The sequence below is a fragment of the Arvicola amphibius genome, chromosome 5 (genome assembly GCF_903992535.2).
Source record: "Arvicola amphibius chromosome 5, mArvAmp1.2, whole genome shotgun sequence".
NCBI lineage: Eukaryota > Metazoa > Chordata > Mammalia > Rodentia > Cricetidae > Arvicola > Arvicola amphibius.
Genome location: NC_052051.1, coordinates 73,848,998 through 73,993,176, shown reverse-complemented (window position 1 = coordinate 73,993,176; position 144,179 = coordinate 73,848,998). Strand labels below are relative to the sequence as shown.

Genomic DNA, 144,179 nt, shown 5'->3' with positions numbered 1-144,179 from the left:
AATCACCTTCTATGCTAATACTATTCTTGCATCCCAAACATTGCTGTTTCCTGCTCCCATTCTGACTCTGAAGGTCTCATTATCACAAAAAAAAAATCAAAAAATCAAGAACTAAGACCTATCCTGGTCATTAAAGGAAGGGGGTAAAAAACAGGAAGATTGTGCAATTCAGAAAAATCTAGCAATGATCACTCTAGCAGGAGAAATGTTGTCCCTTTACATCTCCTACTTTTTCATAGCCTATACAGCACTGTGTAGTATAACTAGTGTGAATATGAAATAACCTCATAAGCCATTTATGAAGTTAAAAAACAGTTTTCTAAATGAGTCAATGCTATACTGATATATATATATATATATAATATATATATATATATATAATCTGCAAGGCACATTCTGCATGCCTGCATCAGTGTGCTTTCTGGGTTCCAGTTGCCTATGGTTACACGATCAACCAGTGACAGGCTTAAGCATGTCCATCTAGCATTCTGTTGTGTGTTTTGGATAAGGACGGTAAATTGTTAAGCTACTCAGGTAGCTACAACAAAAGATCATAAGTCTAAGGCTTGCCCAGGCAGTTTAATGATACCCTGCCTTATAAAAACAGGGTAGAATGCTTGCCTAACACGCACAAGGCTGTACATTCAGTTCCTGGTATGGGAAAAAAGATATAAAGTTCCCATATCCCTGGTAACCATTTAAAGTCCAGAGAAGAGGAAAAATACTTTTCTAGAAATAGAAAAGAGGAAAATAAAAAAGAGATCTATTCTGCATAGGAGGATCCTTGTGGGAATTTTTTTTAGGTTTTTCCTGTCCCCTCTTTGAGTCACCAGTGTAACATAGGAAACAGAGTGGGAGTCATGTGATCATGTGTCAGGTCTAGTTTTGAATCCCAGCCACACTCCCCATTCACTGCAGCCTGGGACAATCACCTTAATTTTTAGAGACTTGGTTCTCTTACATATAAAATCAATCTGAAATTCTCTGCTTCACAAAGATAGTAAGGCAGGTGAAATAATAAGATATGTAAGTTCCTGGCAAAGGGTAACAGATGGCCCATACCCATGTCCTCTCGGCCACATGATTCTAAGAACAGGAGTCAGCTGCTGGCTCCTCCCATGTAACTTCCCCTTGTAGCTAGTGTGCACCTGAACACTGAGGACTTAATGTCCACCCAAGAGAAACCTGCTTGTCCTATTTTTCTCGTCATCTTCATATTGTTAGTGTTCTGCATGGAAGGGCTTAGCTAGATTTGCTGTGTCTAATTCTCAAAACGTCCGCTCTCAGTCATGGCTTGTGGAGTTGTCCACATTCTGTCCTCCTGCCTGCTGAAATACTATTGGATACTGATGAGCTCTGGGGGAGGGGCAGCCATTGGCTTTAGTTGAGTTCCCACTGAGGTGCCCATCAGGCTCCAGTGAACAATTCTAAACCCATGGTCAGGCAGATGACCCTGGTTAAATTCAGAAGGTCTCAAAAAACAAAACAAAGAAACACAGGAGACATGAATACTAGAAAGGGAATTGTAGGGGGGATGTTAATAGGGTCAGGAAGGAGAATAGAGTAAGCAGGAGTTACAGTAGTAATCGGGATTCCTTTATACATGTACGGAACTGCCAAAGAACAAGTGCAGCAAATGTTCTTAAATTATTAAATATTATCTAAAGCTGAATAAACACACATATACTATCCTGGAAAGCTCCCTGTTTGTTGGGGGTAGAGACTTTCTTTCATTTCCCTAGTTGTTGAGGACAGCTTTGGTGTTTCTCAGTGGCAAAGTTAAATTCAGAATTGCTTTTACCGTCAGCTCTGGAGACACCTTGAAACATTTTAGGTTGGCCATTGAGAGGCAGAGATATAGTAACATTTGTTTTTGCAATTCTGCTTACTAGAAGCTTTGATCCAACCAACAGAGCTCTTCCCTCACCCCTCAGCTCTCTGTGATCATCTAGAAGGAGTTCCTTTCCCATTTCCTCTCCACTGTAGTAGGGTAAGGTTCTGCTAACCTTGTAAAGGCAGATCGAATTTGGAAACTTCCTAAGAAGCATAGGAAATATTCATTCCTAAAGAAGTTAAGGAAACAAAAATCGCACACTGAAGCAGGATCAATATTCACTTACGCTGTCCTCAAATGTACAAAAACAAATAGCCTTTTTATTCTTCTGTAATTGATCGGATTTTTCTCGCAGGCTTTCACCTAATTGAAAGAAAGAAAAATTTTAAAAAGTGCTTATTTAACCTAGTTTTTGGTATCACATATTTGCTTGGACTATGTCATAACCTCTCCATGGGTCTAATCGTCCAAAGTCTGGTATTTACCCTGCTTCTCCTAAAAATTACACCACAGGATAAGGAAGGGAGGAAGGGTGTAGCTGTGGATCATGTGACTTGGGTGAGGGAGGTGGGAGAAAGCCACTGGGGTCCTTAAAATGTAGCTGTGACTAGCCTGTCCCCTAAAAACCGCAGGATTATGACCATGCTCCACAGGCATTCTCGGGATGGTCAGGTCTGTAGCTGGCATCAATTGGGTCTGTCAGCCTAGCTCATCATGAATTCCTGCAGGCAGAACTGAGACCCAAGCAGGGATCCCTGCCCTGCTGTCCTCTGCAACGTGGTATGCTTTGTCCACTGAAACAAGCTTTGTCTTCCAACTTTAGGTTGCCCCTAGAGACTTGAAGATGTCTCTGAACTTTTTCAGCCACTTGAGCATTAAGAGAGATTTGGGAAGGCTAACCCGAGGCCTCCTCCGGGCTAATCATGCTCCAAGGCTGACCTGTGAACTAAATCATAACAGAATCCTAGACGTGCCTACACACACACGTGCACACCCACACTTCCCATCTACAGGGTGCATGGTGGGAAACTAAAGGAGAGCAAAACCAGTCCTTCTTCACCTCCCTATCCCTGTCTTCTGAGGATAGCCCCTCGGGGATCCCCAACTGTAGTAGAAGCAGACTGTCTGCTTCCTCTGTAAATGATCCTCTCCTGGTCACAAGTCTTATGCCCCACCCATCAAGTCTGGGGAAATCCAGCATGCTTTGTCAGCCTCCTGACACTTAGGGAAGTTGGGAAGGGAAAGAGTTTGGAGGAACTTCTTCCTCTCTTCATAAAGATCCTTTAGACTTAACACATATCTGAAAGGAAAAGCATCTCACTTTAAATATGCAAATTTGAATTGTAACTTTACCTTTGCATCCCTCTCATCATCCTCCTAATTGGTAGGAAGCAGCCACAAGTAAACAATAGGACAAGATTACATGTAGGCAAATGCAAAGCAAAGTTATATTTCAAGAGCGTCACCCTATGTTATCATCACAGCTCTTCAGCTACCTTCTCCAGAGCCCACTATATCCTCACCATCTGAAGCACCTTAAGATAAGACAAGGCAGGTAGCCTTGAGGAACCTTCAATCTAGTGGGAAGAAAGACCCTGCTCTCTCTCAGATAAGGAACAAATCTGATTGCACAAATGGTTGAAGACGAAATGGTCTAGCTAGTAGAGTTCCAAAGGCACTCCGCCAGCTCCATTTCCCTTCCTGCTCTGCTATTGTGGAGTTTTTATTTTAAAAAAAATCTGTCTGCTGTTTGGAAGGAAGGCACTGAAGCAAAGAGAAAGCCAGCAACTGCCACACAGTGCAGGCTGCAGACAGCCCCATTGTCAGAAAGCAGAGATCCCCTGGGGTATAAGCAGAGTGGATGAGGATGCCTACTGGGTCCAGATTTTGCATATGCAATTTGTGCCCATAATTATTTTTGATTACTTCACGGGTCACATCAGGCTTTACCAAGCAAACATCCACTAATTAAATATTATGCAAAATGTCTTGTTCCAGTGTAGTCTTCTATATGTAAAACAGATTCTGCTGGGGAAGAAAAAGTCTTCCCGTGGTTTTCAGAGATTTGCTTTTGTTTCAGTAAGACCCCTTGAGAGTAGCAGATGATAATTTAAAAAAATCAACTGACATCCAGAGATTTGATGGGCATAGAACTAAATGCTGACAGTGTTTTTCTAGATTGGATGTATTTTCTCCTTCCTTTTCAAAATTAGCCTCAATACTTAGTAAACTTAATGGAGAATTAAATAACACTTAGAATTCAAAATATCTATGTCTCTCTCTTCTAAGCAATCATTTAAATCTCTGCTGGATTTAGGGGATTAGGCAAGAATAAGTTTGAAAATATGAACTAGGAGAACAGGCCCTGGGCCAGTAGCATTCCACCTCTGGATCAAGTGGATCCACAGCTGCCTTCTGCAGGCTGACCTAGAAGGCCGGGGCCTCCTCTGGACCTGCACAACTCTCTCAAATGCTAGCTTGAGGTGTTTGTCTTCTATGAGGTCCTTCTTGACATCTCTGGCAAAACTTTTCAAATCTGAGGAGGCCCTCAACACACTGCTCAGTGATTCTTCATACTGTCTACAGGCTTCAGTCACCTCTGTTTCTCAAACTGCTTAGAAGGACCACAGGTCTATAGAATTCAGCCTTGCATTTGAGGAGCTGCCCCAGCTGGTGTCACATTGTCTTTGTTAAGGTCTTCGTTTCTGAGCCCCCTTTCATCACCTGAACCCATGCTTATTCTCCCCACGGCCAAGAATCAATACTTCCAGCAACTCAGATTTGTTGCCCTTGTCTAATTCTTCTTGGCAGGACTCCAATCAGCATCTACAGGGCCTTGTCATGGTATGGCAGCAGAGGACTCATGGTCCCAGAACACTTCAGAAAATGTCAACCATGGCAACAATTGGAACTCTAGAGAAATCAAGTTACCAGCTACACTTCAGGCAGACTTCCAGGGAAGACTCAACTGTGTTACAAATGGCATTCATCTCAGCAGCCCTGGAGAGCCAACTTCTTAGGGGTATTTCAGGAACAGATCAAATCAGTGTTCCAAATTCTGTTCTCCAAAAGAAGACTTCAGTGAGACATCCAGAAGGCTCCAAATAACTTGCCCCATCCCTGGTGCCCAAGGCCTGGCCTAGAGGCTCCTCTTAGACCTCCTTAGAAGGTTTTTCTCCTGAAGAGAGACCACCACCTTAGGACATGTCGGCTCACCTAGTGAACTCACTGCTTCCCCTCACCTGCTATTTTTGGTCTCTGCTATAATTTTGCCCTTAATATATTTACTCAGGAATTCCCAAGTGCATTCAAAAGTGAGAAGTACTGATGAAAGACATAGGCTGTCCCCAGTGGAGGGCAGATGAATTAACAGTCCAGACAAGAAGACAAAGCAATTATCTCATTTTTCTTGCATTGGTCTTTTTTAGCTTTACTTAATTTGGGTGTCTCATGATTTAGCAAAAGAATTAGCCAACTCCTCCTCATGTATTAAATTATAAAATACTCTACAGACAAATGAAGACAAGTTCTGCCTATGTATGTCTGTATGTATATATTTATGTATATGCATGCAGATGTACATATGTGAATATGTGCATATATGTGTGTATTTGCACATATGCATAAATATTGAAGCGGCGAAGATTAGAAATAACCAAAAATAGTCCTTTTATAATTACTCAATTTTAATACAAAGGGAGATAAGGGAACTCACAGAACCAAGGGTCCAACGGAGCAGAAGGAGAGCGCGGGCGAGCGCCAAGAACGGGCTTGCCTTCCGGCCCCCAATCCTATTTAAAGGGCAATGCTACCCCGCTGGAGCAGCCACGCCCCTGAACGCAGGGATTGGGCCAGCTGCCCCAACATAAATATGTTTGTGTACAGTGTATATGTATGTACATGTGCTTATGTTTATGTGTGTATTGTATGTATATTATATATACATCATGCATGTGCATAATGCTTTTACTTTTGTTCTCTAGTATATGTCATATGGTACACTAATTGGCTAAACTGGGCTTACTTAATATCTTCCTGGTGTATATTTCTATTTCTTAGGAACTGGTTGAGAATAAAACATGCTAGCAGAGTCTGTGACTATCTACCCAATACAAAACTGTACGGATACATTAATTCAAGTAAAACAAATATTCTCAGCCTTGCCCATACCTTTTTCAGAATGTCTGGTTTAGTGGGTCTGGGCTAGAAACTGAGAACTTGCCTCCCTATGGAGTCTTCTCAGGTGATGCAGATATTGTTAGTGTAGAGTGGTGGTCCTCAACCTTCCTATGCTGTGACCCTTTAGTACAGTTCCTCACATTGTGCTGACCCTCAACTATAAAATTATTTCATTGCTACTTCATAAAGGTAATTTTGCTACTATCTTGACTTTTGTATTTAATTGTTTTTATTGAGCTATATATTTTTCTCTGCTCCCCTCCCTTCCTCTCCTTCCCCTTCTCTCCTCTCCCATGTTCCCCATGCTCCCAATTTACTCAGGAGATCTTGTCTTTTTCTACTTCCTATGTAGATTAAATCCATGTATGTCTCTCTTAGGGTCCTCTTCATTGTCTAGGTTCTCTGGGATTTGTGAATTGTAGGCTGGTTTTTCTTTGCTTTATATCCAAAAACGATTTATGCATGAGTACTACTGTCTTGACTCTTATCTGATATGTAACCCAAAGGTGCCATGACACATAGGTAGAGAACCACGATGTAGAGTTTCTGGTATATCCTGGGACAAAATGTAAGAGGGGAGAGGAGAGCTGTCCTCCCTTTTCTTTGAGCATACTCCTTGGAGAACTAATAATTGTGCATGTTTTCTTTGCTGTTTTGAAATGTCTGTATACCGTTTTAAAAGAGAAGTAAGCCTCTTTGCCAATTTTACAACCAAGATGTTTCCTCAGAACCAGGGAGCTGTCTCTTTGTAATGTAGTCATCAAGGAGCAGACAGGGCAGACAGAATGTCTCGCTTTGCTGGGAGAATGGGAGCGTAACTTCGGTATACACCTGGAGCCCAACTGCAAATCCACCATCTGCCACAAAGATGTGCGAATCACATCTTTCCTTCAGCTAAAGGCAATTATCAGGCACATGTGGTCACCCCGATTCCCAAGCAAACCTGGATGAACTGTGTAGAATGTGTTGTTAAGTCATTTTATGTGACGGCTAGTTACCATTTCTTCTGAGCACACATATATCATATGTGTTGTTAAGTCCTTTTATGTGATGGCTAGTTACCATTTCACCTGAACACACATATATCATTTGCTGCATATGCTTGGTCTTAGAAAAGGGTAAGGATTTGGGGGTGGTTGTTTTTGTTTTTGTTTTGCCATATCACATTCTGGTTAATGCTTATTCAATAATAAAACTATCTTATTTTCTTATACTTTTATTAAATGGGCATTCTGGGTTAGCAGAATTCTTGTTCCTTTATACTGTGTGTGTGTGTGTGTTTGTGTGTGTGTGTATGTGGGGGTTCTGTGTGTGTACATGTGTATCTGTGTGTACATGTGTGTCTGTGTGCATATATGTGTCTTTGTGTGTATATACATGTGTGTCTGTATGTGTGTCTGTGTGTGTTCCAAATACTCGGTGTTTAGATACTTTATATGTGATTTTTGCTTTGTTTTTTTTGTTTTCATTTTTCTAAACACAGTTTCTCTTATAGCCCTGACTATCCTGGAACTCGCTTTGAAAACCATGTTGGCCACGAACTCACAGAGATCCACCTGCCTCTACATCCTGAGTGCTGAGATTAAAGGTGTGCACCACCACACCTGGCTCTGTGTGTTATTTTAAAGGATTTTAATATGCTATGGAATTAAAAAAAGAACTAAATCCATCCGAATGCCAGTTAGTTGCCTCAGATTAAAATAAAACCCAATCAGAATCAAGTACCTGGATGGACAACATAATTCTGAAGAATTCTGGATAATCTTTAGCATGACTAATTGTCATACACCTCTAGCTCCAGGCTTTCTGGTTATCATGAAGCTTTCCTGAGAAAGATATCTCATTTGTAACGATGGCTCTTATTTTAAAAAGGGAAATAGGAAGAAAAAAAACAACCAAGCTCAGGACTTCACCAGTGATTTTTAAGTAGTAAGAAGACAAAAGAAGATAATTTTCTTTGATGACATCACTTTAAAAACACATTACGGGTTGTCTTTCCAACTGTGATAAACACTGAGCACTGAATACTCAGAGGAGACCATTTATTTTATGACCTGACACATCAAGGCATCATCCTCCAATGGCAGGCTCTCTGAGAAAGTACAGGGAACAGTTTTTAATCTGCAACACCAGCCCCTTCCTCCTTTTCTTCATTTGCCAAGTAACAGGAGGGCAGAATGTTACATCTATCTAAGTCTTCCCTTTGTGACTTCTTCTGTCTTTTTATCAACCAAAGCTAGGTGTGGGTTCACCTCTATGTATTGCATCTATTAATTTTAAAGTTGATGAGGCATATATATGACCTTGCCATTTCTTCAGGTCTTCAGGCAATCTAAACTGTTGGTGATTTTCTTCTCTGCACTTTGAGTGCAGCCTAGCAGTCACCATGGGGAAGACCAGCTACACCAGTAGACTCAAGAAGAGTCTTCTGCTTGTCTCCCTTTGGACCTGAGCTGTCTTGAGGCTCTTTTCAAAATGAGCCATTAGACTTTGTTTCCTGCATATTCATAAAACATGCAGATTTATGACTCATAGGTGCTAAGTTATTTCTCATTTGTTTGTGACAGGGCTTCACTATATAACCCAGCTGGCATAGATCTCATGATCCTCCAGTCTCAGCCTTCCAAGTGCTGGGATTAGAAATGTATCTACCACACCAAGCTAAAACTTGATTTTCCTGGTTATACAATATGATTGAAGTCCACGAAATACACTGTTCTGACTCCCAGAAAGTACTTCTTACACTTCTACGCAGATTTGGAGAATGTCAAAGCAACCATCTCATCAGAAAGCTGAGCTCTGAGCCCAGACAGCACAAATCAAATCCCTGTAGGACTTCAAATCACCTTGTCATTGACAATGAGCATGAAATGCTTATTCTCATCAGGACCAGCAACACATGCCTGCTCTAGCCTGCCCCCCTGTATGATATGTCAGGAACTGCATGCACATGAGCAGATGGCCGAGGAAAGAACGGCCTTTGTTCTTGAGATCTGCAGAACTGGGAAATACCATTATGAAGATCAGATGTGCTATCAATTGACCACAAGCCTCCACCTGTGAAAGGTGCACAGCAGTCTAAGATCACTTTTATCTTGTATGAACCACTCTTCCATACAACCACCCTCTTCTGATCTGCCGGTTTATCATAACGGGGATCTTTCTGACCGATCATCTTGACTTTCAACTGTTTCTCTCCCACATGCACCAAGCAGTGTGAACCTCTTGCGCAGTACCAATGGCAAAGACCAATAGTGGGTTTTATTGCATTAAGTCTTCCATTAGTCCTGAATTTAAATGAGGCCATGTTGAGAAAACTCAGAAATATAAGAAAGAAGAGGCTACAAGAACCTAAACCCTTATGTTAAAATTCACAGGTGGGCTGAGAAAAATTCTGGGTGATTAAAGCACTTTCCACACCAGTGTGAAGACTGGAGTCCAAATCTCAAGAGCCTATGTAAATGCTGAGTAGACAAGACAGCCTGCCTGTAATTTCAGCCTCATTAGGCCAAGAAAAGGGATCTCCAGAACAAACTGGCTAAGGAGACAAACCATATCGGTAACTCTAAGTTTGGCTAAGATATCCTGCCAGCTATTGAGGATGATGCCCCACATCCACCATGAGCTTCCCCTAGTGTGCATGTGCACACACACGGGAATGCACATACATGTGCACTCAACACACATACATACATATATGAAAATGGGGGAGTAGCTCTCACAGGCAGGGCATTTCTGTATTCAAATGCTCTACCACTGAGTTATACTTCTGGACTAAACCACACTACTGAGTTTGCCACTAACAGCACAGAACCCTCCAAATGCCTCAGTGTTGTGGAAGGAGAAAGCACCAGACACAAAGAGCTAGGAATAGGAACACTAATCTTCGAATCAAACAGATCTGCCTTTGAAACCAGGTTCAAGCATTAAGTGAAAATGTGAACATGGTCTGGATGCTTCGTCTACCTGAAGTTTCATGAAGGAAACTTTCCGAAAAAGCTGAAAACTGAGCTAAAAATAAATGAACTAATTCTTCAATAAAAAGTAGCTGCTTGGTGTCCTTGTTAGGATGGCTCCACCTAGTTTTGTGCTTCGAGTACAACAAACATCCTAGTGTTGCCTACGCTAGGCTTTCAGTTGGAAGAAATGAAGAAAGGGAAGGAAATCAGAGAGAAATAATTTAACAAATTATCAGACAACCGAAAGGCAACAAAGCCTGACCTGACAAGATATAGATTCAACCATCTGTCTCTTTTAAAAGGTCAAGCTCTTAGTCCGCCACTCAGCCAAAACTAAAATGAAAATCCCAACTGCAGCTTGTTCGTATCAAGGAAACCTATTGCTTTCAACTCAATTTATCATTCCATGGTTCAAATCAACATCATGACGGCATGTTTCAAATTAATTAAAAGACATTCCTTTCCATCCAAGGTATAATCAAGGTAATTTACTTACAAACATAATCAAGAAATTGTGTAAAGGAAGATTAACCATATGAAGAATTTTTCATGAGTGAAGTTAATTGATTTTCCTATCTTTTTTCTCAGGTTTAAATGTGAATCCTTAAAAACTGAATTTTCCAAAATATTTCAACTCAGCAGCATTTCAGAATATGTCCTTAAAGGTGATCATGTTGTGCACTGTAAGAACACCCAGGCTCGGGGGCTCTGGGGCTCTGGGATGCTTAGGGAGGGAATTCCGACTGAGCATGCTAGTAACCGTATTCTGACTTCCCAAAACTCTTGGCCAGAACTCCTGAAGATTGGAAATCATGGGGTGGATGAGGGGAGGTAGAGGGGTGACACAGTCTTTCTTTCTATAAAACCTAGATCTATATACATCAAAAGTCCAGGGGAAGACAAGATATTCGCTGTTCTGTATATGGGATAGCAGTGGGAAGAAAAGCAGCTGTCTGTGTTTGTCCACCTCCAGCTCTGCTTTACAGAAAAGAAAATGCTTGCTTGCAACAGTTGCCTTCTTAAAGAGGACTGGTGCCCTCTGCTGAGAGGCAGAGAATATCATGTATACAACAAACTGCCATAAATAGAGATACTAAAAAGGTTTCCCTGGCCCCAGATCTCTACTCTAGCACTCCCATGACCCCCTTAAGTTTCTTTCCAAATCACTGCAGGAACTCCTATTCTTACATGGGAACACTGAAAGCAACTTAGGGTTCCATGAGCAGTGGACACCCACCTTTACCCAATAATTACATGGTTGAAAACGCTCTAATGCATCTGCAGTTTCCATACTGTAAAATATCTTACCAGTCAAACAACCATTGGGGGAAATTGGCTTGTGATAACTGCTCCAAGACCACCAATAGAGTCTGGCTTTGGATCAGAGGGCAAAGTTCATATTCAACTGGCCAGAGTGGACCATAGTGCTCCATGGCCAAGAGAGAGAGAGGGAGAGAGAGAGGGAGAGGGGAGGGAGGGAGGGAGAGAGGGAGGGAGGGAGGGAGGGAGGGAGGGAGGGAGGGAAGGAGGGAGGGAGGGAGGAGCACATGGAGGAGGAAGAGAAGGAGGATCTGAGAGATAGCTCAGCCCTTTCAATCTGGAAAGTGGAGAAAGAAGGGTGATCATCTCTGTGTTGCTCCCTGGATCTCTCAGGTTTATTCCCTAATACTTACTTTCAAGATTTACTTTTTAATAAAATGACAAAAGAAATCACAATATCAGGCCCTCAATAAACAACTGATGCTTATTGATACTCTTTTCTTTGTGATACTTGGTGGATATTGTTTCTGGGTACATCATTTTATTCGGAAACTCAAGAGATTTGATTTGATAGAAGCCAAGCACTTTGGAGACGAGAAGTGATGGAGTTGCAGGAGAAGCCAATCTATCCCATCAGGTTTCTGAGAGTTTGAGGATTTACTCCCGAGCCGGTAGCACCGTTGGGGAATAACGGAAATGCTAGGATGTGGGTCTACCTGCCGGAAGGCAGAAATTTCTGTCCACTGCCAGTTCGTCTAGCTCTTTGTGTCCTACTCCACTACGGGAACTGCTACCAATGAACCAGGCCAGTAGCCACGCCTTCCCCACTGTGGTGGGCTCACCTCTGAAGTTCTATTCTGAAATTGAATTTTCCTCACGTGTTCGTTCAGGTATTTTCGTGACAGTGATGTGAAAAGTTACCAAAACATTCATAATCTAACCGTAGGGACAGAAAAATCAGAAAATGACAGCACCCCCATCTTTCCTGTTCACAAAATACCCTCATAACTCTGGAAAACATAATAGACTTGGGCTATTTGAGCTTCTTACTAGCTCCCAGGTTCTGTGGCATTGTTTCTTAGGCTGACTCTAAAGAGAGACACGCCCTCTTCCTTGCCAGGTTCCAGTATTGGCTCTATAGTAACCAGAATGTATTTCTTGATCTTTAAAACAGAGATAATACTAACCTTTATGGTTAAATATGTGGTTCCTCTAGAACAGGGCCCAGCATGATCAAGACTTACTATTACCTTTACTTCCAATCACAAGAGAATTAAAATATGGGTTTAGACTAGGATTGTAGTTCAGGAGTAGGTAGATGTTCAGCTTCACCGTAAAGGAGGGAAAAGTCATCGACCGGCCACAAAATCCCACAGCTCAGCCTGTTTGGGCGCGGGGACCTGGAATTGAGTGCACCCAGGCCGGTGGGAGGTCCCCTCCTTCATTAGCCTGCCTGCAGCAAGGTAGGCCCTTTGTCAGTGAGCCGCTTGGCCTGCAAGGAGACCTGACAGTCTGCCAGAGGATCCATCATTCATTGGGGTGAGTGAATTGAATTCATTGGGGGGAATTGAACTTCTAAAAGAAGACCCAAAGGGGATTATTCAGAGGAAGAAATGGGCAGGCGCCAATGCAAGAATTCCTCCAACAATTTGTAAAACAACATGAAAGCACCAGAACCCAGCGAACTTATAACAGGACGACTTGAACACCCAAATCAAGAAGAAGTAGAAAAAATTGACTTTATGAAAGTAATAGAGTCCCTTAAACAGGAAGTGAAAAACTCCCTTAAGGAAATGGACGAGAAGAATAACAAAAAGTTTGAAGAATTGAGTAAATCCGTAAATGATATCCTAGGAAACCAAGAAAAAACAATCAAACAGATAATGTAAACAGTGCAAGACTTGAAAACTGAAATGGAGGCAAGGAAGAAAACACAACCCGAGGGCCAGCCGGATATGGAAAATCTATGTAAACGAACAGAAACTACAGAAACAAGCATAACCAACAGAATACAAGAGATAGAAGAAAGAATCTCAGATTCTGAAGATACCATAGAGAAAATAAATGCACTGATCAAAGAAAACAGCAAATCCAACAAATTCTCATCACAAAACATTCAGGAAATCTGAGACACAATAAAAAGACCAAACCTAAGAATAATAGGCGTAGAAGAAGGAGAAGAATTACAGCTCAATGGTCCAGAAAATATATTTAATAAAATTATAGAAGAAAACTTCCCAAACCTAAAAAAAGATATTTCTATTAAGGTTCAAGAAGCTTACAGAACACCAAACAGACTGGATCAACAAAAAACATCCCCTCACCATATTATAATCAAAACACAAAACATACAGAATAAAGAAAGAATATTAAGAGCTGCAAAGGAAAAAGGTCAAGTAACACATAAAGGTAAACCTATCAGACTAACACCTGACTTCTCTATGGAAACCATGAAAGCCAGAAGGTCCTGGATAGATGTTTTGCAGAAACTAAGAGACCATGGATGCAAGCCCAGATTACAATACCCAGCCAAGCTTTCATTCAGTATAAATGGAGAAAACAAAATATTCCAGGATAAAAACAAATTTAAACAATACACAGCCACAAATCCAGCCTTACAAAAAGTAATAGAAGGAAATTCACAAACAAAGGAGTCCAGCATTGCCCAAAATAACTCAGACATCTAGTGACCCTTCACCAGCACATCTCAAAGAAAGTAAACACACAATCTCTACTACCAAATAAAAAATCACAACCGGAGTTAACATCCACTGGTCATTAATATCACTTAATATCAATGAACTCAATTCAACTGTGCCTATAAAAAGGCACAGGCTAAGATATTGGATACGAAAACAGGATCCAACATTCTGCTGTTTACAAGAAACACACCTCAACCACAAAGACAGACATCTACTCAGAGTAAAGGGTTGGGAAAAGGTTTATCAAGCAAATGGACCTAAGAAACAAGCGGGTGTGGCCATACTAATTTCTAACAAAGTTGACTTCAAACTAAAATCAATCAGAAGACATGGAAAGGGACACTTTATACTCATTACAGGAAAAATCTATCAAAATGAAGTCTCAATCCTGAATATCTATGCCCCTAATACAAAAGCACCCACTTATATAAAAGAAACATTACTAGAACTCAAGGCAGCCATCAAACCAAACACACTGATAGTGGGAGACTTCAACACTCCTCTTTCACCAATGGACAGGTCAATTCGACAGAAACCTAACAGAGAATTAAGAGACTTAATAGAGGTAATGAACCAAATGGACTTAACAGACATCTATAGAACATTCCACCCAAACAGGAAAGAATATACCTTCTTCTCTGCGGCTCATGGAAACTTTTCGAAAATTGACCACCTACTCGGTAACAAAGCAAACTTCCACAGTTACAAAAACATATTAGTAACCACTTGCATCTTATCGGATCACCATGGATTAAAATTAGAATTCAACAATAATGCTACCCCCAGAAAGCCTACAAACTCATGGAAACTGAACAGTCAACTACTGAACCACACGTGGGTCAAGGAAGAAATAAAGAAAGAAATTAAAGTCTTTCTTGAATTTAATGAAAACAAAGACACAACACACTCAAACCTATGGGACACAATGAAAGCAGTGCTAAGAGGAAAATTCATAGCACTAAGTGCCCACTTTAAAAAAAAAACGGAGAAAGCACACATTGGAGACTTAACAGCACACCTGAAAGCTTTAGAAAAGAAAGAAGCAGACTCACCTAGGAGGAGTAGAAGGCTGGAAATTATCAAACTGAGGGCAGAAATCAACAAAATAGAAACACAGAAAACAATCCAAAGAATCAATGAAACAAAAAGCTGGTTCTTGGAGAAAATCAACAAGATTGACAAACCCCTAGCCAAACTAATCAAACGGCAGAGAGAGAACACACAAATTAATAAGAACAGAAATGAAAAAGGGGACATAACCACAGACACAGAGGAAATTCAGAGAATCATTAGATCTTACTACAAAAGCCTGTATGCCACAAAATTGGAAAATGTAAAAGAAATGGATACTTTTTTAGATAAGTACCATATACCAAAGTTAAACCAGGACCAGGTAAATGCTCTAAATAGTCCTGTTAGTCACGAAGAATTAGAAACTGCTATCAGAAACCTCCCTACCAAAAAGAGCCCAGGACCTGATGGGTTCAATGCAGAATTCTACCAGAACTTCCAAGAAGACCTAATACCTATACTCCTTAAGGTATTTCATAATATAGAAACAGAACAGTCATTGCCAAATTCCTTTTATGAAGCTACAATTACGCTGATATCTAAACCACACAAAGACTCAACCAAGAAAGAGAATTACAGGCCAATCTCACTCATGAACATCGATGCAAAAATTCTCAATAAAATACTGGCAAACAGAATCCAAGAACACATTAGAAAAAATATCCACTATGATCAAGTAGGCTTCATCCCAGAGATGCAGGGCTGGTTCAACAAATCTATCAATGTAATCCATCATATAAATAAACTGAAGGATAAAAACCATATGATCATCTCATTAGATGCAGAAAAAGCATTTGACAAAATTCAGCACCCCTTTATGATAAAGGTCTTGGAGAGATTAGGGGTACAGGGGTCATTCCTAAATATAATAAAGGCTATTTACAGCAAGCCGACAGCTAACATCAAATTAAATGGAGAGAAACTCAAGGCCATCCCACTAAATTCAGGAATGCGACAAGGCTGTCCACTCTCTCCTTATCTCTTCAATATAGTGCTTGAAGTTCTAGCAATAGCAATAAGACAAAACAAGGGGATCAAGGGGATTTGAATTGGAAAGGAAGAAGTTAAATTTTCGTTATTTGCTGATGATATGATAGTATACATAAGCGACCCCCAAAAACTCCACCAAAGAACTCCTACAGCTGATAAACTCCTTTAGTATCGTGGCAGGATACAAGATCAACTGCAAAAAATCAGTCGCCCTCCTATACACAAAGGATAAGGAAGCAGAGAAAGAAATCAGAGAAGCGTCACCTTTCATGATAGCCACAAATAGCATAAAATATCTTGGGGTAACTCTAACCAAGGAAGTGAAAGACCTATTTGACAAGAACTTTAAGTCTTTGAGGAAAGAAATTGAAGAGGATACCAGAAAATGGAAGGATCTCCCTTGCTCTTGGATTGGGAGGATCAACATAGTAAAAATGGCAATACTACCAAAGGTAATCTATAGATTTAATGCAATCCCCTTAAAGATCCCATCAAAATTCTTCACAGATCTTGAGAGGACAATAATCAACTTTATATGGAAGAACAAGAAACCCAGGATAGCCAAAACAATCTTATACAATAAAGGAACTTCTGGAGGCATTACCATCCCTGACTTCAAACTCTATTACAGAGCTACAGTATTGAAAACAGCTTGGTATTGGCATAAAAATAGAGAAGTCGACCAATGGAATCGAATAGAAGACCCAGATCTTAACCCACAAATCTGTGAACACCTGATTTTTGATAAAGGAGCTAAAAGCACACAATGGAAGAAAGAAAGCCTCTTCAACAAATGGTGCTGGCATAACTGGATGTCAACCTGTAGAAGAATGAAAGTAGATCCGTGTCTATCACCATGCACAAAACTCAAGTCCAAATGGATTAAAGACCTCAATATCAATCTGAACACACTGAACCTGTTAGAGGAGAAAGTGGGAAGTACTCTACAACATTTGGGCACAGGAGACCGCTTCCTACGTATAGCCCCAGCTGTACAGGCATTAAGGGCAACATTGAATAAATGGGACCTCCTGAAGTTGAGCAGCTTCTGTAAAGCAAAGGACACTGTCACTAAGACAAAAAGGCAGCCTACTGACTGGGAAAAGATGTTCACCAACCCCGCAACAGACAAAGGTCTGATCTCCAAAATATATAAGGAACTCAAGAGACTAGACTTTAAAATGCTAATTAACCCAATTAAAAAATGGGGCACTGAACTGAACAGAGAATTCTCAACAGAAGAAGTTCGAATGGCCAAAAGACACTTAAGGGCATGCTCAACCTCCTTAGCAATCAGGGAAATGCAAATCAAAACAACGTTGAGATACCATCTTACACCTGTCAGAATGGCTAAAATCAAAAACACCAATGATAGCCTTTGCTGGAGAGGATGTGGAGTAAGGGGTACACTCATCCATTGCTGGTGGGAATGCAAACTTGTGCAACCACTTTGGAAAGCAGTGTGGAGGTTTCTCAGGAAATTTGGGATCAACCTACCCCAGGACCCGGCAATCCCACTCTTAGAAATTTACCCAAGAGATGCCCAATCATATTACAAAAGCATTTGTTCAACCATGTTTATAGCAGCATTATTTGTAATAGCCAGAACCTGGAAACAACCTAGATGCCCTTCAGTGGAAGAATGGATGAAGAAAGTGTGGAATATATACATATTAGAGTACTACTCGGTGGTAAAAAACAATGACATCTTGAATTTTGCATGCATATGGATGGAAATAGAAAACACCATCCTGAGTGAGGTAACCCAGGCCCAAAAAGATGAACATGGGATGTACTCACTCATAATTGGTTTCTAGCCATAAATAAATAAAGGACATCGAGCCTATAATTCGTAAAAAATCCTAGAGAAGCTATATAAGAAGGTGAACCCAAAGAAAAACATATAGTTATCCTCCTGGATATTGGAAGTAGACAAGTTTGCTGGACAAAAAATGGGAACATGGGGGTGGGGTGGGATGGGGGAATGGGGGTATGGGGAGAGAAAAGTGTGAAGTGGAGGATGGGAAGAGCTTGGGGGAATAGGGTGGTTGGGATATAGGAAGGGTGGATATGGGAACAAGGAACTATATATCTTAGTTAAGGGAGCCATTCTAGGGTTGGCAGAGACTTGACTCTAGAGGGGTTCCCAGGTGTCCAGGAAGACGCCCCCAGCTAGTTCCTTGGGCAGCTGAGGAGAGGGTGCCAGAAATGTCCAGATCCTATTGCCATACTCATGAATATCTTGCATATCACCATAGAACCTTCACCTGGCATTGGATGGAGAAAATGACAGAGCCCCACATAGGAGAACCGGACTGAGCTCCCAAGGTCCTGATGAGGAGCAAAAGGAGGGAGATCATGAGCAAGGAAGTCAGGACTGAGAGGAGTGCGTTTACCCATTGAGACGGTGGGACAGATCTAACGGGTGACCACCAAGTCCAGTTGGAATGGGACTGATGGAACAGGGGACCAAACCGGACTCTCTGAATGTGGCTGACGGTGGAGGAGGACTGAGAAACCAAGGACAACGGCAATGAACATGAACTCTACAGCATGGACGGGCTCACTGTGAGCCTTGTCAATTTGGTTACTCACCTTCCTGGACTTAGGGGGAGCTGGGAGGACCTTGGACTTAACATAGTGAAGGGAACCCTGATGGCTCTTTGTCTTTGGAGAGGGGTGGAGTGGGGGTATGGGTGGAAGGGATGGGAGGGAAGGGGGAGGAGGAGGGGAGGAGATGGAAATCTTTAATAAAAAAATGAGAAAAAAAGTCATCGACCAAAAATAGTACAGGTGCCTCAGTTTCTCCTGAAACAGTGGCTAAGAACCCACACGTCACGGTAGATGATTCTGCATACAGCAGCTTAAGAAGCTACAGTAGTCAGAATTCATTTGACTATTTTAGCTAAAACACATCCAAATGATTCCAGGAACAGAAAGAGGAGTTTGAGGAGTTGAAACCAGGGAGTCTCAATCCAATTCAGTTTTGTCCCCCAAGAATGCACACCAATTTCTGGAGAATTCTGGTTGTCACAATAGGAAACGGGTACTACAAGCACCTGGTGATAGAAATCAAAGAGGATTATCAATGTCCCCCATTGCACAGGAACGCTCCCTGACAAAGAACCCTCAGGTTCCAAACATCCTTCCAGCTGATGGTGGAAAACCCTGTTAAACAAATGAGCGCTTCTCATGTCTGTGTGCATACGACTCAACTGGGAGGGCTTGTCAAAGTCTATATTGTGGCTCTGCTGACCAAGGGTAAGACCTAAGAGTTGCATTTTGTAATGTACATCATTAAAGAGCTGGCTAGAAGAATCTCATGCCCTACCTGAGAACCTGTATCGTATTAACACCCCACTGTGGCTGCTCTTGAAAAGCAAACTAGGCTTTAACTAATCCACACAGAGAAAGCTAGGTTTCTCAGTGGAATCAGACAAAGGTTAAGACAGGCTGGTATTGTCGAAGCCGTGTTCGTCTCATTTACAGATAGTAGGAACCTAGCTGCAATCACCAGCTGTGATCTCTGGGTTGGATTGTTCATATATCCAAAGTATGTCTTAATAGTCTTTAGTCAAACCAGTAAAATCCCAGTGTATCCTGAGAAAGGATGGAAATAGGAGAAGATGTGGAGAACAGAGGATTGAAGAGAGAGAGGAGAGGAGCAAGGGGAAAAGAGAAGGGGGAATGGAAGGGAGGGGAATTGGGGAAATGGCTTAAGCTGCTTTAGTCATAAAGATCTTCCCCTCAGGACTTCTCAGAAACTTGAATGTTTTCATGTGTATTTTGAAATTCCAAAGAGAGGTATTTTCAATATTTGTCTGCAGGAGTTGTAGTATAGCTCAGGGCCTTAACAATCTAAGGCACAGGTTCTCATTTTACTTCATAGTGGTCGCATATCAGATATCGTGCATATCAGATATTTACATTACAATTCGTAAGAGTAGCCAAATTAGGAACCAGAAGAGGCACTCGTAAAGAAAACAGCAAGTAACATTTTTATTATTTAGCACATATCATGACATTTACTGTCCATATTCTCAATCTCACAGCAGTCCAACAAGTCAGCCCAATTCACAACTCAGAAACTGAGGCAGCAAAGGAGAATCTGGCAGTAAACCATGACCTAAGTTCTTGAATGAAGCCTTCTGAGGCTTGCAGACAAGAAACGGAGACCCAGAGACCAGATCCAAATCCTGGCCATCTATGTCTGTTCTCCCAGCAATAGGATCTCTTTGCAGTAAGTGTCTATCTCAATTGCCAACTTACATCTCTGTCTTCTGTTTTCCACATCCTCGCTGCAGCTCACTTTCATGACATAAATCTCCTTTTCCATGAATGAACTCACAGGACAGATACCTACTGCCCTGTTATAAGAGGCACAGAGGGCTTTGTGCTTACAGACAATATTAGGGGAACCTGAAATGTTAAACACACAAAGTTGTTCCTTCAAAGAAAAGGATAACACCTGTTATCCACACACAAGGCTGGAGCACACTAATGACCTTTGTTCTATTTGTGCCAGAGATTTTCTGGCAATGGACCATCCCTCAAATCTATACCATAAGCTTGTTTTTCTCAGTCAATCTGCAGGACCTAATTTGTGGACTTTACAAAGAATTTCAATATAGTCATGACTGATCTGTATTTAGTGTACTTTGTTCCTCAAGATTTATGTGTGTTTGGCTGTGTATGCGAGATTGAGTTAGTTATCACCAGAACAGTTTTCACCAAATTGTTCTGGGCTTAAATATGCCTAAAACAAACCAGGATCAGACTCCCAAGTTTGAACCAACACCAGCTACTGAGTCATGTTGAGCCGACTGCCTTCTTCCCTCCCATAGCTCATCTCTGTGCAGCCTCTTAAGGACAAACCCTTTGCTTGTAGGCTAGGCTTCTCAATCATTGTCTGAATGAATGGGTCACCACTTTCAATGCCCTGTGTAGAATGAAGCCCATTGTGGCAGTTTGAATGAAAAAGGCTCCCATAGACTCACAGGGAATAGCACTATTTGGAGTTGTGGTCTTGGAGTTATGACCTTGGAGTAGGTGTGGACTTGTAGGAGGAAATGTGTCACTTGGAGTGGTTTTTGAGACTTCAGAAGCTTAAGACAGGCCCAGCATCAGTCTCTCTTGCTCCTGTCTGCTGATCCAGAAGTAGAACTCTTGGTTCCTTCTCTAGCACCATGTCTTTGCTTGCTACAATGCTTCCTGCCATGATGACAACAAACTAAACCTCTGAACTTTAAGCCAGACCCAGTAAATGTTTTCCTTTATAAGAGTTGTCATGGTCATGATGGGTACATCCACTGAAACAGTTTACCTGAGCTAATGGGAGCTCACCAACTCCAGCCAGACAGGGAAGGAAACAGCATAGGTCTAAACTAGTCCCTCTGAATGTGGGTGACAGTTGTATGGCTGGGAAAGACTGCGAGGCCACTATACAATGGCATCAGGATTAATCCCTACTGCTTGTACTGGCTTTTTTGGAACCTATTATCTTTGGATGGATACCTTGCTCAGCCTAGATATAGTAGGGAGGGCCTTGGACCTTCCCCAAAGCAATGTGATTTACCCTCTCTGAGGAGTGAATGAGGGGTAAGGAGGAAGGCTTAGGTGGAGGGAAGAGGAGGAGAGGAGGGAATGGAAACTGGGATTGGTATATAAAATGAAAAAAAAAAGATTGTTTGTTTTTTTAAAAGATTAATTAATTAAAAAATAAAAAAAGTTACCATGGTTATAGTGTCTCTTCACAGTAATAGAAACCCCAACTAAGATTCCCTTTCAAGTATAGGGCATTGGTGAGCCAGCCGCTCTCACCAGAGGGGAGAGTGGTCCTCTAGCTATCATCTATCTAACTCTGTACCTCTGTTTACCAGAATAAGAGGTGATTCTTATAGTCAACTTAAGCAGGTTGTCTCCCTTCTCACTGATACCCACTGCCATAGAGGTCAGATGCCTATAACAGTCCCTTATTAAGTATTTGTTATAAGTCATACGTGATGCTAAGTATTTACATCTCTGATCCTGTAACTTTCACAACACTGTGAAGCAATATTCCACTCTGTTGTGAGTAGTGAAACTTGTAGAGATTATATTACATATCTAATCACGTATCATTAATATGTACCAAAATTCAACTAATCTTCCTTGACCTACAAATTCATCCTTTCATATAGCCTCAGTAACCCGCAACTAAAAAATTCCAACAAAGTCTTATTGAACACAGATCAAGGAAGAGATGGAGATGATATGTGTGTTTCTTGGTTTCCTCATGAAAAGCACCACATGATGCTTTCTTGGTGAATATTCCACACTGAAGACAGATATTCAAACTGAGGCAAGCTGCTGCAGCATGCAACTGTGTTTCTTGCCCAAATCTTCAACTAAACAAGATTTTGGTTTATGTCAAATCACATTGCTAAAAGTGGGCTCCAGTTTCAAACAGATGTGTGCTTGTGGCGACAGTTATAATATTAGAGCACTGACAAAAGACATTAGAAGAAAACCACCAAAAGCTTGCTCCAGTACTGAGGGGACTTAAGAGGTGAGTGAACAAACATGCAGCAGGACACTCCACTCTCTAGAACCTCTACTAATGGAGGACTCTCATTGGTTAATTAATAAAGAAACTGCCTTGGCCCATTTAATAGGCCAGCCCTTAGGTGAATGGAGTAGAGAGAACAAGAAGGAAGAGGCAGATGGCTCAGACAACTGCCCTGCCTCTCCTCTCTGGGACAGTCGCCATAAAGCCAGCCACCAGGTCAGACATGCTGAATCTTTCCCGGTAAGACACCACTTCATGGTGCTACACAGATTATTAGAAATGGGTTAATCAAAATGTGAGAGTTAGCCAGTAAGAGGCTGAAGCTAATGGGCCAAGCAGTGTTTAAAAGAATACAGTTTATGTGTTGTTATTTCGGGTGTAAAGCTAGCCATGTGGGATCTGGGCAGGATGAAAAGCAGGCCCGCCACTCAGTGCTACAGAACTCTACAGTAGGACCAAACCCCAGGCCCCTAAACCAATTCCCTTGGCTTTTCTAGCCAGCCAGCAGGGATTTTCCTATGGGTAGGATCCCCCAAAACCCAAACCCATTCAGGAGCTGCCACTCCAAACTACTAGCCACACACCTTTCACAGACCCACCTATCTTCCTGCAATCTTGTACAATAAAAGAACTTCAGGAGGCATCACCATCCCTGAAATCAAGCTCTATTACAGAGCTACAGTAATGAAAACAGCTTGGTATTGGCATAAAAACAGACAAGAGAACCAATGGATCAAATCGAAGACCCGGATATTAATCCACACACCTATGAACACCTGATTTTTGACAAAGAAGCTAAAAGTATACAATGGAAAAAAGAAAGCATCTTCAACAAATGGTGCTGGCAGAACTGGATGTCAACATGTAGAAGAATGAAAATAGATCCATACCTATCACCATGCGCAAAACTCAAGTCCAAATGGATTAAAGACCTCAATATAAATCCCACCACACTGAACCTGATAGAAGAGAAAGTGGGAAGTAGTCTTCAATGCATGGACACAGGAGACCACTTTCTAAGTATGACCCCAGTAGCACAGACACTGAGAGCAACAATAAATAAGTGGGACCTCCTGAAACTGAGAAGCTTCTGTAAAGCAAAGGACACAGTCAATAAGACAAAAAGGCAGCCTATGGAATGGGAAAAGATCTTCACCAACCCCACATCAAACAAAGGAGTGATCTCCAAGATGTAGAAAGAACTCAAGAAATTAGACATAAAAATTCTAAATAACCCAATTAAAAAATGGGGTACAGAACTAAACAGAGAATTCTCAACAGGAGAATCTCAAATGGCCAAAGATACTTAAGGAAATGTTCAACATCCTTAGCCATCAGGGAAATGCAAATCAAAACAACTTTGAGATACAACTTACACCTGTCAGAATAGCTTATATCAAAAACACCAATGATAGCTTATGCTGGAGAGGATGTGGAGTAAGGGGTACACTCATCCATTGCTGGTGGGAACGCAAACTTGTACAACCACTTTGGAAATCAATATGGTGGTTTCTCAGAAAATTGGGAATCAACCTACCTCAGGATCCAGCAATACCACTCTTGGGCATATAACCAAAAGATACTTAATCATACTACAAAAGCATTTGTTCAACTGTGTTCATAGCAGCATTATTTGTAATAGCCAGAACTTGAAAACAACCTAGGTGCCCCTCAACTGAAGAATGGATAAAGAAAATGTGGCACAGTTACACATTAGAGTACTACTCAGCGGTAAAAAGCAATGACATCTTGAATTTTGCATGCAAATGGATGGAATTAGAAAACACTATCTTGGGTGAGGTAACACAGACACAAAAAGATGAACATGGTATGTACTGACTCATAATTGGATACTAGCTATAAACAAAGGACACAGAGCCTCTAGTTCATGATCCTAGAAAAGCTAAGTAAGAAGATGAACCCAAAGAAAAACATACATAGACCTATCTGGAAATTGGAAACAGACAAGAGTGCCTGACAAAACTGGGAGCATAGGAGTGGGGGAGGAAGAGAGGATGAAAGAAGAAGAGGAGGGGAGTAGGAGAGAGTTGAAGAGAACTTGAGGGAATGGGATAATCAAGATAGAGGAAAGACATAGATGAGAGCAAGGAAAGAGGTATCTTGTTTGAGGGAGCCATTATAGGGTTAGCACAAACCTAGCTCTAGAGAAATTCCCAGGAATCCACAAGGATGACCCCAGTTGAGACCCTAAGCAATAGATGAGAGGGGGCCCAATCTTGACTTGCCCTGTAGTCAGACTGATGAATATCTTAAATATCACCATAGAACGTTCATCCAGCAACTGTTGGAAATAGAGGCAGAAACCCCCATCAGAGCATTGGACTGAGCTCCCAAAGTCCACTTGAAGAGTGGGAGAAATGAGAATATGAACAAAGAGGTTAAGACCATGATGGGTTCACCCACAGAAACAGTTTATCTGAGCTAATGGGAGCTCACCAACTCCAACCAGGCTAGTAAGGAACAAGCATAGGACCAAACTAGTCCCTCTGAATGTGGTTGACAGTTGCATGGCTGGGGCAGACTGAGAGGCAGTGGCACTGGGATCTATCCCTACTGCATGTACTGGCTTTTGGGGATCCTATTCTGTTTTGATGTATACCTTGCTTAGCCTAGATATAGTAGGCAGGGCCTTGACCTTCCACAAAGCAATGTGCCTTACCCTCTCTGAAGATTGGATGGAGGTGGGGTAGAAGGGTGTGTGTGAAGGGAATGGGAAGAGGGAGGGAGTGGGAACTTGGATTGGTATTATTTAAAAATATAATTAAAAAATAAAATAAAATAAGACCATCCACTCCCCAGTGGGTTTGCAGTGAAAGAGATCATCTACAAATATGTTATCCTGGGCTTCTGGAGTACAGGGTTTTGTATGTCTAAATATTCCTTTAGGATATTAGTTACTTTGTAAAATGAAATCATGGAGCTAAGTGGGTTCAAACGGCACATCACATAAACCCTTGAAGTAATAATGCAACCTCAAATCATACAGTAGAAGCAGCTTATAAAATGTTCCTTGGAAAGAAACATCTTACATGCAAGGTTTACATTGTCTATTAAAGGTCAGTAGTATCCTTTCTCACAGTGTCGACCTGGAATCTCACCCCCCCCAATATTTGCGTGTGTGTGTGTGTGTGTGTGTGTGTGTGTGTGTGTGTGTGTACAAGTATTGTGAACCAGGATGCATTTAACCTATGCATGCTGCAGTGTGTAGAGGCCAGAAAAGGACCTTGGGCCCCATTCCTCTCCACCTTGCATTTTGACACAGGTCTCTCACTGAGCCTAGAGCATACTGATGAGGCCTGGCTGGCTGGCCAGTGAGCACCAGGAATCTGCCTGTCTCTGCCTCCTTAGCGTTGGGATTAGAGGCCTGCCACCATACTCAGTCACCACACACGTTCATATGGGTGCTGTAGAAGAGACTCCGCCCTCCTGCTCACATAGTAGGCATATTACTGGCTAAGCCATTGCCTTAGGCTCTTCTTTCTGTGTTCATAAGCCACACAGATGTTAAACCCATCAGGGCCTAGATTCCCTGTCACCCACTTGTGTTGGAACAAGCCAGAGAAGAAAAGAGCAGGAAACACATGCTACTTCTCCAAATGCCCTCAACCTGTCATGGGATGTCACCACAAGTAGCCTTTCCACATAGAAAGGCAATTGCGAGGTATGTTTTCCTCTACTGTGCTCAAACTACCTCGGGTGGAAAATTAGGTATTTATCTATCTTGTTTTTAATTCTCAAGTTAGGGTTCCTGTGACCGTGACAAACATCATGACCCAAAGCAACTTGGGAAGGAAAGGGTTTGTATCAGTTTCCTTGAGAGTAGTCAGGGAAGGAACGTAGAGGCAGGAACTGAAGCAGAGACTGTGGAGGAGGGTTGCTTACTGGCTTGCTAGTCATGACTTGCCCTGACTGCTTTTTTATACTGTCCAATTCAACCTGTCCATGGTAGCACCGCCCATAGTGACCTGGGCCTTCCCACGTCAGTCATCAAACAAGAAAATAGCCTACAGGCTAATCCTATGGAAGCATTTTATCAATTAAGGTTCCTTCTTTCCAGATCACCCTTAGTTTCTATCAAGTTGACATAAAAACTAGCCAGCATGCAATCCATCTCAGATTCACATTGAATAAAAAGAAAATGATAAGGAAAATAAAATACAATTTGCATGTCACAGCAATTTTAAAATGTTACAGAGATTTTCAAATGCTTGCTCACCATTTTTGAACTGCTCCTGTGATCTTCAGTAATGAATCTTTCGTTATAAACATATCACAAAACCAGTCACACAGGACTGCAGACCCCAATGAGGACAACTGTGCAAATCAATAGTCCATTCGATTCCAGACATTTACTGGGCAACCACTATGTCTACACCAGGTATTGAGGCCCTGATATTATTCAGAGAGAACTAGCTTAAAGATTTTCTTTACCTTGGGGTTAATCGTGGAGATTAGGAGCACAAAACCTTCTCACATCTACCTTCCCTCCTCATACCAAATCTCTATTTCTTTATCACCTGTTTTTCCAGAATAAGCCTGAATCATTCATTTCTCCCCATCTCCACTATAACACCCCAGTCACACCTGGTTAACCTCACACCGGGATTGCTGCAATGCCTGCCTCTGAGCATCTCCAGCCTCCTCCCCAGACTCCATCTCTACTCTATCAAGCAGGGTTAATCACTTAAAAAAGAAATTCATCAAGTGTTTAACCAAATGGCTGCCCACATTGCTGAGAATACAACACCTTCCATGACCAGTCTCATTTCAAACTATTTATCCTTCCTATGGCCATCTAGTTCTTCCTCGGATTCCTTTTGGCCATCAAGCTTGTTCCAATTTTAGGGTATCTAACAGCTATTAGCTCAGCCAGGAGAATTGTGGGTCTTAAAGTAACTGTAACATCTTTAATGGGACTCTTTCTTTCCACCCAAAACCTTTATTTCACTTCACCCAGGTTTCTGTCATCACTTGGCTTACTGACCATGAGCAGAAACCTGCCATGCCATTAGCATTTGACAAACATTTACTTTCTGTAAGGAAAACTCTGTAAGGAAATACAGAAGTCTGTATTTGGTTGCTTCTTAATGATATGAAAAAGTAACTAATTTTCTCAAAAGAAAAGAGTCCAAATAAAAAATGTTGGGGTTTTCTTTGCTGACTTACTTGAGATTTAATTATGGGAAGAATCTTGATAAAAAGAAGGGAAAATATTATTGTGCACAATGGTGTTAATGAGTGAGCTCTTATTGTTTGCCCCTATCTCCTTCCTATGGTTTTATTAATGAGCCAACTATCTCGTACGGAATAATGTATTACAATGAGTTCCATTTGGTTGCAGGTCAAGATAAAATAGCACAGTGTAATTTAAACAAAATGATGTTTGCTTGGTGAATGGCAGACTCATTTAACACTAGCTTCTCTCTTATGCACTTTATCTGTGCACTCACGAGCCTCCCTCCCTCCCCTATCCTGGGAGGAGGCAGACAAGCTCAGCAATCTAATTTGGCCTCTGAGCAAAACAGGAATCAAGGTGGCCTCTCAAATGGCCATGTATCACAAAGGTCAGCCACCTTGCCTGGCAACCTTTGAACAGTAGTGGGAAGTTGACAGCCACCTGTGAATTTCTAAAAAGCCAGGCAGGTATTCACCACCTGGTTACTTCTCAGAAGCAGCTCTGTGGCCCAGGACCCAGGACTAATCCCAGAGAGGTAGCATGCCCCTTCAACAGACAGCCTTCAAAGGGTGGGTAGTGCCTTACGCCCACCTGTGTTAACTGTCAGCTACCCACAAGGGCGTACAGTGGTGGGAATGCCCCTGTTATCTATGGCTTTCATCTCTGTGGTAGAGAGGTGCTGCTTTAGTGGGCTGCAAAGGTGGGTTTCTGGGGTGGCTTTGCTTGTGGTGACAACACTTCCCCATCACAAGATGAGCATGTGCCATCTGCAAAACAGAAAGACACCTGACCAGAGAGCAGGATAGGCCGAGAATGTGTACAGGCACTGTCAGTGAAGCATGTGCTCAAACTCATTCAGCTTGCTCCAAAGAATACTGAATTCAAGTTCTAGAAAATACAAGGAATGTCTATTTATTTACCTGTTCTCTCAGCTATAAAAAGTACATACTTTGAGTCAGTGAACCAAACTAATGTAGTTCCAAGTCACCACTAGGTCCTCAAGGTATTGCACTGAACAGCTGGATCTGGGCCAAAACGGGACTATCTGTGGTGTGTAATCATTTGTTCATTTATTTTTCTTCCCAAATCTCATTTTAAGGCCTTTTTGAAGATGTGGTAAATACTCAGTCATACTATTTTCTTAATACTTTCGACTTTCATGAATTATTGTTTTTAAATGGGATGACTTTGCTATTTATTTGGAACAGATGAGCACATGAGCTGAATTTTTGAACCCCTTCCTGTATCTCTCCTTCCTTTGTGAAGCCACCGAGCAGTTTGTTTGATATGCAGCATATTAGAGCTTAATTACAGAAGCATGTAAAGCGATCACTTTGGGCGCCATCTGTGTGAAACTCCTTGTGATTCTTGCAAATTGAGGACAACTAAACAAGATGTAGTAGACTCATTTAGACTGACAAATACACAAGCCATTATGTCTGTGGAAACACTTTTAAAAATTAAATGCTATGACCAGCAGTCCATGCTGTCCCTGACATACAAGGGCCCCCACATGCCCTCCTTGTTTATGAACCCAGAGCATCTTAAATCCAACACTCAAGCCCCCATGCTCAACTTGCATGCGCTCTTTGTTTGGCCCTCCGTTAAAGCCCTCCTGAGTTCTGTGCACCTGCACAAGAGCCACCAGGTGTTCAGCTGTTTAAATGCAAAACAACAACCAACACGTATTTCTATGTGGGACACACTTGGTAGACTGAGGGAAGCAGAAGCCGACTCTACAGACAAAACCCCCAGCCAGAGCAGGAGAAATGAAATAAAGTTGACTGAAAACATGCTGCGTGTTTTCCCCTAGGAAAGGTCAACAAATCCAATTTCAGAAAAAGAAAAAGGCAACACAGCTTACCGATATTTGAAAACAAGTTGGATTCACTACAAAGATCTAAGTATCTACACACCACAGATATGTAAAGTTTGTATATGTGCATGCATGGAAATGCTGCAGGATCAGAAACCATTAGCCAGTGCATCAAAACAAGAGACAACAACATCAAAATATGTAAGGAAAAGCACAGAACATTCTCAAAGAACTAAAGCCTCTTCAGGAACCAGTTGTTGGTCACTTCCTAAACACTCTCTTAAGGGACTTAGGAATCATGTTTGCAAAGACATTTGATACTGTGATTTTTTTTTTACAAAGTCCTAATTTGTGTATGATTCAAATCCTTTGCAGGGCTTCCCATCCTCGGAAAAAAGATGGGGAAGATGAGAATAATTAGTGGATTTTTTCCGTGTCTGGTTGTTAAACACCCTAATTACTTCAAGCACCATTACCACCACTTTTACATAAGCCATCCTTTGAAAACACTTTTCAATCTAAACGAAAATTGATGCTAATTTCTTTCCAAGAATATAGCCAGTATTAGCACAATTTGGAGAGCCATTGGATTTACTTTTTAAATCTTAACAGGGATGTCAATATTATAAGAGCACACAGAGGAGATAATCTGCCCCATCCAAAGTGGAACCAACCAGAAACTTTTCAGGATAACTACACACTTTGGCAGACATTGAAAGTACTCTAATTATATATCATGTACTATAACTTTTATTATTGGCTTGCCATTATTTTGGTACTAAAATGTCATCCTATATCCCTTCATGCAAAATTTACTTACATTAGAATTATAGTGCTGGGCCTTTTCTTCTTCCCTCTTTTGTGCTGCAGAGAATTACTTTTTCTGGTTGTTATCTCAATAAATCAACATGTTGGGGAAGCTTGTGAACACATTTTTCATTAGTTTCTTTGTCATAAATTCAATGGATTAATAAATCATGACATTATTTGTTTCTAGCATGAACTATAACAAAGGAAGCAGACCCTAGGTACATGTTAGTTGAATGGATAGTGGTGTGTTTCATCTCTGTGGCATTCCACCTGGCTGCTACAGGCTAAGGAAGTTGATGATCAGAACAGTGCTCAGGAGACACTCTTCACTCAAGATGGATATGAATGTGATTTGGTTGACCCCTGCTTTGGGGTGTGGGACAAAGTATATATAACAAGCACTATAAGATAAGATCAAATGCAAATGGCAAGTGTTGCAAAACCATATAAACAGTTCATGGATGATAAACTTATACCTGGCTGAGAGAATCAGAAAGGCTGCATGAACTATGTGACCCCTGGGATGCATCTTAAAGGATGAATAGAAAATCACTGGGCAGAAATGAATGGCAGCCATCCAGACAGAAACAACTATAAGAACAAATACCTGCAGGCAGAAGGAAGTGCACAGGAGTTGAGGGTGGTCAGTTTGCTTGTGTACTGGGCACATAAGAAAACATCCTGAACAGCTACATGGAGTCAGCCTTAGGAAGTCAAGAGTCAGTGAGTGGCAGATGGAAATTTTGAATTAAGATTGGAACATGAAGTTTAACAGGAAACTAATGCATACAACAAATTGGAATTGTGAAAATAATTAGAAAATAAGCATGCAATGGGAAGTAAGTGGAGGTGAAGAGGTGAACAATAGCAGAGGAAATACAGAGGAGAGGTTAGAAACAAAAAGTAATGGAGGTGCTGGGAAGACGGCTCAGCAGGTCTGTAAGTGTGAGACCTAAGTTCGAATCCCCAGCACCCATGTGAAAAAAATGTCAGGCATGGCTGAATACTCCCAGAAGCTGAGACGTGGAAGGGAAGGAGGCCAGTGGATCCTGATAACTCCATAGCCAACCTACCTAGTAAATAGCTAGCTTCTGGTTCAATGAGAGACCCTGTCCTCATGGTGGTAATGTAGAGAGCCTTAAAGAAAAATGCCCTGGCCTCCATTCATATACTCATGGCCTTGTATGCCTGTATAGCACACATACACACACACACACGTGCACACACACACACACACACACACACACACACTATAGATTTGGCTAGCTAATGTGGCACATAAGAAGAAATATCAGAAAAAGAAAGGAACTGTGTTGGTCTGGGGTAGTAAACACATGGGGAGAGACTTGGAACCAGGCCTGTTCAGGTGGGCACCAGCCTAGAACCTCTCTCTCCTCTCCACTGCTGCATACTGTAAAACTCACCTATCCCTGTCACATCACCCTGGAAGATTCCTCCAATAGGGCAGGACTGTCCAAGGCTCTTCCCTAACCCCACTCCATTTCCTGCTGCACATTTTTAGCATAGTAAACACAAGCCCCAACCTTCAGGAATCATGTGCTCAACATTATTAAGGGCAGATCCTAAATTGACCTCCACACTTCTAATACTCCAGTCCTGGTGCAGCACAAGCAGAGAATAATGTTTTCTTTGTATTTTCGTTTTTCAAAAAGTAAATTGAAAAATAATATAAAATTCAAAATCCTAAACTAGCAAACAAACTGTAATTAAAAATGTAGAATAGAAGGCAGGGTGGTGGTGGTGTACACATTTAATCCCAGAACTCAGGAGGCATAGGATGGTAGATTTCTCAGTTTAAGGCCAACCTGGTCTTCAGAGTAAGTTCTAGGACAACCTGGGCTGTACAGAGAGAACCTGTGTTGAAAAACCAAAAATTAAAAAAAAATGTAGAATAAAAACTTGAGACAATTTTCTGAAAAACAGACCAAACAGAAATACAAAGAATTGGTGATTATAGAGTATCATCATTCCAGGAAGTAAATATCCCAGGGCAAGTCCCTGGAATGTGAAGGAGAGAGTCCCCCAAACTAAAAGATACACATTCCCAGCCCCCCAAATCTGCTGAGAGTCCAATATGGAGCATGGAAAGAGGCCAATGATGAAATAGTTCACCATGTTTTCAAATCCTGGAGATTTCCAGACAGAAGAAAACAAAGCCTTTCACCACCCAGCACGGCACACCTCCATCTCACCTCTCCTAATGTAGGGGTGCTCCTCGAGCACCAGAGCATCTCTCATTGTACATACACACATATGCACATGACAATGAGACGAAAAGAGACCATGAATTTGACAGAGAGCAAACTGGGGTACATGAGAGGGTCTAGAGAAAGGAAGAGGAAGGGTTAAAGATGTGATATCACAACCTCAAAAAAATACTTATTTTTAAAAATAAAGATCTCTATTTCCATCCATTTGCATGCAAAATTCAAGATGTCATTGTTTTTTACCGCTGAGTAGTACTCTAATACTTATATATTCCACAGTTTCTTCATCCATTCTTCCACCGAAGGACATCTAGGTTGTTTCCAGGTTCTGGCTATTACAAATAATGCTGCTATGAACATAGTTGAACAAATGCTTTTGTAGTATGATAGGGTATCTCTTGGGTATATTCCCAGGAGGGGTATTGCTGGATCCTGGGGTAGGTTGATCCCGAATTTCCTGAGAAACCGCCACACTGATTTCCAAAATGGTTGCACAAGTTTGCATTCCCACCAGCAATGGATGAGTCTTTCCCTTACTCCACAACCTCTCCAGCAAAGGCTATCATTGGTGTTTTGGATTTTAGCCATTCTGACAGGTGTAAGATGGTATCTCAAAGTTGTTTTGATTTGCATTTCCCTGATCACTAAGGAGGTTGAGCATGACCTTAAGTGTCTTTCAGCCATTTAAACTTCTTCAGTTGAGAATTCTCTGTTCAGATCAGTACCCCATTTTTAATTGGGTTAATTAGCATTTTGAAGTCTAGTTTCTTGAGTTCTTTATATATTTTGGAGATCAGATCTTTGTCTGCTGCGGGGTTGGTGAAGATCTTCTCCCAATCAGTAAGTTGCATTTTTGTCTTAATGACAGTGTCCTTTGCTTTACAGAAGCTTCTCAGTTTTAGGAGATCCCATTTATTCAATGTTGCCCTCATTGTCTGTGCTACAGGGGTTATACGTAGGAAGTGGTCTCCTGTGCCCATATGTTGTAGACTATTTCCCACTTTTTCTTTTATCAGGTTCAGTGTGTTCAGATTGATATTGAGATCTTTAACCCACTTACACTTGAGTTTTGTGCATGGTGATAGATATGGATCTATTTTCATTCTTCTACAGGTTGATGTCCAGTTCTGCCAGCACCATTTGTTGAAGACGCTTTCTTTCTTCCATTGCATACTTTTAGATCCTTTGTCAAAAAATCAGGTGTTCATAGGATTGTGGGTTAAAATCCGGGTCTTCTATTTGATTCCATTGGGAACTCACCAAGGCCAGCTGGACTGGGACTGATGGAGCATGTGATCAAACCGGAGTCTCTGTTTTTATGCCAGCACCAAGCTGTTTTCAGTACTGTAGTTCTGTAATAGAGTTTGAAGTCAGGGATGGTAATGCCTCCAGAAGTTCCTTTATTGTGTAAGATTGTTTTGGCTATCCTGGGTTTTTTATTATTCCATATAAAGTTGACTATTGTTCTCTCAAGGTCTGTGAAGAATTTTGTTGGGATTTTAATGGGGATTACATTGAATTTATAGATTGCCTTTATAAATAGATTTATAAATAGATTTATAATTCTAAATAAAGAATTGTCATTTTTACTATGTTGATCCTACCCATCCAAACACTATCCTGAGTGAGGTAATCCAAACCCAAAAAGATGAATATGGTATGTACTCACTCATTAGTGAATTCTAGCCATAAATAGAGGACATTGAGCCTATAATTCATGATCCTAGAGAAGCTAAATAGGAAGGTGAACCTAAAGAAAAACATATAGTTATCCTCCTGGATATTAGAAGTAGACAAGATTACCAGGCAAAAATTGAGATCTTGGGGATGCGGGTGGGAAGGGGGTAAGGGGAGATGGGGAGAGAGAAGTGAGAAGGAGAGGATGGGGAGAGCTTGGGGGAATGGAACAGTTGGGATAGAGGAAGAGTGGATATGGGAGCAGGGAAGTATATATATATATATTAATTAAGGGAACCATTTGAGGGTTGGCAAGAGACTGTACTCTAGAGGAGTTCCCAGGTATCCAAGGAGATGTCCCCAGCTTTTTCCTTTGGCAGCTGAGGAGAGGGCACCTGAACTGGCCCTATCCTATAGCCACACTGATGAATATCTTTCATATCACCATAGAACCTTCATCTGGCGATGGATGGAGATAGAGACAGAGACCCACATTGGAGCATTGGACTGAGCTCCCAAGGTCCAAATGAGGAGCAGAAGGAGAGAGAACATCAGCAACGAAGTCAGGGCCGCAAGGGGTGTGCCCACCCACTGTGGCAGTTGGGCTGATCTAATGGGAACTCACCAAGGCCAGCTGGACTGGGTCTAATGGAGCATGTGATCAAACCAGACTCTCTAAACATGGCTGACAAGGAGGGCTGACTGAGAAGCCAAGGACAATGGCACTGGGTTTTGATCCTACTGCATGTACTGGCTTTGTGGGAACCTAGTCTGTTTGGATCCTCACCTTCCTAGACCTGGATGGAGGGATGAGGATCTTGGACTTGCCACAGGGCAGGGAAACCTGACTACTCTTTGGACTGACAAGGGAGGGGGAGGGGAATGATGGGAGGGGGAGGAAAATTGGGAGGAGGTGAAAATTGTAATAATAATAATAAATAAAGATCTCACATGGTTTACACTGCATTTCAAGTATGAGGAAAATAAAGTACCTTAAGACATAAATTTATTCCCTACCCTTGAAACCCGCATGGTGGAAGGAGATAACCAATTTCTGCAAGTTGTCCTCTGATCTTTACATGCATGTGCACGCACACACACGCACACACACACACACCATACACATATTTTATTATAATAGCAATAATAATTAATAATAAATTAGACTTTAACCCTGTCTCTTAAGTGTAACAACTCTCATAAGCAGTAATATTTGTGAACTAATACACAAAGCATCCTGCTTTGGACAGCTAACACAGAATCGTCTTCTTCCGACCTCGATTTTTAAGCGTTTTCTTTCCACTTCTAGTTTCCTTTAGGGAGCAGTTTACAATCTTGGGGGGGGGGGGGGGCAGAACACTGATCTTATGAATTCTCTTATGAATTCTCCCTAAGTAGGATTACTTTTACTTTTATCTATGTTATATGCATGTGCCTGCTTGTCTGGATACGGTGCCCACAGAAGTCAGAAGAAGGCACTGGGTACCCTGGAACTGGAGTCGCAATCAGTTGTAAGCAGCCACATAGGTGCGAAGAATCAAAGGCAGGTCCTCCGCAAGAGCAGCCAGCGCTCTTGCCCCTTGAGTCATTCCTCCAACTTCAAAGTGAGAACTTTAATATGAGAAGTCAGAAGACAGATTCAAAAGAGAAACTGAGAAATAAGTTCTCCAAGAGCTCATGGTGAAGGAAAGAAGGGGCATGCTGGACATAAGACAACTGTATCCAACCACGTGTTCTCCAGGAGGTCACGGTGAAGGAAAGAAGGGGCATGCTGGACATGAGACAACTGTATCCACCAGGCTGTCTGTGATTTGCACTCACCATTCTAGGAAGAAGCACACTACCTGTGCCTTGAATGAGAAAGGTGCTCAATAAATATCTAGCCAGAATTTGTGACATAGGCTCCAAATTTTTATGCTAATAAACTATACTTTTAGGTTATACAGTAGTAACTTATAAAATAGATACTAATTGCACACCTATTTCACTCTTAATCTTTTTATGCAAAGATGGATAAACTATAAAAAGTCAGACTGAATTCACACTTCTAAGAATGCAGTCTGAGTTCACACCCAAAGGGCAGCTTACTTTCTAACAGGAGCAGAAAACAAAAGAGGTACAACAGGTGACAGAATTAGATGGCATAGTGACAAAAATTAGATGATGAGAAGAAGGGGTACACTGTAAGTAGGGCCAGCAGAGAATCTATGTGCAAAAGCACCTGCCACCTGAGGCCACATGATGACCAGAGGAGACCAGGCAGAAGCGAGAATGGTACAAAGAGGCTAAGAAAGAAGTAAAACTGAGTGTTTGGGAAGAGTTACAAGCCATCTAGAACACAGTAAAAATGAAGAAAATAGTACAAAATTGGAGAGGTAACTGTGAGTTTTCTAATTGGAAAGGTTCATTCAGCCACAGCAATGGGTAGGATCTCTTGCCTACAATGCAGAAATACCTTTTCTAGAATATTCTTAGACTAGTTTATAGGACCACCAAGATGACTCAGTGGTGAGACACTTGCCATCAAGCCTGACAACCTGAGTTGGTCTCCAGGCCCCACGTAGTAGAGAGAAGTGACTCCTGTAAGTTGTCCGCTGACCTCCACTCACCTGCCCCTCCCCACACAACACAAAGTAAACAAGTGGATGCAACATACCCTTCCGCATCATTTCCCATGCCAGTGTACTCACCATCAACTTCCAAGAAACGAAATACTTTGTTCTTTCACTGCATTTTTCACATCTTCATTCAATCGTACAGTTTGCACATAGAAAAATATTCCTTTTCGATGTAAAGACTCCACTGTATCTCATTTGTGGAGGAAAAAGTATCCCTGACAAGGAAATTCAAGAACTTCCATATCAGAGATGAACCATTTTCCATCCTATGCTTTGCCACCCATGCTGGACACTGACACTACAAAGTAAGGTCACTGTGTGTCATTGCACTTCAAAGCCAGGACTGACCTGTTGCCTCTTAGTTCATTTCAATTGAATTTGTGCTGCTACTACTCCATTCTTTGGGGGTACTTAAAAATGCTTTACCTTCTTCCTTTCCAGCTTGATGTCTCCCTCCTCGTGCTCTCCTTGGCTCTATGCTTTACCTACCATAGTTCTGTTACTACTGCCTCATGCCGGTAGGGTAAAGACAGCTTCATTGGTTAAGGCTCACAAGCCTATGTGGAACACACTTGCTATCAAGTCAAGAGATTGCTATAAGCAGCTGCTGGGTAGGGAGAGATAAATGCTACAGCAGAGACATAACAATTCAATCCAAAGGACTGGGAGAACTCATTTCTGATGTCCCCATAGCCATGCTGCACAAGTGCCCCCAAATAGAGCAGAGATCAAAACATAACATAGACTGACATATCTGAAGGTTACACCACAGATACAACCTGCCACCTGCCACCTGCCCTGCCTAGGTAAACAATGAAATATGCTACTGAAATGTGTTGTAAACACTGTGTTTCTTCTATTACAAAACTGAGTCCATAAAGGGGGATTATCTTTAAGACGGTAATACAGAACACAGCCTTTAATATAGAAATATGACCTGTATTTCTAACCTTCTGGTTAGTCACCCCATTCATCCTCTTTAAAATTAACATAAAATAATAGGTTTAATATATATTTTTATTGACTTTTATTGAGCTCTATATTTTCCTCTTCTCTCTTCCCTGCCTCTCCCCTCCCTTCTACCAAAGTCCCCATGCTCCCAATTTACTCAGGAAATCTTGTCTTTTTCTACTTCTCATGTAGATTAAATCCATGTATGTTTAGAGTCCTCATTATAGTCTAGGTTCTCTGGGATTGTGATTTGTAGGCTGGTTTCTTTGCTTTATGTTTAAAAGCCACTTATGGGTGTCTCCCAAGCTTTCCCTAGTGTTCTCAGGTGTCCTGCTCCTGTTCTAAGGCCATCCACCCAAAGGGGTCAGACTCTGGCCTCCAGGCAGGTCTGAGGATTCCTGCGGAGGGGTGCGGGCTCCTTCAGATTGTGCTGCCAGGTTCGCTGTGTGGTATTCCATCCCGCCCTGCCCCCACCTTGGCCCTTTTGTCTGGGCTGCGACCCTGGGCTGCCTGGAATCCCTGATCCTGTGCCCTGACATTCCATCTGAACTGGTGAGTGAATGCGGACCCTGGGGCAACCTGCCCTGGAAGAGAGCACAGACCCCCTACCCCCACTTCCCTCTGCAGGCTTGTGTCTCCCAAGCTTTCCCTAGTGTTCTCAGGTGTCCTGCTCCTGTTCTAAGGCCATCCACCCAGAGGAGTCAGACTCTGGCCTCCAGGCAGGTCTGAGGATTCCTGCAAGGGAGTGCGGGCTTCTTCAGATTGTGACGCAAGGAATAGGTCCTCCTCTGGCACTGGGGAGATCCAACCAGTTTCAGTCACAGCAAAGATTGGTCTAGGACACCAAACGCCTCCAGGCTCCTTTTGAAGGAAGAGATGGGCAGGCGCCAATGCAGGAGCTCCTCCAACAACATGAAAGGCAACATGACATCACCACAAGCCAGACATCCCGAAACAACAAGAATTGAATACCCTACCCCAGAAGATATAGAAGAAACCGACCTTAAACAGTACTTTATGAAAATAATAGAGGACCTTAAACAGGAGGTAAAAAACTGCCATAAAGAAATGGAGATGACAAACAAAAAGGTAGAGGAAATAAATAAATCTCTCAAAGATACCCAAGAAAAACAAGAAAGACAAGAAAAAGCAATCAAGCAGGTAAGGGAAACAGTACAAGACCTGATAAATGAAATGGAGGTATTGAAGAAAACACAATCTGAGGGACGACTGGAAATGGAAACTCTGAGTAAACGAACAGAAACTTCAGAGACAAGTATTTCCAACCGAATACAAGAGATGGAAGAAAGAATCTCGGACTCTGAAGATACAATAGAGGAAATAAACTCACAGATTAAAGAACTAAACAAATCTAACAAATTCTTAACACAAAACATTCAGGAAATATGGGACACCATGAAAAGACCAAACCTAAGAATAATTGGGGTAGAAGAAGGAGAAGAATTACAACTCAAAGGCCCAGAAAACATATTCAACAAAATTATAGAAGAAAACTTCCCCAACCTAAAGAAGGATGTTCCTATGAAGGTACAAGAAGCCTACAGAACACCAAATAGACTGGATCAAAAGAAAGCATCCCCACGCCATATAATAATCAAAACACAAAACATACAGAATAAAGAACAGATATTAAGAGCTGCAAAGGAAAAAGGTCAAGTAACATATAAAGGGAAACCTATCAGAATTACACCTGATTTCTCAATGGAAACCATGAAAGCCAGAAGAGCTTGGATAGATGTGCTACAGACACTAAGGGAACATGGATGCAAGCCTAGACTATTATACCCAGCAAAGCTTGCATTCACCATTGATGGAGAAAACAAGATATTCCAGGACAAAAACAGATTTAAACAATACGCAGCCACAAATCCAGCCTTGCAGAAAGTAATAGAAGGAAAATCACAAACCAAGGAGTCCAACAACGCCCACAATAACTCAGGCTTCTAGCGACCCTTCACCAGCACAACTAGAAGAAGGGAAACACACAAACTCTACTACTAAAAATGACTGAAGTTAACAACCACTGGTCATTAATATCACTTAATATCAATGGACTCAATTCACCTATAAAAAGGCACAGGCTAAGAGACTGGATACGAAAACAGAATCCAACATTTTGCTGTTTACAAGAAACACACCTCAACCACAAAGACAGACACCTACTCAGAGTAAAGGGTTGGGAAAAGGTTTATCAAGCAAATGGCCCTAAGAAACAAGCGGGTGTGGCCATACTAATTTCCAACAAAGTTGATTTTAAACTAAAATCAATCAGAAGAGATGGAAAGGGACACTTTATACTCATAACAGGAAAAATCCATCAGAATGAAGTCTCAATCCTGAATATCTATGCCCCTAATATAAAAGCTCCCACTTATGTAAAAGAAACACTTCTAGAACTCAAGGCAGCCATCAAACCACACACACTAATAGTTGGAGACTTCAACACTCCTCTCTCACCAATGGACAGGTCAATCAGACAGAAACCTAAGAGAGAATTGAAAGACTTAATGGAGGTAATGAACCAAATGGACTTAACAGACATCTATAGAACATTCCACCCAAATAGGAAAGAATATACCTTCTTCTCTACGGCTCATGGAACCTTTTCGAAAATTGACCATATACTTGGTAACAAAGCAAACTTCCACAGTTACAAAAAAATATTAGTAACCACCTGTGTCTTATCGGATCACCATGGATTAAAATTAGAATTCAACAAAAATGCTACCCCCAGAAAGCCCACGAACTCATGGAAACTGAACAGTCAACTACTGACCCACACCTGGGTCAAGGAAGAAATAAAGAAAGAAATTAAAGTCTTTCTTGAATTTAATGAAAACAAAGACACAACATACTCAAACCTATGGGACACAATGAAAGCAGTGCTAAGAGGAAAGTTCATAGCACTAAGTGCCCACTTAAAGAAAACAGAGAAAGCACTCATTGGTGACTTAACAGCACACCTGAAAGCTCTGGAAAAAAAAGAAGCAGACTCACCTAGGAGAAGTAGAAGACTGGAAATAATCAAACTGAGGGCAGAAATCAACAAAATAGAAACACAGAAAACAATCCAAAGAATCAATGAAACAAGAAGCTGGTTCTTGGAGAAAATCAACAAGATTGACAAACCCTTAGCCAAAATAATCAAACGGCAGAGGGAGAACACGCAAATTAATAAGATCAGAAATGAAAAGGGGGACATAACCACAGACACAGAGGAAATTCAGAGAATCATTAGATCTTACTACAAAAGCCTGTATGCCACAAAATTGGAAAATGTAAAAGAAATGGACACTTTTTTAGATAAATACCATATACCAAAGTTAAACCAGGACCAGGTAAATGCTCTAAATAGTCCTGTTAGTCACGAAGAATTAGAAACTGTTATCAGAAACCTCCCTACCAAAAAGAGCCCAGGACCAGATGGTTTCAATGCGGAATTCTACCAGAACTTCCAAGAAGACCTAATACCTATACTCCTTAAGGTATTTCATAATATAGAAACACAAGAGTCACTGCCAAATTCCTTCTATGAAGCTACAGTCACCCTGATACCTAAACCACACAAAGACTCAACCAAGAAAGAGAATTACAGGCCAATCTCACTCATGAACATTGACGCAAAAATTCTCAATAAAATACTGGCAAACCGAATCCAAGAACACATTAGAAAAATTATCCATTACGATCAAGTAGGCTTCATCCCAGAGATGCAGGGCTGGTTCAACATACGAAAATCTATCAATGTAATCCATCATATAAATAAACTGAAGGAAAAAAATCATATGGTCATCTCATTAGATGCTGAAAAAGCATTTGACAAAATTCAGCACCCTTTTATGATAAAGGTCTTGGAGAGATTAGGGATACAAGGGTCATTCCTAAATATAATAAAAGCTATTTACAGCAAGCCGACAGCTAACATCAAACTAAACGGAGAGAAACTCAAGGCTATCCCACTAAATTCAGGAACACGACAAGGCTGTCCACTCTCTCCTTATCTCTTCAATATAGTGCTTGAAGTTCTAGCAATAGCAATAAGACAACATAAGGGAATCAAGGGGATTCAATTTGGAAAGGAAGAAGTTAAACTTTCATTATTTGCAGATGATATGATAGTATACATAAGCGACCCCAAAAACTCCACCAAAGAACTCTTACAGCTGATAAACTCCTTCAGTAACGTGGCAGGTTACAAGATCAACTCCAAAAAATCAGTCGCCCTCCTATACACAAAGGATAAGGAAGCAGAGAGGGAAATCAAAGAAGTATCACCTTTCACAATAGCCACAAATAGCATAAGATATCTGGGAGTATCTCTAACCAAGGAAGTGAAAGACCTATTTGACAAGAACTTTAAGTCTTTGAAGAAAGAAATTAAAGAGGATACCAGAAAATGGAAGGATCTCCCCTGCTCGTGGATTGGGAGGATCAACATAGTAAAAATGGCAATTCTACCAAAAGCAATCTATAGATTCAATGCAATCCCAATCAAGGTCCCATTAAAATTCTTCACAGAGATTGAGAGGACAATAATCAACTTTATATGGAAAAACAAGAAACCCAGGATAGCCAAAAAAATCTTATACAATAAAGGTTCTTCTGGAGGCATTACCATCCCTGACTTCAAACTCTATTACAAAGCTACAGTATTGAAAACAGCTTGGTATTGGCATAAAAACAGAGAAGTTGACCAATGGAATCGTATAGAAGACCCGGATCTTAAACCACAAACCTATGAACACCTGATTTTTGATAAAGGAGCCAAAAGTACACAATGGAAGAAAGAGGGCATCTTCAACAAATGGTGCTGGCATAACTGGATGTCAACCTGTAGAAGAATGAAAGTAGATCCATATCTATCACCATGCACAAAACTCAAGTCCAAATGGATTAAAGACCTCAATATTAGTTTGAACACATTGAGCTTGATAGAGGAGAAAGTGGGAAGTACTCTACAACAAATGGGTACAGGGAACCGTTTCCTACGCATAACCCCAGCTGCACAGACTTTAAGGGCAACATTGAATAAATGGGACCTCCTGAAGTTGAGCAGCTTCTGTAAAGCAAAGGACATTGTCACTAAGACACAAAGGCAGCCTACTGACTGGGAAAAGATTTTCACCAACCCTGCAACTGACAAAGGTCTGATCTCTAAAATATATAAGGAACTCAAGAGACTAGACGGTAAAATGCCAATTAACCCAATTAAAAAATGGGGCACTGAACTGAACAGAGAATTCTCAACAGAAGAAGTTCGAATGGCCAAAAGACACTTAAGGTCATGCTCAACCTCCCTAGCTATCAGGGAAATGCAAATCAAAACAACTTTGAGATATCATCTTACACCTGTCAGATTGGCTAAAATCCAAAACACCAATAATAACCTTTGCTGGAGAGGTTGTGGGGTAAGGGGTACACTCATCCATTGCTGGTGGGAATGCAAACTTGTGCAACCACTTTGGAAAGCAGTGTGGCGGTTTCTCAGGAAATTCGGGATCAACCTACCCCAGGACCCAGCAATTCCACTATTGGGAATCTACCCAAGAGATGCCCAATCATACAACAAAAGCATATGCTCATCTATGTTCATAGCAGCATTATTGTAATAGCCAGATCCTGGAAACAACCTAGATGCCCTTCAGTGGAAGAATGGATGAAGAAACTGTGGAATATATACATGCTAGAATACTACTCAGCGGTAAAAAACAATGACATCTTGAATTTTGCAGGCAAATGGATGGAAATAGAAAACACTATTCTGAGTGAGGTAACCCAGACCCAAAAAGATGAACATGGGATGTACTCACTCATAATCGGTTTCTAGCCATAATTAAAGGACACCGAGCCTATAAATTTGGGATCCTTGAGAAGATAATAAGAAGGTGAACTCCCAAAAAAAGATATAGTAATCCTCCTGGATATTGGAAGTAGACACGATCGCCAGGCAAAATTGGGAACTTGAGGGTTGGGCAAGACTGGGCCAAGGGAAGATGGGGAGAGAAAAGTGTGAAGGGAAGAACGGGGGGAGCTTGGAGGAATGGGGTGCTTGGGATATAGGAAGGGTGGATATGGGAGCAGGGAAGCATATATCCTAATTTAAAGAGCTACCTGAGGGTTGTCAAGAGACTTGACCCTAGAGGGGTTCCCAGGTTTCCAGGGAGATGCCCCCAGTTAGTTCCTTGGGCAGCTGAGGAGAGGGAGCCTGAAAAGGCCAGTTCCTATAGCCATACTGATTAATTTCTTGCATATCACCATAGAACCTCCACCTGACGATAGATGAAGAAAATGACAGAGCCCCACATTGGAACACCGGACTGAGCTCCCAAGGTCCTGATGAGGAGCAGAAGGAGAGAGAACATGAGAAAGAAAGTCAGGACCGTGAGGGAACCTCCAGCTGGCGACAGATGGGGAAGGTGACTGAGCCCCACATTGGAGCACTGGACTGAGCTCCCAAGGTCCTGATGAGGAGCAGAAGGAGCGAGAACATGAGGGAGAAAGTCAGGAACGAGAGGGGTGCGTTCACTCATGGAGACGGTGGGACAGAACTAATGGGAGATCACCAACTCCAGTTGGAAGGGGACTGATGGATCATGCGACCAAACCCGTCTCTCTGAATGTGGCCAACAGCGGGGGCTGACTGAGAAGCAAAGGACAATGGCTCTGGGCTCTGATTCTTCTGCATGGACGGGCTCTGTGGGAGCCTTCTCAGCTTGGTCGATCACCTTCCTGGACCAGGGGGGAGTTGGGAGGACCCTGGTCTTAGCATAGAGTGGGTAACCCTGATGGCTCCTTGGCCTTGAGAGGGAGGGAGGGGAGGTATGGGTGGAGGGGAGAGGAGGGAAGGGGGAGAAGGAGGGGAGGGAAGGGGGAGGAGGAGGGGAGGGAGGGGGGAGGAGGAGGGAAGTAGATGGAAATTTTTAAATATAAAAAAAAAAATAAACCATGAAAAAAAATAAAATAAAATAAAATAAAAGCCACTTATGACTGAGTACATATAATTGTGTTTCTTGGTCTGGGTTACCTCACTCAAAATGATGTTTTCTAGATCCATCCATTTGCCTGCAAATTTCAAGATGTCATTACTTTTCTCTGTGGTGTAGTACTCCATTGTGTAAATGTACCACATTTTTCTTATCAGTCTTCGGCTAGGGGGCATTTTGGTTGTTTCCACATTCTGGCTATGACAAACAATGCTGCTGTGAACATAGTTGAGCACATGTCCTTATGGCATGGTTGAGCATCCTTTGGATATATACCCAAAAGTGGTATTGCTGGGTCTTGAGGAAGGTTGTTTCCTAATTTTTTTGAGAAATCACCATACTGATATCCAGAGGGGCTGTACTAGCTTGCACTCCCACCAGCAATGCAGGATTGTTCCCTTTACCCCACATTCTCTCCAGCATAAATTGTCATCAGTGTTTTGATCTTGGCCATTTTACAGGTATAATATGAAATCTCTGAGTTGTTTTGATTTGCATTTCTCTGATGACTAAGGATGTTGAGCATTTCCTTAAGTGTATTTCAGCCATCTTAGATTCATCTGTTGAGAGTTCTCTAGGTATGTACTCCAATTTTTTATTGGATAATGTTCTTTTGATGGCCAATTTCTTGAGTACTTTGCATATTTTGGAAATCAGCCCTCAGTCTGATGTGGAGTTACAGGTTTCCTTTCGATGTCTTCATACATAGTTGTATCCTGCTCCCCATATTCTGCTCTCCCATATCCCTATTACCCATTCCCATTTGTTACCCTTCCATCCCAAGTATCCCCATTCCACTTTCATGTCACATGTGTTTATTGTCCTCCCCACACTCCTCCCTTAAAACCTCTTTTTTCTACTTTAATGAGCCCTTTTCTAGTTTCCTGATATCAGCTCACACTTACTCCCATGTGAGTATATTGAAAATTATGTAAAAATATGTAAATAGGTCAAAATTAAAAGTTAGAATCCACATAAGAGGAAACATGATCTTTGTCTGAATTTGGGTTACTCAACACAGTATTTTCCAGTTGAGTCCATTTTCCTGCAAAATCTTTAAATTCATTTCCCTTTATTAATGAATAAAATTCCATTGTATTTATGAGCAATATTTTTATTATTTGTTGATGAACAGCTAGGTTGATTCCATATCTTTTCTATAGTAAGCACCTCATAGGCTGGAGTCCCAGACTGGATAAAAAGGCAAGAGGAGAAAGTCAACTGAGTACCAGCTTTCCTCTTTCTCTGCTCCCAGCAATGGCTGCCATTCATCACTATGTCTTTTGCATACTTTCAAACTTTACACCCTCCCACTTTGGTGTGGAAAGTCCTTCTGTATATGTGTTGCATTTATTATTTAATGAATAAATAAGCTACTTTTAGTCAGTGGCTTAACAGAATATAGTCAGGCTGGAAAAGATATAGAGAGAGAATAGGCAGAGTCAGGGAAAAGCCAGGGAGCTACCTGCAGGAGATGGGTGCACAGGAACTTTGCAGGTAAGCCACAGATTAATAGAAATGGGTTGATTTAAGATATGAGTTAGCCAGAAATATGCTTAAGCTATTGGTCAAACAGTAATGCAAATAATATACTTTCTGTGTGATTGTAGCTGTCTAAGTGGCTGGGAATGAACAAGCAGCCACCAACAACACCACTTCACTGACTTAAAACCTCCTACTGACTCAAGACCAATAAACATAGTTATACAAGCATCTCCATGGTAGGATATCTTTTGGATATTTTGCCCAAGAATAGATCATAGACAGTTTTATTTTCAGTTGTTTGAGAGGCCTTCACACTGATTTCTAAGATGATTACACTAGGTTAGACCCATCAACAGTAAAAGATGATTTCTTTCCTCACATACACACCAGTCTTTGTTGTATTTAGTTTCCATATGGCAACCATTCTGCCTAGAAAGGGATAGAATCTCGAGGTAGTTTTAATTTGCATTCAATCCTATAATGTCTAAGAATAAGGAAAAAGCACTTAAAGTATTTAATGACCATTCATATTTCTGCTTTTAAAAACTGGCTAGCACACAAAGACATTACTAAGAAAGAAAATTACATACAAATCTCACTCATGAACATTGATGCAAAAATACTCTATAAAACACTGGAAAACCAAATCCAAGAACACATGAGAAAAATCATCCACCATGATCAAGTTGGCTTCAACCCAGAGATACAGGGATGCTTCAACATACAAAAAATCTGTCAATGTAATCCACCACATAAACAAACTAAAATAAATGATCATCTCATTAGATAATGAAAAAAACCTTTGACAAAATACAACATTTCTTCATGATAAAGGTCTTGGAGAAAGCAAGGACACAAGGAACATACCTAAACATAATAAAGGCAATATCTAGCAAGCCAACAGCCAACATCAAACTAAATGGAGAGAAACTCAATGCAGTCCCACTGAAATCAGGAGCAAGACAAGGCTGTCCACTTTCTCCATATCTATTCAATAGAGTTCTTGAGGTTCTATCTAGAGCTATAAAAAAAAGACGATCAAGAGGATACAAATAGGAAAAGAAGAAGTGAAACTTTCACTATTTGCTGATGATATAATAGTTTACATAGGCAACCCCAAAAATTCTACCAGGGAACGTCTACAACTCATAAACACCTTCAGTAATGTAGCAAGATACAAGATTAAGTAAAAAAAATCTGTAGCCCTCCTGTACACATATGATAAATGGACTGAAAAAGAAATCAGAGAAACATCACCCTTCACAATAGCCAAAAATATCATAAAATATCCAGAGTAACTCTAAAAACAAACAAGTGGAAGACCTCTATGACAAGAACTTTAAATCTTTGAAGAAAGAAATTTTAAAAGACACCAGAAAATAGAAAGAACTCCCATGTTCTTGGGTAGGTAGAATTAACATAGTAAAAATGGCAATCTTACCAAAAGCAATCTACAGATTCAATGCAATGCCTATCAAAATCCCAGAAAAATTCTTCACAGACCTTGAAAGAACAATACTCAACTTCATATGGAAAAATAAAAATCCCAGGATAGCCAGAACAATTCTGTACAATAAAGGAACTTCTAGAGGCATCACAGTTCCTGACTTCAAACTCTACTACAGAGCTATAGTACTTAAAACCACCTGGTATTGGCATAAAAACAGACAGGAGGACAAATGGAACCAAACTGAAGCTCAGATATCAATCCATACACCTATGAACACATAATTTTTGACAAAGAAGTGAAAATATAAAATGAAAAAAAAGAAAGCATATTCAACAAATGGTGCTGGCATAACTGGATATCAACATGTAGAAGAAAGAAAATAGATCCATATCTATTGTCATGCACAAAACTCAAGCACAAATGAATCAAACACCTCAATATAAAGCCAACCACACTGAACCTCATAGAAGAGAAAGTGGGAAGTACACTTGAACATTGGTACAGGAGACCACTTCCTAAATATAACCCCAGTAGCACAGACACTGAGAGAAACAATTAATAAATTAACTTCCTGAAACTGAGAAGCTTCTGTAAAGCAAAGGACATGGTCAAAAAGACAAAATGACAGCCTACAGAATGGGAAAAGATCTTCACCAACCCCACATCAAACAAAGGGCTGATCTCCAAAATATACAAAGGACTCAAGAAATTGATCATAAAAAAAAACAAATAATCTAATAAAGAAATGAGGTCCAGACCTAAACAGAGAACTCTCAACAGAGGAATCTAAAAGGGCAAAAAGACACTTAAAGAAATGCTCAATATCCTTAATCATCAAAGAAATGCAAATTAAAACAACTCTGAGATTCCATCTTACACAAAGGGGTCAACATCTAGAATATATAAAGAACAGCAAAAATTAAACACACAAATACTGGATGTTCTTTTAAAAGCCAGTTTTTCACACATCCCTGTCTTTGCCATGTGTGATGTAAATCACATTCCATGTGCTGTTCAAACTCACTGAAAAGCTGGTCCTGGTAGTGGGGCTTTTCTCTCCTTTCCCGTGTCAAACCCAAGCATGCTTGCCCAAGTTACATTGTGTAGGGATGGGCTGTCCCCGAACTATTTGACAAAATTCTCCATGGCAGCAAGGGTAGTTTACTCCATGATGCCAACCAGGAAGCAGAGAAGGAGATGTCAAAGCTCAGCTGGCTTTCCCCTTTTTATTCAGTAGGGACTCCAGCCATTGGGATAGTGCTGCTCACATTCAGGATTTGCACTCCATGTTTTTTACTTCACTCAAGCTGGCAAGTGAAATTAACCACCATAGGAAGCTAGGGAATTGTCGCCACCAAGGAGACAACATTTGAGTTTGGTCATGAATGAGTGGGAGGCTTAGAATCAGTCAAGCAGGAGGACATTAGAGTTGGAATAGCATGTTTTCTCTTTATAGTTCAGAGACTGACCTATAGTCATATCTTCAGTTTTGAATGAGTGAGGTTATTAAGTACACAGCACTCCAAATAAGAGAGAAAACAGCTAATGGTATAGAGATAACAAACCACATCAAACCAGGCTCTCAGGACTTCCAGCAGAAGTTGACTATGGGGACTCCTTAGAAGCACTCACCTAGAGTTCCCAATAGAGACAGTTCTGGGCAGAACAATATCACCTCTGGTGGGGCTTCCAAGACAACAAAAGGCAACCACTAAATTGGGCACTCAGCCTCCAGCTGAGACCAAAGAAGGTGAGGCAGTTGGAGTTTCCAACTAAGCTTTCTCTCCATGGCTCAGCATCTCATAGTGAATCCCCAGTTTCTCTTTCCCACTGCAGGTGTATTATATTGTAAGATGAGCAATAATAACCTCTGTTGGAAAGGATTTACCTTTTACCTGTTTTCAAGGACACGGTATTTTTACTCTTGGACTGTTTTGCCTTCTTCCAGGACTGTGATTATTTCAGGAGTCTGGGAGATCAGGAAATAAACAAGCAGCCTCCTACTATAAATTGGTGCCCAATGTGGTTGACTTAATCTATGTAAAACCTGAGAAAGCTTAAAAACATAATTCTAGACACATGCACAAATATCCAGAGTTAAGCACAACTTAATGCCATGGCTCCTTTAAAAGAGGTCTCACTGATTCAGTGGTAGCAGAAAAAAAAAAAAAAAACATGGTTTATAAACAGCAGCTTCCTGGGCCATGCGGCCAGCATGAACTCTGACTCTTTCCGGAGGTCCAGCTATAGAACATTTAAATGGGATTTGTGGGCAGCATGTTGCAAGTTCCTGGTGGCATCATGGGCCAACTGGTTATCAGAATTGAGGTGGTGAGGACAGCTCCTACCTGGCAGTCCCAAAGGCAGTGAACAGACTTCCACCATGTTGGACTGGGAAAAGCAAGAAGGCAGGGCCATATTTGCTCTAGCAAAGCCATAGCTTAGGTTTGTAAGAAGCATTTAGCATTTTAAGAAGCACTCCTGATCAGATAAAAATTATAAATACACAATAAAGACAAATTTGGATGGGAAGACCTCTAAATGGGTCACAGTGTTGGGAAAATGTACATAGGCTTGGGAGAGGGAAGAAAAAGAATATAGATAGTTATAAAAAGAAGTAAATATTTTTTTAAAAAAGGTAAAGTCTTTAAAGAGACAGAGTACAGATAATCATAGATTAAAAAAATTAAGAAAGAATAAGCCACATAAAGATGAAATATACACAGAGAGTCTAGATTATGTATACTATTGTGTTTTCTTTGAATTTTTTGGCTGCAGAGATATTTAATACTGGGAGCTGCTAAGCCAAGCCAACACACATACTTTAAAGGTATCTTGATTCCAAAATATGGGTCTAAGGATTTGTTGCTTTGGAAAAGAGGTTCTTCTTTTGTTTCCACAGAAGATGAGAACCCAAGGATTTCTTCTAGACTAAAACAGTTTAATGGACCAAGACCCCCTGAAAGGTCATCATGAACACCCCCCAAAAGTACATTGACCAATAAAAAGCAGGAAGCAGTTTAGAGAGAACTATTCCAAACTTCCTTAAATGATTGCTTATAATTTTACATTTAAAGAGGGATAGGATATAAATATGAATTCACATTGATATGAATCCTGGTTTATTGGTAAAAATCTAAGGTCAATTTTGTTATATATATATATATACATATATACATATATATATATATATAATTTATGATCTTGATTAAGATATTTTGTTTGTCCAGCTCATTAAAAATGTAATGGATAATTAAGAAATATAGGTTAATAATCATCTATAATAGCCAAGCTTGTAGTCATATTAGTTTTCTAGATATATAGAGATATATTTCAGTTAGATAGGTATTCTTCAAATATTTCAGAGACCTTAAGAATATGGCATTTAAAATGCTTTAAGAGCTCAAGATTTTTCATGACAATGAGACACATTTGCTTCTGGCAGCACCAATAGCTTCTAGAGGAAAATGAGCACTGAAGAGGCTCTGTATAGAGTTTACTAGCCATTTGGGCAAGAAACTACTCTTGCCTAGACTGCTTGATGGTATGCTGTATGAACTGGACTTGCAGAACCCACAGAGAAATGACTGCTGAACTTGCCTAAAGGCGAGACTATCCTTCAGGGTTCCTGCTTCATGAAAGAGCCTGCCAGATATTCTGCAGGACACAGAGGAAAGTGACTGACAAACTTCTAATATAGGTGGAATTATCTTTGAAATTTCCTGCTTGGTGAAAAAGTCTTATAGAAACTATGGACCTGGAGGCTAAAGATGGATGCCCCAGCGTTGCAAAAGAACTCTGGGTGACTATCCAGGCATCAAGATATCTCTGGCAATTCTAGAGCTTTGCAAGTTGCTTACAATGCATTTCCTTTTTATTAGGTAATATTATATCCTTCTGTGGTCTTTGATGGAATTGATAGTTATAGTTTTCCTTAGTTATGATAAAAGATAAAGTATATATAAATATTATAACTATAATTCTTGCCTGCCAACTCTTTTGTTATATGTAATTTTGCTATGTTAAACTTAAAACCTTCCTTTTTATTTAAACAAAAAAAGGAGAAATGATGTGGGAGGTCCTTCTGTCTATGTGTTGCTTTTATTGGTTAATGAACTAAAAAACTGCTTGGCCTAATAGGGCAGAGTAGAGGTAGGCATGAAAAACTAAGCTGAATGCTGGGAGGAAGAAGGTGGAGAGAGCAGAAGCCATGGAGCAGCCACCAGAGACATACATGTCAGAATCTTGCCAGTAGGTCACAAGTCTCATGGTAAAATATAAATTAATGGAGATGGGTTAAATTAATATGTAAGAGTTAGCCAATAAGAAGCTAGAGCTAATGGGCCAAGCAGTGATTTAAATAATACAGTTTCTGTGTGGTTATCTCAGGGCTGAGCAGTTGTGATGGAGGAGTGTCTATGTATTACTTTCATTATTAATAAAGAAACTGCCTTGGCCCTTTATGAGACAGAAAATTAGGTAGGCGGAGTAGACAGAACAGAATTGTGGGAGAAAGGAAGCAGAGTTGGGGAGATACTTCAGGCCATAGTGAGTCGCCATGCTTCTCCTCTCTGAGATGGATGCAGGTTAAGATCTCTCCTGGTAAGCCACCCCTCCTGGTGCTACACAGATTACTAAATATGGGTTAAAGCAAGATATGAGAATTAACCAATAAGAGGCTGAAACTAATGGGCAAGGCAGTGTTTAAAAGAATACAGTTTCCGTGTAATTATTTTGGGTAAAACTAGCCAGGTGGCAGGACACAGCCCGCAGCTCCACTCTACACAGTTGGGGAAAAACTCTAAAAACTTTCCCTTCTATACAAAGGGAAAAGCCATCTGAGCTCTGACATTCCCTTCTCTGCTTCCTGGATGGCATCATGGAGGAAGCCACCTCTGCATTCATGCCTTCCACACCATCACAGAATGCATTTCTCTGAACTATGAAACAAAATAAACCTTAAATTATTGTTGGGTATTGAAAAAAGCAAAATTAATTAATTGATTATTACCTAATTGATTGATATGCTCCCCAGGCAAAAATACATTCAACTTGCTGTGCTCCAGTACCCCTTGGTACAACTTGATTATGACACAGGTCACTATATGCTGTGGTACCACTGAATAAAAACATGACTATGATGTGCATAATTTTATGCTTTTTCTGGTAGCCTCATTTAAAAAGTAAAGAGAATATGATAAATTTTAATAATATATTTTATTTAGCCATTAAGTCACTCAAACACATGCAAAAGTGATTTACTATTTTCTCATTAACTCATCAAGTGCCAATGTATATCTTCCATGAAGCATATTTTAAATTAAGACACAATATTGTCATCAAAAATAATATTAGTACATACATAATTATTAATCCAACATTTTGATTACCAAAATGTACAGCTGAAAAAGCAGATTCACATTCCACCGTTGTTCCAAATCTACTTGAAAGCTTTCTGATAAGTGAGTTAAATATGTTCTTGGTTTTATACTGAAATAAAAATCAAATAATGAAACTCAGCTCCTTGGTCACAGCGGCTGCATTTCTTTTCCACACCCTGGGATGCAGCTAATGACTGTTACACTGGGCACTGAAGCTCTGCCAAAATTGTCCGTGCATGTATCTCTCGTCCTCACTAAAAGGCTCTACGATGCTTAGATCTTCCTCACTGCCGAGTGTAAATATGGCTGGAGTCATAAATGGGGAAAGTTTGTTGAGTCAATAAAAATAAATATGCAAATCGTGTGAATCTTCTGAAAGATGAAACTGAGAGAATTCTTTTGAGCAGACTATAAACAGCATTTTTATGAATATAAACACACACGACTCCTCATTTGTACCCAAGCACAACTGCAGTATGACTCACAAGAACCAGGATATAGAAACAACCTAAATGTTCAGCTGATAAATAGAATGGTCTATGTATAGAATGTGATACTAATCAGCCTTTGAAAAGAACAAATCCTTCCATATGTGGCCGTGTGAATGAATCTGGGAAATATTATAAGTCAAATACGTGAGTCAGTGAAGGGCATATATTGCATCTCCACTTCCATAGGGTTTCTCTAACAGTCTAGCTCAGAAGAGAAAGCAGCTACTGTCAGAAGTCGTGGAGATAAGTGAGTGTGGTTTCAGCAGCATGTGGGCAAGTCCTAGAGATCTGCCACAATATTATGTGCAGCTTGTAACACTGAACTGTGTGCCCAAGCGCTTAAGACGCTGACTCTCAAAGGGATCAAGTCCATGATGGAGAAACGCACAGAGGCAGCTGACCTGAACTAGTGGGAGCTCACTGACTCAGGGACTGACAGCTGGGGAACTTACATAGGACCGAGCTGGGCCCTCTGAAAGTGGGTGACAGTTAAGTGACTTGGGCAGTCTGTGGGGCCACTGGCAGTGGGACCAGGATTTATCCCTAGTGCATGAACTGGTATTTTGGAGCCCATTCTCCACAGAGGGAAACCTTACTCAGCCTGGATAGCAGGGAGCAGCCTGGTTCTGCCTCAACTTGGTATGCCAGACTTTGTTGACTCCCCATGGGAAGCCAAATTCTTTCTGAGGAGTGGATGGGGATAAGTTGGAGGGGAGGTGGAGGGAGCAGAAGGGGAGGGAGGAGGAACTGTGGTTGGTATATAAAATGGGAAAAAAAATCTTTTAAATAAAAAAAAAAGATGCTGGTTCTCTTACCATGGGAGAAGAAGAGCAGCAACAATAGCAAAGAACGAAACCAAAGCAGCAACAAACATATTCTGTGGTGTATGTCCATTTGTTACTGACTTCTTCAGTAATTAATATTTTTCCATACATATCACCCCCTTATTGCCTCTTCTCCATCCCTCCACCCATTCCCTTAGAACATTGTGAGCAGTCTGCATAACTACTATTCCATAACACATTTATAATTTCCATTTATTCTTAGTGGGGGAAGGGTGTGTATGGGTTGCATGCCCTGGCACCCACATGGAAGTCAGGGGACAGCTCTATGGAGCCATTTCTCTCCTTCCACCTTTACATGGTTGCAGGGACTGAGCTAAAATCATCAGGCCTGCCCAGCAAGGCACCTTACGGAGCCCTCTCACCAGCACCCGGTATATCACTCCACATTCTCTAGTTGCTCTGCTTTTCCAACCCTAAACTTCTGGAGACAAAGATCACTCACTGTATTTTGTGGCCACCATACATGAATTAATGGTAACGTTTCTATTAATTATAAAGTGATTCTATCAATTATAATAATGTTTGAAGCAGGCAATTGTCCTAAACCTCTAATACGACGGGTTCTGTTCCCAGTCTTCAGTACAATGTGCACATGCCCTTGGACAGTGCCCTCATCAAATGCAGATTGAGCAACCCTTAGTTTCTGTCCCTATTTCTCTGTCCCACCTTCCCAGCCAGTCACAGGACACAGCAACGGACAGATGAGAATTCAAAAAAACGGAAGTGATACCTTCAGCCTTGGTCCCTCTGTGGCCTGGTGATGAACAACAGAGACAAAAATGCAGATGTATACATTTCCACAGAGGGAATAAGTTGATGTATGCTTTATTCTAATGTTGGTTGAGTATAGACAAAATAAAACTAAACACAAAGACATCTATTGACTCAGTCATGGTGTTCACAAAAGTCTGTATTGGTATCCATCGTCTTTTGCTTGGCCAGCTCTTGGATGGTCGCTATCTCTCCAGCAGTGAACTTGGGAGTGAGAGTCACATTGTCATAATCAAATTCTTCATCGAGAAAGAAGGGCTGTACTTCATCTCCAAATATCTGAAAAAATATACCAAAGGGGGGAAAAAAAACACAGTCACTGAAGTGAAGATAAAGTTGAAAACATAAACAGCCTATTAATATTTAATGAAACTTTTTTAGACTTTCGGCACTCACAGCTGATTAAGCTGTTTTTAAGTAATGAAATAAATTCAATTATTCAATTTGACCTAATTTAAGCCTCTTAATATGCCCCATTTGTATCATGCTGTATCTGAATGAGTATCATTAACTAATTCCACCCCCACGGCAAGAATCAGGTCTGCTTTGCACATATTCGGTTCATTCTTTGCCCACTGCAGTGTCAGAGATGGAGGTATAAGAACCCATTAAACAAGAAATACACCTTAAGGTCTGGACCAACCTTTGCACCATTTGCTAAAAAATATATGTTAATGAAGTAATCTTTTAAAATGAGACTAAAAACACCCTGCATTTACCATACTTGAAATAATAGCCACACCCCTGTCTCATAACAGGCGAAATTAAAACACATATGATCAAATTTAAAAGTCCAGCATCCCTTTTCTTCTTTTTTACACATTACAGTTTACCTGTAAGTTGGATTACCTGCAAAGAAAGGAAATAGTTTTGTACATGTTTATACACATGCATGAGCTTTAAAGGCCTTAAAGGATGAGCCACTCAAAGCACATTTCCCAAGCTGAGGGTAAAGCTCAGTCAATAGAATGCTTGCCAGGCACGCACAAGATCCTATGCTTGGTCTCCAGCATGGGGAAAAGGTTTGTCTGTTTGTTCATTTGTTCGCTTGTTTATCAAAAGAGTACATGTTCTAGTAAACAGAAAAGAATGCTTTAAATCTCATTAACTCACCCCTGAAAAATCCCACTTAAAGCCAATGGTATGAGATACAATGAAATCACGCAGCACCCCATCAACTCTGTATGTATGGTGGTGCGGAAATAATTGAAACCTATGGCTTATGCAATAAATGAAAAAATGCCCTGCAGCCAGGTAGTGTCAGCTTTAAACATTCTTGCATGGAAGATGATCTCCCCAAATAACTTCTGCAGTGTGTATGAAAATGGAACAGGCTGCTTGGAGGCTCTGTGCTGCTACTACAGTGGAAATACGATCAGGAAAGCTCTGCTTCCCCGGCCTTGCTGTTCAGAGTCCTATTAGGGAATAAGGTGTACAGTGCTAATAGCAGACTCCCAGCCACTCATTGCCCTGCAGCAATAAAATCAGCCGCTGTGATCCAACAATTTCCAGAGTCTGATCCTCTCCTCTGTGTTTTCCTGGGGAGGAAAGTCAACGGCTGCCAGTGAATGTGTTACTATCATGGGCCTGTCCTAGTACCAGGAACCGCATGGGTATCAACAGTATCCTTCCATCCGTCAGCCCTGCTAGTGCCTACTGAAAGGATCAGTATCAGTTCAGGACACCCCAAGACCAAGTTCTCAGCATAAAGGAGACTTATTTGTCATAGAGAGACAAAGGACAGAGGACAATGAGGAGAGACAGAGGATGAGGGAGAGAGTGAAGGGAACAAAGGAGCGAGGGAACAGGCATTTGTCCTGAAGGAGGACAAAGGACGGCCTCTGGACAGAGAGGAGACAGACATGCACATAGGAAATGGTGGTTTATAAAGGTAAACGGGGAAACCTCGTGTTAGGATGAGGTGTTTAATTTTAATTTAGGTGTGTTAATTAGGATAGCAAAAGGGATTGCTGGACTTTAATACATTGATAGCTAGACCTTGGTTGTCAGCCTCAGGAGGAGGAAGTGGTCAAATAAAGGAACAGACCTTGGTGGCTAGCTTTAGGATTATAAGCTAATGGTGTTTAGCAAGGCAGAGGGAATGGAGGAAAAGAGCAAGGCTTTCTAGAGCCGTGCTCACTATGAAGTTCTTATGCTATTGCTTCCCAGTCATGAAGCTTTGAAAGGTTTTCAGAACTTGCCCATGGCTAGTAAAGATGGGCCACTTTTGAACCCAGGACAATATGCTTCAAATAAAGCCAAGCCACGTTCGTTCAAAAACACAAACAAAACAAGTTCAAAAGCACTGGCTCTTTGGAAGAAAAGTCCTTCTCTGAATAAGCTGCACAGTTCCCACAGCTACCACTGAAAATGATTCAAGACCACGTGTAAGGCCATGACTGTTTTCAAAGGAGCAGCTGCACACACACACACACATTAGCCTGCAGAAGAAAGTGGCTGATGTGCCATGGTCACTCTCTGTAATTAGATATATCTTCAGCACAAAATAACAGAGGGGCACTATTGATAAGACTAGCTCCAATGAAGAAACACACACACACAATGACACTTGATGTGCATGTCCAGAATGCAAGCATCCAGGCCGACTCTGTGTAGAAGTACTGAAACCTGCAGGCCTGGCCCAGTCCATCCTGACTAACTATGTAGACACCCGATTCTTTCTGATCCTGGCCTAGATGGAGAGGAAACTCTATCTCTGTGACTGTTTCGTGTAGGACCCAGGTCTACCCTTGTTCCTGGGGTGCATCTTGAGGACAGTTTCTGGTCAGCTAACTAAAGCATTCTGCTTGTTCCTGTGCTCCCTCTGCCCCACCTGGTGATTAGCTGTAGGGCATTGATGACTTCATCGTTGGTATGGTAATTTCCCACCTGCCTGGGCGGAAATCCTTGTGCAACAGTGAGGTATATAGGGATTTCCCCAAGGTTAAATAAATGGCATTCGGCTGATCTCCCTTCGAATGACCCGGGTCTCTTTGTGTGTTCTTTCAATCTCCAGGCCCTTGCCCAAGTCTCGTAAGGTACAGTGGTGCAGGAACTATACCAAGGGGGTAACACAGAATCGGGTGTTAAAAGTTTCAGTCTCGGAGGATTTTTGAAGTTCTTTACACCCTTGTCTTAAAGCAAGAGAGAACACATCTACTGAGTTGCAGGGATCTGGCTTATGTCCTGCACTACGATTCAGAGCATTATCCTGATTCTCTGAACATATCTGTGCTCACTACATGCAAACACCTGGCCTTTATTCACATCCCAGGGAGGCTGGGCTATCAGTTCAGATTAAACAAGTCTCTCAGCTATGGAAATCCCTCTGATATTATACCATGCTCTTCCTACTCCCCGGTACATAACGCACTTCCATCTCCCCCACCCTTTACTTATTCATCAGTAAATACTTGCTAAGCATTAGGTACTGGGAACAGAACAGAATACAGCAAAACCTGGATCTCCAGGCTTCCCTGTAAGGAGAAGACAGTAACAAGGGATATCACTTGTTATGGTTTTGGTCCCTGTCCCTTTAAGAGACAAGCCACGCCCATTCCCTCCCCATCTGCTGAGGCAGGCTGATCTTCAGCTTCCGGCCTGAGCGCACACTCTTTTCCATCTTCCTCTCGGAGAGGCAGCTTCGCTTCTGCCTCTCTCCCCACTTCTCTGCTCCCCACCTCTCTCTCCCCCCTCTCCCTTCCCCCTTCATAACCCCCCTGAATAAATATTCAACCTCACTCTGTAAGTCATGTCTACCCATGTCTCTGTCTTCTGCCCGGCTGCCATGTGTCTCCCTGCCTGGGACCAGCCACTGCTCGGGGACCTGCAGCCGTCTCTGCCTGGGACTGTCTGCTCCCAGAGCCCACTGCCTGCCACCACATGCATGGGCCGCCACCACTGCTCAGGCCACCGTTCTGAGACTGGCAGCCTTCTCTGCCTGGGACCGGCTGCTCGCAGGGCCCGCTGTCTGCCGCCACATGGCCTGCTACCACCATTTGGGACTTTATAGCATTTGCTGCTTGCCTACAGCTGCCGCCTGGGACTCCGTAGCATTTTTTTAAAGAAACACAACATCACTGACATGTGGCATGCTCCTCACTAGAAAAACTGAGAAAGACAGAGCATGTCACCTGCAGAACATACTCCCAGCCCCCACATCCCCTCTCCTCACTGTCCACTATCTTGTCTTAGTGGTCCAGATAAAAAGTAAAGCTCATAGCTTAGACTTCTCAGGCTTCTGATCAATACCAACTCCTATGGCTAAGTTAGTTCTTCAGAGATGGCCCCATCCCATGCCTTCTTATGCCTCCATTTTCCTGAGATTCCAGTCCACATTGTGGCTGCAATATGTAGCATTATAATACTACTGATGAAGAAATTCTCTTTTAAACAAAAAAGTATTTTTCTTTAAGGTTTTCTTCCCCATATAGTTGAATTCTCGTTGTGTTGCCATAATTTTCTACAGACATTGTGAGTTAACCAAAATAACTGAAAAAACAGAGATTTCTGAAAGCTAGAACGTGCCAACGCAAGGAACAGCCACTTACAATGAACTTTAAAGTTTGTCATTAGAGCAGATAATTTTCTTAGAATGTGACCTAAATGCTGGAACACAACAGAGGAAACTAAATATATTTGCAAAGTCAGAGTGTGATCCTCAGAATATTTTAGGCCATTTGGGGATAAGCTTCCAGTATAGCTTTGAAAGACCCCCAGTACTGGGAGATTCCCACTTAAGTCCCAGGATAACACAACCCCCCCCCCAGTAACTCACAAGAGACCGTCCTTGCTGCAATCACACGAGGTTTAATGATGAGATGAGATGGGAACCAGTGCACAGGGGCCGAGACTCATAACCCACACAGGGGAAGAGTTCGATCCAGAGTGACCGGGAGAAGGGGTTTTTAAGGGAAGAAACTATTGCCCAGTGATCCGAAAGGGGCAGGGAGGGTGTAGAAAATTCCAAGAATACCAGTGATGATCATAAGGGGGAAACTCCCTGCCTCTCAAGACCACTCCCAAAGTCATTATCAGCTAGTTCCTTTCTCAAGATTACAATCTAACTTTATCTTCAGCTAGTTGCTGAAACAGAGTCACTGAACCGGCTAATCCTAGATTTCTGATTCTTCTCTTCCTGCTTAGATTTTTGGCTATTCTCTTCCTGCTTGGGGGGGGGGGGTGAAACCTGGATTTATCCAGGGCTTTCTTTGGGGAGACCTGGTTTTATCCAGGTCTTTCAGCTTCATTGAGTCAAAGTGTGAGACTAATCCCCTGCAGTCACTCAGGGATCTTTCATTCTTCCCAAAATGTTCATTTTCCTACATTCCTAGCCATTGTGTGAGGTCCTAGAACACAAAGAAAGACCTGCATAAAGTCACTAACAGATTGTGTTGGCACAGGCACACCCTGAGAGTGACATGTGGAATGGAAGAGTTTGGTGACAGGAGCATCTAACATAGACCAGACTGGAGTGGGCTGGGAAGGGATCAGAGACGGCTGGATCCCTAAGTAGAATCAGTCAACAGGCTGAGGGAAGAACAGCTTTGCAGACAGGAGGCCTTTCATGAGCGTGCTATGAACACAGGGTGCAGGGTTTCATGTCTGAAAGCAGCTCAGCATTGTCTGAGCATAACTGTAAGGAAGACAGTGCAAGAAATGGCAAGGCAGCAGCAGCATCTTATAGATGATGAAAAGCTCCTGATGAATCTTTTGAAAGTAGGGCAGACACTTGGTCTTATATGCACTTCCTTCATTTCGTCAAACGTTCTAATAAGTTTAATGGGCACATATAATGGTGCAGGTATTAGCAGCACCAAAAAGAGAAAAAAAAGATGGCCTGTCATATTGGAGATCAGAATTAAATAGCTCACAGTGCAGGTTAAATAGACAGTATATTCAAAGGGATTGGCCTGGAGTCAGAAGGCTCATCAGAACTCTGCTATAGTAGTCTAAGCAAGAGACAAGGACAATGAAGCACTGGTAGAAAAGATATGAAAACCATATAGGAAGGAAAAGAGCAGCACTTGGTGACTGACGACATAGAGATGGAAGAGGAGAAAGCACAGGCTGGGACACTCAGCTGTGAACACAGTGCATCTGAAGATCCCTGGAAGATACAGAAGTCAAAAAGCAATCAAACACACAGACCTGAAGGTCAAGGGGAAAACGACCTGAAGCTAGACCTGCCCATTTAGAGATACAAGCACAATAGGAAGGACATAGGATGAAAACTGCTTCAAGCATGCAGGGAGTCACAAGGTATACGATGGACCCCTGGGGAACATTGACTTGTTGGGAGAGGGTAGACAAAAACCTTCAAAGGAGAATGGAAGGAACAATTACAGAAACACACAGAGAATAGAGACAAATTGTGAGAGCCAGGAAATCAAGAGACTAGGGGAAGACTGACATGGCAGGACAGGCATGAATGTCCATGCTCCATAAATGTAGAAAAGGAAACACCAGACTCTCTAGGCAGGAGGCTGCTTCTTAGTTCACAGCTGCCCAGACCATGAAATAATCACTCAGAAACTATATTATTTGCAAAACTGTTTGGCCAATAGCTTAAGCATATTTCGAGCTTGCTCTTTTATCCTAAACTAACCCCTCTTCAGCAATTTGTACTTTACCACGAGTTCATGGTCTACCGGCAAAGTTTTGACAGGCTCCAGCAGAGGCTTCTGTCCCTGTTAGTGGCTACATGGCTTCTCCCTAACTCCACCTACTCTCTCCTCCTCCATCTGCTTGAAACTCCCGCCTTACCCTTTTCTGCGAAGCCGCTGGCTGAAACAGATTTATTCATTAACCAATAAAAGCAACACATAAACAGAAGGACTTCCCACACCAAGACTGGGCTACTGAACTATACCCGGTTCCCTCATTCTGAACACTTTCAGGTAGGCAACCACAGCAAGCTAGAAATATGCTTAAGCTATTGGCCAAACAGTTTTGCAAATAATAATGGGAGGAGAGATTTTATCATTGTGACATGTTGTGGGAAAGGAGCTAAGAAAGGAAAAAGAGACAAGGACACTATATTAGCTTCATTTTGGGTCATCGTGTGAAAATACCCCACAAAAACAACAAAAGGGGGAAGACTTATTCAGCTCAAACTTTCAGGGCTACAGCCTATCATGGTAGGGAAAGTATTGGCAGCAGATAGCTCTATGGTGGTGGGGGCATATGACAGCCACTTCCTCACACCTATGTGGACCAGGAAGCATAGCAAGGACAGGATGTAGACCAGGCTATAAAACCTTGAGGCCCATCTCCAGTGACCACACTTCTCTCACTTTCTAAAGGTTCCACAACTTCCTAAAACAGTGTCACTAGCTGAAGACCAAATGTTCAGACATTACTCTATGTGGTGCAATGCACATTTATGCCAGGACATTTCCTTTCTGGCCCCATAAGCTCTTGATTTTTTCATAATGCAAAATAAATCCTGTCCAAGTTTAAAAGTCCTATAGTCTTTAGCAGTTTTGCAACCATTCACACATGCAAGAGCAGAGTCTCTTCTGAGATCGGTGTCTCTAAACCACGAGCCCCTGCAAAATCAAAATACTACACATTTGCAGTAGTGTCAGATTCCAAAGAGAAGAAAGGAGACACAGCAAGGGAAGGTCAGCCCCAACTTTTGGTGTCATCATGTGGGGATATGTTGCAGTTGTGTGTTCCCAGCTACACAGAGCAGAGCAGAGGACAGGCAGAGAGGCTGGGCTATTCGGCTTCTAGTAACTCACTTCCTCCAGCTGGAGCCCAACCTCCAAAAGTTCCACAATTTCCCAAAAATAGCGCCAGCAGCTGGGGACCATGTATACAAAGGCATGAGTCTGTGGGGGACAGATCATATCCAGACCATGGCAGACTTCAACCATGTCACTATAGCACAAAGTTACTCTTAGTTAGTAGGAAGAATGCATGTATTTGTTTATTGAGTAAATATTTGATGCGTGTCTGTTTTGTTCTGAGTTCATTCTGACATTTTATATTGCAATAACATAAACTTATAGAGGCTCGCAGAAGTGACAAGACACCGATACATAATTCCAAGTATAATGAGGTGTGCCACGCCATTCAGAAAGCATCATCGTACTCCTTCAAACACAGGGAGGCTGCGTGCTTGCTCCACGATCCAGCAGTTGACTGCTGCAGCAGCCTAGAAGCTTTCTTCTTTCAAGGTGGGTTTATTTCAGCATCTTAAGTTCTACTGCACCAACGTTTCAACTACAAATTGAAATTCTGGCTTATTCTGGAGAAGGATCGTTGCTATACAACACCAACTCCCCTGCTGCTAAACAAAAAACAAGTGTGAATTAAGTTATTAACTTGTTATTTTTGCCTAAGGAGCAGAGAGAAATGTGTGGATTTCAGGTATCTAATTTCAAGTCTAATTGAAAAATTTTTATGACCACTATGGGAATAGAATCTGTATACTATTAGGAAAGTGAGTTTCCTTAAAATTGCTCATGTGACTGATTCTTACAGGGACGCTACTAAAAGAGGAGACATTTTCATTCATAATACCACATGGGCAAATTAAGGAACACAAAACTAATGCTCAAATCAATAACGGCAGCATTTAGCTACAGGCTAGAACACAGAGTGATGTGGTAAATAAACTAGCGTGGTAGAGAAAAGTTTAGAATCCCATGGTGAAATGGAGGACAGGGAGCCTCAAGCTTCTCTACTGACCTCTCCCATGGCTGTCTCTTCAAAGGAACCATGGTCTCACTCTCTATTATGAACTTAACTTGCTCTAGAAAGCAGTTCAAAACCTCCAACATGTATCAAAACAGAGGATCAAGGCAAGAATTTATTGACAAATAATAAGCCAAAAGTGTTAAAAATGCCCCTCTCTAAGAGACAAATGCACATACATAAACTAGTAACAAAATCATGGGGAAAACTCAAACAGACCCATCCATACCCGAGAGCTGGGTTCTGAAAAGGCAGTCCTGAGGAGGCAGGACTCCCAGAAGGCATTTCAGACTGAAGCCACTGAAAGCAGCTGCCAGCTCTACAACCAAAGGCTCCCCAACAGTCCCTCACAGGACACTTGCCGGAAACTGATGATTACATTCTTTTCATGATTTAGGTGGTGAAAATAAGATTTGTGCTATTAAACCAAGGAAGCATTGGTTCAATGTTGTAATTTCAGACGGTTCTAAAATAATTCTCCAACAAATAATGATTGCACCTATAATCTTAGCTCTCACTAGCAGGAAAATGAACATGTTTGAGGCCAACCTGTGCTACCTAGTGAGACCTGGTTACAAGCAAAGCAAACAAAAAGAAATGAAGCTTACATACAAAGTCTCAGTAGCTGGGAGGCTGAGCTACGGAACGAGTTCAAGTGGAGCACAGTTACACGGTGGAGATGCAGTCCAGTAAACGAGTGTATGTGAAACTGGGAGGCAGGGTGAGGGAGGTAGAGGTGTATCCATGAGAAGCCAGGGGCTGGAGGTGAATGTAATGAAAATATGTTTCATGAGAGTGAGTCTCAAAAATCAATTTTTAAAATGGGAGAAGTAAATGCTTGCCTAATAAGTGCAAGGCCCTAGGTATAAGACTTGTAGTTGTGATTTGAGTTTTGTTGGCTATGGGATAGATCCCGGAAGAAGCTTCTTAACCACTAACTGAAACTAATTTATAATAACTTCAATTACTATCTCAAAATACATATATTCTATAACTGACATCAAAGTAATTGCATTTCTTAGGGTACTAGATGCCATGCCCAACCTGTATGGTCACAACCTAGCCAAAAATATAAACAAGCCTTAAAATGAAACGGATTCCTGTATAGAGAAGCCCTGTAATTTTAGCTTCTTACAGCTCAAAGAACATAATCTGTAATTCAAAAGGCATTTTGGAAAGTAGCTGTCATGACTTATTTGTCTAGTAACCAATTTGGGAGCTCAATGCACACCTGTAAGCATCTTGGGTATACTTTTCAGTATAGTAGACAAAAGTATTATAAGGAAAAGGTCCATTTAAGACTGAAATGTGTATGTCCTTTCTGACTAAATGACTGACTCATAACAGAATATACCGTTACAAGAGAACCTGAATGCTTAAGGAAACCAAAGGGGGACCCTAGAATTTGGCTAGAAAGCGCTAATAAAGAGCCTTTAGCGACGCCTGTGTTTATCCCCTCTATGTTAAACAGGGTAAAGGTTACTTCCCAGCACCACCTGCAGTGTATTTATTAATGCTGGCAGGAAGAGTTGTAAAAAGATTGCAAAAAATGGCTCTCAATTAATACGTTAGAAAGAATAAACTATAGCAGAGATTCCATTTTCCCACTTCTGAAAATTATGCTTACTGACATTTCTCAGCCTTCCACATGCCCAGCTATGAACAACTCAGCAGTTGTCAATGAATTCAAGTCAGAGCCTTTTAATCTCTGATAACTCTAAGGAACTGACCTGTTCATTGTAGGACTCTTTACAAATGTTTAAATACAAGAAATGAACTTCTACCTCCTTTTAGGAATGGATTTCAGACTGGGATTTTGTTTACATCCTGTCCTTACTTTATCTAATACAAAGGTTTACAGGACCTCAGAGATGACAGAAAAGCTACAGCCAGGTCAGACCAGGAGAGAGAAGGGAACTGTCCTTTCATATGCTGAGCAGATCCTACGCAGAACTACAGAGGTAAAGCAGGTTTCTATATGCAAACACTATTGCTCTATGTACGTCAGGGACAGATGGAAACAAGCAAGACCAACCAAACAACTGCAACTCTAGATTATTCCAAACCAAGGAAAATGCAAAGGGTGCAGGTATAGGGGTTGCCTGAAAGGGCAAAACCCACATACTGTCACGATGGAATTCCCCGGGAGTACCTCTTCCATTTGCTTCAGAGTTCTTCGCACAGTGGGTTTTGGCTTCACCTCAGAAGTGAGAGGTAGGTTCACCGAAGGAACGTAAGCAGGAACACTGGTGCTTATATCCTGTTCCACTTCTCCTGGAAGTAGCAGCCGATCTGTTGGATACAAAATATTTCAGCTGATCCTCCCGGGAAGTTCATCATCTCCCCAAGTCGTCTATAGCCTGTAACAATCAAAATGGGCAAACATGCTCAGGAAAGCTGGCCCCTTGCACAATTGCTGTCCTCATCTGTGAACGCAACTCAGAAGATTCCCCTTTCCATAAAATAGAAGCTACCTGTGCATTGATTTCTTATCATGTTGCAAGGTTGCAGTCCATCTGGAAGGTTGGAGGAAGACATAGGGAGTGATAGTCCTCCCAGCCTAACTCCCCTTCGCTTAGAGAGTGATGTGGTGGTTCTCCCAGCCTAACTCCCCTTCGCTTAGAGAGTGATGTGGTGGTCCTCCCAGCCTAACTCTCCTTTGCTTAGAGAGCGATGTGGTGGTCCTCCCAGGCCTAACTCCCCTTAGCTTAGAGAGTGATGTAGTCATCCTCCCAGGCCTAACTCCTCCTCCACTATTATAGGAAAATAAGGCAGGAAGGTGCTCCGTTTGTCTCGTTTTCACTTGTTTTCCTGAGGTGGTGAAGAGAAAGAAAATGGAGTGCAGATTTCATTCTGTAACAATGCAGCAATATTTCATATATACATATATATATATATATATATATATATATATATATATATATTACAAAATGAGGATGCCAGAAGGAAAATACTTTAGCTTTCAGCAGAAAAATGAAATACTCTGTCATATGAAGAATGCACAGGCTCATTTTCAAAACTTGCAAACATGTTTCCTGCTTGTTGAGCACAATCAGAAGAATTCAATAACCAATGTCAGTTTCCCCATGGATTTATTTTGAGTGATTATGCTGGCTGTTTTCACACATGTGACACCTCATGAATGTAACGCAGATGCTACTGGACTTCCGAAACCTTCTTGAGGTGAGCAGACAGACACACAGAAGCTTAAGACCTTCCCTCCTCAGCCAGAGGAACTAGGGAGAGCTGGCCAATAGCATGGAACTGGCACGAGATGCTACTGCCTGCTACTCAAAGATGATCCTAATTAAGCCACTCATTAAGTTCTCCATGGAAGTGATTAATTAGCATCAGGCATATCTGGGCTAAAGGTATGGCAGCATATAGAGGAAGATAACTCTGCAGGTCTGATATTCAAAAACTCAGAGTATTCTGAAAGGCGTCCTTCACCCCCATTGACATCTCACTCGCAAAAGTGAATCACTGTTGTTTTTAATTGTTAAGAAATAGAGCATAGTCGGGTCATGTGGAAACTTAAGGACTGGTTGGGAGACAGTGAAGAAGGTAGCTCTATTGAGATTGATGATTGGAATTTCAGAACCTCATCTCATAACTGGCATAAATAAAAGCAATAATAACAACCGACACTGATGTGTCCAGTATTTTATAAGGACAGCACCCCTAATCCTCCTAGCAGCTCTTTGTTCTGTTCTGTTCTGTTCTGTTCTGTTCTGTTCTGTTCTGTTCTGTTCTGTTCTGTTCTGTTCTGTTCTGTTCTGTAAGCAATGAGATCTACACACAGAGAGACCTCACTCAGGATCCCATAGCTAGAAAGGCAGAGCCAAGCAGTCTGCCCCCAGAGCTAGAACCTCAGCCAATGTCACATTATACATCTATAAGCAAGCATTTTATTACATGTTTAATTTTGCTTCATCATATGGGACATCCAAGACCGGGCCAAGAAGTGTCGCCTGAAGCTTCCAAGCATAGTAGATAGCACGAAGTACATTTTACAAACATTTGATGCCTGGAAAGCAACATGTTCAAACTCATTAACACTGGGAGAGAAACTGGCCTCCTAATGTAGCCATTTATTTATGAGTTCAAAGCCAAACTCCTGCACTGAGCTCCCACATGCAAGAGCCTAGGGTATGTCAAAGGCTGGTGAGGGCCTGCCAACAAGAACTAAAGGAAAGGCTCAGGCCTCTCGATGTGAGGACCAACACCATCTATCAGGGCAGTTGGCTGCTGGTGTAAACACTAGTTCCCATGTGAGAACAGAACACAGTCTGTTTTCCAGGCTTATGCTTACAATAATGGTCTGTCTGACAAAATGTATGGCGGCAAGACAAGTGTCCATGTCCGTTACTGAAGCTTTTCAGCCCTAATCTGTTCTCATCTAAGGAAGATGTTCATCTACAACAACAATGATTTCTTTTCTAACAATTCTACTGCCATGGGAACAATTATTTCAAGGCAAAAAGACTCCACATCCTCAGCATCTTAAATTGCTGTCACCTTTTCTCTGGAGGAAAGATAGAATTCAAGAACGCATGCTGTCAGGGCTAGTACAGTCCCTCACGCATGGTGAATTCCCAACCAGTACTTGGAACAGGAAATTAATTTCCTACATTACAAATTTAAACTGAGCAGCAACTATGAAGATCCTGTACACCAGTTAGACACTGTAGGTGATATAAAGCAAGCACAGTCCATCCCCTCAAAAACTGATGGTTGTTATAGGGATATGTTTTCCACATAAAAAAATCAAAATGAGAGAAACCAAAAACAAAATTGAATTGTTATGACTCTAAGCATTACAGAGCTATAAAAGGTAAAGCAATACTGACAGAAAGAGCCAGGTAGGGTATCTATTAGGAAAGAGATTTTCTCCTATCTTTCAGCCATCTCACAGTTATTTGTATATATACTCAAATTTCCCAGAGGTTGGAGGACAAAAGAGTCACTGATGATAAGGAATGGATTATCCAAAGTGACCTTTAACAGTCTAAACCTAGAGTGTTTCAAGATAAGAATCAGATCTCATTTATTGTCTCAAAACAACCCAAAGACTTCTTACATTTTGAATGCCCTTGGCATTTGGGCAGCTTCCCAAAGTGGCTGACTGACAACTTCAATGACCCACTGTTGCTTGGGACAACGGTCTATATCCTGTCAATTGTAATTTAGTAAAATGTTAATTGGCCAGTAGCCAGGCAGGAAGTATAGGTAAGGCAAGCAGGCAGGAAGTAGAGGTGGGGCAATGAGAACAGAATTCTGGGAAGAGGAAAGACTCAGTCTGCAATCATCACCCAGATTCAGAAGACGCAAGATGTGACTGCCTCGCCAAAAAAGGTACCAAGCCACGTGGCTAACACAGACAAGAATAATGGATTAATGTAAGATATAAGAATTAATTAATAAGAAGCCTGAGCTACTAGGCCAACCAGTTTATGATTAATGTAGACCTCTGTGTGTTTATCTGAGACTAAATGGCTGTGGGACCTTGTAGGACAGAAACAGCAGTCAACACACTGTTCTAGCTAGCATTAATCTAACCCTTCCTCTGAAAAAAACTAGAAAGGCCAAATAAACTCTAAAAATCAACTCTTGGAAAGCATTGGAGGGCTACTAAGGCAGCTTGTATCTTAAGAAGTTAAGATTCCCCAAAAAGGAAAGATTTGAGAAATAAGTCTAAGGGTCATTGTGGCTTTTTCAGCTCAAGGCTTTTTTACTGGTTTGCAAGCAGAAGCTATAAAGTCAGGAAACTAAAAGGATTTAAAACGTAACATCAGGACTAGAGAGATGGTAGAGTGGTTAAGAGCACTGAAATTCATTTCCCAGCACCCACAGGGAGACTCATAATCATCTGTAACTCCAGTTCCAGGGGATCCAATGCCCTCCGTCAGCCTCGTGGGCAATGCACACACTGTGGTATAAAAATATACCCACAGGCTAAACACCCATACACATAAAATTTTTTTAAAATATATTATTTAAAAAAAAATTAAGTAAAAAGCATAACAGCTGCAGCAGGGCTATGAAAGTAGAAGGTTCTTGGCGCTCTGATGTGTCCTTACAGAAAAGAGTGCTAAGTAGGGAAGCTCAGGGCTCGTTCACAGTGTGTATGAGAAAGTCACAGAGAAAACCAAACATACAACTCCCAACAGCGTGAACCTTACAGCAGAAACAGAAGGGCTATCCAAAGAGTTTCTTCCCCCAATTTATCTGATGAGGAAAACTCTTCCTTTCCTCGGATGGATTATGAAAAACATTAGAATTATCTTCCCTTTTCTATCCTCTTCTCAGGAAGAAGATGAAAATTTCTTTATGCAATAATAAGTTTGGGGGAGTAGTGTTTTTCTCTGGTTAGCATGGCTTCCCAAATATACCTTCATAGATGATTAAGTTAGCACATATAAAACCAGAGTAGCTAGAAGACCACTGTAAGGCAAAAAAAAAAAAAAAAAAAAAAAATACTGTTTCCTTTCTTATGTTTTTAGTAAGCAGTGAAGCCATCAAAGAATGATACTTTAAATTGATTGGAACACGCCATCTTCTCAAAGCCTGGGACTCTCCTATATAAAGTTCCTTAAGCCACAGCATAAACTGTGAGTTGCGACCCTATATAGAATCATGTAACCAAATTTAGTACTTGTGAGAAGTTTGGCAAGATAAAAGGTTTCTTAAGATACAATGACCAAAAATTAAGCCAAATCCCAAGGTATTCCTGGCCCTCACCTGTGTTACAACATGCACCTTCACTGAAGCACTGGTCTGAACATACTGTGTGTACACTAAATACCATACATGTCGTCAACCCCACAGTCCCCATGAACACTTTCCAAAACCTCCACTCAGACTGCAGACCACTAGATATTATGAACTGTACTGTTTTCCTTACACATATAAAGTTTTCAGTTCTTGATAAACCATAATGGTTTAATTGTAGAAAACAAAGACTTTAATAATTCCCTAGCATTAGTCCTCAACATGTAAGCATCAGATTAGTTTACTTTTGCATTGGCTGCACTAAGCTGGAATGGCTGACTTTAAAAACAGCTGTTTGAGCTTCAGGCTTGAATTTCATTTTAAAAAAAAAAATCCAATAAAATTCTGACTTGGGATTAGAAAAGAACTTCCAACAAATTCTGAAATCGCCCTAAATATAATTCTGTCACTTTGTACTACATAGCTGTGGCAAGAGGAATTTGCAGCACTGGCAACTATAAAATCAAAACATCCATCTACCCTAAAAAACGATGAAGATGTTCTGTATCCTGCAGCATCAAATATTCACCCCAAATTTAAGTTTTTAAGTCATCCAAGCATATCTATCTCATTAATATGAAAATTTGTTTATATCATTAATACATAGTAAAGTTATTTGCATACCAAAAATCATTTTAAGATACCTTCTTTATGACTTTCATAACTTCAAGTGCACATACATAGAGCTGCACAAAATTTCATCGTATGAAAAGAAATCACAGGAGGAAAGGTTTCTAAAAAGCCCCCATGTTACACCATTCCTATGCTCACCTGTTTCCCTCCTCCTCACCTCAGGCTCCTCTTTTAGTTAGTGATTTTCACCCTGTAGGTCACATGCTCTTAGAGCGCTTTCTATGATTCCACATACAGATTTCAGTTCTCTTACCCTGTGTGCTCATGAGATCCAGAAAAAATTATAATTATATATGTGTACTCTATGGGTAATACCTAACTCCTACAAAAAATTATTCATCACATGAGAACAAAAGTCCGATGTGTTAGTCTTCAATTGCATGTCAGGAACAAGCTACAGCTGTCAAATATTTGTTGAATAAGAATCACTAGTCACACCTCCAGCAGAAGCCTCATATCCCACCATGGGCCAGTCCAGTTCCCTGAATCTAAAATAAGACTGCATCCTCCCACCTCCCACCCCACACCCCCACCTGTATAAAATAACCCCAGCCATCCCTCCTCTCCCCATCACCATATCCCTGCCCACACCTCTGGTTGAAGCCTCCTACCCCATCAGAGGCCAGGTCAGTCCCCTGAAAACCAGTAAGCCACCACCTGCTACCGCAACACCTACCCAGGATAACCCCAACCACCCCTCCTCTCCTCATAACCATAACCCCACCCATACCCCTGGCTGAAGCCTCCTACCCCACCAGAAGCCAGGCTAGCATCCTGAGCCCCAGAGAACCCCAGTGAGATCAGAAGCCAGACATACACATAGCCAGAACTCCAGTCCTGAACATGGGTGCCAAACCCGTACTGGACCAGAGACCAACCAGGCCATCAGAAGTCCAGTCCTCAACTTGGGGGTACCCTCTACTCAACCACCTGTCACTGCAGCCAGAAGACCAGAGAGGAAACAGAAACCAAGGAAGAAAACACCCATCCAACAAAGACCTAGACCTATAATCATTCCCAACCCAGCTGCCTAAATGCCAGTGTAAGAACACAACCAAAAGTAGCCAGGAAAATGTGTCACCTCCAGAGTCCAGCCATCAGGACAGAAAGTCTTGAATATTCCAATACAGCTGAAGTACAAGAAAACAACTTTAAAACAAACTTTATGAAGATAATAGAGGTCTTTAAAGAGGAAATCAATGAATCCCTTAAAGAATGTCAAGAAACTCATGGAAAAAACTGTTCAAGATCTGAAAATGGTAATAGAAGCAATCAAGAAAACAAAAACTGAGGGCATTCTGGGAATGGAAAATCTAGGTAAGAAAACAGGAACTACAGACACAAGCATGACCAACAGAATATAAGAAAGTAAAGAAAACCTCAGGTACTGAAGACATGATAGAAGAAATAGATACATTGATCAAAGAAAATACTAAATCTAAAACACTCTTGAAACAAAACATCCAGGAAATCTGGGACACTATGAAAAGACCAAACCTAGGAATGATAGGAATAAAAGATTACCAGCTCAAAGGCCCAGAAAATACTCTTAACAAAATCATAGAAGAAAAATTTCCTAAACTAAAGAAGAACATGCCTATAAAAGTACAAGAAGTTCGCATAATACTAAATAGATTGAGCCAGAAAAGAAAGTCCCCTTACCAAATAAATAATCAAAACACTAAACACACAGAACAAAGAAAAAAATATCAAAAGTTGCAAGAGAAAAATCCAGTAACAGATAAAGGCAGGACTATTAGAATTATACCTGACTTCTCAGTGGAGACTGTAAAAGTCAGAAGGGCCTGGACAGATGTCCTGTAGACTCCAAAAAACCAAATATGCCAGTCCAGACAAGTATCCACAGCAAAACTTTCAATCACCATAGTTTGAGAAAATAAAATATTCCATGATAAAGTCAAATTTAAACGATATCTATTGACAAATTCAGCCTACATAGGCACTAGAAGGAAAACTCCAACCTAAGGAAGTTAACTACATTCATGAAAACACAGGCAATAATCATACACCAGCATAACCCAAAGAAACACACACACACACACACACACACACACACACACACTATCAACAACAACTACAACAAAATAATAGTAATTAACAATCATTGGTATTGATATCTCTCAATATTAATGGATTTATTTCCCCAATAAAAAGACACAGACTAACAGAATGGATGCTAAAACAAGGTCCATCCTTCTGCTGAATACAAGAAACAAAGACCTCAAACCAAAGATAGACATTACCTCAAAGAAAAATGTTGGAAAAAAATTTTCTAAGCAAATGGTCCCAAGAAGAAAGCTGGTATGGCTTTTCTAATGTATAAAAAAATTAGACTTCAAACCAAAATGAATCAAAAGAGACTAGGAAAGATACTTCATACTCATCAAAGGAAAAAAAAATCCACCAAGGTGACTTTTCAATTCTCAGCATCTAGGCCAAAAATGCAAGAACACTCATATTTGTGAAAGAAACATTACTAAAGCTTAAATCACACATTGAGATCACACATTAATAGTGGGAGACTTCAATACCCCACTCTCCCCAATGGACATATCACTCAGACATAAACTAACAGAGAAATAATGGAACTAATAGAGCTTAAGAGTCAAATGGATCAACAGCTATCCTTCCTACAGAAGATTTAACACAAACTTCAGGGAACATTCTCCAAAACTGACCACATACTCGGTAACAAAGCAAGTCCCACAGATACAAGAAATAAGCCTCTACAACCTATCAGACCACCACTGATTAAAGCTGGATTTCAATAATGACAGAAACAACAGAAAGCCTACAAACTCAGTAAAAACTTAACAACTCTATACTGAATGACTACTGGGTCAAGGCAGAAATAAAGAAGGAATGAAAGACTCCTCAGAATACAATGAAAATGAAAGCACAACATACCCAAAATTATGGGATGCAATGAAAGGTGTGCTAAGAGGAAAATTCATAGCACTAAGTGCCTGCATAAAGAATCTGGAGAGATCTCATACTAGCAACGGAACAGCACCCATGAATACTCTAGAACAAAAGAAGCAAATGCACCCAAATGGAGTAAACGGCAGGAAATAATCAAACCGAGGCTTGGAATTGATAAAATAGAAACAAAGATAACAATACAAAGATTCAATAAAATCAAGAGTTGTTCTTTGAGAAAAATCAACAAGATAGACAAACCCTTATCCAAACTAACTAAAAGGCAGAGAGAAAATATCCAAATTAACAAAATCAGAAACAAAAAGGGGAACATAACAACAGATACTGAGGAAACCCAAGCAAACATTAGGTAATGCTTCAAAAACCTGTACTCCACAAAATTAGAATATCTAAAAGAAATAGTCAAATTTCTTGATAGATACACTTACAAAAGTTATAAATAATTTAAATAGACCTATAATTCCTAAGAAATAGAAGCAGTCATTAAAAGTCTCCTAATGGGGTAGTGATGGCACACACCTTTAATCCCAGCACTTGGGAGGTAGAGGCAGGCGAATCTTAGTAAATTCAAAGCCAGCATGGTCTACAGAATGAGTTCCAGGACAGCCAGAGCTGTAATACAGAGAAACCCTGTCTTGACAAACAAACAAAAACATCTCCCAACCAAAAAACGTCCAGGGACAGACAGTTTTAGCACAGAATTCTACCAAACTTTCAAAGAAGAGCTAATACCAATACTCCTCAAATTATTTCACAAAACAGAAACAGAAGAAATGTTCCAAATTCATTTTATGAGGCTACAGTCACCCTGATACCCAAACCATGCAGACTCAACAAAGAAAGAGAATTACAGAATATCTATCATTAACTTAGATGTCCCTCAACTGAAGAATGGATAAAGAAAATGTGGTACATTTACACAATGGAGTATTACTAAACTTATAAAAACAAAAGACATCATGAAATCCACAGGCAAATGGATGGAACTGAAAAAATTATCCTGAGTGAGGTAACCCAGACCAAAAAAGACAAACACCATATGTACTTACTCATAAGTAGATATTAGCCATTACCTAAAGGAGAACCATGCAACAACCCATAGACCCAGAGAAGCTAAACAAGGAGGGATCAAGGTGGGGACACTTGGATATCCCTGGGAAAGGTAAATAGAATATATTTTGTAGGTGGACTGGAGGTAAATGGAGATGGGAAGAAGAAAGATCAGGTTGGGGTAGAGAGGGAGAGTACTGGAAGAGAGATGACTGGGACATTTAAGGGTGAGGTAGAAACTTAGGGCAATAAAAACTCCCTGGGATCTATAATGACTCTAGCTAAGACTCCTACTAACAGGGGACTCATAGCCTGAACTAGCCATCTCCTGTAACCAGGAAAGATTTCTAGTGGAGGGCCTGGGACACCAACCCAGCCGCATAACCTTCAACCTACAATGTGTCCTGTCTACAAGATGTGTTGGGGTGAAGGTGGTGCAGAAATTGTGGGAGTGGTCAACAAATGACTGGTCCAGCCTGAGACCCATGCCATGAGAATGAGCCCACCTGACACTGCCTGGAGCACCAGAACCAAAAGGCTAGATGGCCCAGAGACCTAGAACTGAACAAAACATGACTGGAGAAAAAGAAAAGTCAATGTAATGATGCCTAATGACATTCTGCTATACTCATAGATTGGTACCTAGCCTCATCAGAGAGGCTTCATCCAGTAATTGATGGGATCCCATGCAGAAGAGACTACCCACGGCCAAACATTAGGCAGAGCTTAAGGAATTCTGCTGAAGAGGAGGAGGAAGGATTGTAGGAAGGATAAAGGACACCAAAAGAAAACCCACAGAATCAACAAACCTGGGTGTAGTCGGTGGCTGCTTGTTCATTTCCCGACCGACCAGACCCAAAATAATCACACTGAAACTATATTATTACAACACTGCTTGGACTATTAGCTCATGCTTCTTATTGGCTAGCTCTTACTTCTTAAATTAACCCATTTCTATTAATCTGTGTATTGCCACGTAGTTGTGGCCTACCAGTAAGGCTCTGTCTGGCGTCTGGCTTCTGTCTCCTGCAGTGGCTAAATGGCATCTCTTTGACTCCACCTACTCTCTCTATATATCTTTTCCTGCCTGGCTATATTCTGTTAAGCTACTTGGCCAAAAGCGTCTCTTTATTAACCAATGGCAATAAAACATATTCATAGCATACAGAGGGGAATCCCACATCACCTGGGCTCAGACTTACAAACTCAACTGACAAACCAGGGAGCCCACATGGGACTGACCTAGGTCCTCTGCATATATGTTACAGTTGTGTAGCTTGTTCTTCATGTGAGACTCCTGACAGTGGGAGCAAAGGCTGTGTCTGGCTCATTGTCCAGCTTTTGGGACCCTTTTCCTCATACTGGGCTACCCTGTCCAGCCTGGGGGGTGGGGGAGGTGCCTGGTCTTACTGCAACATGATATGCCATGTTTGCTTGATATCCTGGAAGGCCTACCATTTTCTGAATATAAGTAGAGGAGGAGTGGATGCAGGGAGCAGAGGGGGGACAAAGGAGAGCTCCCTAAACCTGCTTAATGTTGCAGATAAATGAATTTTAAGTGACCAATGTCCTTGGAAATAAAAAACAAATAGGAATCCAATCCCTCAACCCTGTCAGACCATACACATCCTTCTCCAGTGTCTAGGCAGGTAAATGCAGTCCTCACCCCCCCACAAGGAAGCTCTGCAATAGATGGAGACCATTACAGAAAAGTCATGGAGCCCTGCCTCACTTCTATGAAACATTCACACACCTAAGGCTCAGGGAATACTGCAGTAGAGGACACAGATTGCAGGAGCCAGAGGACCAGAGATTTTAAGTGTGACGGTGTCTGCTGGTAACGTCAGAAGCTATAGCCATAAAGTCTGAGCAACATAATTTCCTAACCTGAACAAGGACAATAGACATGTCAAAATGGATGGGGAAAAAAACCACGAGTCTTTGACCTACCCACACAAATAACTACAGCAATTCAAGAACACTGAGAGCAGGATAAATAGTCTTTCCCAGGGAGGAGCACACCAAATGGTCAGCCCTTAAAATAAACATGCAAGTCGTGCTTAATGTATAACTTAATATGTACACATATATTGAGAAATATATACATATATATAGATATATAGATATATATGAAATAAAAAGAAGGACATGAACTTGGAAGACAGCAAGGAGGGTGTATGGGACTGTTTGGAAAAAGGAAAAGGAGTAATTAAAGCTCAATAAAAATAAATCTTTTTTATTTTTTAAAAAATCAAACAGGGTTGTTTTTGATTTGCATTTCCCTGATTGCTAAGGAGGGTGAGCATGACCAAGGAGGGTGAGGATGACCTTAAGTGTCTTTTGGCCATTTGAACTTCTTCAGTTGAGAATTCTCTGTTCAGATCAGTACCCCATTTTTTAATTGGGTTAATTACCATTTTGAAGTCTAGTTTCTTGAGTTCTTTATATAATTTGGAGATCAGACCTTTGTCTGTTGTGGGGTTGGTGAAGATCTTCTCCCAATCAGTAGGTTGCCTTTTTGTCTTAATAACAGTGTCCTTTGCTTTACAGAAGCTTCTCAGTTTTAGGAGGTCCCATTTATTCAATGTTGCCCTCATTGTCTGTGCTACAAGGGTTATACATAGGAAGTGGTCTCCTGTGCCCATATGTTGTAGACTATTTCCCACTTTCTCTTCTATCAGGTTCAGTGTGTTCAGATTGATATTGAGAACTTTAATCCATTTGCACTTGAGTTTTGTACATGGTGATAGATATGGATCTATTTTCATTCTTATACAGGCTGACAACCAGTTCTGCCAGCACCATTTGTTGAAGATGCTTTCTTTCTTCCATTGTATACTTTTAGCTCCTTTGTCAAAAATCAGGTGTTCATAGGTTTGCGGGTGGCTAAAATCAAAAATACCAATGATAGCCTTTGCTGGAGAGGATATGGAGGAAGGGGAACACTCATCCATTGCTGGTGGGAATGCAAACTTGTGCAACCACTTTGGAAATCAGTATGGCGGTTTCTCAGGAAATTCGGGATCAACCTACCCCAGGATCCAGCAATACCATTCCTGGGAATATACCCAAGAGATTCCCTATCATACTATAAAAGCATTTGTTCAACTATGTTCATAACAGCATTATTTGTAATAACCTGGAAACAACCTAGATGCCCCTCAATGGAAGTATGGATAAAGAAAGTGTGGAATATACACGCATTAGAGTACTACTCAGTGATAAAAAACAAAGACATCTTGAATTTTGCATGCAAATGAATAGAAATAGAGAACACTATCCTGACTGAGGTAACCCAGACCCAAAAGATGAATATGGTATGTACTCACTCATTAGTGGATTCTAGCCATAAATGAAGGACATTGAGTCTATAATTCATGATCCTAGAGAAGCTAAATAGGAAGGTGAACTCCCCCCGCCAAAAAAAACATGTAGTTATCCTCCTAGATATTGAAAGTAGACAAGATTTCCAGGCAAAAATAGAGAGCTTTGGGGTGGGGGTGGGAAGGGGGTAAGGGGAGAGAGAAGTGAGAAGGGGAGGATGGGGAGAACTTGGAGGAATGGGACAGTTGGGATGGAGGAGGAGTAGATACGGGAGCAAGGAAGTATATATCTTAATTAACGGAGCCATTTGAGGGTTGGAAAGAGACCGGACTCTAGAAGGGTTCCCAGGTGTCCAAGGAGATGTCCCCAGCTTATTCCTTGGGCAGCTGAGGAGAGGGCGCCTGAACTGGCCCTATCCTATAGCCACACTGATGAATATCTTGTATAACACCATAGAACCTTCATCTGGCGATGGATGGAGATAGAGACAGAGACCCTCATTGGAGCACTGGACTGAGCTCCCAAGGTCCAAATGAGGAGCAGAAGGAGAGAGAACGTGAGCAAGGAAGTCAGGGCCGCGAGGGGTGCACCCACCCACTGTGACGGTGAGGCTGATCTAATGGGAACTTACCAAGGCCAGCTGGACTGGGAATGATGGAGCATGTGATCAAACCAGACTCTCTTAACGTGGCTTACGTGGAGAGCTGACTGAGAAGCCAAGGACAATGGCACTGGGTTTTGATTCTACTTCATGTACTGGCTTTGTGGGAAACTAGTCTGTTTGGATGCTCACCTTCGTAGACCTGGATGGAGGGGGGAGGACCTTGGACTTACCACTGGGCAGGGAACCCTGACTGCTCTTTGGACTGGAGAGGGAGAGGAAGGGGAAATGGGGAGAGGGGAAGGAAAATGGGAAGAGGGGAGGAGGTAAAATTTGTAATAACAATAATAAAAAGAAAAAGAAAAAAATCAAACAGGGCTGCAATTGTTAAGCAGGAACCAGTGCCCATTCTCACCTAACACAGTGTAAATACACCCACTGTAGGAAACCTGTCTATGCATGTGTGATTACAAGAACTGCACCTCCAAAGCCCAGTCTCTCAAGCCAGCTGCATGGAAACTGAGAGACCAAAGGAAAAACGAACAGTATTCCTACTCTGCTGACCTCGATGCAATGACTGCAGCTATCCCAAATTATAATTGTGTTGTATAGCAATTTGAGCCATCTTGTCCGAGGCAGGGCAGTCACCAGGTTAACTATCCTATCTTAAATTCAAAAGAGGCAAAGGTGCTAACTGTAAGGACGTGACAGCCAGCCCTCACCTGATGGCACTGTGTTTTTTCCTGCCCAGAAATGAACTGCTCTATTCCAGCCATTAGAGTGCTCAGACCTGAGTAATAATTTACATAGGTCCCCTGTGATGACTAAAGAAACTTAATATGGAACCAGGCGTCCCTTAAGGGCCATTGGTCTTTTGCTCTGGAATGCCTGGAAGATCCTAGTGGCCTGCAGGTGAGAGAGAATAGGATAATAGGCTGTGAGGTATTAACAGCTGCCTTTGCTTCTGTAAAACCTTATTGTTATGGAAAGGGGGATGAAATAGTCTTTTATTACTATAGAGAGAGAAGAAAAAGACAACTGAGGGGAGCAAAAACAATTTTCTTGCCCAGCTGTGAATTCTATGGCTGTTTGTAATGCACACCTTTCAGATAGCTGCCCTTACCCACACCCTTCTAACCACCACTTCTAGCATAGAATAAGGTACCAGTCCTTCTGCTAGGCAGGAGAGCTGGCCCCAGGATCTTGAAAGTAGAAAACTGGTCTTGCCCCTCACCAGTTGCAGCACTCAGACCAAGAGGAGAGGCCCTGCACTTTGCCTGGGCAGCACAGTAGAGATGACCCCATTGGCAGGGGTGTGGGTGAACAGGCCTGAAGGCATGGGAGTGGGAGAGCTAGCCCCACAATCTATCTGCAACACTGTGGTGTGGATGAGATGGCACCCTCACCAACAGTAGCCTTGCCCCTCGCCACCTACTGCAGGCGGGAAAGCTGGCCATGGGGTCACAAGAGTGGGAGAGCTGATCCCACCCCTCACTGGCTGCAGCACTGGGGAGAGCAGGCCCTGCACCTTGTCTAGGTAGCACAGTAGACCTGACCCTGTTGCCAGGGGCACGATGAGCTGTCCTATGGGTATGAGTGCAGGAGATCTCACCCTACCCCCACTCATCCGCCATGTGGTAACACGGGTAAGGGAAAGATGCCCTTCCCATCCTACCCCCATCCCTTGTCACCTGTGACAGGCAAGAGAGCAGGCCCCAGGGTCACAAGAGTAGGAGAGCTAACCCTGCCTTTCATCAACTGCAGCACATAGGAGAGCAGGCTCTGTACCTTGTCTGAGTAGCACACTAGAGCTGATCTTGTTGGCAGGCACAGGTAAGCTGGCCCTGAGGGAATGATAGTGGGGGAGATGGCCCCACCCTCCCATCTGCTATGTGGTGGCATAAGCAGGGGAAAGATGACCCCCACCATCCCTTACCTACTGTGGGACAATGGTCTTATACCCTGTAAAGATCTGTCACTTGTATTAGTTTAATAAAATGATGATTGGCTAGTAGCCAGGCAGGAAGTATAGGCAGGACAACCAGAATAGAAGAATTCTGGGAAGAGGAAAGGGTCAGTCAACAGTAGTCACCCAGACACAGAGAAAGCAAGATGAGAATGCCTCACTGATAAAAGTACCAAGCCATGTGGCTAACACAGACAAGAATTATGAACTAAGATATAAGAGTTAGTTAATAAGAAACCTGAGCTAACAGGCCAACCAGTTTATAATTAATGTAAGCCTCTGTGTGTTTCTTTGGGACTGAATGGCTGTGGGACCAGGTGAGACAGAAACTTCTGTCAACACTGGCCACCTATAGAAGGCAGGAGAACTGGCCTCAGGAGCATGACGGCAGGAGAGCTGGTCCTGGCCCTCACCAGCAGCGGCACTAGGGAGAGTGGATCCTGCACCTCACCTGGGCAACTCAGCTGACCCTAGTGGCATGGGTGTGAGTGAGCATCCAGATGGCATGAGAGCAGAACAGGCCCCACCCCTTGCTGCCTGCTGAATTAGGTGAGCTAGCAGGGCAATGCTGGAGAGTTAACCCTGGTGGTGAGGATGAAAGAGAACTGGAAGGCTAACCAACCCAGTTACTACCCAGGGCCAAAATCAGGGCTAACAGTTGGCCCAACATCCACCCTGTCTATGAACTGCTGGAGCACATGAAGGGACTGATTCTGCAGACTCAAAGCTGCAGGATCTCAGTGACACAGGGCAACAATAGGATATCCAAGAAAAGTGAGAGCCTAGTATTGATAGTGTAGCAGAAGCCAGAGGCCTTGAACCAGGCCAATGACTCACTGTAACGAACCCTTGCAAGTAAAGGTGTATGGACTAAAGGGTACACTGTGCGGCTCACTCTGTCACATCACAGCTTCCGCAGTGATATGTTTTTCTTTTAAATTTTATTTTACTGGGGAGGGGCTGCAAGAGCAGAGGGCAGATACAAAGGGACAGGGAGATGAATGGGATAGGAATGCATGATGTGAAATCCACAAAGAATCAATAAAAAGTTTTTTTAAAAAAAGAATAAATTCATTTACTGCAAATTTGAATTGAGTCCAAGTCTCTGATTTCTCCAGTGTATTTGAACACCATGACACTAACGTGATATCAAATGAACAGAGGGTACCAAGCCTTATAGTACCTGGGCTACTCATATCCGTACATGGTGTTGATTCTGCCAAAAACTGGACTCTAAACTCTACTCCTTGTTTGCCAGAATCACAAGGCACACAGTGGAAAAGAACAGTGCTCTTGAATCTTGAAGAATATTTATGAAGGTGAATACAGTGAACAAATAAAGTCAGTGGTAGAAAAAAAACAATACAAAAACGGGTTTCCTTGTTGCCCCAGGCAAATCTGTTGCTTAAACAGTAACAACAGAATCTAATCAGTAAACTTCCCAGCTGCCAAAATTATAAGAGCAACTTGCCTATTTAAAAATGTCACATCTCCCATCTGATATAAATATTTGCCTTCTGTTTACATTCCTGAAGTGCAATACAAATTAGGCCACACACTGAAATTCACCTTGGCACAAAGTATTTAATTTCTTTCTTCCTTTCAAGTGACCCAGATTGTACATTATGAAAATTGGGAAACCCTGGTGGCCTTTTGGTGATTAGAATAGATCACTGCAGACTGAACCGACTGTCAGCCATCAATTCACACATCATTTCACACCAGAGACTGTCTTAACTACTTCATTCAAGTCCACTGAGACTTGGTTCGCCTCAATAACTGTTTATACACAAATGGAAGACCTCCTGCTATCTAGTTTTTGGAAACATGATACTAGTGAGATCTTTTTATTCATTTTTTAAAAGAAAGTAATAAACCAGGTAACTGAATAGCATACTTGAAAAATGTCTTTAAAAAACAATGACACAAAAATTAGTAAAGGCTGATGTAAAAAAAATATTAAATTTGCTAGCCACATTGGTTTATTAGCTTATCATCCCTCCCTGATATACTTGCCTGGTGTTCAGCAATGTTAAACAAATTAACTATTAGCATTTGTGATACACTTTCTAGGTTCTTGTAAGCAATCCTGATCATCTTCCGGTAAAGACAGATGTTGGGGCTGGGACAATGTGACTCCCTAATTAACAGCTGTTATCCCATGTTACACTGGCAGCATTCACCATCTGACTTGAACACAGTCAGGCGGACTGCACTGATGTTATATGGGCTGTCTCCACCCTCTACAGACAGCTTGAGAAAATTCCACAATAGCCACGCAATGAGCAGCTCCTGAAGTACATTCGCTCTCCAGCAAAACACTCAGTCTCACTGGAAGAGCCCTAGAGAGCTTTGAAGCCTGGAGGGCCAAGGCTCTTGGACACCCTCAGCCCTGGAGATACAAAACTGGCCCTGCCTAGGCCTACACTTATAAAACTGAGAGTCCTGGTACCCTAAGCCTATATAAGAATAGCTGAACCAACAAGTGGAGCAAAGGGACCCACTCATCAGAACCAGCAGGAGAGTTACCATTCTAGAGGGTGCTACATGCTGCTGCTCCCTCCTGTCTGTGACAGCAGCTCACTGCTATCAAATGCTAAAGGATATAAAGATCTTCCAAATACCACCACTGGAAGAGATTCTCCTCAGCTAACCACAGTTTCTACTGGGAAGAGCAAAAGAACACCAAGCCACACAACTGGTGATGAGTACAATCCTTCTCGCTGCAAGACGGCAGTGAGAAACTCTACCACAACAATGCCCAATACAGGCACTCTCCTGCCCACCTATAACACTGATTTTATCTTGTAAATGTTTTGTATAGACAAGAACCAGTAGTCTCAAAGTGTCAAGCTCAAACAATAGCAGAATGGCTAAAAATGCAGTGCAATTCTCTGATGACTAAGGATGTTGAGCATTTTCTTAAGTGTCTTTCAACCATGTTAGATTCCTCTGTTGAGAGTTCTCTGTTTAGGTCTGTACTCCATTTTTTAAATTGGATTATGTGTTCTTTTGATGACCAATTTCTTGAATGCTTTGTATAATTTGGAGATCAGACCTCTGTCTGATGTGGGGTTAGTGAAGATCTTTACCCATTGTGTAGGCTGTCATTTTGTCTTGTTAACCATGCCCATTGCTTTAGAGAAGCTCTTCAGTTTCAGGAGGTCCCATTTATTAATTGTTTCTCTTAGTGTCTGTGCTGCTGGGGCTATATTTAGGAAGCAGTCTCCTGTGCCAGTGCGTTCAAGTGTGCTTCCCACTTTCTCTTGTCTTTTTCTACTTCCCATGTAAATTAGACCCATGTATGTCTCTCTTGGGGTCCTCTTTGTTGTATAGGTTCTCAGGGATTGTGATTTGTAGGCTGGTTTTCTTGGCTTTATGTCTAAAAGCCACTTATGGGTGAATACATATGATATTTGTCCTGTGGGTCTGGGTTACCTCATTCAATATGATGTTTTCTAGCTCCATCCATTTGCCTCCAAATCTCAAGATGTCATTATTTTTTTCTGCTGTGTAGTACTCCATTGTGTAAATGTACCACATTTTCCTTATCCATTCTAGGTCGAGGGGCATTTATGTTGTTTCCAGGTTCTGGCTATGACAAACAATGCTGCTATGAACATAGTGGAGCACATGTCCTTGTGGCATGATTATTTAACAGTTTAATTTATTCCGAATTTGAGGGGAAGGAAAGAGACAGCTCTATTTCACTTAGACCAAAGGTTTTATAAGTTTCAAAGGGCTTTTTAAAAATTAAATAGATAGATAGATAGATAGATAGATAGATAGATAGATAGATAGATAGATAGATAGATAAATAAAGGGCTTTAAAAACTGAGTAAAAGTTTTTGCTTTTCAAAAAGAAATTTCACAACTTCAGTTTTTCTTACATCAAGGGAAGTAAGGTAAGGACTGCCCAAAATAACAAAGCAACATAAATCACTTGAAGTTTCTAGAACGCGGTTACACAGTATGAAAAAGAGAGAGCGCACATACCCTTGTTCATCTGGGGCTCACTCTCTTCCTCCATATCCAAATCTTCTAAGTCCAGGGAGCTGTCTACCTGCAAGAAGACTGAGGTTATCTGGCATATATTAGACACAAGGAACGGCGATGCAGTCAGGGACCCACGCACACAGCTGCATGATAGACCTGCTTTCCTGTGGCCTCTCAAGGCCCAGTTAAAAGCCCTTCTATGCATCTGCTTTCCCATCTGTAGGAGCACAACATTTGGAAGCCCAAGGTTTTAAAACGCCACAACCTGCTCTCTACAGAGAAAGAGAAAACAGCCTGGGGTTTCTTGTGACTCTGTTCCAAATTTTCTTCCCAAAATTTTTAACACCACTATAGAGGAAACAGCAGGTCCTGGGTTTGTGTGTTACTGCTTCTGAAGAAGCCAGTGATGGAGGTGGTGGGCCACCATCCTTCCGCACAGCATGCTCTCTGACAGCACTCTGGAGACCAGACAGAGGAAGCTAAGGAGAGCAGGAAGGAAAAGTCCATTCAAAACAAAATTATGCTGCCAGGGAAATCACAGGAGAGGTGAGCAGGGCAAAATATCAAGTGTTCTCTCTTTCAGGCAAATAAAACTGAGAATTACTTCAAAGGTAAAAAGCCCAGCGTATGACCTCCCAGACCCAATAGCTGCGTTTCAATGAAGAACTATTCCACAAGGAACAGCGCTTCCCACTGCACAGCGACAATGAGGCATTGCAGGGGACTATCACAGCGTGTAAATAGGAAAATGTTGGCACAAGTCACAAGGTTGCTATCCATTTTATGCTCATAACCTAAACACAGACATAAAAAATACCTTAAAGTTACAAACTAAGATTCCTTAACTGCATTCAAGGCAAGCTGTGTCTTTCTGTCCTGAGATGATTATGGACCGTGACCACCCCACAGAGAGCAAAAATGGTAGCTTCCATGCCTCTAACCTGGTAACAACTATTACTCAGCGGGCAAATGCAAAAGCAAAATTCACCTTCCATGTGACAGTTTCAATATTAAAATTTGAGAATCAGTTACATTATAGCATCTTTCTTCTTAATGAGTATGCTAAAATTCCCTTCCCATATGTTAAACCTAAGGGGAAAAAGATCTAAAACCCAGTCAAGCACAAACAGTTTAAGATGTTCTAACACCAATTTAAGAGATAGAGAGAGAGAGAGAGAGAGAGAGAGAGAGAGAGAGAGAGAGAGAGAGAGAGAGAGAGAGAGAACCTTTCAAGACTAAAATCTAGTGAATCTCCAGTTTTGTGCAAAGAAAAACAAGAGTCTAACATTTGTTTATTGGTTTGTATGGAAGTTTGAATAAGAGCTGTCTCCCATAGGCTCTAGTAATTGAATATTTGATGTCAGTTGTTGATGCTGCTTGCTAGGTTTAGGAGGCAAAGCCTTGCTGGAAGAAGTCTGTCACTGGAGGTGGGCTTTGTGACTGAAAAGCCTTGCCTGCTTCTAGTTCACTCTCTGCTTCCAGCTTGTGGCTGAAGATATGCTTTCTCGGCTTCCTGCTGCCTGCTGCTTGTTATTGTGCCTCCCCGCCACGACAGACTTTTATCTATACACTCTTTCTTTCAAAGTTGCTATGGTCATGGGGATTCATCACAGTAACAGACAAGATGCTAATACAGTTCATTTGTTTATGTGTGGTCGTCCCAAGGCAGATAACTGGATCTGGCCTTACCTTGACCTTTCCAGCCTGGGTCATGTCACCTTGAAGGGAGCTGCCAACTTGCTGGCCTTCATCAATCACTATCTGAAAGCACAGTAAGAATATACAGTCAAGAAATAATAGTTCCTATTCCTAGCATTATCTGAAAGATTCTCTAAGCTACAGCAATGATGCAGGAATAGGTTTCAGCAAGTCTAAGTGTAATTCTGGTACCCTAGGCTCATTCAATATCTAGCAGGTGAGCACAAGCTTAACTCCAGCTTGTGCACAAAACAGACAGCTGCTCCACCTCCGAAGTCCTCCCCACAATGAACCTCTGATACACAAATCAGAGACTGCTGCTACAGTGTTGTCAAGCTACAAGAGGACAGGGCAATATAAAAATTCTAAACCTCCCTATATTTAATATGATCGCAATCAACACCAATAGAATGTAAATCATTTATGGAAAGCAACTCATATCTCATCTAGCATCACTAGAAGCAAGCTCTAAGAAAATGAATTATAAACCTCTTTTATATTTCTATCATGGAGACTTCTGACCCTTATAAAACCAAAATCTAGTATAATTCTGTCCATAATTTCACACAAAAAACACTGCAAACAGAAAAAAGAAATTTAAATGACTTAAAAAAATTAATCAAAGGCCAGGCGGTGGTGGTGCATGCCTATAATCCCAGCACTTGGGAGGCAGAGGCAGGCAGATCTCTGAGTTCTAGGCCAGCCTGGGCTACAAGAGCTAGTTCCAGGACAGGCACCAAAGCCACAGAGAAACCCTGTCTCGAAAAACAAACAAAAAAAAACAACCTTATCATTCCTTGATAATTAATCATGATAGCCAAAGAGAAGAATCCTGTTGATGACATCTTGATTAGAAAACACCATCTACTATCTACAAGCCAAATCTTAGAAAAAGCAAGAGAATGGTTTCTACTTAAAGTCTAAATGTGATAAGTTTAGGACAGGAAAAAGTAAGTCCAGTTTATACAAAGAAGTAGAAAAGGGAACTCTCTTATTAAAAACAAAATATATAATTTTATAAAGCATTTACACATGGCAGATCCCTAAGAAGTTTTTACCAAAAACTGAGGATTATCAAACACTGGCATGTAATGACTTAGTTCTCAACAAAATGCTATTATAATGGCTTCTTTTCCTAGAAAAAATACCCTCTTCTTCAAGTTGTTTCTATAAACATAAGATAGAATTACCTGGTCATCTTCTGAACATTCTGATGACATATGAGGGACGACAGCTGTATTTCTAAAATGATGATCATGTGATTCCTTTTTATTGGTCAATTTTTTAGTAGTAAATATATTTTCTGACAAATCAGTTCCACATGCTCCCCTTCTGGCCACATTATTCTCTGAAATGGTAAGTTATGATTTATTAAAAACAGCCACTGTAGTCAGATTGTTTCTTTACTAAAAATCTTTTGTCCCCCTCCCCCTCAAAAAAGAATACTTCTTAAAGAACTATGTAAGTAGAGTTTCTTAAAGCCATAACTACTCTTAAATACAGACAATACTCCTTCAACATCTGATGAATATTGTCCACTATATACCCAGCACTGTATCTTACCATTGTTAAAAAGCTCAAGGAAGCACAGTTTCCTCAAGATTGTGAGACATTATTTACCTCATTTTCCCTTAGATTTGTTATTTTTTTCTCATATGAAAGCAACGTATTTATATTTTTAAAAGATTATGAGAAAAAGAGCAAAATATGAAACTCATCCCTTTAATTCTACACAACAGAGTAACTAAATAAAATGTTTAGAAGCTTATCTGTTCATCTCTTATGTATTCATGTACTTCTAAAACTTAAAATAGAACACATAAATACTATGGTTTGCCAGTAGTTCTGTTATGTTATTGTAGTATTCTACATAATAGAGAACTCCATTATCGAAATGTAAGATAGTTTACTTAATCATTGTCCATTCTTCTTTATTATTAATTTTGTCCTAGCCCAATAACAGATTCCCCTCCCTCCAGTCCTTCTCCCCAATCTTCCTTCTCTCCCTACCACCTCCTCCTTTCTCTTCAGAAAAGGGCACGTCTTCCACTGGATATCAACCAAACATGACATATCAAGATGCAATAAGACTAGGCACCCTCTCTCCTATTAAGGCTGGAGAAGGCAGCTCAGTAGGAGAAAGGGGTCCCAAAAGCAGGCAACAGAGCCCTTGCTCCCACTGTTAAGATCCCACATGAAGACCAAGCTACACAACTGTAACATATATGCAGAGGGCCTAGGTCAGTCCTATGCAGGCTCCCTGGTTGTCAGTTCAGTCTCTGTGAGCTCCTGTGAGCCTGGGTCAGTTGATTCTGTGGGTTTTCTCTTGGTGTCCTTGAACCCCCCTGGCTCCCACAATCCTTCCTCCCCCATTTCCACAGGATTCCCTGAGCTCCCCTAATATTTGGTGATGGGTCTTTGCATCTGTTCCCATCAGTTGTTAGGTGAAGCCTCTCTGATGACAACTGAGCTAGGCACCAATCTACAAGAATAACATAGTATTTAAAAAATTAGCAGAATATCATTAGGAATGATTTCATTGATTTTTTCACTAGACATGTTTGGGTCTATCCTAGGACTCTGGGCTGTCCAGCCTCTGGGTTCTAGCCCTCCAGACAGTGCCAGGGGCAGACTCCCACTCATGGTATGGGTCTTAAGCTGGACCAGCCTCAATGTCCATGTTTAACTATTTATAATTATAAGCAATACCTCTTGCTAGGTGGTGGTGGTGCATGCCTTTAATCCAGCACTCAGGAGTCAGAGGCAATCAGATCTCTGAATTGGATGCCAGCCTACAAATGAGTCTACAGAATGAGTTCCAGGAGAGCCAGAACTACAGTGAGAAACTCTGTCTTGAAAAAACAAATTATACACACACACACACACACACACACACACACACACCTGTGTGTTACATTCATAGTTCTGGCTTTTCTTTAGGATAAGAAAATTACTTAAGATTAATTCAAAATTAAGAGACTATGAAAATTCTATTGTGACACCATCAACAGAAATGTGGGGGAACAAAATAGAATAAGTCAGGTAAGAAATGGCCTGGTCTACAAGAGCTAGCTCCAGGACAGGCTCTAAAGCTGCAGAGAAACCCTGTCTCGAAAAAACAAAAACAAAAAACAAAAAAAAAAAGAAATTATAAATCTAGATCTTGCATGTTTAATTTGTGGTATTATGGAAGAAATGAGCCAAACACTGAAGTGTGGAAGGAATATCACAATCAGAGGTGACTACCTGATTGACTGTCATCTACACTGAGGCAATAGCTTAAGACAAAAATAACTATTTTACTATTAACATGATGGCTAATATTGACTGTCAACTTCAAGGCTCCAGGATCACTAGCAGACAAGTTTCCAGACACATCAGTAAGGCATTATCAAGGTTGGCTTAAATGCAGTGGGAACACTCAACCCTCAACTCAAGAAGCAGCCGTCTGTGAACTGGGGTCTTGGGCAGAATAAAAAGGATAAAGTATACTGAATACAGGTACTCGTGTCTCTCTGCTTCCTGGGTAAGAAACAGTGTGAGCAGCCACCTCAAACTCCAACCACCATACCTTCCCTGCAATGACAGCCTTGACCTGCAGATTGAGCCAAAACAAACCTTCCCTCTTTCCTGAAGTTACTTTGTCAAGGAATTTTGTCATGCAAAGCAATGGGACAATTAACTAATACAATTAGCAATACTGAAATTAGTAAGGGTTTAAAGTCACTGAGTACTGAATGCTCTTTTCTGAGCATTTTATGAATTATTTCATTTAAATCTTCCAAAATCCCTAGAAGGCAGTCCTGTTTCTATCCCCACTTTATTGAAGATATTAACTCAGGACACTAGAAATTAAATAATTTAATTTATTAATTTAATTATTTGTGTTCAAGGTAATGTAGCTGATAGTTAACAGTTGGGATCAGAACCCAAGTCTTCTGACTCTAAAACCTACCCTGGGTTCTGCTTTGTTACCCTGAGCAAAGCAGTAAAATAACAAAGGAAGAGGTCCTTACTGAACAAAACAAGAAAGAAACATAATAAGGAGAAGTAGAAGAAAATTTAAAGAAAAAAGTTTTCAACAGTCAAAGAAGAGTCAAGGCTTCAGGGATACATTTTGTAAAAACTTGTGTCAATCACAAATATATATATTTAGATAGGTAGATAGATAGAAAGAAAGAAAGAAAGAAAGAAAGAAAGAAAGAAAGAAAGATAGAGATAGATAGATAGATAGATAGATAGATAGACAGACAGACAGATAGATGGATTTAAAAACAGCCATATAGTAGATATCAAGCCATCCTGCCATCCCCAGTTGGGTAACCCTATGCCATACCCTTCACTAGACTATAATGAAATTGTCTCAGAGATGGAGGAATTATTTTATCTGTGACCTGAGATAGGTCTCTAAAAGTCTAGCATAGCAGAGCCACCATAGTTAATTCTTTTGAGATGTTGCTTGCATGACATCAAAATCTGCCATTGTTGTGATGCTCACAGTTTGGTGAGGGACCAGCTGGAACACTGCTGTAATAGTTTCGAAGAAGACGGCCTCCATAGTTTCATATATTTGATGCTCAGTCACTAGGGAGTGGAACTACTTGAGAAGGATCAGCAGATGTAGCCTTGTTAAAGTAGGTGTGGCCTTGTTGGAGTACCTGTGTCACTGGGGATGAGCTTTGATGTTTCAAAAGCCCACATCAGACCCAGTTTTTCTCTTTCTGCCTGCTTCCTGTAGATCAGGATGTAAATCTCTCAGGTATTGCTCTGGAGCCATGTCTGTCTGCTTCCTACCATGATGATAATGAACCAACCCTCTGAAGCTATAAACAAGCCCCCAGTTAAAGCCTTTCTTTTGTTTTGTTTTTGAGTTCCAGTGGTCGTAATGTCTCTTCACAGCAACTAAACAGTAACTAAGACAGACGTTGGCACCAGGGCGTGGCATATTGCTGTGACAGGCCTGATCATGCTATTTTGTTGGAGGAAGATGAAAGATTTTTAGACTTTGGGCTAGAAAAGCAGTTGAATGCTTCTAAGCGGGATTTATGGGCTAACCCGAGTAGCAGCATGGAAGATAGTGTTGCTGGGGGTGATGTGGACTGTAGGGGACCCAACTTAAGCAGCTTCAGAGAAGAAGAATATTATCAGCTGGCCTAGAGACCATTTGGGGGGATATTCTGGCAAAGAATGTGGCTGGATTTTGTCCCTGTCCTAGAAATCTTCCTGAGGCTAAACTTGAAGAGTTTAGGATTAATGGCTTTTACAGAGATTTCAAAACATCCTAGAGTTCTTATGCAGATCTACAAAGAAAAGAAACAAACAGGGCAAAGAGAAGTACAGAACTTTAGTTGAGGGGAAGAAAGGGGCAGCAGGAAATGTAATGTGTACAAGTCTTGTGTTCAAGGAGATGAAAAGTTTAAAGAAAAGCTTGGTGCTGAGTGGAATAAAGGGAGTGATAACCTCAAAACAAGACCTCACCCAGCTGATTCTGCAAACTGTGAAAGGAAATGTCCTGACGATTTCCTAGTCCTAAACAACAGAAATCTTGTGCAAATGTAATTCAAGGAGGTGCCCAGGTTCTAGCCCCAACAAGCAACAGAACCTGGCAGGTTCTGGATTTAGAGCCAAAAGGATATAGGAACTGGCTTGTGGAATCTTCCTCCATTTTTAAGAAAAGTCGCTGCATGGAGGAGTGGAGAGGAGACTACATGAAGCTATAAAGGTGAAGTCTGGATTGCCTTGGAGATCCCAAGATGCTGGAGATGCCAAAGCCATGGGATACCTGCCAAGGACAACTGCTAGCAGGAGGTGGAACCAGCCCAAGAGAGCTATGTGTGTTGCAGTCAGCAAAGCTGGAAGGGAAGAGCCAGCTAATAAACCCTTTAATATTAGACATGGAATTACAGAATTTGGAGTTTTCCCTGCTGGTTTTCAGCCTCGTTTGGTCCAGTATTTTCTCACTATGCTCCCTTACCTTCCTGGTTTGATTCTGAATACCCTATTAAAAGTAAAATTTCTCAAGAATTAACAACAAAATTTAGTTTGTTTGTGTATATGGGTGCTTTGACTACGTACAGGTCTGTACATCTTTGCATACCTGGTGACTGAGAAGGTCAGAAAAGGCATCAGATGCTCTGGGACTTGAGTTACTAGTGTTTTAGAGCCACCATGTGGGTGCTGACAATTGAACATGGGTTCTCCAGAAGAGAAGTCAGTGTTCTTAACTACTGAGCCATCTCTTTGACTCCTTTTTTTTCAAACCCTGAAATACTATTATAGAACAAAGTTAAGGTAACATAGCCCCGTGATAATAATTCACACCAAATGAGTAATTTTCTCTTCTATAAAAGAAAAAAAGTGCATATCCATATACTCTGAAACCAGCTCTCCCATTACAGCCTACCTATCAGCAAATCCTAACCAGTCACTATTGGAAAGATGACTTATGACTTTGGTACCAACAAATTCTTGGCAAAATCTCCGTTGCGAAGTGCAAGTGTTGGATGCCATAGGTAGAAGAGCTCAAGAAGTGGGTAAGGTGCTAGGAGGGTTGCTAAAGCCACTGCTGGGATAACAAACGATTTCAAGAGTCAGTGAGGATGAGATCGATTTAGTCTCCTAGACCTCTTCCAGCTTAGAGTCAAGTTCCCCATGGTTCTTAAGGTAAAAGTAAGTAGTGTGGAGGGATATGGTGATGCTCAGAAACAAGATAAGCTACTGAGGGATGGGCAGATGCCTCGGGCTCCATCAGAGTCAGAAGGGACGGCTCCCTGTGGCTCCTACCGCTCCTCAGCACACTGATGGCAATAAAAGGAACAGTTTCCATCCTCCAAGATATCTTTTAAGTCAAACAAACCTAAATTGGTATTTGCCAAGAAAATCCTGCACACCCAACCCAACACTGCTGAACTAGTCAATTGGCATAAATACTTGAAAAGCACAGTGAATCGGAAAAGAGACATTCTGTTATGTTGTCAGATCAATTCCCAATTAAATGCCCAGGGTACCTGATAGGTCACCAGATAAAACTCCTTTGAAATACAGTGAAGTCCAAGCTCCTGATGCTGTTATTGAATTAGGGATAACAGTCTCAGATCCAACAAAATCTCTACTCTTTTAAAGTCCACCCTCTTGTAATTGTGAAGTTTTTATATTTAAAATGCCAAAGATTCAGAAAAGTATGCCCTCTCTGTGATTAAACTTAAGTTAAAAATGCTGTCCTAAACCTTGTAATTAGTTTCACAAGCCTATGTATTATGACCCCACAAAGGCGCAAAAAGTGTTCTTGCATACAGGCATTTTATTGGTTTTTAAACCTAGTAAATAATAAATCTCTTGGCAGAATGAAATGAGAACAAAGTTCCTTTTCAATATGATAATGTCAAAATGGCAGATGCTGGCACAGCCCTGACTTGGAAGTGGCCAGCAGCCTGATTAGACCAGATGCTGCTTCCCAGAGTGAGCCTGGTGGCAATGCACACGTGCCACCCAACTGTTCATCTCTGCTGCTGCTGCTTTTCATCAGAGTCCTTTCTACCCTTTCATCTCATCCCTAATGCTCCGTGCTTTGAAATGCACGTGAGGCATAATACAATGAGGAAACCTAACACAGTGTTTCTGCGAACACACAGGTTACAGAGACCTGAAAGAGCATTTCTTTGGGCATTTCTGAGTCAAACTTCAATAGAGATGAGAAAAACTTTTTTTTCTAAAGGTTTTCAGAGATTTCATTATTCTGAAGTGATGGAATTTCAATTTCCTTTTGATAACGAACAGATAAGCTTCCAACAGGTCAGGCTTACAAAACCATCTACACCTTCAGTGTCTAACTAAACTCAGACCAGAGAGAAATGTCACACTCCTTGAAAAAGTGGAAAGCTGGGATGCCAAGGTAAATTACACTTTATGAGGTAAAGCACATGTTGATTACACCTTCCAGGTAAAAGCAATTATTTGGAGACAGCTCATTTTTGAGAGAAACACTTACAAAAAATTCAAATTCTTCTATCCAAAAGCCAGAGTAGTGTCCGTGTACAGAAAAGCATTCCCCCAGATCAGCACAAGCTGTGCCAGAATCGAAGATCAAATCCTGCCAGACACCTCGAAGTACCCCTTCTTCTCCAGTGAGGCCAACAGCACAATATAAATCAAGTGCACATTCTCAGTCACAACAAGATACTGAATATATTGCTGGAAAGAAAGAAAACCCGAAGTGGGGAATGGTCTGTACAACACTGGGCAGATACAAACACCCTTCTGCAAAGAGAATAGGGGATAAGCAATCAAGCTTGTAACAAGGTTAGGTACTCGCAAAGTCTGAGGTGACTTCACATTACACTGTGAGTCAAGGCAATGTTCCTCTGGACAATAACATAGTCTCTGGATCTGCCCGGCCAAACCACTCCACACCAGTGCTTTCCACTCACATGCTTTGCTTCATATCTGGCCTCCCCGGGAGCCATAGTCATTAGGATTAAATAAGCAATTTAAAAACCAATCAATCATTAAATCAGAATAAATCCAAGGCAGCTAAATTCGGCACACCAGTGTTTTCTCTAAATTCCCTTTGCAGTGCTCTGAATTCCAACTGTTTCGTGTTCTCTGTCTGAAAGGGCACAAGGAGGGGAGGACTACCACAGCCTGGCCAGTCAGGAATAATTGTGCTTTCCCTGAAGCTGGCTGATAATTGACTCATTATTCACAGTCATAGCTATCAACCTGCCAAGGCACAAATGCACAAGCCTGGCCTGGGGTGGGGGTGGGGGATACATATATATGTGTGTGTCAAAAGCCCCAGATGAGGGACACTGTAGCACTAAGATGAAATTTCTGGAATGTCCAGTGCTAAGCACACCTAGAGAGAAGAAAATGTGGAGCAAGTGTTAGGTTGCTAAAATTCTATTGTTTATGTTCAAGAAGGAAATCTGCTATTAGTAGGGTCCTGAAGATGAGAAAGTCCAAAAGTGACATTGTGGGCATCAACTATGTGCAAGACGAGTCCCTGCCTTTACAGAGTAGCCAGGCTAGGAGGTTAAGTCACGTATGCAAAGCACCAACAAGAAGAAAGGCATCTGTGACAAAACGCACAGGAGAGGCACAAAGTCAGAGCCTGGCAAGTGGAAATTGGCTTTTGGAATCATGAAAAGTTTCACTAGAAATCAGCCGTGTGAGGTGGGCTTTGGAGGAAGTTGTGAGTTCAGCAGGCTATGTGTTCCATGGGGTTGGGAGCTGGTGAAAGAGTGAGACTTCCAAGGCCAGACAGCCAGGGCCTGCGGCAGAGCAGTGACTCTTCCAGCAAGACTGTCATACACCTTCTATGACCTGTCAACAGGGTATATTTAGAAAGCGCAAATAAACCTCTGCACTTGACAAGGAAGTCGGTCACAGTCCAGCTGTGCTCTGCAGAGGGACACAGAGTAGAGTGGACAGGTTAGGTCGTGGAGGCAGGAGAGTCACGTGACGGGTGAGGCGCACACTGTTTTGTCTTCCGTGCAACACAGGGAAGAAGTAAAAGAAGCCTCAGCTACAGAAGAGGCAGAGGTTTAAGAGAGAAAAAATAATCCTGCAAAGTGAGTTCTTTTTGTGTTTCTAAAACAGAAATAAGGCACCATCTTCCACTGGTTACGTTCCCTCCCTCTAGATATCATAGAATATATGCTCCTTATCTTCCCATGGCCGTCTGTTCACACCAGTGTTTTACATTCCAATCAGCATGCCCTTGGTAACTTTCTCTTAGTCTCTGTGATGGAAGACATAGATAATACGGTGAGCTTGTAACCTGTCAGTGAACTAGAATGTGGTGCAGAGGCCACACACGCACACCTGACAAGCTGAGATATTCTTCCCAACAGGTTTAGTCAGGATCACATTTACCATGCAAGCAGATACATTATTTGAATGTTGCTTCCCACAGCTTTGGTCTTCATTGGGGTGAAAGCTGCTGGTGACAGTGTCTACAGATGACAGCATCTATAGGTGACAGCGTCTACAGGTGACAGTGTCTACAGGTGACAGCGTCTACAGGTGACAGTGCCTATAGATGACAATGTCTACAGGTCACAGTGTCTGTCTACAGGTCACAGTGTCTGTCTACAGGTGACAGTGTCTACTGGTGACAGTGTCTACAGGTGACAGTGTCTACAGGTAACAGTGTCTTCCTGCAGGCAACAGTGTCTGTCTACAGGTGACAGTGTCTACTGGTGACAGTGTCTACAGGTAACAGTGTCTTCCTGCAGGCAACAGTGTCTGTCTACAGGTGACAGTGTCTACTGGTGACAGTGTCTACTGGTGACAGTGTCTGTCTACAGCAACAGTGTCTGTCTACAGGTGACAGTGTCTACTGGTGACAGTGTCTAAGGTAACAGTGTCTGTCTACAGGCGACAGTGTCTGTCTACAGGCGACAGTGTCTGTCTACAGGTGACAGTGTCTACAAGTGATGGTGTCTTCAGGTGACAGAGTCTGTCTACAGATAACAGTGTCTACAGGTGACAGCGTCTACAGGCAACAGTGTCTGTCTACTGATGACAGTGTCTACAGATGACAGTGTCTACAGATGACAGTGTCTACAGGCAACAGTGTCTGTCTACCAGTGACAGTGTCTACAGATGACAGTGTCTACAGGCGACAGTGTCTACAGGCAACGGTGTCTGTCTAGAGGTGACAGTGTCTACAGAAGGTAGACTCTATGGTATTAAGAAGTTCATTTGTTGAACAAATTTGTATTAATTGTTCAGATTAGCATACAAAGTGTTAAGTTCCATTCTGGTACTGTCCTTATCGCTATGAAATGACTAAGTTAACGTATAGTTTATTCCCTTGGTACGAAATGTTCACACACAAGCTAGACTCTTCTGGTTCTTGAGCTAAACCCATGGTGTCATACAGTGAAGAATTCAGAGTAGGAATCCAAGTGTTCATGAGAAACATCCGGACTTCTCCACAGATTTATCCAGTAGTAACTTATGTACCATCAAATCCACTCAATTTAGCACAGTATCCAATAATTTCTAGTAAATAAGTAGACATGTAACAATCACTGACACTTAATTTTTCATTTTTATCACCCCAAAAAGGTGTCTAGTGTCAATCTGAAGACTCCTCCCCATTACCAACCCCAACAACAGACAGACGTTCATACAATTTTTGTTGCTACTGGTTCATATTTACTAGACATGCCATTAAAGTTGTAAACACATAATTTCTCTTCTTTAGTATGACAATGAGATGCAGTGATATTGCATAATTACACAAGGTAAATAAAACTGAATTATTAAGGGTTGCAATGGAAAGAGATGAAGTCACAAATGCAGAGAAGGGCAGAAGCCCTTCACCGTCCTGGATCTTACCTCTTGCTGAGCGAGAGCCAGAGCAAGAGGAAGAGAACGCCTTCTCTTGCAGCTATCAGTGGACACAGAGCACTTCAGAACACGCCCAAAGGGCCGGTCCCCCAAAAGCTAATTGGCTGCGTGGATTCCCACAACACAGCCATGTCATGGTATAAACCAGTATTTCTATCCTTTTATTGTCAAATAATCTTCCACCGTGCCTTGCTTCTCCCTTCACCTAATAATGGACATTGGGATTGGCTCCTCGATTACGATACAGCATTTTCTCCATGAACCAGCATCACTAATCCAGTTCCGTACAGTGTGAAACATAATGAAATCAAACCAACAGATAACTACACTCGCAGCTGCCTTCCACATCAGATGAGAGATGTGTGTGTCCTGAGGCTATGACTCTCCAGGCACTTTATACTATCACCTTAGATGATAATAACTGGGACTGCATCACATGGCCTTGTTTGCTTTGAAATTTCTCAGAAATTTCCTTCACAATTTGTTAACTGTTTATGTCTTCCTACTCATGTATAAGCCTAAACAAAGCAAGGTGCTCACTTTCAAGAACTCACTCATGGTTCCTAGAAGGGAAAATCCTTTCTCCAAAGAATCTGAAACCAGACTGGGAAGTAGACTAATAGTCAACTCTCAACCGCAAATCCTCACTGGCTGCTGGGCTGCAGAGTGGAGGGAAGGTTGGAAAGGTTATAAGGCACAGCAAGGACATAACATTTACATATCTCTCAGCTAGCATATCATCTAATTTTTTCCAAAAATAATGATTAAATATGTAGGCAAAGGTTTCACTAAAAAAGTCAGTAACATCTCTTATATTTCCTTGAAATTTTCACTTGGTTGATGCTATAAATTTTGCTTGTTTCTGAACTAGCATCTTCACATATGTTTCCAAAGACCATAAATAAGAAAGCTGCAAAAAGGTAGACAGAAAGGGAAAGGTGAGGGAGGGAAAGAAGGGGGCAGAAGGAAGAGGAGAGAAGAGGAGAGGAGGGGAGGAGAAGGGAGGGGAGGAGAGAAGAGAAAGAGAAGATGAGAGAGGGGAGAGAAGAGGCCAAGAAAGGCTAAATCTTGATGAGGGCCTACGGCCATCTATCTGTGATGGCCTGCCCCTACTTACATGTCTTCTGACCTTCACCTTCACACCTCTGACTTTGTTCATACCGTACAAGGCACCCTGGCATTTTCAAAGTGCCTAAGGCAAGCCAATGGCTCATCACTGGCTCCCCTGGACTTTAAACATTTCAGGCTTAACTCCCTCTCTTTCTAATCTCTAACGGATGGAATTATATTAATTGTTTTGTATCTATTTCCCCTTTCAAGAAGGCAAATTCTCTGAAGGCAATAATTTTTATCACTTTTGTTCACTTTAATGAACAGAACTTAGCAAAATAATGATGGCAAAACAAACAATGGCACGCTCATACAGCTGAGTTCTGTGCAGCCATCCAACACTGTTAAATAATATTTATAGGATAGGAAGATATTCATAATATAATGTCATTTTTACAAAGCAAGTTTCAACAAGATTATATACAATATCTCGTTTCTATAAAGTTACAATAAATTTGTCAAATATATAAATGAAGGAAAACAGTAGGCTGAGCCTTTAACTATAATTTAGGCATCATAAGTAAAAATAAATATGCATTTATGTATAGTATATATATTTAATACTAATAAATCTATTCAATAGAAATTACTATATATATTTACTGATAATAAAAGTGAAACTCAGAGTTTGCAACCAAGCAACTTTCCCAGGATTATCCAATTAGATAGTAATAAAGCTTGTATTCAAACATCTTGATTATCTGCAACTCACCTGTTCTTAAATAATAATTGGATATGTAAGTACATATTAATATGTATAGAAAATTCAATAAAGATACATACTGTCATGGTTTCTAAGACATATTTTTTTAATTTAATAGTTTAATATAGTTTTGCCTGTATGAAACAGATACCTAAGATAGCAACTACCGAAATGAGATGAAAGTTTATTTTCTGCTCCCATACTATATAAATGTATACAATCAGGGGCTAATATGGGTGCTGTGCTACACAAAGTTATCCTAGACCCTACCTTCCTAAGAACTCCTTCCATCTCCTACTCAGCTACCTCTAGAGCACCACCCTCTCCACATGGTCCAGCATGACACACCACCACATCTCTGTGCAAAGGACAAGGGTAGGGTGAAGGAGAAGGTGGAAACACACTTAAAACTTCCCATTACTAGTTAAAGTGCAAGGCACACTCCTTTAATCCCGGCACTCTAGAGACACAGACAAGCATATCTCTGGCAACTTGAGGCCAACTTAGTCTACATGGTGAGTTCCAGGCCAGTTAGGACTACATAGTAAGAACCTGTCTCAGAGAGAGAGAGAGGGAGGGAGGGACGGAGGGAGGGAGGGACGGAAGGAGGGAGGGACGGAGGGAGGGAGGGAGGGAGGGACGGAGGGAGGGAGGGAGGGAGGGACGGAGGGAGGGAGGGAGGAAGGGGGGGAACAAATAAATAAATTTTTGAAGGTGGTATGTCAAGGAAGACCAAAACTAATCAGCGCCAACAGGGATCCAACCAGGCCAGGGTGCTGTGTGGGTTTTGCTCTATGAAGTGATCCATGAACCAGGTTTGGAAGATTGCTGTGGTACCCTGAGGACATGGCTCCCAATTCCAGGTCTATGAGAATTATTCTTATAAATTCAATTCTCAACTAGGAGAAAAGGAATAAAAAGATCCTGTCTTCAATGGAAACTCGCAGGAAACTATAAGGATGACTCTAGCTAAGACTCCTAGCAATGAGAGATATGGAGCCTGAACGGGCCACCTCCTGCAACCAGGCAAGACTTCCAGGGGAGGGACTGGGACACCAACCCAACGACAAACCCTCTGATCTACATTGTCCTGCTTTCAAGATGTACTGGTGTAAAGATAGCAGAGAAATGGCAGGAGTGGCCAACTAATGATGGGCCCAGTGGAGACCCACACCCCGAGAGGGAGCTCAACCTTGAGGGCCAGGGCCAGAGGTGGGATACCACAGAGACCTGTGGTATAACCAAATACAAATGGGGAGGGGAGAGAGGGGGGCACCAATAGAATGATTGCTAATGATATTCTGCTATTCTCATAGATTGGTTCCTTGCCCAATTGTCATCAGAGAGGCTTCATCCAGTAACTGACACAGATGTAGAGACTCATAGCCAAACATTAGGCAGAGTTTGGAGAATCCTATGGGAAGGATGGAGGAAAGACTGTAGGAGCAGAGCAGTCAAGGACACCACAAGAAAACCCACAGAATCCACTGACCTGGGCTCATAGGGGCTCACAGAGACTGAACCAACAATTAGGGAGCCTGCATGAGACTGACCATGGACATGTGTTACAGTTGTGTAGCTTGGTCCTCTTGTGGGACTCCTAACAGTGAAAGCATGGGCTTTCTCTTACTCTGATGCTTGCTTTTGGGGCCCATTTCTCCTACTGGATTGCTTCAGCAAGACTTAATAGAGGAAGAGGAGCCTAGTCTCACTACAACTAGATATACCTTGACTGGCTGATATGAATGGGAAGTTCTCCTATATCTGAAAAGAAACAGTTGAGGAGGAATGAATGAGGGGGAGAGGTAGAGAGGAGATGGGAGGAGGAATTGGGAGGAGGGGAAGGAGGGAAAACTTTGGATGAAAGTAAAATTCTAAAAATTTAATTAATTAAAAAAAAAACAAGTGTCTGTCTTAAGGATGCAACTCAGAAGTATTTAAGCCGTAGGGGAGAGTGAGAAGTGTGATCTTTATCATGGATGATGACAGAGTAGCTAAATTCTGCCAAGGAGTACGCCCACCCCATGTGCTCACATTTTTAAGTTTGCTGTTCCTCTTTTATATAAGAGTTTAATCTAGTCAGGAAACTACTCTTAGGTAATTCCTTAAAATGTACTAAACACCTCCAAGTATGAAATACACAGCCGAACAGCAGGAAGCCCACCAGAAACCACAGAATTATTAGAGAGACACTGCCTGGAGGTTCAGGCAGCAAGATGCTCCACTCCACACTCCAAGATTTTCATTATCTTCCTAACAGCAAAGTGCCCCAAAAGAACGCAGTTATCCTGGCGATACTAGATTGTGTGGCAGGGATATTTTTCTGTGGTGGAGTTTTTGAGCCATGGACAGTGGCACTGATAGCCTTGAGACTTGAGACAGAATTGTTTAGAACCAGAGACCACTCTAAAACTGCAGAGATCAGCAAGAGCACAAGAAAATTATTCACATAATTTGCTACATTCCCCTGTCAGAACGTCTTTATATAATATGAAATGATAACATTAAACAAAAAGACACATATAAAAAATAAACTATTGTTTCTCTTTTTGCAGTATATCAAAATTGTATGAAGGCTATATAACTTACTCTTAAAATGCAATCTGTACCAAAATGAGCATAAATTTTTTTGAAAACTTCATGTATTTCCCTTTAGCCATCCCTCTTACACATGCACATATACACATATATACATAAACACACATACATACACAAACACACACACACATACATATATATATATGTATATATATATATATGTATACATATCTCCATCTAATTTAAGGCATTTTTTTTTATTTTAAGGCTATTCGGAAAGCCAAGGTCGCTAGGATGCACAAGGAAACTAGTTGATCAGAATTAAAGAGTCCTGATATATGCATTTTAACAAGAGCCTCCCATGTGATTTTTGTTGACACATAAGGTAGAATTCCCATGTCAAGGTTCCCTGCAGTAGAATTATACAGTTATGTGAACACATAGTATTTAGTCCATCCACCAGAGGCCAGCACAGAACTATTTCCTGGCTTTTATAGCTGTACACTATGCCATACACCATACACAATATCTACCGCACATAGCTGGTTTTAACCTCAAGAAATAGCATAGAAACTGACTGACACTGTACACTCAAGGCTTTAACATTTAACTTCGATATTGCTCTTTTAACAGAAAAAATCGGTTCCCCTGACTACACAGCCTAAGCTTACCCAGGACCTTCATGAATGTCTCATCCATTCTCACCCCAAGTGTAGGAGCTGCACTAAACAGCAGACTGACTCCTGTTTGTGAGTCTGAAGAGTAAACGCCTGAGTTGTGGTCTTGGGAAATGATAAGCCTGGACTAGTTCGTAGGTCTTCTGATGAGAAGACAGAATAGCGCTATGCCGGCCTTGCCTACAACAAAAAGAACCAGGCGGGCAACACTGTAAGGGCTTCACAGAACAGCACTGCATCCTGAGATCGTGTCTGTCTACCAACTTGCATCAAAGTACATTTTGTTCAACTCATCCAAGTTAGAGGATCTCCTCTTCTTCACAAATAAGTCTTTGCATACATTTACAATAATCTAACACTCAAACATGGCATGTGGCCTTAGGGATCTCCAGCTTTTAAGTTATAGGAATGTTGAAAATTCTTTCATTTTTACAGGGTATGCTAGAATATCCCTCATTTTAAAAAAAGCTAGAAGTAAAGAAAGAAATGTCCACGCTATTCTAATTATTCTTACTGCTTTTTATTTTTCTTTTGCGGGGAAGGAAGTTTGAGACAGGGTCTCACTATATAGCTCTGGCTGTCCTGGAACTCACTCTGTAGACCAGCCTGGCCTTGAATTCACACAGATCAGCCTGCCTCTGCCTCCTGAATGCTAGTATTAAAGATGTGTGCTACTGTGCCTAGCTTGCTTTTGTTTCTTAATTCATAACGCATTTACTCAATCAAAATCTGAGACCCCAGAATCAAAAGCAATATTCTGAATATGATTTGTCAGTCCTAGGCAAGCCAAAATTAATATGGCCTCACTAGTGAGCAGTAACTATGTAGTCTATAAGTGACAAACATGAATTGCTATCTGCTTTCATACATCTAAGCTATTTAGATTCAGACCATCTTTCTAAAGCAGACAACAAAAAAATAGCAACACAAAAAGTGGTGAATTCTTTTAATACAGAGACTCATTCTTCCATCCCTGCATTCCCAGATTTCAGTTCAATCCTTACAGCGCGGCTACTAGAAGAATGCTTTCATATGCCACACTACCGAGTAGAACAGCCCAGGATTCTGAAATGATGCCCACATAACCAAGCACTGGGCTGGCACTGCATTTAGAGAACAGGATTAGATGACTGCTTGCCATCCTTTTTGTCTAATCAAGAGCTCATAAGAACACAAAACCTAATGCGAAAGCAGACAAAGTCCAGAAAAGTACATGAAAGCAACATGATGATTCTTCCTATTCCCCTATACCAAGGGAGCAAGGGGAGCAAGAAGAGCAGTCTGGCTGCCATCACTTAAATCTGTCTCACCAGAACAAATCAAACTTGGGGGAAAAAAGGCACAAAAATCCCATACTAGAGAGCTGTGTTTTTCTTATAAGAAAGACACAAGAATGGTTACAACATGGTTTCCTGTTTGTATCCCTTTGGGCTTAACCAAGCATTTCAAAGAAAATATTATTATTTCATGGCTGAAAGAACACGTTGCCAAAACCCTTCTCATGTGAATGCATGCTTATTCAACTGAATCAACACACACAGTCCTATGACAGCCTCGGCTTCACGAGGAGCAATTTACCTTTTCCTCCAGGTAACAGTACACTTACCAGCAATGCGTAAAATAACACCTCTCCTTCAAGAAAAATAAACACCAAGCATTGTTCACCTAGGCAATATTGCATAAATTATCTAAAGGTTGGAAATGCATTTGAATTAATTGATCTCACTATTAGTAATTTTCTATATTTCATAAGTTTAAAATCCATCTGTTTGTTCAGTTCTTTAATTCATACGTGCGCATGAAACGTGCTACATATAATGTTAAAAACTGAAAATATACAGAATTGAAGAAATGATTCTTTTAATTATGATCAAACCAAAGTTCTTTTTTTAAAAACCCTCTTCCCTAAGACGCATGCCAAGAAAAGATATCATTGTAACAAAACAGTGTGCATTAAGAACACTGCCGAAAATAAATTTAATGATCATAATTCAAAGTGCTATACACACTTAAATATTTTCTTTCTGTACCCAATTACATCTAAATTGCAGAAGACACACAAAAAAACCTAATGATTATCTATGGACCAAATACTCCCATTTGAAGTAAATATGAATTGTAAAAACCTCTGCTGAAGATTTATGCTAATATACCTAAAGCAAAATGGCTCCATCAGCTTGAAATCTGTCATAATTTGAGGAGGGAAATTTCCTTCTGCAACTGAACCAGCAGTTTTCTGTGTTTCGTAATTTGTCAATTTGTTCCCTAAGTGCAGTGATTTAGTGACGATGAAAGAGACTGAGAAACAAGTGAAAACTGCTTAATTACAGTTCGCAGATGTCCCCCCAAGAGAAACCGGGCCGACGCTATGAGTGCTGGAGGATTCTTCCACGGGCTTACTGGAAGCCAGCTCCCTCGCCTTGGGACTTTTCCTCCTTGGCGTTCTATGTGACATCTGATGCTATGACGAAGAGGTCACATATAGAGGGCCACCACTTACGATCACTAGAAAACTCAAGCTTATTTTGTCCTTTTCTTCAGGGATTCTAAAAGCACATCACAGAAAGCCATAAGGGTCTGTAGAGATGGCTCAGGGGTTAAGAACACGTGTTACTCTTGCAGACGACCTGCGTTCAATTCCCAGCACCCAAAATCGGCCACAACTCCAGCTCCAGGAGACATGATGCCTCCTTCTGACCATCAAGGCCACCAGACACTTACATGGTGCATGGGCATGCGTGCAAACTAGACATTCATACACAGAAAATAAATCTAAACAAAATTAAAGAAAAGCCTTAAAACAACAGTTTCTTATTCCCTCCTTTAGAAGGCCACATTTAGAAGGTGTTCTCCTGACTGTCTGGTAGTTGGACTGGGAAGTCCTCGTGTGATGCCAACGTCCCCACAGGGCTAAGCCCATTTCCTCCATTTGCTGTGTTATTTCTTGATTGTGCTCTTTGCTGTTGAACTCACATTTGCAAAAGAGCTCCCCGCGTAGCCTGACTTTTTTTTTTTTAACTTTTTCTTCTTAATGTGGCTAACAGAAAAAAAGAAAAAGGAAACAGAAAGACACTCCAAATGGGCTATGAACTAAAAACACCACTCAATATTCAGTAGGGAATTAAATGACTGATAACAACAGCACAGAATATGTGCACCACAGCCACCTGGAAGCTTGAAGCTGGTCAGTCCGTTTCCAACTTCCTCCAGCAGGCAATCTGCCAGTTGCAAGAGTATCAAAACAATGTTAAGCCCTCGGGTTTCTGCCTAATACTCGACAGAAAATAACTGCGAAAGGCTACACAGCGAGGATTATTTTTCTTGTTGTGTTTTCTTTTATGAAAGAAGGCTGGTTTTCTGCTCTACTGAAATTCCTCTCCTGCTTAGAAATGGGTAAGAGAGCCAGCTGCTTGCTGTATTTTTTTCTCTGTGGTATTTTTCTACAGCAGATTTTAAAATTCATTCTTCAGACTGGGAAAAGCCTCTCTTTGTACCCAACCCCACTCGTGGAAGTTTAAAGATTCATTTCTAACGTTCAAATTCAAAATAGCTTTGGGGACCGAAATGTGTCAGCTTTAGAAACGTGTTGTTTCACGTGCTGTCTCCAGCTTCATTTTTAATTACATTTTTTAGAAGTTGTCAAGTATGAGTAGTGATATTCTTTGGCTGAACTGACAAGTCAAAATTTATCAGTCCAGAAGTGTAAACCAAATCCCAGCACAAGATGCAAAGCTCCTGACAGAACAGACGCTCAATAGAGAAGCAAATAATAAAAGACTCCTCAGATGAGAAGCATGTGGCTTTGAACAAGTAACTTGGCCTCTGCAGGCCTAGCACTGCCTAGGCAAAGTACCCCTGACTCCCCCTTAAGTGCTTCATCTTCCGACCTTGTCAGTCACCTGCTCCTCAGTGCTGTCTGCCATGCCTTGCAACACCTCACGGGTACTTTCGCTCTGTTTCTTCTTCCACACCCAAGCTCAGATCTCCACCTCGACACCTCTGCTAGGCCTCCAGGCCAGTCTCCCTGAGTCTAGGGGATTCCTCCTTCTTTGGCTTCCGGTTACTGTGTATATCAATCTAACCCTGGAGCACCGTGACCCAAATGTGGCTATTCCTCAGGGTTGGGACTGACAACCTATCAGCCATTCAGTTGTTCTTGTTTTCTCTTTAGTCCATCCTTCAATAAATATTTACTAAGCATACACTCATCCCATATTACACGCTATCATTTCTGGTGCTAGAGTGAGGAGGAGCAACAGTGAGCGAAATCAACCAGAAGCAGTTCCTACGGGGCATGTACTCAAGAAAAGGCAAAACACGTATGTTCTGACATCTGTTCCAATGGCTCCTATCCACATCAGTGCCTCCCAGACCTCGAGAAAAACTGTCCAGCACTGTCAGAAACAGAGGAAACATCTCCTTGAGAGTGTGGCTTTGAAGTCACTCCAAATAGACAAACAACACAACTGTACCACCAACTTGTCACGTAACCTGTAACAAGCTGGCCTGGGCAGCTACAATGAAATACCCACAGGGTTGATGGTTTAAACAGTAGAAATTTTTCATGGCCTTGGAGTCCTGATTCCTAGGTCAAGTCTTGGTTTCTTGTGAAGACTGTGGTCTCAACCATCACAAGGCCACCTCCTCACTGTGTCATTTTAGGGTACATGTCTCTTCTCCCCCAACTCCCACCCCCGCCATTCCCCAAAGTCATAGAATAGAAGAACTATTCTAGACCAATTCAACCTAATTACTTTTTAAAGGCCCCCCCATCTCACCATCTACTCCACATTATGGTTAGGGCTTCAACATAACAATTTTTAAGGTTATGTAGTCCAGCCCATAGTGGTCAGTTACTTAACATCTTAGACCTTAAATTTGTTCATCTGTAAACTGGTAATAATAAAAATTGAAGTCATTTTTAAAAACTCCACTAGGCTATGCAAGACTAATTAAGATGATCCATGTAACATGCAAAGTATAGTACCCAGTAACCACTAAATGTCAGCTGCAGCCAGCATGTGAGCCTGGTTTTCTCACACACTAACACTGGTGGGTATCTCTGTGGGGGAAGTGTGGTGGTCAGCTGTCTGGAATTTCAATCTCTGACCTGACACCAAACAGATTTCCAATGTACAATGACTTTCTGGACCCTATGGCATAAAAGGAATGGTAAAGACTGTGTCTTCATATTACTGTGACAATAAATTATGGGCAAACATATCAATAAATGAATCCAAAACAGAGAGCAATGGGCTGTCTCTTCCAGCTCTACAGTTTAAACAGGAGCAAATTTAAACAATTACAGGACGCAGAAAGAACATGCATAGCCTTGTGACTACAGTAAGGACCTCTGTGATGTCTTCTAGACCATGGTCCTCACAATCAGAGAGACGCAGCGCTGCCACAGCATCACCTGCAGAGACCCATTAGGAGAAACCCTCAACTCCTCACGACAGGGACTCACTTCATAAACCCAGAATAGACTTTGAAATCTATGTTTTCATTAAGGCTAGTTCTAAGAGCCAGCGAAGTCTAAAAACTATTGTTTGGCATAAATGCAATGTGGCATATGATTTTAAATTTTCAAATAGTCATGTTTCAAAGAGATAAAAAAGTGAAGTTGACATTCATGTTTTTATTTAAATCCATTTCAATATAGTATCTTAATATTATTAACCATATCAAATATAGGTAATAAAAAATATCATCTATATCCCTTTTTTGAGACAGGTTTTCTCTGTGTAACAGCCCTGGTTGTCTTGGAACTCACTTTGTAAACTAGACTAGCCTCAGATTCATGGAGATCTACCTGCCTCTGTCTCCGGAGTGCTGGAATTAAAGGAGTTCACCACCACACCCAGCAATATATTCTATTTTTATACTGAATCTTCAAAATCGAATTATCTATTTTACAGTTATAGCATACCACAAATCAGAAGCCAAATTTACATTAGGAATACTTATTTACTTTGATTTCCAAACATTTGCCTTTAAAAAATGACTCACATAACCAATTTGTCCCAAACACATTTAAACTTTTATCCTAATAAATTAACTGAGTGTGGTTTATCATATTTATATTTAAAAGAATTAAAAGTAAATAAATATTGAAACCCAGATTCTCGATGGCACAAGCTACAGTTCAAGTATTCAATGGTCACTTCTGGCTAGTAGCCAGTGTGCTGAACAGGGCAGGCCTGTGTGAGCACAAACCACAGGACCGCCACACATCCCTGAAATGTGCCATCACCTAGGGAACCAGCACAGCTCCTCAAGGAGCCACATGTGAGTGAAAGACACAGATGTAGTCCTCTGGGATGGTACGAGATACGGAACTCTGAGCAAAATGGAAGCCTATTTAGGTTTTGGAACTCTAAGGCCAGAGCACCACCTTAGACACCCAAACACGGAATATTCTGCATCATGTTGAAAGCCCATCCCTGAAGATATACCACAAGAAAAAGAAAGTGCTAAGAAGAAAGAGTGGCAAATGAAATGAGAAAATACAGAGAAATGAGAAATGGAAGCTTCCATCGAGATCTGAAAAAAATCTTTGATTTCTACTTAATAAAAATAAAACAGGTTAAATGTTTCAGGGACCTAAGAGTCCCTTGGGGAGCTGACTTGTGGGTATTTTAAGAAATAAAAAGAAAATTAGGAACAGATTAATTTAAGAGTTGTTAATCATAAAATCACAGTAGAGTCTCTTCAGTCTCCTGGGAGCACTCACAAGGAAGCCCAGCACTCAGGAGGGGAGGCAGGAAGAATATAAGGAAGTCACAGTTGGCTGCACAGCAAGCTTGAGGCCAGCCCAGGCTTCATGACAGGCTTTCATGGAAAAACCTCCATTTTAGTTTCCAAACTACTTTAAGATGAATGGTGGCCACTAGGAAACTTTCATGGAAATTAATAATTTTACCTAGAGCACAAAACTAGAACAGCTGTGGCTGTGCAGAAGTGCTTGCACAGGTGAGTGTAAACACTGGAAACTGAGAGTGCATACACAGGTGAGTGTAAACACTGGAAACAGAATGCACACACAGGTGAGTGTAAACACTGGAAACAGAATGCACACACAGGTGAGTGTAAACACTGGAAACAGAATGCACACACAGGTGAGTGTAAACACTGGAAACTGAGAGTGCATACACAGGTGAGTGTAAACACTGGAAACAGAATGCACACACAGGTGAGTGTAAACACTGGAAACAGAATGCACACACAGGTGAGTGTAAACACTGGAAACAGAATGCACACACAGGTGAGTGTAAACACTGGAAACAGAATGCACACACAGGTGAGTGTAAACACTGGAAACAGAATGCACACACAGGTGAGTGTAAACACTGGAAACAGAATGCACACACAGGTGAGTGTAAACACTGGAAACAGAATGCACACACAGGTGAGTGTAAACACTGGAAACAGAATGCACACACAGGTGAGTGTAAACACTGGAAACAGAATGCACATACAGGTGAGTGTAAACACTGGAAACAGAATGCACACACAGGTGAGTGTAAACACTGGAAACAGAATGCACATACAGGTGAGTGTAAACACTGGAATCTGAGAGTCAGTGACGACTGTAACGCTCTGTGGTGGTCCAAGTTCTGTTACTGTACTAAAATGCCTGGGGTCGGATGTTTTATAAAAAACTAGTTTGTTTAATTCATGGTTTTGAAATTCAAGGGCACAATGCCAGTATCTGCTGAGGGTGATGCCAGTGACTTGGGAAAGGCTTCATGGTGTAAGAACACAATGGGGGAGAAAACCCAGGTCAAGTTAGGAAGCCAAGGACCAGGGAGAGACCAGTACTGCTCTTCTTATAATCACCCAATTTAACTAGAAATTACTGACTCCACAAACAAACTTCAGTCCCTTGTGAGGGAAGCATCCCATCAACCTAATAACCTCACACTAGGCCCCATCCCTTAAAAGTTCCAACAACCCACTAACGCCAAATAAATATTTATTTAAATAATTCACATTTTCAAAACCTTTACAATGATATAAATTGACAAATGGGGGAAAAAGGCTTCTTCCACCTAGATATTCTAGGAAGTTCTTAAATTAAGAGGTATCTTTATCCACAATGTTGACAACATATACTATCTCTTCCAATGGGAAAAACAAAATTCCCCACATTGATTTTCTAACACATATCTTCCAATTTAATTATCCTCTTGAACTGAAGACACTATTGAGAATTCATTAACTATCTGTTTAAAATTAGTAATATCTCTAAACATTTTGATAGAACATTGTATTTATAATCAAATATGTACCATGGTTTAAAAATCTTTTTTTTTGAACTGCAAAAAAACCCCTCCAAAATATAATCAACTTCAATGTAATGTAGTGAGAATTATGTGCGATATTAACAGTCTCCAGCTGCTTTCCAGGGGTCTGAAGCAATAATGTGAATTTCTCTCAAAAAGCCTATAGTTTAATTTTTCCAGAGAAATAAGTTTAATGGGATTACTGACCTTCTTAACACTCCTCTAAAGAAAATGAATCCCATAAGCACTCTGGCATATAACTATTATAAACATAAATAGAACAGTCAATCAACAGACATAGTAATGGACTTGAGAACTTGAACCTACTGAGGAAATGCGCCGAGGTCTGCCTGACAACCATGTTAGCAAAAAGATTCATGCAAAAGAACCAAACACACTGAGACAAATGAAGGGCCTAAAAACAGGGTGGGGAGGCAGAAGCCTTCAGAAAACAACCTAACTTCTTAGCCCATCTGCCTGGATCAACTAGCTAGGCTATCACTCAATTCTGAGTCACGTCCCTAAGTGCCATTTGGTCTTTTAGGAGGTATTTAAATGTTTCAAGGGGGGAAAAGGACAATTACTAATTCAAGACATATTTTTGTACATACAATTCTTTGCACTTTAAGAGGAATTTTTCAGGTCATTAGTTTCTAATGTGAGCAGGCGCCTAGGGATATTTTGAAAGGAAAAAGCAGCCAGCATGCTTGGAACTGCAGTTTATATGGCTCACATCATCATTTATTTCAGCTCAGTTTGGGGCCCCATGCTGCATTCAAAAGGAAGTCACCACATGAGAAGCAGTTTCTTTCTCGGCATGCAATGGCCAAGACAGAATCTGAAGACAGACTAGATAAAGGGGAAGCTAATGCTAAGGTTTCACAATTCAATGATACAAAAATAAAGTCAGGTATACAAATAATATCTAAAGTAATACAGATTCAAAAGTCATTAATTCTTCCAGTTTTATTTTTATTTGGACCATCTCATGCCAGATATTCATACTGCCATGTTTAGGTCTAAAAAGCAAGAACTATTTCCATCCATTTGCCTTCAAAATTCAAGATGTCATTGTTTTTTACCGCTGAGTAGTATTCTAGCATGTATATATTCCACAGTTTCTTCATCCATTCTTCCACTGAAGGGCATCTAGGTTGTTTCCAGGATCTGGCTATTACAAATAATGCTGCTATGAACATAGATGAGCATATGCTTTTGTTGTATGATTGGGCATCTCTTGGGTAGATTCCCAATAGTGGAATTGCTGGGTCCTGGGGTAGGTTGATCCCGAATTTCCTGAGAAACCGCCACACTGCTTTCCAAAGTGGTTGCACAAGTTTGCATTCCCACCAGCAATGGATGAGTGTACCCCTTACCCCACAACCTCTCCAGCAAAGGTTATTATTGGTGTTTTGGATTTTAGCCAATCTGACAGGTGTAAGATGATATCTCAAAGTTGTTTTGATTTGCATTTCCCTGACATCTTGAATTTTGAAGGCAAATGGATGGAAATAGAAAACACTATTCTGAGTGAGGTAACCCAGACCCAAAAAGATGAACATGGGATGTACTCACTCATAATCGGTTTCTAACCATAATTAAAGAACATCGAGCCTATAAATTTGGGATCCTTGAGAAGATAATAAGAAGGTGAACTCCCAAAAAAAGATATAGTAATCCTCCTGGATATTGGAAGTAGACACGATCGCCAGGCAAAATTGGGAACTTGAGGGTTGGGCAAGACTGGGCCAAGGGAAGATGGGGAGAGAAAAGTGTGAAGGGGAGAACGGGGGGTGCTCGGAGGAATGGGGTGCTTGGGATATAGGAAGGGTGGATATGAGAGCAGGGAAGCATATATCTTAATTTAAGGAGCTACCTGAGGGTTGTCAAGAGACTTGACCCTAGAGGGGTTCCCAGGTTTCCAGGGAGACGCCCCCAGTTAATTCCTTGGGCAGCTGAGGAGAGGGAGCCTGAAAAGGCCAGTTCCTATAGCCATACTGATGAATTTCTTGCATATCACCATAGAACCTCCACCTGACGATAGATGAAGAAAATGACAGAGCCCCACATTGGAGCACCGAACTGAGCTCCCAAGGTCCTGATGAGGAGCAGAAGGAGAGAGAACATGAGAAAGAAAGTCAGGACCGTGAGGGAACCTCCAGCTGGCGACAGATGGGGAAGGTGACTGAGCCCCACATTGGAGCACTGGACTGAACTCCCAAGGTCCTGATGAGGAGCAGAAGGAGCGAGAACATGAGGGAGAAAGTCAGGAACGAGAGGGGTGCGTTCACTCATGGAGACGGTGGGACAGAACTAATGGGAGATCACCAACTCCAGTTGGAATGGGACTGATGGATCATGCGACCAAACCCGTCTCTCTGAATGTGGCCAACAGCGGGGGCTGACTGAGAAGCAAAAGACAATGGCTCTGGGCTCTGATTGTTCTTCATGGACGGGCTCTGTGGGAGCCTTCTCAGCTTGGTCGATCACCTTCCTGGACCTGGGGGGAGCTGGGAGGACCTTGGTCTTAGCATAGAGTGGGTAACCCTGATGGCTCCTTGGCCTTGAGAGGGAGGGAGGGGAGGTATGGGTGGAGGGGAAGGGAGGGAAGGGGGAAAAGGAGGGGAGGGAAGGGGGAGGAGGAGGGGAGGAAGGGGGGAGGAGGAGGGAAGGAGATGGAAATTTTTAAATATAAAAAAAATAAACCATGAGAAAAAAAATAAAATAAAAAAAAAAGCAAGAACTAAATCACTAGGCTCAGAGAAAGCAAGCAACTTCCTAAACCCAAGTTCACTAACAAAAAGATGCTATGATCACGAGTTCACAGACTAATGGTCATTCTGACATGATCTGCATATCATGACAAAACAGTTCATTCACGTGGTCCCCAAATTAATCAGCAGATCTAGATTATTCACTGCCCTCAAGTATAAATAAAACTCCACAGCCTACATGTTTTGTTTAAGTATAAACAAAATAGATAATGATATTATTTTTGACTATCCAAGAAATAGGACACAATATTATATTGAGAGTCCAATACTGCCAAAATTGACAGCATTTTTTAAAGAAAAAAAAAGAAAACAGTGGGGTATGGGAAACCCTCACCTGAAAGGACTTCAAATATTGAATGTTTTTCAGCAGGATACAAGATTAACTCAAGAAATCAGTAGCCCTCCTGTATACAGATGATAAATGAGCTGAGAAAGAAATCAGAGAAACATCACCTTTCACAATAGCCACAAACAGCATAAAATATCTTGGAGTAACTCTAACCAAACAAGTGGAAAACTTGTATGACAAGAACTTTCAATCTTGGAAGAAAGAAATTGAAGAAGACACCAGAACGTGGAAAGATATCCCATGCTCTTGGGTAGGTAGAATTAACATAGTAAAAATGGCAATCTTACCAAAAGCAATCTACAGATTCAATGCAATGCCCATCAAAATCCCAGAAAAATTCTTCACAGACCTTGAAAGAACAATACTCAACTTCATATGGAAAAGCAAAAAACCTAGGATAGCCAAAACAATCCTGTACAATAAAAGAACTTCTGGAGGCATAACAATCCCTGACTTCAAACTCTACTACAGAGCTACATACAGTACTGTAAACAACCTGGTATTGGCATAAAAACAGACAGGAGAACCAATGGAACCGAATTGAAGACCTGGATATTAATCCAGACACCTTCAAACACCTGATTTTTGACAAACAAGCAAAAATATCAAATGGAAAAAAGGAAGCATATTTAACAAATGGTGCTGGCATAACTGGATATCAACATGTAGAAAAAAGAAAATAGATCCATATCTATCACCATGCACAAAATTCAAATGCAAATGGATCAAACACCTCAATATAAAGCCAATCACACTGAACCTCATAGAAGAGAAAGTGGGAAGTACACTTGAACGTATTGGCACAGAAGACCACTTCCTAAATATAACCCCAGTAGCACAGACATTGAAACAATTAATAAAGGGACCTCTTGAAATTGAAAAGTTTCTGTAAAGCAAAGGACATGGTTAACAAGACAAAACGACAGCCTACAGAATGGGAAAAGATCTCCACTAACCCTACATCAGAGGTCTGATCTCCAAAATATACAAGGAACTCAAGAAATTGGTCATCAAAAGAACAAATAATCCAATTTAAAAATGGAGTACAGACCTAAACAGAGAACTCTCAATAGAGGAACCTAAAATGGCTGAAAGACACTTAAGGAAATGCTTAACATCCTTAGTCATCAGAGAAATGCAAATCAAAACAATTCTGAGGTTCCACCTTACACTTGTAAGAATGGCCAAAATCAAAAACACTGATGACAACTTATGCTGGAGAGGTTGTAGGGAAAAGGGAACACTCCTGCATTGCTGGTGGGAATGCAAGCTGGTACAGCCCCTTTGGATGTCAGTGTGGCAATTTCTAAGAAAATTAGGAAACAACCTTTCTCAAGACCCAGTAATACCACTTTTGGGTATATATCCAAAGGATATTCAATCATGCCACAAGGACATGTGCTCAACTATGTTCATAGCAGCATTGTTTGTCATAGCCAGAACCTGGAAACAACCTAAATACCCCTCGACCGAAGAGTAGATAAGGATAATGTGGTACATTTACACAATGGAGTACTACACAGCAGAAAAAAATAGCGACACCTTGAATTTTGCAGGCAAATGGGTGGAGCTAGAAAACATCGTTTTGAGTGAGGTAACCCAGACCCAGAAAGACAATTATAAACATAAAGCAAAAAAAAGCCCACAAATCACAATCCTAGAGAACTTAGACAACAATGAGGACCCTAAGAGAGACATACATGGGAAGTAGAAAAGGACAAGATCTCCTGAGTAAATTGGGAGCATGGGGATCTTGGGAGAGGGTTGAAGGGGAAGGGAGAGGCAGAGAGGAGAGCAGAGAAAACATAGAGCTCAATAAAAATCAATTAAAAGAATATTTTAATATATATAAAATGAAAATGGGAGGAGAAAAGGCCCAAGTTAAAACTTGATATTCATTTATGATTTATATGCCTTAGTCTGGAGATAAACTCATACAGTACTTTTAATGCATGGGTATTTTTACTCTAGCTTAGCACATGAGGTCAGATGTGGACTTTTGTACATGTGGAATCAGGAATTTTGAAGATTTTTCAGGTTTCATGTGTACTTTGAAAAGTTCCATGATATTTCTTTGAGTGGATATGCAGTCTGGTACATAACTGTTCTCTCTCTCTATTTTTTTAAAGATGTATTTATTATGTATACAGTGTTTTGCCTGCATATCTGCCTGCAGGCCAGAAGAGGGCACCAAATCTCATTACAGATGGTTGTGAGCCACCATATGAGTGCTGGGAATTGAACTCAGGACCTTTGGAAAAGCAGTCAGTGTGACCTAAAAAGTTAGAATCAATTTTTCCATAAAATTACTAAGCATTAAGTGCTCGCTCAACTAAACACCAACACTATATAGAATGAGCAAGCACATAATGAAACACACACTCTGAGTTTAGACTTCAGGCTCCATCCAGGCCATATCATTCCGGGTCAAATGGTGTTTCCTATCTATAGAAACCTCAGCACCATCCTCACCAACAGAATCACCATCATTCCAAAACTGATAACCACACTCAATGTGTTAACCACTGTGACCAGTTCTGCATAGCATATCCTTAGTCTTTAGTATCTTTTGGGGGAGGTGCCATGATTAGTCCCACTTTCTGGTAACTACCCCCATAAAAGTCAAGTAGCTGGAGCATGATCACACCAGAATCCAAATGCAGAGAGTATTCTAGTTTTAAATGTGCTTTTAACAGCTTAAAAGATAAAATGAACAGCTAAAATTTTCTCAGCTCATCTGCAGTTATCAAGTATCTCTGACTCTACAACACAATTCTTGAACAAATAAACACTTGGGTGTTTACACCTATCAGTCACAAAGTCTCTAGCAAGAATGATGTGCTCTAAGGAGTTGAATTAATGCTCATGCGTCTTCTGAAAAGACACCAAAGGCACAGATGTAAAAAGTCATTTACTTGTTGCTGTAAAATGTTACTTCATGTAGCTCTCCAGGTGAGGAAGGACTCAGCTTTCTGTACAGGGTTGGGAGTGTGACGATGCTCTAGTTGGTATATGGGCAACACAAATTGGACCTTTTTTTCTTTTTCTTCTTATTTTTTAGGGGGGAAGGGGATACAGCAGGACATCACAAGGGTAAAGGGGTTGGCAGACCTGGGAGGACTAGGCAGTGAGTTTTCTCAGGGCTCATGATATACAATTTCCAAATAATCAATAAAAATATTATGAGAAAAGCTTACTTCAATATTTTACCTTTTGAAAGATGAGTAAACGTGCTCAGAAATTCTTCATATGTTTGTTCAGGACAATTAATAAACTTATCCAAGACTTCTTTCATTAACTGATCTTCATCCATTATCTCTGGTCTAGGTATTTGGGCAGGCATTCCTATTCACGGCCACTCTACAAGACAAAGACAAACAGAAGCTAGAGAGTAAGGCAGCTTCAGCAAGGCTATGGAGAGGAATTCGGGGCCCCAACAGGCAGGGAATCGCTGCTGGAGCAGTGAACTCCAGTGTAAGAGCTGGAAGCTTCGGCACATTCTGGGCTGTGAACTGCTAACTACCTATTTTGATTTGGATTTCATTTTTCTCAGTATATGGTTAAGTCACAAGAATAGTGTCACATAATTCAACAAGAAAGTAAAAATCTTTCAATGTGAGAAGAGTCTCAGAAGGAAATCTACGGACCACCATCACCACTACCACCCCATGCAGTAGCAACAACTATTGGAGCTGGTATGATCTAGGTGCTTCCACAACCCCAGGTAAGTTCATAAAGCCAAACATTCCTGCCCAATCCCTGAGCTCAAGCCCTTAAAACAACAAATCATGCCTCACTCTATCTACTGTGAGCACAGAAGTACTATAACTAGCAAGAAGTGGCCCTGTCTGTATTTTAGCACATGCAGGTCTTAGAATCCTGACATTCCACTGAAACCATTGGCAGTCCTACTAAAAAATAAAAACCTAAAAAATAAACCTAAGTCTGTCTCCCTAACCTACTCCAAGTGCTCCTTGAGCCCGTGAAGGAGTATTGAATAATTTTAACCCCTTTAGTACCTGACATCCTTGAACAAAGTCATACTGAACCATCCTAATCTTCTCATTTTATTTGTTGGAACACATTTATTTTCCAAAACTGAGTTCAGAGTTGAGGTTCTCCGAGCCACCCACACACAGAGACCCCTCTCTACCATGGGAAAAGCTGGCTGTGACTTCTCATGCCACCGTGCACTGTGTACTTAGTACATTCTCTATAAAGAGTTATACATACTTCTTCGTCTGCTTCTATACTCACAATCAAAAAGACTGACTCCATCTTCTCATACTTGTATCCCGAATTCTTAAGACCTTGGGGTGTGGTGTAGAGCTGGTAGCCTAATGCTGAGCTAAAGATGCTCATTTGAGGTACAATGGTCAAAATGTCACTAGACTTGACAAATCAGCTGAACTTGGCCAATGACTTTACCTGTCCTTGGAACCCTATCAAGCCCTCAGTCAATGGACTGGGAAAGATTTGATACCACATCACCTGTATGTGTGTAATTGATAGCACATTCACAACATGACAAACTGGAGCTGAGACTCCAACATAGTCTGGGTGTGGACTAATTCTATTCAACTGAACATCACAACACCACTGGCCCCTTCACACAGAACTCATTTTTTCATGCTGCTAATTGTCTCATTCTTTGCAGTTTGAACTTAGACTTCATTCGTGATATCATATCTGGTTGAATTCCATTCATTCTGTATAAAATATTATTTTATAAAGTCTTGGGAAAATTGATAATCTACATTAAGGAGAAGAAGAAGAAACACTGCCAAAGTAATACATGCAGAATAATAAAAAGGGGATAAGGAACCACTACACTGTATGGTAAGAAATGATAGCACCAAGTTTCTTTATATTTTTCTGAAACAAGAATAAAAATATGGAACTGGGGAGAGAGCTCCATAGTGGTGCTCTTACAGAGGACCAAAGTTCAGTTCCCAGCAGCACATCTGGAGGCAAATAACTGTGTGTTACTCCAGCTCCAGGAGGATGTGACTCCTCTGGCCTCTGCAGGCACACACACACATGCACATGCACACATACACACAAACACACACACACATGCATACAATCATACACACAAACACATATACACAAATACACATGCATATACACATACGCACACAATTAAAAATAATAGAAATCCATCTTTTAAAATGATCATCTTTCATTTAAAAAGAAATAAAAATCTGCTAGTTGTTACCAACGTTTAGATGTTCTCTACTACAGCTATCATAACCCTTTACATTACAAACAACACAGGAATGTCTAGGGTAAAAAAGCATTAATGGTGTTAATTAGCCCCTGACCCCACAAATCCTACCTGCAAACTCTGTCAGAAGTCTAGTAAATATATTTCTAAACCTGTCTCTATGTTTATGATTACAGACATTTTTACAAAAACAGGGAAATATAAGCTATTCTCTACAAATAGTTTTGTGTGTGTGTATGAAAGAATAGCTTTTTAACATGATAAGATCCATGGCATCCCACCACATTAGGAATTAGAAATCTAGCCTGCTCTTTCAAACAGCTTCACAGTCACAGGCCTTGTATGTAAATTTAGGGAAGTTACTTGATATCTCTGGACCTGTTTCCTCTTCTCCTGGAAGGGGCACTGTAATGGCTCAGCCTTGTTTCCTAAACTTCAGTTTTGATATTAAATACTAAGGAGGTAAAAGTGTTTTCTGAAGATGATGTTCAAACTCATTTACTGATAAGACCTGACCTGAATTAACATGAGAGTATCTCTGCTTCTTATTTTTTTCTACCCAGTATGACTAATCACATTTTGAAAACAACACAAAACTGCCTTCCCAGACCACCTGGAGATTTGTACAATGCATGTCATATGTACCACCTACCTTACTAAAATCCAAAGTATTCTGAAACACATGTGAGCCTACGGGTTTTACAGAGCCATGAAGCTCTATTAAGCTCACAAGACTGCTCTACAAATGAAATGTGTGTCCACCTTAGGGAACATAGCCTTCCTCATGATAATGAAGAAGACGATGGCAGAGAATCACTTCAATTGTGAGCACTATGGCTTTGAACGCACTGATGATAGTACAAGATAACACCTCATACATTCCAATCTCACATGAAGCATAATGCTAGAGGACCAAATGAAAACAATAGTCTGGGTATCAACTTCAAATTAAAGGCACTGTTTCAAGATACTTGTACCTGAAAATTGGATACCTAAAAAGTTACCACTTATAACAGATCCATCTATAGCAATGTGCAGGCTACAGCAATGGAAAGCTTATTAAGGTATGCTTGTAGCTGATAGAAATACCAACAAAGAACCTCATCCACAACTACCATTTCCCTATCAGCAGGACATACATGAAAACACAACAATCTCAACATCTGTCCACTTTCCCAGAATTGGAGCAAGCATAATACCAATAATCTAGTCCTCAAAACATTCAGCTGGTCTACTTCAGTGCATCAAAAATGGCCAAGTTGTGGTTTCTACTGCTGCAAATGTCTTCTCAAAGTTATGTTTATTTTTTAAAAAAAAAGTCACAGACATGTCTTTAGGTCTCCTTTCCAAAGTTCCAGTTGGTATATTTTGATTATTTACCCTCAATATAGCTCAGTACTACCAAAGGCAAATGGCAAACAGGCTATATACAGGACAGCACTGAGGGAAAAAATCCTTCAAGGCTTCTCATTTCATTTCTGTGTTTGTAACAATCCAGGCATTTTGCCTTTTTTTAAGACTTTCACAAACTGTCAACTGTTGAAGAATTTAACGAGTACCCATCATCCAATTTAGACCTTTCATTACCTAGAAAAGCATTAGGAGCCTAATGTGAAAGGTCCCCGGAGACTGACAAAGCGGATCCCCCTTTAGCAGACAGTCTGGTGGTTTATGCAAATGCCAGTGGTTTTCTAGATGGAAGCATGCTTTTCATTTACCACCCACATGCTGGTGTGTTTTTATCATGAAACAGTTTTCTAAAAGAGAAAAGAGAAAGAGGCTTGCCTAGATAACAAGATGCATATATTTTGGCTTGGTTTTGTTTTATGCTTTGAGCACCACATGAAAGGCGTGGAACACAATGGTAAGTAAAGGTATATAAATAGCTACTGGTAAATCATAAGCAACCCTTCCACCATCAGCGCCTTGGAAAGGAAACAGAGAACATTCACTTCTCTGCCCTGACTACTAGTGTCACTTGGAAATCAGGTGCTTAGGAACTGGCTGGCTTTTCCCCTTGGCTCGGACTGAGAGACAGGGGAGGAAAATCCCATCACCTCCCAGAGGTCATGTTGTGTATTATCAAGTAATGAAGCCAACAATCATATAAGCAAAGCACCATGTGCACTAAAATGTCTACTACAATGAAGTGTGGAATGTGATGTCATCACCACCAACAGCACATCTTCGCTGTCTATCTTTTGATCTTCATGTAATGAACTCACCCAACAAAATGCAACTGTCCCAGACAAGAGCGGTAAGCCTTAAGACACAGACCCCTGTGGACTAATCTTCCATGGTGCACCACCTGATTTTCTAACAACACAGAGGATTATATGTCTGTAAAAAATGTTTTTAAAAATGTGATGTGTCCCATTGCAACTTGAAAACAATAATAAACTTCTAAGGAGCTGTACTGGCTTTCTCAGAGCCCGTCTTCTGCACATTACAGTTCTGGGAAGTAAAACTTCACTGAAGGAGATGAACAGGACAGGAGGACACACCAGCAATGTAATTTACTTTACCTAAGGAAACAACAATCAGCCTCGGTATGTCACAGGCTGGCTGTCCTTTCGTAATGGAATAAACAGTTAAGTCTCTGAAAGACTGAACTGTACTGTAAGCAGGTTATTGTGACTGGTTCATAAGGTAGGGAAGAGCAAGTGTGAAGAGCTGGCCTCCTGGTTCATAATGTAGGGAAGAGCAAGCGTGAAGAGCTGGCCTCCTGGACTCAACTACAACCACGCAGCACTTACCCACTAAGACTTCCCAGTGTCTTTTACACCATACCAAGAAGAGAGAAAGAAACTCTAGGCTGGAGTGGTGGCTCCACCCAGGCTCCAGAGGACCTGAGTTCATTTCCTATATATTAGGCAACTCACACACACCTGCAACTCCAATCCTAAAGGATCCAAACCCCTCCTCCAGCCTCCTTGGGCACTAGAATCACATACCCACACAAGGACAGTCATACATATACATTTTTTAAAGATTTTTTTAAGAATTTTAGATTTTCAGAGTTGATTGCTACCTGGAGCTTACCTAGTACAACTGAATGAATGTGAACAAATGGGGGAAAGGAACTTCACCTGGAGCTTTGTCAACTGATGCCACTGATGAGTTATCATGTATGGTTCTTGTGTGATCAGCCACAAAGAGAAGCTTATGATCAGGAACACAAAGAAACCAGCAGGAATGTAACTAAAAAGATATGGAATTAGTGAAAAGAGAAACTATAAATTTGAGGAGGAGAGGACGGGGCATATCAGTGGATTTGGAGGGTGGAAAGGAAAAATGTAATTAAATTATAATATAAAAGAGAGTGTGTGTGATTGTCAACTTCCATAAGAGAGGGAAAACAAAATGTGATAATGTGTTCAGCTCAGAAAATTAAACAAGAGTAAAAGTCATTGTTTGCCTTCTACTGCAGAGTACAGCTGAACGTGGTCATCCTCTACTGTAGAGTACAGCTGAACATGGTCATCCTCTACTGTAGAGTACAGCTGAACGTGGTCATCCTCTACTGTAGAGTACAGCTGAACATGGTCACCCTCTACTGCAGAGTACAGCTGAACATGGTCACCCTCTACTGCAGAGTACAGCTGAACGTGGTCACCCTCTACTGTAGAGTACAGCTGAAACCCTCCTTCCACTTGGAATCCTTCTTGCCTCTGATAAATATTGTTTCCAGGAGGAATAAAAACAAAACAAAAAAGAACAAAACTAATGTTGTATGTGTAGACTCCTGCTTCCAAGGACAATCTAGCCAATTTAAATTCAATACACCTAGGAGATGAGTATGTACATACATTCTAGAGACCAATAAATCTATAGATCTCTATATCTAGAGACCTATAAATACACCCAGAGAAACAAAGGAAAAGATCAGAGGACAGCAGAAATATGAAACAAAACATAACATAAACTAGAAAAGAACCTGCAGTTCTCTACTGTCTTTCATCAGGATGAGATAAAAGTAGACAACTCCAGCATCAAAGGATACCCCACACTTCAAGCTGCAAACTTTTAGTGATATGCCTCTGCAACACATGAAAGCCAGAGAATGCTTCATTAACACCCAGGGGCTGAGGGTATAAGCATCTGGGCCTAGATCCCCTAGGCATAAACCTCTGCAGTGAAAATTAAAGGAAGCATTTGGGGGAAGGTAAGAAAGGCTTTGGGATTATTGTTGACTGCACAGTTTCAAAACAGATGTACTATCTTCCAGGCCCAGGTCTTAGAAGTAGGTATATCTTAATCACTATCCACTTTCCCTAACATACATATCATCTTAAAGAAAAGAGTAAGAGAGCAAGCACATCCATACTAAAGATTGCACACAGTACAAAGAGTGTGGGCTTAGTAAGTGCTTAACATGAATGTAGATATCACAATGACTGCTTCAACAAACATCTGGCTCCTTCTTATAGAGGTTTAAAGGTTCCTTATTCTATATAAGACCCCATTTTCCTAACAGGAAAGACTATGAAGAAGCATTTGATGATGACCTTAAAACTACAATAACATGAAACTCAATGAAAGAATGCTAAAGTGAAGGAAGAAAGAGGAATAACAACAGGTCAAGGCAAAATAGAATATGTTATAAAGAAAGCAGGAAAAACAGAAAATCTTCAGGTCGTATGACGAGGAAAAAGTAATTTTTAGACTTGAATCCAAAAGCATAATCCACAAGAGAAAAATCTGACTAATTTTATTAAAAGCAGAAAGTGTCCTTCTGCAAAGACCTATCAAGATGTAGAGAAAAACTGGAAGAAAATATTAACAAATCACATATTCAACAAGAGAGCAGCATCTGGAATATGCAGATTCCTCCTGAAATCCAACATCATATCAGTTTCAAAGGACAAAAGACATGCATGGACACTTGGTCAAAGAAAATACACAAATAGCAAATTAAAACCATGAAAGATGACTGATACGATCGCTATTGGAAAAATACAAAAGTATTTTCACACACGAACTTGTACAATAATGTTCACTGCAGCTTTATCCATAACAACCAAACACTGAAAACAATCCAAACACCCTTCAAGTGGTGCTGCTTATACAAACTGCCATGCAGCCACACCAAGAGCTGAACACTCTTCAGCACTAAGATGAAAACAAACTGCTGATTCATGCAACTTAGCTTTCAAAGGAAATGTGCTGGGTGAAGCCAAGTTAAAAGGTACGTATATATCCTATTGCTCCATTTATATGCCATTCATAAAATGTGTAATTGTAGAAACAGAGAACATAGTAATGGTTACTAGGGTCAGGGGTGTGGAGAGAACAAGGAGGAATATTAAGTCTTGTGGTATACAGCTGGATATCACTGGGTGGTAGTGATTTTGCAAAATTACACAATATAACGGAGACACATATACACAAATGGGTGCATAAATGATGAAATCCAAATATATTTTGTGGCTCATGCCAATATCAATTTCTGAAATTTTGTATTACTTATGCAAGATGTTAACTTTGCAGAAGACTAAACCAAGGATGCATGGAACTTCTTTGTTCAGTTCTTTGCAGCCCTCTATGAATCTATCCTATGATTATTTCAAAATTAAAAGTTTAGAAGAGCAGAGAAAGGCAAGGCAATTAAAGCTGAAGAAACTCGAGGATGGAAAAGTAACTGCAAGACTTCTACCAAGGACATAGAGATGAGACTGGTGTGTTGACTTCTTTCTTCTGCAGGAGCACTTAGGGGATAGGGATAACACTAGTGTGCAAAAGAGCATGCTTAAGCAGAAACACTCTGCTTGGAAAGCTTGCTTTCTCTTCCTGCTCATCCACCCAAGCCACTATCATAATGCTTCTTGGGGTGACCATTCATTAAGCCTTTCTGTTCATCAGCAGACTGCATAAAATCAATTTTATCTCCCCAAAATATGCTCTTCTCCCAGCAACTGAAGTCAGTCTGGAAACCTTGGTGTTAAGGAACAAAGGCTGTCCAACTAAATATATTTTTAACAACAGTTATTAGTTAACAGAAACAAAGAAAGCACTCACAGCTAAGCACTTACTCCTTGTTTTGAAAAAGCTGATTAACTGTGCGCCTGCAGGAGACACCGGGGAACTGTTCTTGCAGTCAGCAAGGTTGCCTTTTCACTGCCCTGCCTTTCTCAATTCGCACTTAATACACAGCTATGTGGAGTCACAAAAAACACCCTGACCTTACCTTCGTCCAAACTCCTCTAAGCAACTCGTGATCTCTAGACAGTGCATTTACTAAGAAAAGTCTGCACACATCTCAGCCACATTCAGAGCCATCGCCCTAGCCCCAGATATGCCATCAACTGCCTTCCTGACTTAACAGAAGATACTAGTATGGTTCTGTGATCCTTTTACTCAGCGCCCCTGGTAAAACTTATAATCCAGAGGAAGTACTGGCACTTTATAGCTCCCGAACTGCACAATGTTTCAACAGTAAGAGATGTTCCAGCTCAAATATAATACCATTTCACTGGTATGCAATGTCCTGTTGACACGTACGGCCTCTGTAATTGTATGACAACTCTGACAGAGAGATGCCCTGCTTAGTTAAAATCGTCCCCTCTCTAGGCTTTCCTGAGTCTGCCAGCCACCTGCACAATGAACAGCCTTTTGCAATACCAGAACATCAGCTTTAAGTAAAATCGCACAGCTGGTCGGAAGCAGGTGTAGACCAGAGAACTAAGTCAACACGGCCTGCAGGAATACATTTCTGAGTGTTTCAAAATGCCAGATCTTGCAAATAAAATTGACCTTTTCACTTGGCATTCTCTTAAAAGAAATAAGATTTTTGAGACGTGCATCTCAGCTATTTTTAATTCAGACTCCTATGACTGGAATAACAAATGGGCTTTAAGAAAGAACGCAATGCTTCCATTTGCAGCTTTGCCTCCATGTACACAACCGAGCGCACTGGTGCATATATACAAACTGCCTTTGCCAACACAGTCTCTATCTAGATAAAATACCACAAATGCCTCTTTCTCTAAAAAGGAATTGTTTTATGATTTTTTTTCTAGCACATTACAAAACTCTGCCGGTTTTTGCCACTTTATTTTAAAGCAATGATCTCACACTGAATCAGAGAGAAGAAAGCCTTTACAGGAAAATACTAGACCTCTGCTCAGGGGGGCCTTACTTAACTGCTTTAAATAAAAAGTGGCAAATCATTTGACATGCCCTGCTCTTGACAGCCCATCACCCTAACTGCAGATCGCATCCTTTCCTACTTCCCTTTCCTTCCTCTTTTCTCCTTTGTCAGTTTCAAACGTGGCTCTAATTTGCAATTCACAGGACAAGTCAAACTTGCCTGTTTCTATTGCTTCCCTAAGCACCAGGGCCTCATTACCTCGAGCCATAACATCCATGCCTATCTCAGTGCTATGAGGCGATGCCCCTAGCCTTGCTCCCTGTTATCATGAAGCTGCTCTTCCACTTAGAAAGCAGAGGTGGACCAGCCTAAAGGGAGCAAAGTTGAGAGTCTAGTTTGGTGTTCCTCCTCTGCCTTCCCCCAACTCACCAGCACACAGACCCTGCAGCTGCTACCCTTGGAAAGTTAGTTAACTTTCTGTCCTTACATAGCTTGAATATAAAAACAAAGGCACTGGACTTGAAGCTGTCTTTCATCTCTTTTTTTTTCCAATTATGCTTCCTTGGCTGTTCAATTACAATGTCAGTCTATCGTATTATTAAGGCTTTTATCTCTCCCATGAAATAAAGCTATTTTTATTCTGTAATTAAGTTGGCTGGTATTCTTTAGTTCTCCACTCTTTTTTGATTTAAAAAGGATAAATCAATATATTTCAGTAAGAGTTGGAATCTGATTCTGCCTCGAGGTTTTAAAATAGACTAAGTAACCTACGATTGTGATTTCCTGATGAACATCAAAGAACCGTGAAGAAAAGTTGAATGTGAGAAAAATAAAAGGTGTATTCACTGGCAATCAAGATCAAAAATGGCTGCCTCAGACTGGCAAGATGGCTTAGCAGGGAAGGGCACTTGCTGCCAAGCCTAGCAACCTGAGGTCAATCATTGAACCCCATATGGCAGAAGGAGAAAAGAAATTCCCCAGATTATCCTGACCTCCACACACATGCCATCACATGCACGCACATGCTATCACATGCGAACACACATGCCATCACATGCACATATGTCATCACATGTGCACATGCCATCACATGCGCACACACACAGCCATCACATGCTCACACAAATGTAAAAACTGCTACTTCATCCTACTGTAATACTAGCTGCTTACGTGCAAGGCCTACGTTTGGAAGGGTTTGGGGTTTTTTTGCTTTGGTTTGGCTTTTTGTTTGCTTGTTGGTTCATAATCCCTCACATGACTAAACATGGATTTAAGTCACTAGTGCCCCTTAATCCAAAGCATATGTCCAAAACCCTCCCGGGGATGCCTGAAACGACAGGTGCATCAGATCCTACTCTGTTTTCCTATCCATACTTACAATAAAGTTTAACTTATGAATTAGGCAAAATAAGAGCGCTTTTAAAAACACACAACAGAAGAGAACCAGCTCTGTACCATTTAAAATCTGTAAATTATGATCAGCCTTCCTCTCACGGTGATATAAAAGGATCACTAAAGAAAGCACTTTACAGTTTTTCTTTATCATATCCAAATTTCCAGCTTCACCTGACCCTTATGCTTTGGAGCTGCAGTTAAACAAAAACAAGGGTTACTTGAACACAAGCACTATAATGCCATTCCATTTGGTCAGTTAACAAAGAGGCTACTGAGTGACTAACAGGAGGGTAGCTTATACTGTGTGAACACACTGGACAAAGGGATGCCTCAGGTGCAAGGCAGGGTGCAGAAAAAAGTGACAAACCATCACTATGCTATTCAGGGCATCATACAGCTTAAAATCTATAATTTGCTCATGTCTGGGACCTTCCGTTTAATATCTTTAGATCCCAGAAGACCACAATCCTGCCTCCACATAACAGGGAAAGTGGAACCACGGCTAAGAGAGGATTACTGCTCTAGTCTCCGGTCACCTCCAGAGATAGAAAACTTATTAAAAAGCTAAGTAAAACTGCCAGGTTCATGATACTATTTTTTTTTCTTTTTTTTTTCTTTTTTTTTTTTTTTTTTTTGGTTTTTCAAGACAGGGTTTCTCTGCAGCTTTTTTTAGAGCCTGTCCTGGATCTAGCTCTTGTAGACCAGGCTGGCCTCGAACTCAGAGATCCGCCTGCCTCTGCCTCCCGAGTGCTGGGATTAAAGGCGTGCACCACCACTGCCCGGCTGGTTCATGATATTATTAAAACCTAAAGGCTAAAACCCTCACCAGAAGCTATATTAAGATTAAATGAGTTTCGTTTTATAAGAACTGTAGAACAACTAGAACATCAGCTTTCTGAGTGCTGCCACCATGGCTGTGATTTCAGATATCACAACCATCACACAGTGGTATGAATAGGAAAACAACCAACTGCCCTTTTTCAGACAAACAAAAATCTTCATGGAAATAACTAGACACTGACATTTAAAGAACTGACCAGCATTTTCCGATGAGAAGAATCAACCAAGGAATTGAGAGGCACATACATTTAAAAAAAAGTCAATCCTGAAAACAGATCTTAACATTTTCCAAATAAAATTAAATTAAGTAGCTGTTTATACAAAGGAACCTATAATATCACTCACTCTCAGAAACATGATTTGCTGTGCAAACCCTCTTTCCCACACATGGTCTGTCCAGCAACACTCGGATCCTTGTTTTAGAGATAAGAAAATTGTGAGAGATGGAAGCAAAGACCCTGCCAGATCTGTCCGCCCTAGTCACTGTGTAAATGCTTCTACTCAATGAAATCCTACACAACGACTAAAATCGCAAAGGCCACATGAAGTCACCATGCCGTCCTGACTGAGGAAAATTCATAAATTATCTCTTTTTATCTTTCTTCAACAATCAAGTGAGGTAAGCAGGTTTTGAGGGTTAAGATGACTCCACTCGGGAAAACAACAAATCCTACTTTCACAAGCATCACACTGGACACTACACCACAACGCCTCAGATAAGTAGAGCTTCTCAGGCTGCACTAAAGAAAACTGGGTCATAGAAGAGACATTCTGAGCCTGGCTTCAGAACAGATCACTTCCCATTTGATTCACTAGAGTGTTAAATCAAGCTAGTGATATTTTTTCTGTTTTTCTAAAATGTTCTTAATTTTAATAAATCAAGTTTCAATTAGATTTTGTCTTTACAATTGACTGGTAACTCAGGACTTATATTTTCAATATGTCAGTAATGAAATGGTTAAACTTGAGAGTAACACCCTGGTGGATATCTCTCTCCTTCAACCACCAAAGGGGTGGGGGTGGGGGTCACAGTCAGTTACTCCCGTTACACCAGCGTTCACTGGAACATCTGTAGGCACAGAAACACTCTACCCTTCAGCCTTCAGCTTGCCACAGTCAAACTAAACAGTCACTGACTCTTCCCCAAGTCCGACCTTAATTCCTGGCATAGCCGCAAGGATTCAGAGAGGGATAAGCAGCCCCTCTGGCCTTCAGGTAGGTCCAATACCTTTATTTTTAGCAAAGCTAAAAGACGGGAACCTGCGTCTATAAACTTCAAGGGTCTGTTGCTGCCACACTAAACCAGTGTGCTGGCTACAGATGAACAGGGCATCTGGGTAGGGAAGAAGAGAGATGTAGATTTTGGAAGGATGGGGTCTCCTGGTCTCAAGCTACTGCAAGGATTACTTTTGATTTCTTCAGGGTATTATTATTAATCTTGGGACATAAATGATCCTCTGACATCAGCATGGACAGATAGGCCTAACCGTGGTTTCATTGCCAGCAGAAATCAAGCAACATATGCCTCTAACCTGATAGACCGTACAGTGCTCACTCAAATACTAAGTAGCTGCGGTGCATGGGGTACTAGCTATTTTGGAGTCAGGAAACACGGACAATGCTGGTCTGTAAGATTTAGAGCGTCAGAGTATACTGCCTGTCTTTGGAGAGAAAGTCAGTTCAGACACAGGAAACTACAAACCCAGACCTCACACCATTAGTTCTCTTCTGATACTCAACTATGCCGTGGCTTCAAAGCGAACAAGTGAAAATTGCCCTGCTGGGGAATGCTAACACAGGGCTGAGAAAACTGTGTTAAGGGTATTGGCCCTGTATGTCTTCCTTTTCAAAAGAATCTTTAATGTGTTGACTTTGAAATTTCCCTTAGTTGAAAAGCAGTCTTTTTTTTTAATCTGCCTGATATTTTTGTCTATTTACACAGAAGCTTTCAGTGGGTTATTTTAGGCCTAGCATAATTTTTAAACAATTTTTAAAATCCTAGATGTAACTAATATAGTTATATTAAAGGCCTAGAAAAGATACAATCATGAACTCCAGTAAAAAATGTATTCCCACCCATGAACCAAAACTTCAACAACTAGATGATATCAAAAATGCTAAAACACCTCCAATGTTTCTATTATTTAAATATACAAATCATCTGACTAAGACAGATCGTCTGAGACTTAAATGGGCAAACACTTGCCTAGGTCCCAAGAGGAGACAATGTAGCTCCCTTTACTGTTTTTAGGGCTCCAAGTTTGCTACAAAATGGACAATCTTCCCTATGCACTGCTCAAGAAACTGCTTATTATTAATCCATAATATTCCAAATCCCTAAGACGACCTTCACATGGCACAGTGAACTACAGTAAAAATGCTCCTCCCTCTCTCTCTCTCTCTCTCTCTCTCTCTCTCTCCCTTCCTCCCTCCCTCCCTCTCTCTCTTCCTTGCTCCTTCCCTCCCTCCCTTGTTCCCTCCCTCTCTGAGTCACCACCAACACCTTTGGCTTAACAATTTAACCAACTATTATGAGTTCAAAAGTTTAGCATTTACACATCCCCTCTACTGCTCAGAGAATCTCTTGAAGGAAGATGGGAGCCAATCATGAAATGCTCCTCTTTGAGGTGTGGCACAGACACTACAACCATGACCTTACATTTGCTATGGCTTCCTAGACTGAGTCTACACAAGGCTGACCCTATCAACAGCCCACGGTGGATGGGAGGGAAGCTCAGGAAGGCTGACTCCACTCTGCAGTACTACTGACTACTGATAGATTTGGAAGAGAAGGAGACACTGCCTTCAGATAAGCATCCGTTAGGGCATACTCCAAACTTCCATACACAATTCCAAACCCATGGTCACTCAGATGTCTCTGTTTAAACTCAATGGGACACAAAACAAAACAAAAAGACATAAATGTGGGAAATGTGGGGGAAAGAGTTTTATGAAGGATGGGGGAGGTTGGCAGTGGCAGGAGCGACATAAAAGAGGGCGGAATGACAGTAAATCAGAATGAACTATATACATGTATGAAACCATCAAAGACCAAATTCAATTAAGAAAAAAATTCATCTTTCTACATCTACTGACCAAATCCCAACATCTTACAGCCCCTTCTAGACGTCTCCAGCGGCCCTTATCAGCAGATTACTGTGCCCTACCAGAGGCATTATCTGGTAGTTCAAGGACAATAGTAACTACTACTGTGTCTGAGCCCTGTTCTGACTCCTTTACAAGTCTTAAATTACTAATCATAACTGACATCAACCTATGTGGGTAAAACCACCTCATTTTACAGATGAGGAAATCGAGCCACGGAGAGTTAAACAGTTTGCACAAAGTCAGATCATTAGTCACTAAGTGACAGCCAGGATTTGAGTCGAGGCTGACAGCACTGAGTCCTAATCCTGACCGTTGTTTTATTCTGCTTTTTAAACAACTTACTCTAAAAAGAGTCAATCTTATTTTGTTTCAACATGTAGTGCCAAAACAGAGTGTTTCACGTCTGCAAGCAGGAAGAGTACTTCACCTCTCTCTAAGGTAGGTAATGGTACAAACTTCCCAAGCTTACCTTTATCTGATAAATATTTCTTAACAGCAGTACAATACGGAAAGGAGCCTTTTTTGTACTCAATATAAAATTACTCAAGAATCATCTCACATTCCGTGGGCTGGAAATGATCTGAAACAGGACAATTCTATTTTCCTAGGTGTTGGGGCATGGGGGGTTGGGAGGAGGGAGAGACGTGTAGTTTAGGAACTGTCTTTGTTTCGCTGAAAGAATCCTCAAGAAAAGGAAAGAAAGTTGCTGAGCAGGAAAGGGGTGGGGGTCTTCTAAAGTGTCCCTTGTAATTGTCTAATTACTACACACGTTAGTAGGTGCAGAGTGAAAATTTTTAAAAAAATCATTTTCAAGCTGCTTCTCCCCTGCGTGCTAGGTATTCTAAGACTCGTCTTTCGGTTCTGAAAGACAGTCAACTTTCCTAACTCCCTGTCCCAGCAAGCGACGAGTCCTCAGAGTGCAATTCTGGCTCTCGCTTCAATAGATCCAGAGTGGAGTCAGCAAAGACGACTCAACCGTGGCTTCCCCTCAGACTGTGGTTTCCAGGCAACCACACTTGGGCGAGATGTATCTGTGCCTCCTACCGGGACACCCTACTAAGAGTCCCAGAAGCCGCAGCGATTCCTGAGCACCGGTTTGCAGGCGCCCCTCCTGGTACTCTTGCGTCCAGCGCCCCGTTGTCGGCAGAGGGGCGCACTCTCACCTCGGTTCCCTAGCTGTCCGTCACCTTGGCGCCCATCTAGTCACTTCGCTCTTTTGGAGTCCTTTCCAGGCAGCCTAGACGGCTCCAGTCCTGAAGCAGCAAGAAGACAAACTCTAGAAAACGGATTCTTGGGAAATGTAGTTCTGTTGGCTCGCATGGAAGGGCGCTCTAGGAAAGAAGGACTACAGTTCCCAGAAATCAAAGCGAAGAGAGTGCTCCACTAAAATATGTCCCAGCTGCTAGACTTGAATTAAGTAGGAAAGGTCTGGGGCTCTTCGCTTCCTTATTTGGGGATTTACAGTTCTAGGACAAGCATGTTAAATGACTTTTCTTTTAAACACACCTTTTGCATGTGAGGACATCTAAACATAATGATGTATATAAAAAGATATTCTAAGTTTTGTGCTTTATACTTTCAGATAAAAGACCTACTCACAATCAAAAATGTCACTGCAGATGGTAACAGTGGGTCATAATGTAGCCTTAATTCAACCAGGCTTCTCACTGATGAATTTTGATGGTCAAGTTTTCTTCTTTGGCCAAAAAGGCTGGCCCAAGAGATCCTGCCCTACTGGAGTCTTCCATTTTGATATTAAAAAAAATCATCTCAAACTGAAACCTGCGGTTTTCTCTAAAGATTCCTGCTACCTCCCACCGCTTCGTTACCCAGCTACTTGCTCCTACAAAGGCAGCTTAGAGTCTGAAAAACATCAATATATCATCCACGGAGGGAAAACACCAAACAATGAGCTTTCAGATAAGATTTATATCATGTCTGTTGCTTGCAGGAACAACAAAAAAGTTACTTTCCGTTGCACAGAGAAAGATTTAGTAGGTGATGTCCCGGAAGCCAGATATGGTCATTCAATTAATGTGGTATATAGTCGCGGAAAAAGTATGGGTGTTCTCTTCGGAGGACGATCATACATGCCTTCTACCCAGAGAACCACAGAAAAATGGAATAGTGTAGCTGACTGCCTGCCCCATGTTTTCTTGGTAGATTTTGAATTTGGGTGTGTTACATCATACACTCTTCCAGAACTTCAGGATGGGCTGTCTTTTCATGTTTCTATTGCCAGAAATGATACTATTTACATTTTAGGAGGACATTCACTTGCCAATAACATTCGTCCTGCCAACCTGTATAGAATAAGGGTAGATCTTCCCCTGGGTAGCCCAGCAGTGAATTGCACAGTCTTGCCAGGAGGAATCTCTGTCTCCAGTGCAATCCTCACTCAAACAAATAATGATGAATTTGTTATTGTTGGTGGTTATCAGCTGGAAAATCAAAAAAGGATGGTCTGCAACATTGTCTCTCTAGGGGACAACACGATAGAAATTAGTGAAATGGAGACCCCAGATTGGACCCCAGATATTAAGCATAGCAAAATATGGTTTGGAAGCAGCATGGGAAATGGGACTGTTTTCCTTGGCTTACCAGGAGACAATAAGCAGACTATGACAGAAGCATTCTATTTCTATATGCTGAAATGCTCTGAAGATGACGTGAGTGAAGAGCAGAAAATCTGCACAAATAGTCAGACATCAACAGAAGATCCCGGGGACTCCACACCCTTTGAAGATTCAGAGGAATTTTGTTTCAGCGCAGAAGCAACCAGTTTTGATGGTGATGATGAATTTGACACCTACAATGAGGATGACGAGGATGACGAGTCTGTAACCGGCTACTGGATAACATGCTGCCCTACTTGTGATGTGGACATCAATACTTGGGTTCCATTCTATTCAACGGAGCTCAATAAACCTGCCATGATCTACTGTTCTCATGGAGATGGGCACTGGGTACATGCCCAGTGCATGGATCTGGCAGAACGCACACTCATCCACTTATCAGAAGGAAGCAACAAATATTACTGCAATGAGCATGTACAGATAGCAAGAGCATTACACACTCCCAAAAGAAGCCTGCCCTTACAAAAACCTCCAATGAAATCACTCCACAAAAAAGGTTCTGGGAAAGTCTTGACTCCTGCCAAGAAATCCTTCCTTAGAAGGTTGTTTGATTAGTTTAGCAAAAGCCCCTAAGATCCAGGTGCACTGATTCTTAGGCCTACTTTTTAAATCATAATAGTGATATAAATGGTATTTTGATTTTTGTTTACTGAAAATCTCTGTACTGTGCTTTGGTCATATGAGTTAAGTGCTAGTTTTAACTTAATGTTAAATGTAGCTATTTTAATATGTATTTTAACATTTTATTCAAAAATTTCTTAAATGAGAAATGTTATCTAATTTTTATTCAGAATAGCCGTGATAATGTATACACAGAACTCTTGCATCATTTTGTCATGATCTACATGTTGAAGAGTAACTAAATACCAATAAATAAACTAATGCACAAAGGAATTAAATTGTTTTGTATAAGTAGCCTATAGTTGATTTAAAAAGTTAAAACCAAGATCAACTATATCCCACATTTCTGTTCTTTATAAACTTTCAGTCAGCCCCTTGGATTATACCCATGAACATAATAATATATATGTTGTAATGGAGGCTGCTAATTAGTTCCCAGCCGCTTAGCCCCAAAATAATCACACAGAAACTGTGTTAATTAAATTACTGCTTGGCCTATATTGGCTAACTATGTTACATATTAGTTTAACCCATCTCCATTAATCTGTGTATTGCCACATGGCTGTGGCTTGCCAGCCAAAGTTCTGGCATCCGTCTCCAGTGGGGCTACATGGCTTCTCCGTGATTTGCTGCCTTTCTCCCAGCCTTCAGTTTAGTTTTCCCTGCCTACCTATGTTCTGCCCTATCAGCAGGCAAAGGTAGTTTCTTTATTCACCAATAGTATTCACAGCATACAGAGAGGAATCCCACATCATATATGTGTGTGTGTGTGTGTGTGTGTGTGTGTGTGTGTGTGTGTGTGTATAAAACCAAGTAACACAACACACACAAAAAAATATGCCTGTAATCCTGGTACTTGGGAAGTAGAGGCAGGTAAATTGTGAGTTTGATTCTGGCCTAGGCTAGCTACATTGTATCTGAAAAACCAGAAGACTGGCCTTGATAGAAGACAGAACACTGGTAGCATTGTCGCCTACTGTGGTGTTTTTGATGAAAATGGCCCCCATAAACTCACAGGGAGTAGCACTATTAGGAAGTGTGGCCTTACTCGAGTATGTGTGGCCATGTTGGAGGAAGTGTACCACTGGGGGTGGGCTTTGAGGTTTCAGATGCTCAAGCTAGGTCCAATGTCATTCTCTTTTCCTGCTGCCTGCCAATCCAGACGTATAACTCTTTGTTCCTTCTCTAGCACCATGTCTGACAGCATGCTGCCATGCTTCCTACCATGATGACAATAGACTAATCTTCTGAATCATAAGCTATCTTCAGTTAAGTGTTTCCAAGAGTGGCCATGGTCATAGTGTCTCTTCCCAGCAATAGAAACCCTAAGTCACCTAAGACCAAAGTCCTGATTTCAGTACTGTGGTACATTTTCTTGAATTATCTACATGCACTTGAGAAAGGTAAAAAATGTTCCAGCAATATGCTTTTGCCTGAATCACTTTGGGGGTGCACTTTCAATCCCTTCCAAATCAATAGTTCATCCCTTTGAAATTGCTCAGCTGTTGTCCCTCTTCTCCATTAGACTGTTATCATCTCTGGAAACAGTCAAATTTTATTCAGGGCCCAGTAGTGTACAGCACTGACCTGAATATTGCATTATCATTTTAAAAGAAACATGAACATGAGCTTATGCAATGATTTTGGGTTCTCACTCTCAGAAGGTATCTAGTGCTAAGTCCTGGACAGTTTTCAAAATAGTATAAGAATAATATCAAGAAATATGTGATCGATAAAAAGAAAATGTTCATATTCCATGAATGAAAACTCTTAATTTCTTGTACAAAAAAATCACCAAATCCCTCATTGAGGCTTGAAATGATTCTCTGGTTCTATCCCCTTCTTTCCTGAATCTTCTGTGTACTTGAGCCCCATCATTGTTCATCATCCTTTCTCAAAAGGAGAAAAAAAACTAGTGAATGGCACCTGAGGTGAAATATTTGAAGTTGAATCCGGCCTCCACATACACATGTACATATGTGCATATGCTTCTACACACTCATAACCGTATGTCCATAACACATATGGACACGCACAACATTTTTTAATTTCAAGATCCACATTAAACATGGAACCTGCAAAAAAAAAAAAACCAATAAAACTCGTCTCTAGAGAATGTGATGCCTCACTATAGAAAGAGGCCCAGGACAGGGAAGGCGAGGTATAAAAGCCACATCTGTATATACTTGAGCTGTTTGCATAGGAAAGGTTGTCCATGCAGTATCAACTCTTTTCTAACCTGGAATATGTTGATAAAATTACAAAATGGGGCCAAAATGTCTCAAATTTTCTATCTTATATCAACCCTTTGCCGAAGAATTTCTGTGGCAAAGATGGCTTTAAAATGTAGACTAAACCATTTGAAGTGATATACAAAATATATAGAGATCCCTCAAAAAACAAAGAGGGATCTTCGTTGCAAAGGATGACCAAATCATTTGCAACAACAAAAAAAAATGAACTTCTTAAAGACAAAAATGGAAAGACAGTTATAGAAACTGATCAGTTCATTAGACTGTGATCTGACCTCAATATAGAAATACACAGATCTTGGCCTTCAAGTAAATTAGGATATGTGTGCACATACATATGTGTGTTTGTGTGTATGTGTGTCTGTCTGTCTCTGTACATGTTCCTCTGTGTGTGCATCTGCATGTGTGAGGGCGTACACCTGTGTATGAGTGTGAGTGTGAGCTTGTCCACGTGGAGGTCACAGGACAACCAGGGCTGATATTTTTGAGGTTCTCTCCAGCTTTTTGTGACAGAGTCTGTCTGGCCTGAATCTGGTCAAGTAAGTTAAACTAGCTGGCCATCTGAAATTGCCTTGTTTACCTCATCAACATAGTCATTAAGAGAAGATTCCACCACCTGTTTTTTCATGTGGGTTCTGGGGAACAAACTCAGAACCCCTTACATGCAAAGAGCTCCCGCAGATGAGCTACAGGCAGTCAATTACTGCTGAAGAAGGAAGAAACAGTTCTATGTGGTTTTGTTTTAAGGTGGTGGTGGTGGTGTTGGTGGCAGTGATGGTGGGTTTTTTTGTTGTGTTGTTGCTTCAGCTTCAGGGATGAGACCTTGGTCCTATATTCTCAGTCTTAAACACATGAAAATAAGGGAAACACTAATTGTACTCAGTACGTTGTGTGTATGTGTACATGTATATGTGTGTATATATATATATAAATTTGTGTATCTTTATTTTGTTTTATATACATATAAAACAAAGCTTTTATATGTAAAAAACTATGTATATTTATAAAAACAAAAATAAAGACACAAGAAATTATATGTTTGAAGACGGCAATGGAAAGATATAGGAAACATTAAAGGAGGAAGTGAGATTGAAAATTATGCAAGTACAGTGTATTCGTGTATGAACCCCCAAATAAAATAAAATAGGAAACAATATAGCAACAGTACAAATGACACCTGTTATTTTCAAATCTTAAAAGTTTATTCCAAACACTTAAACACAAAATTGTGAATAATAACCACCATAATACTAATGTATAAAATATTAAAATATAAAAATAAGTACTGGAACTCATTTTCTTCCATTAGAAAGCATTTAACAGTTCCTCAAATCAAATAACACATTGCGTCCTGGTGTCTAAACTTCCCTTAAGGGAGAAGCGTAGACTGCTGGAAGTCACTAAACAAAATACATCACTATATGTAAGAAAATAAAGTGAAATACAATATCACAAAATACCTCTGAAAACTAATAACTTTGAGGTACGCTTACATAGATACTTAAAGAAAAAATAAGGAGAAATGGGAAAAAGTATCAATTTTGGCTTAGGATATCCTATCATAGGAAAACTAGAACTGTCATACAATATCTAAAGGCCGACACATATGTAACCAAACACCACAGACCTGTCATCCCAGTTAGGCAGAAGGTGGAGTAGGAGGGTTACAAGTTCAAGGTCAACCTGGGAAAATAATCAGACCTTGTCTCAAAAATTGGTTAAAGAAAGCTAGGGATACACCTCAGAGGTGATACGTTTGCCTAGCCTGTACAAGTCCCTGGCTTACTGTTTAAGTCCTGCCTCCTAACTGTATGGACTTTGACGTCTATGTGAAATCATATGAAACCCATACTTTCAAATCACCCCTCCCACAAAAAAAAACTGTTTTCATGCATACTTTGTGAAAACAAATTGAAACAAAATTAAATTCCAGTCCACCTGAGAGAGAAAGGCATCTTTTCCTGCTGCTCGGGCATCTGTGCGCATGTTTATTAATCCCAAGACACTTCTTAACCTCACACCGACCATTCATCAATTTTCATCAGCTACCATCACCGGTGCCCACAGTGCACCACAGAAGGCTGGCAGGTAGACCTGTGAAACCAAGCTTCAGAGCAGAAAATGCCCTGCACTTTCCCAGACCTCTTCTGTGCTTAAAAAATCCTCCACTCATTGCGGTGAATTTCCCTGGAGTATGTGCCTGCGTTTGCAATGAGCATTGTTAAAAAAAAAAATAAAAATAGAGTATTAAACCGGAATCTCGGATATTGCAATCCCCACGATGGGTGGAGGGGGAGAAATAGCCATCGGCGGCACTCTACATATTGAAATCCTGTGACCAGGTGTTCCTGAGGTTTATAAGAATGTGATCTGATTAGGAGAGTCGGGAGAAGGTGGTGCTATAAATCATGTCCTCGGTCAAATGCTTCTGAAATTGTCCTACATGCTAGCAAGGAGAATTTAATATTGGAAAGTATTTACAGTGCTGCCAATAGACTAACAAAGTGAACGGGGGAAAAGCAGCTACCAACCAGTGCCAGCATGCTCCGGGGAGCAGGATGATGGTGGGAATTTAGCTGTTTATTAGTGCACAGACATCTGTATGGATTAAATAAGATAAAAGGACTGGTGGTTTGGAAGCCTATTCATTACCAAACTACAAAACAAAGAGAGTTTTTAAAATAATACTTAAGCGTGTATATGTTTTTGACAACTAAATTATGAATGTCTTTGATATGCTCCATACACAAAGCAAAGAAAACTGCTGCATCTTTCAATGGAAAACACTAAATTGAATCCCCCTCACGTGCACCAAATGTGTGCCATTTAGGATAATGTCACTGACGCACACTTGACAACTAAATTACAAAGCTCTTTGATATACTGTGTATGAAGACTGACAATTATGACCAATAAAATCAAAGGAAGAAAAAACTAATTAACACTAACATATCATTATGACTCACCAGCATATAAAATCCCATGCCTGCTCTTAAATTGCTGGTGCCTGGCAAATGCTGAACTCCTGAAGACATGAATAGTTTCCAAATAACTGCATCCTCTAGAGGGTTTATGGCTTCCTTAGAGGTTTGGCCCAATTTAGTCTATAAAGGCCTAAGACAAACAGATGACTTTAAATTCTGTCATGAAAGATAAAACTCTCAGGATTATAATCTGTCGTGGTTAGGTGTGAATCCTAATTAAATTCTGATGCTACTGTGTAAACATATATATGTAGTGTGAAGAACACAGAATTAAGAGACAAAAGGCTTTGGTTCAAATTCAAAATTAACTATTAATTATTCCTGTAACTTCAGGAAAATTATTTAACCTCTATTTAATGTTCCCCTCTTCACAGAGCTGTGACAAGGAAAACAAGTGTAAGAAAAAAGTCCAAAAGTGGTAGAAGTAAATAATGTACATATGTTCAGTCCTCTACCTGAACTGGACAAATGCAGAAATTACAACACTGCCCCGCTACTAAAACCTGGACACACTGATTCTGGACAGGCTCATAATCAAAAGAATAACACAATGCAGAAGAGGGGCCTCTATGAAGCCTTCACTTACTCAAATTGACCCATGTTTCATATAGAGAAAATCAGATTGACATTTTCAAAAAGGCATTAAATCTGTTTTTAGGCAGTAAGGAAATATGGATTTAAAAAATTCTGTGACCTTGAGAGTGTATGGAAAAACATTGAGACTATAAATTACTTGTAATTAAAAAGCAAAAATAAACAACCAGAGTTGGTTATAAATAGCCAAGCAAATATGAGTTTATAAAATTTAACAGGTGCGTTCTCTAACTTCATTATTGAAAAGTTAGGATACCAGATGACCTCCTCAACACTGAAGGTGACCATAGTGATGCCATTTATACCTAGGGAAAAAAACTGACTTTTCTGAAACCTGTCTTGATGTAATTTATTTCTGCATAAATGTACCATACAAGAGAATGCACTGAACCCTTGGTAAAGGTCACCATGTCGTACAAATATGGAGCGTTGTTAGAGAACCCTAAAAGGCTCCTTTGAATCTTATAAATCAAATCAACAAATATGAAATTTACAAAATAGTCCTACAAAATATAAAATGGAAAAAAATTGCATTACATCTCAATACAAAACATAATAAATTGAGGTTAAAAAAAAGGCTTGCCCAAGACAAATTCCTTTCCTAGCATGCTCGACTGTTCTTTGACAGCTCTGGCTTGATTTTCATGACACACAGTGCCATGCACACACTGTACATCCTTGTCCCCTGCAGTTACCACTGTTCTCGGTTATTGAGCTTTCAAAGAACTGATTTCTCCTGCTGCTCTGCTGGACTCACTAAAGGGCTCAGGCAATCATCTCATCGACTATCCATCCCTGACCTGGTGACAGCACCTCTGGCCTGTCACTCCAACCTGCCACCCCTTGGGCGGTAAGACTCACACACACAATGATGTGACAGGTGCTGGGAGAAGACCTTGATGCAACCCAAAGGAAAACAAATTTGCAAACACCGCCTTCTATGTGGTGGTCCTACTTAAAACTCCATTGAATCTTGGGTTTCCAGAGAGTCCTCAATACCCAAAGGGTCCCCTAAGGTCTCCTTTGAGTTCATGGTAAAGCCAGAAACTTTTAATGCATTATGAGCGTTCATAAACTTCTGGAGGTATTTAGAAGTATACAGCCAGTGGTGTTTCAGGACATCTTCCATCTCATAGCACTTGGACTGCCTGGCATTCATTTTCCGGAAGCGTCTAAACAGTTTATTACCAGATTCATTCCCTTCACTCGCCCATGCCCCAATAGAGCCATCCCTCTCAATAATTTCAGGGACATGTGCCAGGGTTTTGTGAAAATAATTAGTGATTTTGCCCTCATATCTGTATTTGAACTTGGTAGAGAGGAGCTCAGCAAAACGCTGTGAGTTGAAACTGTACTGGCAGAGGGACTCTGGACACTCTTTAGCAGGACATGATGAGCGCCACACGGGTTTCATTTTCAGGTAGAGGTCCATCAGCTCCCTGAGAGCTTCGTGCCTCTCCTCAGAAGGAATTAGCTCACAAACTGCATCTACAGTCTCTTGGGTCATCAGCTTCCGGGCAAAGTTACCATTCATCCTCATGATTGGTTTTAGGTTCATCCTTTTCCGGAGATGTTTGTCCAGTGTGGCCTGCCATCTCTTCCTTTCTTCTTTAGAGGCATTGGGATTTTTATACACTTCCCCTATCTCCAGTTGGAAAATCTTATAGAATTCAGCTGCGTTGCCAATGTCACAGTGGAGTGCATCTATAGAAGGGACTGTCTCAATGAAAGGTTTGGCAGAAACCCCTTTCACCCGGTCCCGGAGTTCTTCCACGGACTCATGATAGGGATTGGACCGCCAAACCTCATAGCGCTCCAGGTTCTCAGCATGGCTTCTGGTTATGGAGTGGAAGACAAGATTTTGAGAGGCTTCCAGACGAGTGGCATCACAAAGTGTACAGATGTAGACTGAGCCAGAGGCTTCCAGGCCTTCTACTTCCCGGACAAGTTTTTCATCATATCCAGTGCCCCTGAAGATGAATTTGAAAGTCCTGAGGATGCCCCCCATCTCCAGCATTAACTCACTGCTCTTCATGGCCTCCCTTTCAGCAATGAGAGGGCTTAGGATGGCAGTCAGGGTCTCATGGTCAGACTCATCCGCCAGCATAAGACACAACGGCTTGCAACACAGTTCGGAATTAGGCTTGGGTTCCTCAAACACCTTCACATTCTGTGAGCCGTGCTCTATCGTAATTCTCATTATTGTGAATGAAAAGCGAACCGCCTTTTCGGGGACCGCAGGCCCACTGCCATGCTTCTCACTCACGTCCCCCATTCCATCACAAGACTCCTTCACCACGACAACGAAGGGGCCATTTAAGTAGTCATCAAGATCTTGGGATCTCATTCCTTCCAAAATGTCTTCTTCCATGTCCATCAAAGCAGACACCAAAGCAGAATCATATCGGAACCTCTTCGCAATGGTATCCACTGGATATTCATCCACAGAGGAGGCAAGTCCAGACAGCCCATCAATAATGCCAACATCCGTTCTGGAGGACACATTCTTCAGAGGAGGCTGCCACTCAAAGGAGTGGTAGCCTGGCAGAAGGATTTTCTCAGCATTTCGAAGAGCGTGCAAAGGCTGAAAAATCTGCCTCCCTGTGATAGCTTTCACGGTCCTGTACATCTTATGGTACTGGCTGCAGCTGAGGAAGGTGTTGACACGT

General features: G+C 41.2%; 3 protein-coding genes across 3 annotated transcripts in view; 1 reads left to right on the top strand and 2 right to left on the bottom strand.

The window, feature by feature from the left end:
* Positions 1-55,304: 55,304 nt before the first annotated feature.
* Positions 55,305-133,708, bottom strand: LOC119815547 (intraflagellar transport associated protein). Its single transcript, XM_038331711.2, has 7 exons — positions 133,587-133,708; positions 117,974-118,123; positions 88,160-88,317; positions 86,961-87,032; positions 85,272-85,338; positions 66,122-66,261; positions 55,305-55,545 (listed from the first exon to the last, which is right to left on the bottom strand). The coding sequence occupies exons 2-7, from the start codon at positions 118,104-118,106 to the stop codon at positions 55,381-55,383; spliced, it is 735 nt and encodes a 244-aa protein (XP_038187639.1). The 5' UTR covers positions 118,107-118,123; positions 133,587-133,708; the 3' UTR covers positions 55,305-55,380.
* Positions 133,709-134,030: 322 nt separating this feature from the next.
* Rag2 (recombination activating 2) lies at positions 134,031-135,614 on the top strand. Its single transcript, XM_038332149.1, has one exon. The coding sequence runs from the start codon at positions 134,031-134,033 to the stop codon at positions 135,612-135,614; it is 1,584 nt and encodes a 527-aa protein (XP_038188077.1).
* Positions 135,615-142,465: 6,851 nt separating this feature from the next.
* Rag1 (recombination activating 1) overlaps positions 142,466-144,179 on the bottom strand; it is a 3,126-nt gene continuing 1,412 nt past the window's right edge. The window contains exon 1 of the mRNA XM_038331945.1: positions 142,466-144,179. This exon is cut by the window's right edge and continues 1,412 nt beyond it. Coding sequence (XP_038187873.1) covers positions 142,466-144,179 — 1,714 coding nt within the window.

Excerpts from the sequence above, each read along its gene's own strand:
- LOC119815547 (XM_038331711.2), bottom strand. The coding sequence starts at position 118,106 with ATGCCTGCCCAAATACCTAGACCAGAGATAATGGATGAAGATCAGTTA. Across the intron at positions 88,318-117,973 it reads GTTTACTCATCTTTCAAAAG|AGAATAATGTGGCCAGAAGG; the intron begins GTAAAATATTGA and ends TTACCATTTCAG. Across the intron at positions 87,033-88,159 it reads AATGTTCAGAAGATGACCAG|ATAGTGATTGATGAAGGCCA; the intron begins GTAATTCTATCT and ends CTGTGCTTTCAG.
- Rag2 (XM_038332149.1), top strand. The coding sequence starts at position 134,031 with ATGTCACTGCAGATGGTAACAGTGGGTCATAATGTAGCCTTAATTCAA.